This window comes from Salmo trutta, chromosome 25, assembly GCF_901001165.1.
Source record: "Salmo trutta chromosome 25, fSalTru1.1, whole genome shotgun sequence".
Taxonomy (NCBI): Eukaryota; Metazoa; Chordata; class Actinopteri; order Salmoniformes; family Salmonidae; genus Salmo; species Salmo trutta.
Window position 1 is genome coordinate 27110453 of NC_042981.1, and position 141659 is coordinate 27252111.

Sequence of the window (141659 nt, forward strand, 5' to 3'; positions counted from 1 at the left end):
TCCAAGTCAGTGATCACGCTATGAAGTTGGCAACGTAGATAAGGCGTAACTGACAGTCAAGGGAGCTGTTCATGGTCCTGAAATGTACCGGAAATCCAGGTCTGTGCCTTTACTGATCACTTTGTGTATCAACTTACTTATTTATTAACGTTATATTTTTCAATGTAGTTGGGCCAGTGGATTGTGCTACATTTTATGTTTGAGCAGCCTATGTTTCAGCTATTTAGTGTAGCGTGCACTTACTCACCTTTGCTTTTCTCCTTAGAAGATGACTGGTAAATCCAAATATGATATCGGAGTCCACGAAGAATGTACCCAGATCTATGAGACTGGGGTTGGGCTTGTCAGCTCCAGAGGAGCCCGAGGAGTTTGGTAAAGCCATGAGAGAAATATGCGTAATATTCCACGCCGTGGGTTACCGAATTGACATCTATATTTGTATATTAGTTTCCATTTCAGGAGATATTTTTATAGACCCCAAACCATTGTATGGTTTCAATCCAAAAGGTATTCCGGACATCCAACAATGACTCGGAGAGAGCTCACTGTCTCTCCATGACCGCTCCACTCAATGCCCAACAATTGCGGCATGTGCGCAAAAAAGATATCTCCCGTGCATGGCCAGCAGTCCAGCAAGACAATAAACCGATACAATCCATCCGTAATCCAAACCTTTATATCCACAGGTAGACTATTTGTTTTTTAACTCCTCACGCCTGGTCTTTCAGCTCGCAGGTCTCTGAACGCAATAACATGCGCCTAAGGACCACCTTTTGCAGCCCCCCCCCCCCCCCCTCTCTCTCCTACTCGCTCGCTCACTCACTCACCCAGTTGTGTAATTCAGCCTTGCTGCGCTTCCTGCCGACTTGCTGGAGGCTCCAGCATGTATTTATCAAAGCAAACACGCACTAGAGAACAGCGGAATCCAACAGCTTCCCAATGACCCGGTTTGCGATCTTTGGTGGAACTTGTGCCATGACCCATTTAACTTAGTTGGATCGTCTTGTTTTTTTTGGAATTAAACTATTTTGTAGAGAAAACCCTGCATTTGTCAGTGCACTGTACGGAGTCGGCTCTTGCGCTTACGTCTGTGTGTGGCTTAGTGGAGTTTGGGCTATTAATTATGAGGCTAATAGATGGCTTAGCTGCCTTCCAGTTCCAGATAAAATTGGGACTTTTAAAGACATATTAATGTCTTATTTGCAAAGCATTTTCAAATACAGAGCTGTTTGAGTTGCAATTTTAATAAAGTAGATAATATCTATTTTGTGTGCTTTGAAAGCTGAACAGGGATGATCTTTTAATAAAAATATTATCTGCTGTACACAGACCGAGGACTTTGTTTATAAGCAGCCAGTCATAACCGCCATAATGAACTCATTGGTACCTGGCACCCTTTGAATATGTCATCTCTTTAAAGCATTTATATAGTTTGTTGGGTGTGAATGTTTTCAAGTCTGATTTTAGATTATATTTCATTTCATCATTATGCGAGAGCAGAATACAATTCGATACACAATGCTGTGTGCTCATGGGTTTAATCAAAATGTAGGAATTCCGTAGGCTATATTATTCAACCTTTATTTATTCAGATTTGGGCAATTTAAATAAAAACATCTTTAGAAGCTAGATTAACCTGAGGGATATCAAGGTGTCTTTCTAAGGCCCAGTTATGCACCTTGCCCACCCACAACAAACAGACGCTCACTCAAACACACACTATTACGCACGGACACAACCACAGCTTATACTTTTTTTTAAAGGATTCACTGGATTTTCAGGAGACCGATAATTGGTCTATTCTCCGTAGTAAAGATGATTTACCATGTCCGACCACCACCCAATTCCCAACTGGAGGAGGTTCGGGTCACCCCGACCGCTGATGAAATTCCGGATCGCATCCCGTGGGACTACTACCCCTACATCTGCTGCCTTTGCGCATGTAGGGAAATCGCTATGGGCATCTAATTATACTGCGCAATATCTTACCCAACTTGCAAACCTTCGCAGTGCACAGGGCTTCATGAGAACCGTTTAGCAAATATTCGTAATGTTGTTGGCACACTGCTGAGATCAGAGGAAATAAAGCGGCGTCTGGGATGGAGACTGGAGAGAATAATCTGTGGATGGCTCTTTAATAAATTATTCATACGTCAATACAACAAAGCAAATATTATTCCCTTAGAACTATCTTGATCATCATCATTATTCCTAGCGGTGTAAGATTTTATTCTCTTATATTTGTCCATCAATAAATGAAAAACAGTTATTGAAAACAAAACAACAACAAAAAATATTTTTTTGTATTCATTGTACTCTCCTTCTGAAACAAAAAACATATTTATCCACCGGAAAAAAAAGTAAAATTGTCTGGAATCCAATTGGCCCTTTCCTTCAGCACCTCGGACAGCGACCATGCCCAATGCGCTGTTTGGACTTCAGGAGCAGTCGGACACCACGAGGCTATATTGACATTATAACACAAGGTGGCACACAAGAGAGAGATAGAGAGAGAAGGAGACAGAGAGAGCAGGGGTGGGGGAGAGAGATAGAGAGAGAGAAGGAGACAGAGAGAGAGCAGGGGTGGGGGAGAGAGATAGAGAGAGGAGACAGAGAGAGAGCAGGGGTGGGGGAGAGATATAGAGAGAGTGAGAAATGCTCACAAATCAAACAAGGTTAGGGTGAACATTAGCGTAAACATGTAGGTCAATCTTGTAAAAATAAAACAATGAATGTAACCAACTGCTTTCAGATTTAAAAAATTGTCTGACATCTTATATTAGGCTATGCTAAAGACATGACGTGAAATTAGTCTAATCCACACAATTTAATTAAGAATCTCATCACTTTACTATAGCATATCAGCCTAAACTACTCAATGATTCAAGATCCTCAAAGATCAATCTTGTAAAAATAAAACAATGAATGTAACCGACTGCTTTCAGATTTCAAAAATTGTCTGACATCTTATATTAGACTATGCTAAAGACATGACGTGAAATTAGTCTAATCCACACAATTTAATTAAGAATCTCATCACTTTACTATAGCATATCAGCCTAAACTACTCAATGATTCAAGATCCTCAAAGAAGTGCAGGCTACTCCATGTATTGCCTTGGAAGTATTTGTCCGCCTGATCAAGTGGTCCTAAACATTTCACAATTTTGGCAAAGAACTGTTGAACTGTTAAGAACCACTCCACCAGAGAGACCAAACTACGAGTCATCACTTCTTCATCACTTCTTCTTTGACCACGGGCAGTCCAAATCGGGCATAAAGAGCAGTGTCTGCAACCATCACTGCATGCCTACGCCACACCAGCAGAAACAGTAGCCTACTTCATATTTTACAGCAGTTTGAAAATACTTTTCTTGTCACCTGAACTGACAAAGTTAATTCATAGGCCTACTATAGTAAGCTAAATACTAGGCATACGTTTTCAAAGGTCATCTCACCGTGAGTTGAGGTTTCATTTGAGCAGTCCTTGCCTATGCTGTGTGTGTGTGTGGCTTTGGTGAGCCGCGGCTCATTATATATAGTGTTTTGGGGTAGGTTCATACAAGCCTTTCATTCAGCGAGGAATGAAGGTCAGGCAGGTCCGACCGGCTGAGCTGGGTTCCACCAGCAACTTGTGTTGCCTGAGAGACAGCCGCCTTCATGACGAAGCCAAGTGTAGTCACTAATACTCTCTTCACATTGCTGAAAGGTTTTTATCTAAAGTATCAAATCTGTACCAAACAATGAATTATAGTCCTTGCTAAATATTGATCAGATTTATACCACACAAGTGTAGCCTACAGTAGGCTACATAGGCTAATGACTTAAAAATACAGTTATAGATTGAGAAATACTGCATGGATTCCATTTAACATTGTTCTATAGCCAAACACTAGGCAGCATACTTTTGGGTGTCCTGGGTTGCTTAACTTTGAGGTACCATGGAACAGTGGAGGAGTCTTGAGTTATGATTCTTTATCCATTCATAGAATATATTATTGTCACCCACGCAGACACACACAGTATTCTCCCCCATGCTGTTCCACCAGGGGGATTGGTTTTATAGTCTAATTGGCAGGGTATGGCTCTCTAATTTACGTGAGTACTGAGCAGCCCTAACCCCTTATTATTTACGTTGATCTCATTGGGAGAATGCAGGGAGGGATTTCAAGTAGCTAATGAAAATGATCCCCAATAACAGAATTCAAATACTTCAATTCATATGGAAAGCATTACCACAGGAAAATAAACTTGAGGAAGCAGACCACCGGCCCTGAAAACTTGTCTACTGGCATATTTCAGAAAGGCAAGTATTGAAAGATGTTTGTGTCAGGCTTGTGTATGAGACTTCCCCTGCGAATGCATTGTGTGAGAGCCTGACTTCCCCCATGATTCTTTCACAGTGACAATACAGATTCCAATGCTGGCTACAATAGTATTTAATTGAAGTGTATGTGCTATAACAGAACTGCATTATATTCAACATCTCTCCTGGCAACTTCTCAACCTCTCCTCTCTTACAGCAGTAAACCAGTGGTCACAGAAACTAGAAACCGCTGGTGACTAAGACTAAAAAGAACAATAAATAGTAATTTATATCAGTAACACATTGAATATATATTTGAATATATATTGTAAATGGACCAATGCATTTAATTAATCTTAACAACAGCATGCGGGATTTCCAGCAATTCTCTCTGAATTACTGAAGGCAGCTGACAATCCTGAGCTTATTAACATGTGACAGTGGGGAAAAACAGCACATAGAAACATCCTGTTGTCCAAAAACCTGCATGCTTCAGTCACATCATACATGTATTCCTTTTATCACAGAACAGTATAAAGTTATATGATACCTCTTCTACTAGTTACACAATAGTACAGATATGTGCATGACAACAACCATGGACGTGGACTGACACATACACATTTTAATGTTATTCACATTTAGTTAACCCTTGTGTGGTCTTCATGTTTTTGTTATTCACCCAATGTTGGCGGGTCTGATGGGCCCACAACATTATTGGGTTTTTAAAACAATATGACCATAACAATTTACGTAAAAATACTTAATACTTAGATGTTGACTTATGTCAATTACAAGAAATATAGACAGCATACATGGTTAATATTTGCCATTTACCCCTGCTAGATCACATTTATCAATTAAAGCGCTATTCGTTTTTGTAAAATAAAATCTATTTAAAAAATCAATTATAATTAAGATATGTGTCATGACTTCCGCCAAAGTCGACTCCTCTCCTTGTTCGGGCGGCGTTCGGCAGTCGACGTCACCGGCTTTCTAGCCGTCGCCGCTCCATTTTTCATGTATCCATTTGTTTTGTCTTGTTCCCTGCACACCTGGTTTTCATTCCCCAATCACACTACATGTATTTACTCCTCTGTTCCTCCTCATGTCTTTGTGTAAGATTGTTTGTGTGGTACGTGTTTTTGTACGCACTAGGCTTGCATGCGTTTTCTCTCGTGTTATTTTCACGAAGCCTGTTTGTATACATTTTATGGTTGTGACTGTTTTGCACGTTTTACACTTTGCCTTGTTGGTTGGAGGTTTTTTGGACGCAGCTGCGTCCGTCTGTATATTCTCTTCTGCCGAAACAAAGTGTCGCCTGTTCACAATTCTCTGCTCTTCTGCACCTGACTTCAGCACAAGTACGCACACGCCTGACAATATGGGTAGAATAAATAATGTTTATCTTGAACAAATGTATATTAAACAAGGTTTTCATTACATTTACATTTTAGTCATTTAGCTGACGCTCTTATCCAGAGCGACTTACAGAAGTGAATGCATACATTTCATACATGGCCCCCCGTGGGAATCGAACCCACAACCCTGGCATTGCAAACACCATGCGTTGCAAACACCATGCTCTACCAACTGAGCTACAGGGAAGGCTTTCATCACTATTGATGTTTATTGCTTTGAACTGAACAAATTGGAAGGACACATTTTACGTACAGTATTTTATGGAAATGATAAATGAGCCCCAGTGAACACAAATGAAGGTCGGTCTACACACCATGAGGGACAGAGTTTTACTGTGTGTGTGTTGCAAATATATTTGTTGCACTTGATGCATGTGTACTGTGTCTTCCTGTCCTTCTTGGATCCACAAACATCGCAGAGCTTCTTCTTGTTGCTACCGGCTTCAATCTAGAATGATGAAAACTCTTAGTTCAGGAATTATACTAACATCTCACTCACTCACATATATAGTTACAGCAGGCCAAGGTAGGAGAGGCAGACACACACACATGCAACAACATCACTCACACTTACTTCCGGTATTGGAGTTGTTGGTTCTGTGGGTCGGGCGGATGGGGCACAAGTATCCTCCTCCTGAATCCTCCTCACGATGGCTCCAGCAGCTGGGGTTCTTGGAATTTGTTGCCTCCTCTGGATTTGAGGTCTTACCGATACCATGCCCAGCTCCTCGAGAAAGAGCCGTCTCCTCTGGAGATTCCCTCTGTTCCAATCTGGGTTCAACACCATCCAGATGACAAACGCGTTGTACGCTGAGGTTTCCAAGATGTTGAAGAATATCCCAAGTGGCCAGCGTAGGGTTCTTCTTTTGCAGCTGTAGCCAGTCACCAGCTTGTCTAAATTGTCCACCCCTCCTTTTGTGGCATTGTAATCCATTATGATTTCTGGTTTTTAATGTTCCTGGCCACAGATTCTCCCATCCCTATGCAGCGTACTCATGAGTACCACATTTCTGTCTTTCTTTGTTACGTAGGATACTAGGGACGTGTCGGCGGTGAACACAAACTTAGAGGAATTGATAGGCCTGTTCCGTGTATTCAACAGCTGAGGTGGGAGCTCTGGCTTATTTTTTCGTACTGTTCCTACTATCGTCAGCTTCATCTTGAGGAGCTCCTGTCCCAGCTTGTACGAAGTAAAAAAGTTATTGCATGTGATGTTGTGGCCATGGAGGCCAAGTCACGTCCAGGACAACCCGCATCCCTTGGTCCTTCTCAGGGGCTCCTCCATCTGGCTTCCCCATATACACTTGCAAGTTCCATGCATATGATGAAGCAGCATCACAGGCAGCCCAGATCCTGATTCCATATTGTGCAAGTTTAGACGGTATATACGGCCTGAAGGGGCAGTGGCCCCTAAATGGCATTAGCTGCTCATCAACAGTAACATTGGGCCCAGGGTTGTAAAACAGGGGAAGGCTGTCCACCCACTGACCTGATTGCAGCTAGCTTGTCTCTCTGCCGCCGAGCTGGTCTGGTGTCTCGGTTATCGAAGCGGATAATCCTGGAAATAATGTGGAAGTTTTCCAGAGACATCGTTATATAGAAAAGTTCTCTGCCAGTTTCTGCATCCCACAGGGATTCTGTGGATTCCCCATTGGATCTGAAAACACCAGTAAGGATAAGAACCCCAGTATGCATGTAAATGAGTTTGGGCCATCTCCTTCCGTCTCTCTCCAAAAACACGGATTCCCTCCAAATTAGTGCAGTCCAGAATGATTTTCTGGATGGCGCCTGGGATGAACAGTTCAAAAGAAGACTTTATGTCCTGCACATGATTAACCGCCATCCACATTGGCAGCCAGATGGGGTGGCCAATTCCTTGGGCAAGAAGACCATTCAATTTCACAATTTTTACATCCCTATTTCTTCTCCTGCAGGCTGCAGCAAGCAGGTCGGGCTGGTCCTGGGGCTGGCTGCTGATGAGCTGGTTGCTGACGGGCTGGTCCTGGGGCTGGCTGCTGATAAGCTGGTTGCTGATAAGCTGGTTGCTGACGGGCTGGTCCTGGGGCTGGCTGCTGATGAGCTGGTTGCTGACGGGCTGGTCCTGGGGCTGGCTGCTGGTGAGCTGGTTGCTGACGGGCTGGTCCTGGGGCTGGCTGCTGATAAGCTGGTTGCTGACGGGCTGGTCCTGGGGCTGGCTGCTGATGAGCTGGTTGCTGACGGGAGGGTGTGGTGTTTAACTTATTTACTATCAAATGAGGAGAGACAAACGTATCACACAAGTCAGAGTTGTACTTAAACTACATCTTTATTCACTTATTAATAAGGGAGAAGGTGTAAGGCGTCTAGGTGTAAGGTGTAAGGCGTCTAGGTGTAAGGCGCCACCGCCTCACTGCGGTGGCGGTCGGCGCTCGCCTTCTGCCGCCTTATGGCCCGTTGCAGGTGCACATGGGTGGCATCCCAGGTCTCCTCCGAGTGCCTAAACTATTCATCCCCAGATGATTCGTTGAGAGCCCCGAGACAAAAGTACAAAGGTATTTTATAGCCAAGATACACCCCCTTCAACCTACATGACGAACAACAGATGTATAGAATGGGTCACAAGGTTAAGATTTGTATGAAAGATACTTATAATTAACAGCAGACAGTATCTCATTATGTAGAGACCAGGGTCTGGCTCTGGAGTCGTCTCTCCCTGGAACCTTCTAGCCCCATCCTCAGTAGAACACACACAGATGAGCGTTCTAACAACCCCTTATTCTGTTGCATAAAACAACCATTTGTTGCAATAAAAGTATTATAATATACTGCTCAAAAAATAAAGGGAACACTTAAACAACACATCCTAGATCTGAATGAATGAAAAAATCTTATTAAATACTTTTTTCTTTACATAGTTGAATGTGCTGAAAACAAAATCACACAAAAATAATCAATGGAAATCCAATTTATCAACCCATGGAGGTCTGGATTTGGAGTCACACTCAAAATTAAAGTGGAAAACCACACTACAGGCTGATCCAACTTTGATGTAATGTCCTTAAAACAAGTCAAAATGAGGCTCAGTAGTGTGTGTGGCCTCCACGTGCCTGTATGACCTCCCTACAATGCCTGGGCATGCTCCTGATGAGGTGGCGGATGGTCTCCTGAGGGATCTCCTCCCAGACCTGGACTAAAGCATCCACCAACTCCTGGACAGTCTATGGTGCAACGTGGCGTTGGTGGATGGAGCGAGACATGATGTCCCAGATGTGCTCAATTGGATTCAGGTCTGGGGAACGGGCGGGCCAGTCCATAGCATCAATGCCTTCCTCTTGCAGGAACTGCTGACACACTCCAGCCACATGAGGTCTAGCATTGTCTTGCATTAGGAGGAACCCAGGGCCAACCGCACCAGCATATGGTCTCACAAGGGGTCTGAGGATCTCATCTCGGTACCTAATGGCAGTCAGGCTACCTCTGGCGAGCACATGGAGGGCTGTGCGGCCCCCCAAAGAAATGTCACCCCACACCATGACTGACCCACCGCCAAACCGGTCATGCTGGAGGATGTTGCAGGCAGCAGAACGTTCTCCACGGCGTCTCCAGACTCTGTCACGTCTGTCACATGTGCTCAGTGTGATCCTGCTTTCATCTGTGAGGAGCACAGGGCGCCAGTGGCGAATTTGCCAATCTTGGTGTTCTCTGGCAAATGCCAAACGTCCTGCACGGTGTTGGGCTGTAAGCACAACCCCCACCTGTGGACGTCGGGCCCTCATACCACCCTCATGGAGTCTGTTTCTGACCATTTGAGCAGACACATGCACATTTGTGGCCTGCTGGAGGTGATTTTGCAGGGCTCTGGCAGTGCTCCTCCTGCTCCTCCTTGCACAAAGGTGGAGGTAGCGGTCCTGCTGCTGGGTTGTTGCCCTCCTACGACCTCCTCCACGTCTCCTGATGTACTGGCCTGTCTCCTGGTAGGGCCTCCATGCTCTGGACACTACGCTGACAGACACAGCAAACCTTCTTGCCACAGCTCGCATTGATGTGCCATCCTGGATGAGCTGCACTACCTGAGCCACTTGTGTGGGTTGTAGACTCCGTCTCATGCTACCACTAGAGTGAAAGCACCGCCAGCAATCAAAAGTGACCAAAACATCAGCCAGGAAGCATAGGAACTGAGAAGTGGTCTGTGGTCCCCACCTGCAGAACCACTCCTTTATTGGGGGTGTCTTGCTAATTGCCTATAATTTCCACCTGTTGTCTATTCCATTTGCACAACAGCATGTGAAATGTATTGTCAATCAGTGTTGCTTCCTAAGTGGACAGTTTGATTTCACAGAAGTGTGATTGACTTGGAGTTACATTGTGTTGTTTAAGTGTTCCCTTTATTTTTTTGAGCAGTGTATAATCTTGTAATTTCCACCATACTGGTCCTGGGGCTGGCTGAGTGTTAATCTCATCCTCTTCTTCCAACTCACTGTCAGACTCCGAATTGACAGAGACATGATCCTCATATTTGGAAAATTCTTCATCTTCCAAAGTGGAAGACACTCCCTCCACACTAGCTTCTCTCTCTGCAAAAATTATTTCTAAAGCCCTCTGAGCAGAGATTCTTTTTGCCATATTAATTGATTGTGGTAAGGACCCACACATGCAAAGCTATTTATTTGTTTGTGTCCCTCCCCCAATTTGCACCTGGCTGGGGTAGAGTGTGGGAAAATACAGTTTTTTTTTTACAATGTATCGAAATAACATTGTGCAGGTTTCCGCAAGACATTGTGTAGTTTCACACACTACAAAGGGTAAAGAGTGCGAGAAAAGCGGGAGACAGGCAGGCAGACAGACAGGTTCTTGATGCTATGTTGAAACAACAGGCGGAGGAGGAAGACAGAGTGAAGGCACACAGCAAACCTTTTTGTTTCATTTTTACTTGTTTTCACCTACACACACAATTTTCCACACTTTTATTGTGGAAAAGTGGACCTGAACACCACATATGTAATCTAAATGTGTAGGGGGGTGCACAGTGTGCACTCAATGAAAATGTGTTATTTTATATGTTCTTCACAGAAAATGAGCCAAGGACAATAAGTCTCAGGTTGAAAAAAATCATTCATTTTATTATTTTTATTTTAGTAAACATGTAAAATGGTTCCCACAGACCCGAACACCACACAAGGGTTAACATAATAAAATAGTTAGTTGACCATGAACATAGAGAGTAGAGGAGATTAACGCTGAGTAACAGTTAATGATAAAAAACACTTTTGGGGGGACAACAGCTGGTTTGATATCCAGCTATAACTTTCCTCTCAGCCTGGGCTGTCAGAGAGAAGAAACAAGTAAGCAGGAGGAAACAAAAACAGAAGAGGAAGTACAAAACTATGGAAGACAATATGGGTTGGAATTTCACATTGATGTAATTTTGAGTAACTGTATGTCTCTGCAAGTTGCTTTAGATAAAAGCATCTGCTAAATGACATTTTTATTGACTACAGAGGGAGCTGGGTTTATATGCTAGGAGAGCTGTGTGTTAGCAGGATAGAGGAACGAATTGCACTGTTTTACAAACAGGAAACACCTCAGTTATCTTTACTTTCAGAAGGAGGTAGAGCTAAAATATGGACTGCATGAATGATACATAATTGGGACAATAAACATCTAGGCAAATTTCACAATGATTTCAGCTTAGAATAAATGGCCCTTTCGATGTGCTTTATGAAGTGCTTAGTATAAGGTACAGCATTGTACTCTGTGCTTCCAATGAACACTGATTATACTCTAATAATACAGAGTGAATTGCTTCCACATACAACATAGTATACTGTGGTACATACAAAACATACACATAGATATAGTGCTGCCCGTTCTAGGCACAGTGTATCAATATTACTTGACATGTTGTTGTTCTACCAGTAGTTTTACAGCGTACCGTTCTCTAACTGTACTTGGGATGGACGCAAATATATAAACTGTAAATGGCTTGGATGAATCTCTATATAAAATTGTCCATTGTAAGAGTGAAATGGAAAGTCAGAGAGAGAGTGATGGGGATGGATGTAGAGATAAAAGAGAAAGGCAAAAGTGTTGAGGGTCTTTGTCTTCAGGGTCCTTTTGGACAGGCTGAGAACTCGATGTACTCTTCATTCTGAAACACAGAAGGAGAAAGAGTTCAAAGTTGAGTCTAGAGCAGTGCTGTTCAATACAAAGACCAGCGGCGATAACGTCAAAGGAATGCTGGTTTTGCAATCTCTGCTACTAATCCACATACTGCATCTCACAGGAAATGTTTGCAGGCACCAGGCTGTCATCCCACCAGACATCACAGAGAGACATTCACAAAAGCCAGGCAGACTACCACACAGCAAGGTTTTGTGTCACAGTCTAATCGAACTCACCCAGGCAGCCATTTTGTAAAAACACCTGTTCAAGCCAGGCTACAACGAGTGATACTCATGTAGATCACACAGCGATGCAACACATCACCATACATTGAAATGACAGACACAGGTGAGTCACAGCACAGAGTGAGGCATGACCACCAAGCAGAGGAGAACCCAAAGCACTAGCTGTGGCTATTCCAGTGTTACCTCAGCATTAGCTCATAATCAACATGGGGAAAACACAAAATCACAATATTTACCTCATCATTTCCATCAAACAGAGGCTGTAAGTAAGCAAAAAAACATATCATTGGAACACATGGTGAAGTTTAATGAAACGACGTCCCTATTCTGTAGCCTACATGGTTTTACTTTAAATATAGCCCATATTAAATCAAATATACAGAGCCATCGGAAAGTGCTCAGACCCCTTGAAGTTTTCCACATTTTGTTAGGTTACAGCCTTATTCCTCATCAATCTATACACAATACCCCATAACAACAAAGCAAAAACAGTTTGAAATGCTTGCTAATTTATAAAAAAATTATAAACTGAAATATCCCATTTACATAAGTAATCAGACCCTTTACTCAGTACTTTGTTGAAGTATCTTTGGCAGCAATTACAGCCTTGAGTACTTACATTTTACATTTTAGTCATTTAGCAGACACTCTTATCCAGAGTGACTTACAGTAGTGAATACATACATTTCATACATTTCTTTTCATGCATTTCTTTTTGTACTGGCCCCCCGTGGGAATCGAACCCACGACCCTGGCGTTGTACACACCATGCTGGCGTTGCAAACACCATGCTCTACCAACTGAGCCACAGGGAGGCCCAAGTATTCTTGGGTATGACACTACAAGCTTGGCACACCTGTATTTGGGGAGTTTCTCTCATTCTTCTCTGCAGATCCTCTCAAGCTCTGTCAGGTTGGATGGGGAGCATAGCTGCAAAGCTATTTTCAGGACTCTCCAGAGATGTTTGATCGTGTTCAAGTCCGGCCTTTGGCTCAAGAACATTCAGAAACTTGTCCCGATGCCACTCCTGCGTTGTCTTGGCTGTGTGCTTAGGGTCGTTGTCCTGTTGGAAGGTGAACCTTCACCCCAGTCTGAGGTCCTGAGAGTTCTGAAGCAGGTATTCATCAAGGATCTCTCTGTACTTTGCTCTGTTCAGCTTTGCCTTGATCCTGAATAGTCTCCCAGTCCCTGAAAAACATGCTGCCACCACCATGCTTCACTGTATGGATGGTGTCAGATTTCAACCTGACAGAGCCTGAGAGGATCTGCAGAGAAGAATGGGAAACTCCCGAAATACAGGTGTGCCAAGCTTGAAGCATCATACCAAAGACTCGAGGCTGTAATCGCTTCCAAAGGTGCTTCAACAAAGTACTTAGTAAAGGGTCTGAATACTTATGTAAATGTAATATTTCCGTTTTTAAAAACTGTTTTTGCTTTGTCATGTTAGGGTCATGTCATTTTAAGGTATTGTGTGTAAAAAATATATATTTTTAATCCATTTTAGAATAAGGTTGTAACGTAACAAAATGTGGGAAACGTCAAGAGGTCTGAATACTTTCCGAATGCACTGGAGGAGCATAGAGGAGAACAGTAAAGCTAGATAAAAGTCCAACTCTTACCTAAGCTTGGTACCCTATGACCATGAAGAACTCCATCACAACTTCATTCTCTATAGCCTGAGCCTAAGAGAGAGAGGGAAAAGAAAAACCTAATGATCAGTAGTCTGGGTTACATAGTCTGGGTTACCTTCACTGTACACATCCTTTACTATCCACATTAGTCCCGTGTGTCCCGTGTGGCTCAGTTGGTAGAGCATTGTGTTTGCAACGCCAGGGTTGTGGGTTAGATTCCCACGGGGGACCAGTACGGAGAAAACATTTATGAAATGTATGCATTCACTACTGTAAGTCGCTCTGGATAAGAGTGTCTGCTAAATGACTAAAATGGAAATGTAGAAATGTTACATAACTGTTCTGGCTTAACCCCCTGAAAAAATACTATAGTATAAACACTATAGTATTCAGTCAGCAAAAACACTAGTATTTACAGTTCAATATAGCATAAATACTGTAGTAAAAAACGGTATTATATACTATAGTAATTACTGTAGGATTTTTGCAGACTGTAGTATTTGCTGTAGTGTTTTTGCAGACTATAATATTTACTGTGGTGTTCTGCCGACTATAATATTTACTGTAGTGTTCTACAGACTATAATATTTACTGTAGTGTTCTACAGACTATAATATTTACTGTAGTGTTCTACAGACTATGATATTTACTGTAGTGTTCTACAGACTATGATATTTACTGTAATGTTCTACAGACTATGATATTTACTGTAATGTTCTACAGACTATATTATTGACTGTAGTGTTCTACAGACTATATTATTTACTGTAGTGTTCTACAGACTATAATATTTACTGTAGTGTTCTACAGAATGTAATATTTACTGTAGTGTTCTACAGACTATAATATTTACTGTAGTGTTCTACAGACTATGATATTTACTGTAATGTTCTACAGACTATATTATTTACTGTAGTGTTCTACAGACTATATTATTTACTGTAATGTTTTGCAGACTATAATATTTACTGTAATGTTTTGCAGACTATAATATTTACTGTAGTGTTCTACAGACTATGATATTTACTGTAATGTTCTACAGACTATATTATTTACTGTAGTGTTCTACAGACTATATTATTTACTGTAGTGTTCTACAGACTATAATATTTACTGTAGTGTTCTACAGACTATAATATTTACTGTAGTGTTCTACAGACTATAATATTTACTGTAGTGTTCTACAGACTATGATATTTACTGTAATGTTCTACAGACTATATTATTGACTGTAGTGTTCTACAGACTATATTATTTACTGTAGTGTTCTACAGACTATAATATTTACTGTAGTGTTCTACAGACTATAATATTTACTGTAGTGTTCTACAGACTATAATATTTACTGTAGTGTTCTACAGACTATGATATTTACTGTAATGTTCTACAGACTATATTATTTACTGTAGTGTTCTACAGACTATATTATTTACTGTAGTGTTCTGCAGACTATAATATTTACTGTAGTGTTCTACAGACTATAATATTTACTGTAATGTTTTGCAGACTATAATATTTACTGTAGTGTTCTACAGACTATATTATTTACTGTAGTGTTCTGCAGACTATAATATTTACTGTAGTGTTCTACAGACTATAGTATTTACTGTGGTGTTCTACAGACTATAACATTTACTGTAGTGTTTTGCAGACTATAATATTTACTGTAGTGTTCTACAGACTATAATATTTACTGTAATGTTTTGCAGACTATAATATTTACTGTAGTGTTCTGCAGACTATAATATTTACTGTAGTGTTTTGCAGACTATAATATTTACTGTAATGTTTTGCAGACTATAATATTTACTGTAGTGTTCTACAGACTATAATATTTACTGTAATGTTTTGCAGACTATATTATTTACTGTAGTGTTCTACAGACTATAATATTTACTGTAATGTTTTGCAGACTATATTATTTACTGTAGTGTTCTACAGACTAATATTTACTGTAATGTTTTGCAGACTATAATATTTACTGTAGTGTACTGCAGACTATAATATTTACTGTAATGTTTTGCAGACTATAATATTTACTGTAGTGTTCTACAGACTATAATATTTACTGTAGTGTTCTGCAGACTATAATATTTACTGTAGTGTTCTACAGACTATAATATTTACTGTAGTGTTCTACAGACTATAATATTTACTGTAGTGTTCTGCAGACTATAATATTTACTGTAGTGTTCTGCAGACTATAATATTTACTGTAATGTTTTGCAGACTATATTATTTACTGTAGTGTTCTACAGACTATATTATTTACTGTAGTGTTCTACAGACTATAGTATTTACTGTAGTGTTCTGCAGACTATAATATTTACTGTAATGTTTTGCAGACTATAATATTTACTGTAGTGTTCTACAGACTATAATATTTACTGTAGTGTTCTGCAGACTATAATATTTACTGTAGTGTTCTACAGACTATAATATTTACTGTAGTGTTTTGCAGACTATAATATTTACTGTAGTGTTCTACAGACTATAATATTTACTGTAGTGTTCTACAGACTATAATATTTACTGTAGTGTTCTACAGACTAATATTTACTGTAGTATTCTACAGACTATATTATTTACTGTAGTGTTCTACAGACTATATTATTTACTGTAGTGTTCTACAGACTATAGTATTTACCGTCGTGTTACTATTATAGTGTTTTTATGTTATTATCTTAGACATTGAAGTGTGGGCTTTCTCCTTGAGAAAACCTACTAGAGAAATACTAAAAGAGAACATTTTCCATAACCTGTAAGTAAGTAGAACTGGGATCTGAACAGATAGAAAAGAGCAGAATTTCTGAACCTATAAACATAAACCCACTCCAATTCGCATACCCCCTGACAGATGACACAATCTCAATTGCACTTCACACTACCCTCTCCCACCTGGACAAGAGGGGAAATAACTATGTGAGAATGCTGTTCATAGACTACATCTCAGTGTTAAACCCCATAGTCCCCTCCAAGTTCATCACAAAGCTAGGGACCTTGCTGTATCCGCCTGGCCGGTTCCCTCTCTCCACTGGGATTCTCTGCCTTTGACCCTATTACAGGGGCTGAGTCACTGGCTTACTGGTGCTCTTCCATGCCGTCCCTAGGAGGGGTGCGTCACTTGAGTGGGTTGAGTCACTGACGTGATCTTCCTGTCCTGGTTGGCGTCCCTTCAGGTTTGTGCCGTGGGGAGATCTTCGTGGGCTATACTCAGCCTTGTCTCAGGATAGTAAGTCGGTGGTTTGCGGATATCCCTCTAGTGGTGTGGGGGCTGTGCTTTGGCAAAGTGGGTGGGGTTATATACTGCCTGGTTGGCCCTGGGGGCATCGTCGGACGGGGCCACAGTGTCTCCCGACCTCTCCTGTCTCAGCCTCCAGTATCTATGCTGCAATAGTTTGTGTCGGGGGGCTAGTGTCAGTCTTTTATCTGGTGTAATTCTCCTGTCTTAGCCGGTGTCTTGTGTGAAATTAAGTATGCTCCCTCTAATTCTCTCTCTCCCTCCCCTCTCGGAGGACCTGAGCCCTGGAACATTGCCTCAGGACTACCTGGCCTGATGACTCCTTGCTGTCCCCAGTCCACCTGGTCGTACTGCTGCTCCAGTTTCAACTGTTCTGCCTGCGGCTATGGAACCCTGACCTGTTCACAAGACATGCTACTTTGTCCCAGACCTGCTGTTTTCGACTCTCTCTCTCTACCGCACCTGCGTCTCGAACCCTAAATGCTCAGTTATGAAAGCCAACTGACATTTACTCCTGAGGTGCTGACCTGTTGCACCCTCTACAACCACTGTGATTATTATTATTATCATTATCTATGAACGTTTGAACATCTTGGCCATGTACTGTTATAATCTCCACCCGGCACAGCCAGAACAGGACTGGCCACCCCTCAGAGCCTGGTTCCTCTCTAGGTTTCTTCCTAGGTTCCTTCCTTTCTAGGGAGTTTTTCCTAGCCACAGTGTTTCTACACCTGCATTGCTTGCTGTTTGGGGTTTTAGGCTGGGTTTCTGTACAGCACTTTGTGACATCTGCTGATGTAAAAAGGGTTTTATAAATACATTTGATTGATTTGATTGACTGAACCCCTCCCTCTGTAACTGGATCCTGGACTTCCTGACGGGCCTGCCCCAGGTGGTGAGGGTAGGCAAATACACCTCCACCACACTGACCCTCAATACGGGGGCCCCTCAGGGGTGTGTGATTAGTGCGTGGCTACGCATGACTCCAACACCATCATCAAGTTTGCTGACAACATGACGGTGGTAGGCCTGATCACCGACGACGATGAGACAGCCTACAGGGAGGAGGTCAGAGACTTGGTAATGTGGTGCCAGGACAACAACCTCTCCTTCAACGTCAGTAAGACCAATGAGTTGGTCGTGGACTATAAGAGAAAGAGGGGAGAGCACGTCACCATCCACATCGACTGGGCTGTTGTGGAGAGGGTTGAGAGCTTCAAGTTCCTTGGCTTCCACATCACCAAGGACTTAACATGGTCCACACACATCCACATAGTCGTGCAGAGGGCATGGCAGCGCCTTTTCTCCCTCAAGAGGCTGAAAAGATTAGGCATGGGTCCTCCATACAGATGCACCATCGAGAGCATCTTGACTGGCTGCATCACAGCTTGGATTGGCAAATGGACCACCCTTCACCGCAAAGTGCTACAGAGGGTGGTGCGGACAGCCCAGTACATCACTTGGGCCAAGCTCCCTGCCATCCAGGACCTCTATATCAGGCAGTGTCAGAGAACAGTGAGAGACCCGAAAAAAATGCTAAAGCCATAGACTGTTCAATCTGCTACTGTCCAACACCCCAAGCCCGAACTATCTGTACTGTCTATCTTGCACTGACCCTACACACACACTCATTGTTTTGTACTGAGTGTACAAAACATAAGGATCACTCTTTCAATGACAGACTGACCAGGTGAATCCAGGTGAAAGCTATGATCCCTTATTGATCCCTTAACATCACCTGTTAAATCCACTTCAATCAGTGTAGAACGGGAGGAGACAGGTTAAAGAAGGATTTTTAAGCCTTGAAACATGGATTGTGTATGTGTGCCATTCAGAGAGTGAATAGGCAAAACATAAGAATTAAGTGTTTTTGAACAGGGTATGGTGTTAGGTGTCTGGCGCACCGGTTTGAGTGTGTCAAGAACTGCAACGCTGCTGGCTTTTTCACACTCAGTAGTTTCCTGTGTGTATCAAGAATGGTCCACCACCCAAAGGACATCCAGCCAACTTGACAACTGTGCAAATGTATTGGAGTCAACATGTACTCTGTTCTTTATTTTACTCTTATTATTATCTATCCTGATGCCTAATCACTTTACCTTGCATTCATGTACATATCTACCTGAAATACCTCGTACCCCTGCACATTGATCTCGTACACCCTGCATATAGCGCCATTCTTGTATATTTTATTTTATTCCTTGTGTTAAGACTTTATTTTTTAACTCTGCATCATTGGGAAGGGCTTGTAAACAAACATTTCACAGTAAAGTCTACACCAGTTGTATTCAGCGCATGTGACAAAAAATATTTGCAGGGAACACAATATATGGTCTAAACTTGGCATGTAAGTTTCTCACTTATGGGTGGCACAAATTGGAATATGGGGGAGGGGAATGGGTAGGGTATATGCAAATGAAATACTGTAGTATTTTATGTGGAACCTTAACCGTACCCATCCTTTACTACCCATGTTTGTAAATGGGAGAGAGGCTCCCAGTCCCGAACACTTACCACATCCATGGGCGTCTTCCCATCGTAGCCTCGTATGTTCAGGTCTCCCCCGGCCAGGTGCCACATTTCCAGGCCCTCGATGTCAGCATTGGATGCCAGACTTTAACACATCAAACACCACCAGTGAATTCACTTGGAGGGTTCATATTCAAGTGGTTTCATGATAAAGGGACTAAAACAACCAGATATTTCCAGTAATAACATCAGGGTTTATTGTATAATCACACTACTTGATTACTAAAAGGACTATGAGTCTGCTTGTTGGCTTCCAGTAAAAGACCAAATCTCTCCCACTCTCTTTTCTAAAAGTGAGGACACCAGCCAGGCAGAGCAGTTCATGGTTCTGTGGTGGTGACGTTTGGATGCTGCAGTGGTCCAAAGCTATGCTGTCAGGGAGCATTTCAGGTTTTACGTAAGACAACTGGTCGTACCTGCACAAACTATGTAGGATGGGTCTTCGGGCAATGCATGTGTGAGAAGGTGCTGTATGTGTGTGTGTCTCACCGGCACAGCTCTGCGCCTGCATCCTTCAGCTCATCGCTGGAGAAACGGGCTCCTGTCTCTCTCAGCAACTTCACCACCTCTTTGCGTCTGGACGGACAGAGAGACGGACAGACAGACACAGAGATATGAGAAACAGTTTTCAAATACAGATGCTATATACAGTGTACTACAATCAAGGAAAAGATGACGCGTGCAAAGCAGAATCAAGCTCACAGTGCGAGTCAGAGATCAATTAAACAACACTAGTGACCCATCATTGTTTGAGCTATGCTTTATTATGACTGCAATGTGCATTAGTCATATTTCTAGCAAGTTTTCATAGTCTCTGTTGACAGTGACAAGTTGTGGCACTGTGACTGGGTGCTAAACGAGTAGGGACAAGTTCCGGACGCCCCCACAGTTAACCACCCACACATGGAGCCTGAGCAGAACGTCTCAGCAGCTCCAAGAATGCACTACACAATGGTGGAGACAAAAGGCACAGCTCCATGGGACTTTCATAGAATTTAAACTTAGAACATCCATCAAATGTTTAAGACGTTAAATGCACACACTACGGTATGTGTTGGTCATGCACGTTTAGCTCTACTTTGAGATAGGTTTTGGCCATAGAGACAGTGGCAAGCCAAGGCTAATGTATTTCAGTCCTTTTGCTAGAGACAAGGGACCGTTTCTGTCATCCATGAAACTGTGGACAGGCAGGTAAGACTGGTTCAAGACACTTCCCTTCGCTGTACTGTGTTTCAATCCTTATATGGTCATCGGGAAGGAACAATAGTTGGCTTTTGAAACTTAGGAGGAAATGGCATAAAGCCTAAAAACAAAAAAAATCCTTGTTTGAAATAAAAATTTATATTTATTTCAAGTAACTCTTACAAAATGGAACATATTGCATTATCACAAAGACCTGTAACAAAACAGAGATTTTGACAGTGTAAGAGAGCCAGAATGGGATATGGCTATTTCCCCAACCAAGCAAGTGTCGGAGGTTAATTATGCTACCAGGTTGAAGATTCCACTCTGCAACCCTCAGCCCTTCAGTACCAAGACAACATGGGCTTGTCTGTGCCTGCCCTGCCAACGGTTTACATGCACCGCTCTCAATGCTCGTTCACACACACACACACACACACACACATTTCTCCTTGAGGCACCCACAGCGTGATACTAAACACTGCAGCCTTGAATGTCTTACATTCCCCAAAGCAATGTTATGAGCACACAGCAATGTCAATGAATGATTAAAAAAACATGAAAATAATAACAATTTGGGGTAAAAATGAATACTGGAGGTATTAGAAGATTACAATTAGCCCAATTGGCAGCTAATTATTGTGGTGGCCTTTAAACTCCATTAGAACTCCTCTGGTTTCAACCCCCATCTGAGAGCCCCAGTAGCAGTCATTTCCTCCTGGACATGACAGTCATTTAGCAGGCCCAGACTCCCTGCCTCAGACACTGTAATGAGCTGCCGTCTAACTGCCTGCTGTTTGTACACCATTCGCTCTAAAGACTGCCATGGAAATATAAGGAGGTTGTTAATGGCCAACCGGGGATTTCAAATGTCCCACTTAATTCTGTGTGAATGATATCATTACTGTATGATGCACACACCACTCCCTGGGCATATAGAAGAAGTCAGTTAGAATTGGCTACTGGGGGCTTGAATCATAAGGGATGGGTGAACATCTATTGTAGAGGCAAAGCTTTTAAGGGCATATCATACTCCATTCCCCAACCTGCCAATGCCATCACTCTATTCCTCAATGCCCCCCCCCCCCCTCCCCCCACACACACACACAAAGAAATGTAAAGCTATTGTCTTGGCCCACATGTTAGCTCATTCCTACCTGAAATGCACAGCGTTGCGCAGGGGTGTGTCCCCATTGCGATCTTTGGCATGGACGGTGGCTCCCTGGTCCAGTAGATACTGCACCACTTTGAGGTGGCCCTCACTGGCAGCGATGTGCAGAGGGGTGCGTCCATCATAGTCCCCCAGACTCAGGTTACTGCCCTGATGACAAGAAACGCATCACATACTGTAGATTACGTTGTCATGGTACCACGGTGTATATAAAAGTGTATTGAGGTATCAAACCCATGTAGTGTATGTTGTTCTACACATGTACCTGGAGCATACCTTTCTGAATGGTGACAGTGTCTGAATACCTGGAATTGTGTTCTAAATAGTAGGCCTTTTGGGTATGCAAAAATAGAAAGTTTGATAGTATGTGAAATTTCACATGCTTAAATGCCAGGTCATACTAATTTTGGCATTTCGTCTAGTAGAATTTGCTGCACACTACTGAGGAAGATAATGGTCTTTCCAGACCCACGTGTGTTGACAGCAAGCAGCTGATAATCATATAAGTGGATGCGCTGTTCCAAAAGGAACAAATGGCGGGAATCAACGTAACTGCGCATTAGATGATGCATTCTAAGTATGAATGACCCTAGTGTGTTGATATTTGTTGCTTACTGCATTCGCTTTCACTAAACAGTACTGCTAAATAGTATGCAGTACGATTAGTACACAGCATGTCGTTTTAGTAAGTAGTAGGGAAGACAGATTTTGGACACGGCCAGTTTCATCTTGAATTGATAGATATTTTTAAAAGAGTAGCCAACCCATTCCTCTATTCATACTGAAATATAACCCCAATAAAATAAGCTCCCAAAGACCAAAATAAGTGGGTTATTTCAACTGAAATTGACTGGAAACACTAGGCAATCATCCTCATGTCAAAAGTTAAATGCAAAGGAGACCATATCAAAATCAATCTTTACATCTAACACAGTATGACTACTGAGGTTCCAGTCGGCTATCTCATGAAACTCAGCAGGAATCTTTGGTACGCACTGCACTGACCGGTTCAACCAGATGTACCGGGGGTCTAAGGGAGTAATAAAATCACACACATTTGACAGTGCATTGTCTGTGTTATCAGTCTGGGAACATGGGTGTCCTAGAACACTAACAACATACAGTGAGGGAAAAAAGTATTTGATCCCCTGCTGATTTTGTACATTTGCCCACTGACAAAGAAATTATCAGTCTATAATTTTAATGGTAGGTTTATTTGAACAGTGAGAGACAGAATAACAACAAAATAATCCAGAAAAATGCATGTCAAAAATGTTATAAATTCATTTGCATTTTAATGAAGGAAATAAGTATTTGACCCCTCTGCAAAACATGACTTAGTACTTGGTGGCAAAACCCTTGTTGGCAATCACAGAGGTCAGACGTTTCTTGTAGTTGAACACCAGGTTTGCACACATGTCAGGAGGGATTTTGTCCCACTCCTCTTTGCAGATCTTCTCCAAGACATTAAGGTTTCGAGGCTGACGTTTGGCAACTCGAACCTTCAGCTCCCTCCACAGATTTTCTGTGGGATTAAGGTCTGGAGACTGGCTAGGCAGCTCCAGGACCTTAATGTGCTTCTTCTTGAGCCACTCCTTTGTTGCCTTGGCCGTGTGTTTTGGGTCATTGTCATGCTGGAATACACATTGTCAATGCCCTGGCTGAGGGAAGGAGGTTCTCACCCAAGATTTGACGGTACATGGCCCCGTCCATCGTCCCTTTGATGCGGTGAAGTTGTCCTGTCCCCTTAGCAGAAAAACACCCCCAAAGCATAATGTTTCCACCTCCATGTTTGACGGTGGGGATGGTGTTCTTGGGGTCATAGGCAGCATTCCTCCTCCTCCAAACATGGCGAGTTGAGTTGATGCCAAAGAGCTCCATTTTGGTCTCATCTGACCACAACACTTTCACCCAGTTGTCCTCTGAATCATTCAGATGTTCATTGGCAAACTTCAGACGGGCATGTATATGTGCTTTCTTGAGCAGGGGGACCTTGCGGGTGCTGCAGAATTTCAGTCCTTCACAGCGAGTGTGTTACCAATTGTTTTCTTGGTGACTATGGTCCCAGCTGCCTTGAGATCATTGACAAGATCCTCCCATGTAGTTCTGGGCTGATTCCTCACCGTTCTCATGATCATTGCAACTCCACGAGGTGAGATCTTGCATGGAGCCCCAGGCCGAGGGAGATTGACAGTTCTTTTGTGTTTCTTCCATTTGCGAATAATCGCACCAACTGTTGTCACCTTCTCACCAAGCTGCTTGGCAATGGTCTTGTAGCCCATTCCAGCCTTGTGTAGGTCTACAATCTTGTCCCTGACATCCTTGGAGAGCTCTTTGGTCTTGGCCATGGTGGAGAGTTTGGAATCTGATTGATTGATTGCTTCTGTGGACAGGTGTCTTTTATACAGGTAACAAGCTGAGATTAGGAGCACTCCCTTTAAGAGTGTGCTCCTAATCTCAGCTTGTTACCTGTATAAAAAGACACCTGGGAGCCAGAAATCTTTCCCTCATTAAAATGCAAATCAATTTATAACATTTTTGACATGAGTTTTTCTGGATTTTTTGTTGTTATTCTGTCTCTCACTGTTCAAATAAACCTACCATTAAAATTATAGACTGATCATTTCTTTGTCAGTGGGCAAATGTACAAAATCAGCAGGGGATCAAATACTTTTTTCCCTCACTGAACTCTGTTCTACTGAGAGTAAACATGTAGTTAATTAGAACATGCATGTTTTCTACTCTCCCCTCCTTATAAAATATGAGGTTGTTGCGGTGATTATTTTTACTAACAGACATTGTGACAGGTTGTATTTAAATAACTGTTCCTCACCATTTCCTTTAAGGCATCTAAGGTCCCCACGTCTCCAATCTTAGAAGCAGCACAAGCTAAGGTGGGGGTCAGGGCATCCCTTATGGCTTCTAGCTCCTAGAAACATCAGTAGAGAAACATCATGCCAATACAAAGGCTGACAATCAGTAAATGAATGTTTTATGTAATGTGTTATGAGTGATGTAAAAAATACACTATAAAATTGGATTCAACACATTTTTTTCAAATCTACTTTAGACTACTTGTGACATTGTTCCCCTAGCGCTGGGCATTGCAACGACTGTAGAACATAGTATTTTGTACTTCAATTGGAGCTCTGTCCTCTCAGATAAGCCAGAACCTGATAAAAACCTGTTAGGTGAAGGTAACCCTGCAGTCTCAGTGGTGGTGACAGTGTGATGTAGCCTCACCTTCTTACTATTGATGCTCAGGGACTTGGCGATGACCTGAATGAAGCAACTGTCGCTCAGAGTGAGCTTGGCCCCCTGCAGGTCACCAATCATCTCCCCCCGCAGGTTCTGACTCAGCATCTGTACACATAACACACAGACAGCACAACACAGACACAGTCAGGGCAACACAGACAGCACAACACACAGACAGGGCAACACAGACAGCACAACACACAGACACAGTCAGGGCAACACAGATAGCACAACATACAGACAGGGCAACACAGACAGCACAACACACAGAAACAGTCAGGGCAACACAGACAGCACAACACACAGACAGGGCCACACAGACAGCACAACACACAGGCAGAGTCAAGCGTGATCAAAGATGTCATCAGCGTGTCACTTCTATGATCCTTTTATCTCCATGTGAATCAACTCTGATATCAACTTCTCTTTACACTCTAATGTGATATTTGCTTCATACATAGGACTCACAGAGATGTCGCTAGGGATGGGCTTCAGAATTCTCTCTACAAGGGGCCAACATTGTGTAGGGATTGAAGGACTGTGCGTTTAGACTGTGAATCCTACCCTCCTCTTGGCCTCTATGTTTAGCTCCTTCCTGGCCAGCACGTAGGACAGCTTGCAGAATGCAGCCTCAGAAGTCATGTCACTGCCTGCCACCAGCCCTGCGTCACTCAGGACCTGAGGGGACCAGGAAGAAACGTTAAGAACATACATCCATCCACATCATACTCTCCCATTAAACATTCATGGTCTTCTGGTCTACCATTCCGGTGGCGTATGATGTGGTGACAGAACCCCTCAGACACTGGGTGCAGTTGACAATGATCACGCCCCTCTCTATGGCATTCCGGAACTCCTTCAGCAGGTCAGCTTGGTTGTCAGGGGCGTTACCACTACCGTACGTCTCCAGGACGACGCCCTCCATGGGCGCCTTCAGGAAGGACTTCACCTGTAGAGACAGAGAGAGTGAGAAGATAGGCCATTTTAGTCTGGCTGGTAGGAAAAGAGAGGGAGAGAAGTATACAGAGTGAGCTAGGATAGGGGTTAACAATAGGACCAGACTTTACCCCCCCCCCCCCCCCCCCCAGCCAATCTAGTGCCCATGCCACCCAGGCTGTCTCTCAGTCTCAGTGTGATTCACTTGCTCTAGGAAAGCTCATTACCACACCAGCCCTGGCATCTGGAGAGGAGACGGCTCAAATGGCCAGGCATGGGGAACCATTAACTTCAAGGTGTTAAGAGACAGCGTCATTTCACCTGGCAACCCTTGGACCTAACTTGTGCAGGCAGGGAAATATAGCAAGAGCTGGGCATGGCCCAAAATCTTCCATTGGATTTCGGATCAAGCCTCCAGATAGCCAAAAGTGTGTGCAACACAGATTCCTAAATAACCCCCATGATGGCAGAGAAGAGCCTGATGCATAATCAAAAAAGAAGCAAGTGATTAAAACAGATAAAAAAGCAACATGGCCAGCGTTGGCAGAGGGACCAGCTTGAGACAGTAAAGTCATCCGCCCCTCAGTCTGTAGACAGGGAGGTGTATCTAAGTGTTTAAATGTCGGTGCCAAGACCCTCGTCTTTAGTGGGTAATTGGACATGCCCCATAACACTGTCTCATTTTTCACTGGGCTAAGTGCTGCTGGCAACCCCAGAGCAGATCCTGGCTGTATGCAGACCACTTGGAACACCCACATGATGGTGGCTTGTCAGAAAACACAGTAGATCCCAGACATTTTCCATACGCACAAAAAGCTTATTTCTCTCAATTTTTCGGAACAAAATTTGTTTACATCCCTGTTCTCCTTTGTTAAGATAATCCATCCACCTTGTGCTGGGGTCATTAAAAGGCCACTCTAAAATGTGCAGTTTTGTCACACAACACAATGTCACAGATGTCTCAAGTTGAGGGAGAGTGCAATTGTCATGCTGACTGCAGGAATGTCCACCAGAGCTGTTGCCAGAGAATTTAATATTCCTTTCTCTACCATAAGCCACCACCAACTTCATTTTAGAGAATTTGGCAGTACGTCCAACCATCCTCACAACCACAGACCATGTGTAACCACGCCAGCCCAGGACCTCCACATTCAGCTTCTTCACCTGCGGGATCATTTGAGACCAGTCACACGGACAGCTAATGAAACTGTGGAGTATTTCTGTCTGTAATAATGCCCTTTTGTGGGGAAAACACATTTGATTGGCTGGGTCTCCCGAGTGGGTGGGCCTATGCCCTCCCAGGCCCACCCACGGCTGTGCCCCTGCTCAGTCATGTGAAATCCATAGATTAGGGCCAGTGAATTTATTTAAACTGACTGATTTCCTTATACGAACTGTAACTCAGTAAAATCTTTGAAATTGTTGCATTTATATTTCTGTTCAGCATATATTACTTTCAGTATTACAGTATATCAGAAGTAGGAAAGACAGTTGTGGTTTAATGACGTGGATAAATGGGAAACAGGCAAAGGGCAGAGCCACTATCTACCCCTTTTCATCTCCACCCCATCCCCACCCTGGGAAGTCTCTTACGGTCACTGCAGTGATGCCTGGGAAGAGCCGCAGCAGACCCACGTTACGGTTCATCTGAGTGCTCACTCTGAACCGTGTGGTCGTGTTCGCCCTCAATACTGTGTCCCAGTTAACTGCAAGGGAGAGGGAGAGAGTTCAGTGAAAACATCCATCTATTGGCCACGTCAAAGATTTGACTTGATATAGATACAGTATGAGTACATAACAGGACAGAGCCAGTATGATACCCCTTGATTACTTTTAAAATCCACTTCAGATTTGACCAGAGGAGGCAGGTTAGGAGACTTGAAGGCATTGAAACTCCCAGAGTCCACCTTGGTCACACGGTTGCCTCGGTACAGCTTGTGATTGAAATACACACACACCTAGAGAGAAACAGATGGGGAACGAATGAAACCTCAGAAGAGATAATACTATGGATGTAGTATATATACAGTGGCAAGAAAAAGTATGTGAACCCTTTGGAATTACCTGAATGTATGCATAAATTAGTCATAAAATTTGATCTGATCTTAGTCACAGCAATAGACAAACACAGTGTGCTTAAACTAATAACACACAAATTATTGTATTTTTCTTGTCTATATTGAATACATCATTTAAACATTCACAGTGTAGCTTGGAAAAAAGTATGTAAACCCCTAGGCTAATGACTTCTCCAAAAGCTAATTGGAGTCAGTAGTCAGCTAACCTGGAGTCCAATCAATGAGATGAGATTGGAGATGTTGGTTAGAGCTGCCTTGCCCTATAAAAAAAAACTCACAAAATTTGAGCATTGCCTGATGTGAACCATGCCTCGAACAAAAGAGATCTCAGAAGACCTACGATTAAGAATTGTTTACTTGCATAAAGCTGGAAAGGGTTGCAAATGTATCTCTAAAAGCATTGATGTTCATTAGTCCACGGTAAGACAAATTGTCTATAAATGTAGAAAGTTGAGCATTATTGCTATTCCAACTGGGAGTGGCCATCCTGCAAAGATGACTGTAAGAGCACAGTGCAGAATGCTCAATGAGGTTAAGAAGAATCCTAGAGTGTCAGCTAAAGACTTACAGAAATCTCTGGAACATGCTAACATCTCTGTTGACGAGTCTACGATATGTAAAACCCCAAACAAGAATTATGTTCATTTGAAGACACCACGGAAGAAGCCACTGCTGTCCAAAAAAAAAACATTACTGCACGTCTGAAGTTCGCAAAAGAGCACCTGGTTATTCCACAGCGCTTCTGGCAAAATATTCTGTGGACAGATGAAACTAAAGTTGAGTTGTTTGGAAGGAACACACAACACTATGTGTGGAGAAAAAAAGGCACAGCACACCAACATCAAAACCTCATCTCAACTGTAAAGTATTGCGGAGGGAGCATCATGGTTTGGGGCTGCTTTGCTGCCTCAGGGCCTGGACAGCTTGCTGTCATCGACAGAAAAATGTATTCCCAAGTTATCAAGACATTTTCAGGAGAATGTAAGGCTATCTGTCTGCCAATTGAAGCTCAACAGAAGTTGGGTGATGCAACAGGACAACGACCCAAAACACAGGAGTAAATCAACAACGGAATGGCTTCAACAGAAGAAAATACGCCTTCTGGAGGGGCCCAGTCAGAGTCCTGACCTCAACCCGATTTAAAATGCTGTGGCATGACCTAGAGAGCAGTTCACACCAGGCATCCTAAGAATATTGCTGAACTGAAACAGTTTTGTAAAAATGAATGGTCCAAAATTCCTCCTGACCGTTGTGCAGGTCTGATCCGCAACAACAGAAAACATTTTGTTGAGTTTATTGCTGCCAAAGGAGAGTCAATCAGTTATTAAATCCAAGGGTTCACATACTTTTCCCACCCTGCACTGTGAATGTTTACACGGTGTGTTCAATAAAGACATGAAAACGTATAGTTGTTTGTGTGTTATTAGTTTAAGCAGACTGTGTTTGTCTATTGTTGTGACTTAGATGAAGATCAGATCAAATTTTATGACCAATTTATGCAGAAATCCAGGTAATTCCAAAGGGTTCACATACTTTTTCTTGCCACTGTATATATTCCCTTCAACAGACACAATGCTAAGGTAAATTAGCGCTTGGCTATTTTGTGCTATAGATTTAACAGAGCATATGACAGAGCCATTGATAAAACACAATTACAACTACATTTTCCTCATATCTTAATTAAAAATGTATCAATCCATCTTTATTGATAGCAGCACATTCTCTAGATACAGCATTAGTTAAAGGCCCCAGAGAGTGTGTACGTTTGTTATTCCGCGACTCTTAAAGACAAACACCCTTTCATAACTCTGAAGTCTCATCTGGCAGTTTCAGGTCAGGTCCTGCATTGCGACACTCGCACATGCTCATGCTTTACTGAACAGTCTTGTTAGACAAGCGGTTGAAGGCTTTTGGTGCCTATTGTCTGACAACATAGTTCATCCTTACACCTTTAACCATCAGGTACAACATAGCTTCTACTATCTCAGCGGATTTGATTTATGTTGAAATTCACATTAAGTTATATCACAAAAGCTCCTATCCACAGCAGCTTAAAAAGCTAGACAGACGAAAAACTATTTCAGTACAAAAGACATGCAATGGGGAATTAGTTTGATATAAATAATAGCAGCTGGGAATTGAAGATTTCATTCATCAACACTTGATTATTGTGTGGAGCAGCGGTCTAAGGCACTTTGTTCTTAACTGACTTGCCTCGTTAAATAAAAGGTTAAAATAAAATAAATTATTCAACGTAAATTCACATTCAAAAACAGGTACAGGTGACTTGTAGGCAACTGAGCTACCAAGAAGCCTCCTTCCACTACTCACCTCAGGAATCGAAAACTGACCGGCGATCAGCAGTGACTCCAAGAGGTTGTTTCTTCCATCATTCCTCAACTCAAAGATCGGCACCTGCAAGAGGTCATATAAACAACATATCACGCTTCTGTTATCTTATCTTCATCAGGCAGTTCAGCCATAAGGATGGCAGGTGTACCTGGGAGCCGGTGAGGATGACAGGCTTCCCCAGGTGCTCACACATGAAGGACAGAGCAGATGCTGTGTAGGCCATGGTGTCCGTGCCGTGGAGGATGACAAAACCGTCATACTTCTCATAGCGTTTCTGGAACCAAGAGACAATAAAGAGAACAGGATCAGACTTGAAGTTCCCAGGTCAAAATGTGTAGTCTACATCTTGCCACAGGCTTTTTGAAATGACTACTGTATTTATTACAAAAGCACCAGAACAGTACCACAAACAGCATGGTTACATAAAAAATGATGTGATAACTGACTTTTACTTCAGGGAATGATTTGAGACTGTTGTATTATTGTAATACATTATGTTGTATCATAATGCATCTGCTTATGCATATGGTTAAAGTCTGGGTTATGGTTAGTGTTAGAGTGAGAAATGACAACACCAAGTACCTCAATGTCCTTCCCAATTGTAGCCCAGTCATCTATGGTCATATTGCAAGAGTCCAGCAAAGGGCTGTACTCTACAAAAGTGTACACTATCCTCTTATTCTGTTTTGACAGCCTGTGAAAAGACACATGTTTACTTTGCGTCACAATCATCCAATAATAAACAAATCACAGAAAACACTCCGAAAGAAACGCAGTGCATTTACAACCAAGCAGACAGTTTACACGGAGACACATAAACAATCAAGGTTAAGCAAATGAGGCGATCACATTTTTAGAAAAGGAAATCACTTTAGGGGGTCTTTGTCTTGGATGTTTTGTTTACTTTACAAATGCAGTGAGACTTGGTTCTGTTTACATGAGAGAGGAACAGGCCGAGGTTAATAAAGAAAGGAAAAGAGTGAGACAAGCCTAGTCTACTTTATGAAGCGAGACAAAGTCTATTTGGTTGAGCCTTCTGTTTCAGCAGCAGGGTGCCCAAACCAGTTCCAAAGCGTGAGGTGTGAATTATGGACGTGTGATGGAGGGGGCATGGATTAGCTCATTTTAGAGGGGAAGGGGGAGACGCCCTGGGAAGTTTAGCTGTTTCTTCTGCTCAGTATGACACTGTATGGGGAGTTACTAATTTGAGGATGTTCTGAGGGGTGGTTGTTAGATGTGTGGAGGGGGATGACTAGTGAGATCTCTGCGTCGCTTTAAAAAAGGAATGGGTTCATGTCTTAGCGAGACCCCATGTTCTAATTATAGGGTCAGTTGCTCCTGGCCTCCCATGCATATTAATGACTCCTCTAACCATGTTGTCCTAGCACCCTAATAAGATAGTGTGCCTCTGCTAAGCTGCTGTGAAAGGATTTTCAATTTAATCTCCCTTTTTAAGACACGGGACAGGACACGGCCACCCCCCACATTACCATAAGACAGCTAGAAAACACGGATGGGGGGTGCACATCATCCCCTAGTTGGGGGTTCAATAGAACAGCAGGGGAATAGCAAGCTCACCCCTCAGCACCTAACCAGGGGCCTAAAGACACCACCCTAATTAGCCCTGGCTCCACACACAATCCTCAAACATATGTTGTTGATAATCTTAAAGCGATAGTGCTGCTGGAAATAATATTAAAATCACTAATTATTCATTTATCTCCTGGTGTAGCCAACGGTGTGGCAGGGAAACAGGTATTAGCATACCGAGGGTAGGTTGCTGCCCCATGGCCTAGCCTGCTGATGAGGAGCAGAGTATTGGGAAGGGAGGGGGGCAAACAGTAATTTGGGGTAAAGGCTTCCCACAGAGAATTTCACTACCACTTTTCACTCGCAACTTTTCAATAAATCAATAAACCAATTTCTTACTGCACGCACTTCAAAATTCAAGCAATGTTAGGATATAATGATATCAACTTTGCCAATTTTATTTCAAGTCCACTGCACATGCTCACTGCAAAGTGCAAACTAAATAATTCAGGCATTAGGGACGTTTATTAGCAATGTTTAGTGACAGCTAGTTTGTGTTAATCAAACTGTGCTGCCACACAAAGGAACATAATGATGGTAATAATGAAAAAGAACCTCACAGAAGCGAGGAGGAAAGAAGATGATTGAATCAACTACTGAACTTAATGAGACTGATAGAATTCGTTTGGGGGGCGGAAGGTGATGTCCTATGAATCCCCTGTGAGACTGTTGAAGTGATCAGGGGGTGAGGAACAGAGGGCTAGGGAGGTAACACATGGCAGGTCTCCAAACAGACACTACCATGATCCAAGCAGGCACAGTGCCAGCAGCCCCTCCTCACACATGCACATGCGCACACACAAACAGTCTCGCTCAGACTAGCTTGAAAAACACTGTGCTTTTGTAGTCCTCTTATCAGTCCCCTATAACCCAGCCCCACCCTGCCAGCCTTTAATCTGTGGTCCAGAGCTGCTCTGAGTGGGTTTGAGGGGCTGAGCCCTGCATGTGTATCTGTATGGATTAGCATGCAGGCAGGATGCAGGCAGGCAGGGGCGCCCCCAATGGCCCCAACACTGCAGGCCAAGAGAGGAGAGGAGGCTGCTGGGAGGGATTTGACCCAAGGTTCCTTGGCTGGGCTCAGCTTCCATCTGGAGGGGCGATAGTGGGCACCCCTTGGACCCGACCTGCCAGGACCCCATTCAGCAGAGGGCCCTCTCGCTGCTCCTGAACACACAGACCTAGACTACAAGGATGAAACACGCTTAACACAGATTAGCCTCACTCCCTGCAAGCGTGACACCAGCAACCCCTCGCAGGCCTATTCGCTCCCCAACAGCAGAAAGCTCCTGGGGATGCTTGGAGTATTACAGAAACATTGTGATAACTCGACTGTGCTGCACTGTTTTTAGCTAGACATGAACCAATGAGATTACCTCTCTCTAGCGGGAGCGAAATAAATTATCTGAAGAGATGGAATAAGGGCATAAGATCAGGCAGCCATGAAAACCACTACAGATATGCTGCTTCACAACTCCCTGCAGGTGTGTGCTCGTAGGATCACTCCCTGATAGATTCAAACACAGACACGACTGAGCAGCAAACTGTTCCTGCCAGGCACGTTTTGACACCAGGTGGAACAAATACAGAGGAATCAAACCACTCTCAGACACACAGCATAGTGTAGCGCAGGCATACAGTATGCTACCAGTACTACATTTTACATTTACATTTTAGTCATTTAGCAGACGCTCTTATCCAGAGCGACTTACAGTAGTGAATGCATACATTTCATACAATTATTTTCCTGTGCTGGCCCCCCGTGGGAATCGAACCCACAACCCCTGGCGTTGGAAACACCATGCTCTACCAACTGATCTACAGGACCCTTTTGATAGTTTATCAGCGTGGTGTGTCAGCATCCTGTCAAAACAACACAGAGTTTTAGAGTGACATGTTCCCAGGCATGCAGGGAATAGACACGTGTGATATTATAGCCTGTAGGTCTACTGCTATGGAGGAGCCATACTGAACTGATTTTGGGGGAGGATCTCAACCTTTATCCTGACATGATATGCTGTACACTACAATGTGTTTTTTCAAGGAACCTTTTAAAAAGCCTTGTAGATTGAAAAACCCTTGAAATCCGTCAATGTCTTGTCTTTGAATTTGACAGTCAAATTAAGCAGCTCAAATTAAGCAACAGTTCATACCCTGTTGTAAATCATGGATTATAACTTCCAGCTATCTCCCTCTCCAAATTCACACAGGAATGTACCTTTGTTTAACAGACATTTCCCACCAAAACTCTAACACATTTTAAAAGGTTATAAAGGAAATACTGTAGCTAGAAAAGTATATACACTACATGTACAAAGTCTCCACCCTTGATGTTGTGTTTGAAATATGAAAAATTATGAAGGCGTTTTTGTTAAGAGAGGGATGTGATCTTAGAAACTATAAGAGGAAATTGTTTCTATAACTTTGTACAACTGAGTAGTCACCGCACCTTGAGTGAAGTCAGAGAGCGTGTCAGCCTCACGAACTGCCCCTTTTGAATGAACTGCATAAAATGGTGGGTTAAGAATTAACATATCAGACCAGAGAGGCGTGTAGCTGCAGCTCACGTCCAAAGTGGTTTGAACTCTGAAATCTCAACACGAGGTAGAGACAATAACATCACCTCCCGGAAAATCATTGGTACGGCTGATTAGCTGTCCTAAGTAAAATATCTAGAAAAGTGAATTTAAGTGGGACCATTCTACTACTCTTCTCAAATCACCTTAGTACACTACTCTCATCACCCAATGGGAACCATCGACACGGCTGGCTAGCCTATCTTCAAAGAGGCAGCTTCAGGAGTGAATTGAAAGCAGAATAAACTCTGTAGTTCTGTTCAGGACTACACGACGGGTCACTGGATACAGGACGACGGCAGAGAACAACAGTAGAAGAGACGGGTGGGGACCCCCTTTGGACAATCAGAGCCTTACAAGCGTGCTGCGGAAAGGCCTAACACCCTTTCTAAGAAGGCCTGGTTCCGACAGCGATACACAGCGAACCAAGGCATTTACACGCAAATACATTCATGATTTCTTACTCCAAATGGGCGGCGGTTCATGTGCAAAGTATATGATTTCTGTGAGAGTAGTTTCTAAAATGTACCAACGATAAGTGTCTCTTTCTTTCTCTCTCTCCCTCCCACTCCATCTCTATTGTGTCAGTCCGCTAGGGACCTGTTTCTAATGTATTAAGTCTGTATGTTTATCCTTTGTTATCATTTAGTTAGCTAGTAAATAAATAATTAAACCAATTTGTGTAGTACTGAATAATAAGTAAGGCTGGGTTTTTTTCAGATGCAGAGGTTACGACTGATCAGAATGATGATATGATACAAGGTTATGATTAATACGTTGACTGTTTTATTGATGTGATAGGTAAAGACCTTTAGAGTTTAATTCGGGAGATGGTAACTCTTTTAAACAACCGCTCTCGTGGTGCCCCAAATCCTAATGAGTTAATTGTTACATGAATCATTTAATCAGGTAAGAATTAAATATATTTAGTTGATTAGATAATTATCAGTCATCAGATGAATGAAAATAAAGTCACAACAATACAATAGACTCCTCTGTAAAGAAATGGTAAGGGCGTAAACATTTATGTATCGGTAGTAGCGGTAGGTAGAGGTTCATATATTTCTATAAGACCAGATATAACTACTATTAGCCTAGTCTGTTAGCCTGTTGGGGCTAGGGGGCAGTATTTTCACGGCCAGATAAAAAAACGTACCTGATTTAAACTGGTTACTACTCTTGCCCAGAAACGAGAATATGCATATAATTAGTAGATTTGGATAGAAAACACTCTAAAGTTTCTAAAACTGTTTGAATGGTGTCTGTGAGTATAACAGAATTCATATGGCAGGCCAAAACCTGAGAAGATTCTATGCAGGAAGTGCCCTGTCTGACAATTTGTTGTCCTTCTGTTGCATCTCTATCAACATTACAGCATCTGTGCTGTTACGTGACACTTTCTAAGGCTTCCATTGGCTCTTTAAAGCATTCAGAAAGCGGAATGACGTGTCTCCTGTCTCTGGGCAAAGTACAGCAGCAGAGTTTGTAAGTGGCCTGCCTGGGGACAGTGAGACTGAGATGCGAGTTCACGAGACTTCTCAATTTTTTTCTTTGTCCGGTTGGAATATTATCGCTATTTACAAGAAAAATAGCATAAAAATGGATTTTAAACAGCGTTTGACATGCTTCTAAGTACGGTAATGGAATATTTTGAAACTTTTTGTCACGAAATGCGCTCGCGCGTTACCCTTCGGATAGTGACCTGAATGCACGAACAAAACGGAGGTATTTGGATATAACTATGGATTATTTGGAACCAAAACAACATTTGTTGTTGAAGTAGAAGTCCTGGGAGTGCATTCTGATGAAGAACAACAAAGGTAATCCAATTTTTCTTATAGTAATTCTGAGTTTAGTGAGCCCCAAACTTGGTTGGTGTCAAATTAGCTAGCCTGTGATGGCCGAGCTATGTACTCAGAATATTGCAAAATGTGCTTTCGCCGAAAAGCTATTTTACAATCTGACATAGCGTTTGCATAAAGGAGTTCTGTATCTATAATTCTTAAAATAATTGTTATGTATTTTGTCAACGTTTATCATGAGTAATTTAGTAAATTCACCGGAAGTTTTCGGTGGGTATGCTAGTTCTGAACATCACATGCTAATGTAAAAAGCTGGTTTTTGATATAAATATGAACTTGATTGAACAAAACATGCATGTATTGTATAACATAATGTCCTAGGAGTGTCATCTGATGAAGATCATCAAAGGTTAGTGCTGCATTTAGCTGTGGTTTTGTTTTTTGTGACATATGCTTGCTTTGAAAATGGCTGTGTGATTATTTTTGGCAGGGTACTCTCCTGACATAATCTAATGTTTTGCTTTCGCTGTAAAGCCTTTTTGAAATCGGACAATGTGGTTGGATTAACGAGAGTCTTATCTTTCAAATGGTGTAAAATAGTCATATGTTTGAGAAATTGAAGTTATAGCATTTTTGAGGTATTTGTATTTTGCGCCACGCGATTCCACTGGCTGTTGACTAGGGTGGGACGCTAACGTCCCACTGGCCCAGAGAGGTTAGTCTTTTATTATTTGTATCAAACTCCAAGCTCTCCATCTGAAGTGTGTCAGTCAAATAGCACAAGGCTACATTAGTCTAAATCTACAGTGATGAGCTGTTACATGGAGGTTAAACAGTACTCTTTTCACAGTTTGAATGATTGTACACTGTACGAAGATTGTAAAATAAAGTAAAACATCTCAACATTTAACTAGCCAATATATTAATAACAGCAAAGGCAAAGTAAAAATAATAAATAAAAATAGGGATAGAAGGCTGCAAGAGGAGCCCTGGAGAGGTGGGGTGAGGGGAGAGGTGGAGCCAGGAGAGAGGTGGAGTACATGGGTGACTTACGGCAGGACCAGGGTGTTCTCCTGTGGTCCACTCGTGCTGTAGTATTCGTACATACGGGACTGGAGAGCATACTCCTCATCATGGAGGATGGGAAGCTTTCGCAGGGCCTTCACAAACGCATTAGGCTCTGGGGACAGCACTGTGTATGAGAGACAGAGAGAGACAGAGTTGAGAAGGTGATGTTACCATTAGAGTACAGAGCAACAAATCAGTCAGAGTTCAGGTAGGGTGAGCTCAACAACAGCCTATATAGATCTGAGTCTGATGTTTATTTTGTAAAGAGAGGGCTCTGACATAGCCTAGGGACCTTGGGTTGGAAAGTGCAGCAATATGGTAGAGTCTAGGGCCGGGAAGATACCAGTATCGCGATATTCATTAGTATCGTGGCAAGGAAACAAAAAACGAAGTAGATTTAACTTCTTTAGGAAAACAGCCTTAATGTTGGAAACAAACATCATGTCATCCAGAGTCACATGTATTTATTTTCCAAGCTATAGCACACAATATTTTACATAGAGCAGGTTTTTAAAAGGACCAAAGCATGAAGACTACTTTGCGTTTTCATTTTTGCCATAGGAAAAAAATATGGTAATACTGGTATCGTCCCGTTCTATTGTTGTCCAGGCCCTACTTTCTTGTTAATTAGGCAAGTCAAACAGAAAGACTACCTCAAGAGCATTTTTGCAATAACGCAAATAAATAAATAAAAGGTGTAAATAATCATAAAGTCTTTTCAGGGGGCATTATCAGATTTACCATTCTCAGTTTATCATGCCTTGTGTTATACTCAACCCTAGTGGCAAACTGGAGAATCACCTCGATGTGAAAAGTAGGCTGTGTTTGAAAATGACTAATCATTCATGTAATGTGAAATAACTCATCATAGGACAACAGTCCACCAGAATATGTTAATGTAATAAACCAGGGACAGACCCCGGGTCTTCAATGGTGAATTAGTTACCGATGAGTGCCTTTCCCAATAAATTACTTCCTAAAGTGGGAGAAGAATGCAGGCTGCGTGGCATGCTGGCACGTGACTGCTAATGCATTTCAATGGGAGAGATGAGGCAGGGCAGCTGAGAGGCGTGAAACCTGAGTCAAGCCACTGGAATGAGACGGCTGACGAAAAGTGGACCGCCAGCCACTGTGGACCACCAGCCACTGGCTAGATGGAAAGATTGCATAAAGACAAAACTTTAGACTTCCAAACTGAGCCTTTGGAATGGTGTAATTATACAGTAAGCCCTAAACCTAGAAACTATGGTCACATGAATTATGGTGTAGTGTTTACTGTTTACTCCAAGTACCTTGGCTTCTTGCGGTCAATTTGCGGTCAACAAATTCTTTGTAATTATTTATTATTGTTGACCTGGCCAAGGCTTTCAACTCTGTCAATCACCACATCCTCATCAGCAGACTCAACAGCCTCGGTTTCTCAAATGATTGCCTCGCCTGGTTCACCAACTACTTTTCCGATAGAGTTCAGTGTGTCAAATCGGAGGGCCTGTTGTCTGGGCCTCTGGCAGTCTCTATGGGGGTGCCACAGGGTTCAATTATTTTCTCTGTATACATCAATGACGTCGCTATTGCTGCTGGTGAGTCTCTGATCCACCTCTACGCAGACTTCACCATTCTGTATACTTCTGGCCCTTCTTTTGACACTGTGTTAACTACCCTCCAGACGAGCTTCAATGCCGTACAGCTCTCCTTCCGTAGCCTCCAACTGCTCTTAAATACAAGTAAAACTAAATGCATGCTCTTCAACCGATCGCTGCCTACACCTGCCCGCCCGCCCAGCATCACTACTGTGGACGGTTCTGACTTAGAATATGTGGACAACTACAAATACCTAGGTGTCTGGTTAGACTGTAAACTCTCCTTCCAGACTCACATCAAACATCTCCAATCCAAAGGTAAATCTAGAATTGGCTTCCTATTTCGCAACAAAGCATCCTTCACTCATGCTGCCAAACATACCCTCGTAAAACTTACCATCCTACCAATCCTCGACTTCGGTGATGTCATTTACAAAATAGCCTCCAACACCCTACTCAACAAATTGGATGCAGTCTATCACAGCGCCATCTGTTTTGTCACCAAAGCCCCATACACTACCCACCACTGCGACCTGTACGCTTTCGTTGGCTGGCCCTCGCTTCATACTCGTCGCCAAACCCACTGGTTCCAGGTCATCTACAAGACCCTGCTAGGTAAAGTCCCGCCTTATCTCAGCTCGCTGGTCACCATAGCAGCACCCACCCGTAGCACACGCTCCAGCAGGTGTATTTCACTGGTCACCCCCAGGGCCAATTCTTCCTTTGGCTGCCTCTCCTTCCAGTTCTCTGCTGCCAATGACTGGAACAAACTACAAAAAATCTCTGAAACTGGAAACACTTATCTCCCTCACCAGCTTTAAGCACCAGCTGTCAGAGCAGCTCACAGATCACTGCACCTGTACATAGCCCTTCTATAAATTGCCCAAACAATTACCTCATCCCCTACTGTATTTATTTATTTATTTTGCTCCCTTGCACCCCAGTATTTCTACTTTGCACATTCACCTACTGCAAATCTACAATTCCAGTGTTTTTAATTGCTATATTGTATTTACTTCACCACCGTGGCCTTTTTATTGCCTTTACCTCCCTTATCTCACCTCATTTGCTCACATTGTATATAGACTTGTTTTTGTACTGTATGTTTGTTTTACTCCATGTGTAACTCTGTGTTGTATGTGTTGAACTGCTTTGCTTTATCTTGGTGTAACGATTGGCGTCGGGTGATGAGGAAGCGGACCAAAACGCAGCTGGGAGCGAACACATGTTTATTCTTACACTGAATTAAACACGTTCACAAAACCAAGAAAATGCCTGATCATTAACTGCTCAAACAAAAGAGACAACCCACCAACATCGTGGGGGGAAAGGAACTTAAATGTGATTCCCAATCAGACATAACTAGCGACAGCTGTCTGATTGGAAATCACCCCGAGCCCAACATAGAAATAAACCACAAAGAAAGGCTATAACAAAACATAGAAAATAAACCATAGAAATACCACACCCTGACCAAAATAGCAGAGTTCCCCTGGTCAGGGCGTGACAGTACCCCCCCTCCAACGGTGCGTACTCCCGGCGCACCAACCTAAAGTCTATTAGGGGGGGGACCCGGGTGGGCGCCTCACCCTCGGTGGAGGCTCTGGCCCCGGGGCGTGTTTCTCCCCCTGCCTCCACCCTAACCCTACCCCTCTGGCCCGGACTGGACCACGGTGGAGCGGCATGCTCAGGCTCCGGAGCGGAGCCGCCGACCGGAAGAGGACTGGTCACCGGTGGACCGGACACAGGCCGTGCCGGACTGTGGACACGCGCCGTGGGCCTGGTGCGGGGAACAGGGACGGGCCGGACAGGACCGGGGAGACGCACCACCAACCTGGTGCGGGGAGCAGGGACGGGCCGGACTGGCCTGGGGACACGCACCACCAACCTGGTGCGGGGAGCAGGGACGGGCCGGACTGGACTGGGGACACGCACCACCGGCTTGGTGCGGGGAGCCGGGATGGGCCGGACAGGACTGTGGACACGCACCACTAACCTGGTGCGGGGAGCAGGAATGGGCCGGACAGGATTGGGGACACGCACCACTAACCTGGTGCGGGGAGCAGGGACGGGCCGGACTGGGGACACGCACCACTAGCTTGGTGCGGGGAGCAGGGACGGGCCGGACTGGACTGGGGACACGCACCACTGGCTTGGTGTGGGGAGTAGGAATGGGCCGGACAGGACTGGGGACACGCACCACTAACCTGGTGCGGGGAGCAGGGACGGGCCGGACTGGAGACGTCTGGCAGCTCGGGACAGTCTGGGCAGTCTGGCCACTCCGGCAGTTCAGCGCAGTCTGGCCACTCCGGCAGTTCAGCGCAGTCTGGCCACTCCGGCAGTTCAGCGCAGTCTGGCCACTCCGGCAGTTCAGCGCAGTCTGGCCACTCCGGCAGTTCAGCGCAGTCTGGCCACTCCGGCGACTGTTGACTGGCGGGCAGCTCCGACGACTGTTGACTGGCGGGCAGCTCCGACGACTGTCGACAGGCGGACAGCTCTGACGACTGTTGACTGGCGAGGCTGGGTTCACGCACTTGAAGCCTGGTGCGTGGTGCTGGTACCGGATATATAGGACCATGGAGGCTTACTGGCGGTCTCGAGCTTAACCCTGGCATCGCCCTTTCTGGCTGAATGCCTACTACCCCCTGGTAACTGCGCGGCGCTGGTATAGCGCGTACTGGCCTAAAAACACTTGGCCTCTCCATAACACCCATTACCCCGAAGCGTAAGCCCTGTCCATTAATTGGCCTCCCAGAAACACTGCGTGGATTTGGCCTGGGGCTCCAAACTTGCCCCGCAAAACTCCCCTTGTGCCCCCCCCCAAAAAAATTATTGGGGAGGCCTCTCGAGTTTCCTCAACTCCTCGTTCCTCTGCTGCTTGGTCCTGGTTTGGTGGGTTGTTCTGTAACGATTGGCGTCGGGTGATGAGGAAGCGGACCAAAACGCAGCTGGGAGCGAACACATGTTTATTCTTACACTGAATTAAACACGTACACAAAACCAAGAAAATGCCTGATCATTAACTGCTCAAACAAAAGAGACAACAACCCACCAACATCGTGGGGAGAAAGGAACTTAAATGTGATTCCCAATCAGACATAACTAGCGACAGCTGTCTGATTGGAAATCACCCCCAGCCCAACATAGAAATAAACCACAAAGAAAGGCTATAACAAAACATAGAAAATAAACCATAGAAATACCACACCCTGACCAAAATAGCAGAGTTCCCCTGGTCAGGGCGTGACACTTGGCCAGGTCGCAGTTGTAAATGAGAACTTGTTCTCAACTTGCCTACCTGGTACAAAGGTAAAATAAATAAAGAAAATAAATAAATGTTTCGCCCCCCCTCACCATCCGCTCAAGAAAAAAAATCATCCTGCAGCTGAATCTAGTTGATGATCCCTGGCGTAGACATACCCTTCAGACATTTTATCCAAAGTGCTTAATGTGTCCTTGCCCCAAAAACAATGCTTAATTCTTTCCCATTTCAGGAAATTAATTATACAGAAATCAAAAGAAGAAAAACTGGAATTGAAAAGATAAGCAGATATGTTTCAGTGGTGTGTCACATTAGAAAAATACCTGGACAGTTTGGGTTGTTTAAGTCAACAAAAATCTTGATTAATCTTTGTAAAGATGTGTGGATGAAACATCCTAATTCAGCTGATCTTGCACTCTGCAATTAATATGCAAGACTGACAAATGGCGGTGGTGAACACCTTCATTTAGGTCAACTGTAACTGATTGGACAGTTAACCAGTACTGAAGCATGCTTTGGTCGTTTTGTACCCTCAACAAACATAATATTATGTTGTTTTATCCTGTTACCCTGTTCTGTACGTCATAGCTAGTTATTCATTAGTTTAACGTTAGGGCAGTAGACATCCATCCACATGTGTTCTCAAATTAATTTTACAATGGGGAAGGAAGTGAGTTGAAACTAAGCATACGTGGACAAACATGATCTTCATGATTTAGATTTTCAAGGTGCAATGTATGTTGCAAGAAGTTCACAGAACATTAAGCATTTTGTTACAATGTAACCCGAGAACACAAGGCATTAAAACCTCTACCGGATCGGTGGGTCCCCTGTGGGACGGTTGAGCTAATATAGGCTAATGTGATTAGCATGAGGTTGAAATTAACAAGAAAATTTCCCAGGACATAGACATATCTGATATTGGCAGAAAGCTTAAATTCTTGTTAATCTAACTGCACTGTCAAAGTTACAGTAGCTATTACAGTGAAAGAATACCATGCTATTGTTTGAGGAGAGTGAACAGTTATAAACTTGAAAATGTATTAATAAAGCAATTGGGCACATTTGGGCAGTCATCATACAATCTTTTAAACTGAAATACAATGGTTCATTGGATCAGCCTAAAACTTTGCACATACACTGCTACCAACTAGTGGACAAAATCGAAGTTGCGCCTGGGCTGGTATAATACATTATCGCCTTTCTCTTGTATTTCAAAGATGGTACAAAAAAATATTTATATATGTTTTTTTCTTTGTATTATCTTTTACCAGATCTAATATGTTATATTCTCCTACGTTAATTTAACATTTCCACAATCTTCAAAGTGTTTTCTTTAAAATGGAATCAAGAATATGCATATCCTTGCTTCAGGTCCTGAGTTACTGGCAGTTAGATTTGGGTATGTCATTTTATGAGAAAATCTTTAAAAAGGGGCGGATCCTTAATTTACAAGGCATTCTGCCTTAACCCAAGGTTTCGCAGTTGTAAGCACCGCTTACCGGTGGGACCATGTGAAAGACAATCCCGACGCTCTGTTTTAACATTTAGAAATGTCAAAAATCATCACGTGAGATACGGTTTTCAAAACATATGGAACTTATCATTCGTAACAGCAACAAATAATAAATTAAAAATATATGCGGGTACCAGTCAAAAGTTTGGACACACCTACTTATTCAAGGGTTTTTCTTTATTTTTTACTATTTTCTACATTGTAGGATAATAGTGAAGAACGACATCAAAACTATGAAATAACACATATGGAAACATGTAGTAACCAAAAAAGTGTTAAACAAATCATACATTTTATATTTGAGATTCTTCAAAATAGCCACCCTTTGCCTCAATGATAGCTTTGCACACTCTTGGCATTTTCTCAACCAGCTCACCTGGAATGCCTTTCCAACAATCTTGAAGGAGTTCCCACATATGCTGAGCACTTGTTGGCTGCTTTTCATTCCCTCTGCAGTCCAACTCATCCCAAATCATCTAAATTGGGTTGAGGTCGGGTGATTGTGGAGGCCAGGTCATCTGATGCAGCACTCCAGCACTCTCCTTCTTGGTCAAATAGCCTTTACACAGCCTGGATGTGTGTTGGGTCATTGTCCTGTTGAAAAACAAATGATAGTCCCACAAAGCACAAACCAGATGGGATGGCGTATCGCTGCAGAATGCTGTGGTTGCCATGCTGGTTAAATAGATCACAGACAGTGTCACCAGCAAAGCACCCCCACACATCACACCTCCTCCTCCATGCTTCACTGTGGGAACCACACACGCGGAGATCATCTGATCACCTACTCTGCATCTCACAAAGACAGAGCAGTTGCAACCAAAAATCTAACATTTGGACACATCAGCCCAAAGGACAGATTTCCATGGTCTAATGTCCATTGCTCGTGTTTTTTGACCCAAGCAAGACTCTTATTATTATTGGTGTCCTTTAGTAGTGGTTTCTTTGCAGCAATTCAACCATGAAGGCCTGATTCACACAGTCTCCTCCGAACAGTTGATGTTGAGATGTGTCTATTACTTGAAGCATTTATTTGGGCTGCAATTTCTGAGGTTGGTTACACTAATGAACTTGTTCTCTGCAGCAGAAGTAACTCTGGGTCTTCCTTTCCTATGGCGGTCCTCATGGGAGCCAGTTTCATCATAGCGCTTGTGTGACTGCAATTGAATAAACTTTCAAAGTTCTTGAAATCTTCCCCATTGACTGGCCTTCATGTCTTAAAGTAATGATGGACTGTCGTTTCTCTTTGCTTATTTGAGCTGTTCTTGCCATAATATGGACTTGGTCTTTTACCAAATAGGGCTATCTTCTGTATACCACCCCTACCTTGTCACAACACAACTGATTGGCTCAAACGCATTAAGAAGGAAAGAAATTCCACAAATTAACTTTTAACAAGGCACACCTGTTAATTGAAATGCATTCATCAAGGCAAAGGCTGGCTACTTTGAAGAATCTCACAAATAAAATATATTTTGATTTCTTTAACACTTTTTTGGTTACTACATGATTCCATATGTGTTATTTCATAGTTTTGATGTCTTCACTGTTATTCTACAATGTAGAAAATAGTAAAAATAAAGAAAAACCCTGGAATGAGTAGGTGTGTGCCAACTTTTGACTGGTACTGTATATACTTACTGTAGCAGGTTTGCACAGATCCATACGGCTATGTGCCTCCAGCTGACGAACTACACTTCCGCTACACTTCCTCCTTAGTTACACTTACACACAGGTGTTCGGGCACGCTAGATAGCCAATTAGCACTTAGCACAGGAGTTGTTCCATGCCATTTCAGCAAGCCATAACAGCCTCCATCTCAGATTGTTCTGAAATTGTTTCCTGTAGATAGAAACCGATAAGATTAGCATTCCTGCAACATTATTTTGTTGAAATTAAGCTAATTGATTGCTCCGAAATTGGCCATTTTCATTTATAGGATTCATTTAATATTCAAAAAATATAGTACCCTACATCTGATTTGGAACAAACTTTATCTAACAATGAGTAAGACATGAGGAATCCAAATAAATGGTCAAAAGCCCTCAAGGACCCCCCGCATTCATCCAACCGCAACAACAAGTACAAAGTATGAGTTCTTTATGTCTGACAAGTAGTATGGAGCTGCGTCTCAAAGTATTGTTTCTTCATCCTATGCAATCTACTATGAGTGAAATTGGTGATGTTTTTTCCCCGTTTTTTCCCCGAAATTAGTAACTGAAGTTGTTGGGTTTATGTCCCATCCTACATTCTGATATTACTAGGTTCTGACCACTAGATGGTGCTGTTCCTGCTATTTGTTTAATTTACTTTTTTTTTAACTGATATTGGCCAATTGAGTGACATATAACAAGAGGAAAACTGTTGATGCACAACCATGTTTTGAAATGGCACCTTGTGTATTGTACCATTCTAGCTCACAACAGTAAGTTGAGACATTTTAGCATTTGTGGCACATTTTTTTATACTTTAGGATGATTTAGAAATGAATCATGACAATGCTAATATAGGTACCATTGTCTTGCATGTGCCTCAAATGCAAAAAAGTGTCAACTTACTGTCAGGAGCTAGAATGGTACAATACACAATATGCAATTTCAAAACTTGGTTGCGCATCAACAGTTTTCCTCTTGTTATATGTCACACAATTAGCCCATATCAGTTTGATTGGTCAATTAGTCTAGCCAGCTTTCTAAATAACTGACCAGGCATGCAAGACACGTGCCCAGGGGCCCTCACGTCCAAAAATCTGTCAAATACTCAGAGCCGCAGCTCTATACTACTTGTCAGACACAGAAAACTGATACTATACACTGAGTGTACAAAACATTAGGAACACCTGCTCTTTCCATGACAGTATGACAAGGTGAATCCAGGTGAAAGCTATGATCCCTTATTGATGTCACCTGTTAAATCCACTTCAATCAGTGTAGATGAAGGGGAGGATGCAGGTTAAAGACACATTTTTAAGCCTTGAGACAATTGAGACGTGTGTATGTGTGGCATTCAGAGGGTGAATGACACACAGGCAAGGAAGAAGGCAACACAAATGGCAGGGGACTCAATTCACATCAAAACTCAAGAAAGAATCTTTGACCTCTTTCTCCCCTCTCTCTCCAAATGAAATCCTGCGACTTGAGGTCCAGCCGCCCGACAACATGCCCACTCGACCCCATCCCCTCCTCCCTTCTCCAGACCATCTCTGGAGACCTTCTCCCATTGCTAACTTTGCCCAATTAATCCCTGGCTACTGTCTGCATTCCCTCTGACTCCAAAATGGCCAGAGTCACTCCCCTCCTCAAGAAACCAACACCCGACTCCCCTGACGTCAAACTACGTCCTACCGTGTAGTCTTCTCCTACCAGGTGATGTGGAGAGGATCTGTGTCTGCACCACGTACTCTCACTACTGATGTCCCCCAGGGCTCGGTTCTAGGCCCTCTCCTATTCCCTCTATACATCAAGTCACTCAGCTCCATCATATCCTCACATGGTCTCTCCTATCATTGCTATGATGACACAACTACCTTTCTCCTTCCCCCCTTCTGACACCCAGGTGGCGACACACATCTCTGCGTGCCTGGCAGATATCTCAGCTTGGATGTCAGCCCACCACCTCAAGCTCAGCGGAGCTGAGTGAGAGAAGAGGACCTAGAAATTAGCCCTGGGGGACACCAGTCATGAGAGTACGTGGTGCAGACATAGACGGAGCTGCTCTTCCTCCCGGGTAAGGCCTAACAGTTTCAAGACCTCTCCATCATGGTTGAGAACTCCACGGTGTTCCCCTCCCAGAGTCAAAAGAACCTTGGAGTTACCCTGGACAACACCCTGTCGTTCTCTGCAAATATCAAAGCAGTGACTCGCTCCTTCAGGTTCATGCTCTACAACATCCGTAAAGTACGACCCTACCTCATTCAGGAAGCGCCGCAGGTCCTAATCCAGGAACTTGACAACTCCCGTACTGACTACTGAAACTCGGTGTTGGCTGGGCTCCCCGCTTGTCCCATCAAACACCTCCAACTTATCCAGAACGCTGCAGCCCGCCTGGTGTTCGACCTTCACAAGTTCTCCCATGTCACCCCGCTCCTCCGCACACTCCACTGGCATCCAGTCGAAGCTCGCATCCACTACAAGAGCATGGTAAGCTTTCTACTGAGCAGCAAGAAGAACTGCCCCTCCTACATTCAGGCTATGCTCAAACCCTACACCCCAACCCGAGTACTCCATTCTGCCACCTCTGTTCTCTTTGCCCTTCCACCCCTACAGGAGGGCAGCTCTCTCTCAGCCCAGCCAAAGCTCTTCTCTCTCCTCGCACCTAAAGGGTGGAACCAGCTTCCCCCTGATGTCACGGTTGTCGTCTTCGTCTTCCGACGATATAATGAAATCGTCGTCTGAAAATGTAGACCAATACGCAGCAGGTACGTGTATGCTCATATTTAGATTTATTCACTTACAAAAACCACTGAATACAAAATAACAAAACCACTAGAACAAACGAACAACTAACAGTCTGGCAAAGCCTAGGGCTGAACACAGAACAATCACCCACAAAACACAAACACAAACACACCCTCATTTATGAGACTCTCAATCAAAGGCAGATAGAAAACACCTGCCTTCAACTGAGAGTCCCAACACCAATTCACCAGACATAGAAACAGACATACTAGACTCCACATAGAACTACCTAGACATAAACCAAAACCCGGACATACTAAATCAAACACCCTTTACACAAACACACCACCCCGAACCACATAAAACAAATACCCTCTGTCACGCCCTGACCAAACTACAAACAATTAACCTTATATACTGGCCAGGACGTGACAGTACCCCCCCCTTAAAGGTGCTACCCCAGAAGCACCTTAACACAAAAAAAATATAAATACCCCCAAACAATACCCAAAAGAAAGATTTCCCCCTTTCTAAAGGGAGGGAAGGGAGGGTGGCTGCCGTCAACGACGGCACTGTGCTACACCCCCCCTCCCCAACCCACCTATATTGGAGGCGGCTCAGGTTCTGGCCGTTCCAGGCAGTCTGGCAGTTCGGGGCAGTCTGGCGGCTCGGGGCAGTCTGGCGGCTCGGGGCGGTCTGGGCAGTCTGTCAGCTCGGGGCGGTCTGGGCAGTCTGTCAGCTCGGGGCGGTCTGGGCAGTCTGTCAGCTCGGGGCGGTCTGGGCAGTCTGTCAGCTCGGGGCGGTCTGGGCAGTCTGTCAGCTCGGGGCGGTCAGGGCAGTCTGTCAGCTCGGGGCGGTCAGGGCAGTCTGGCCACTCCGGCAGGTCAGGGCAGTCTGGCCACTCCGGCAGGTCAGGGCAGTCTGGCCACTCCGGCAGGTCAGGGCAGTCTGGCCACTCCGGCAGGTCAGCGCAGTCTGGCCACTCCGGCAGTTCAGCGCAGTCTGGCCACTCCGGCAGTTCAGCGCAGTCTGGCCACTCCGGCAGTTCAGCGCAGTCTGGCCACTCCGGCAGTTCAGCGCAGTCTGGCCACTCCGGCAGTTCAGCGCAGTCTGGCCACTCCGGCAGTTCAGCGCAGTCTGGCCACTCCGGCAGTTCAGCGCAGTCTGGCCACTCCGGCAGTTCAGCGCAGTCTGGCCACTCCGGCAGTTCAGCGCAGTCTGGCCACTCCGGCAGTTCAGCGCAGTCTGGCCACTCCGGCAGTTCAGCGCAGTCTGGCCACTCCGGCAGTTCAGCGCAGTCTGGCCACTCCGGCAGTTCAGCGCAGTCTGACCACTCCGGCGACTGTTGACTGGCGGGCAGCTCCGACGACTGTTGACTGACGGGCAGCTCCGACGACTGTTGACTGACGGGCAGCTCCGACGACTGTTGACTGACGGGCAGCTCCGACGACTGTTGACTGACGGGCAGCTCCGACGACTGTTGACTGACGGGCAGCTCCGACGACTGTTGACTGACGGGCAGCTCCGACGACTGTTGACTGACGGGCAGCTCCGACGACTGTTGACTGACGGGCAGCTCCGACGACTGTTGACTGACGGGCAGCTCCGACGACTGTTGACTGACGGGGCTGGGGACACGCACCTTGGGCTTGGTGCGGGGTGCTGGTACTGGGCGTACCAGATTGGAGACACGTACCTCAGGGCTAGTGCGGGGAGCTGGCCTGGGGCTCCATCCTTGCCCCTCTTCACAGCCCTTGTGCCCCCCCCCAAAAATTTCTTGGGGCTGCCTCTCGGGTTCCCTTAACTCTTCCATAGCCCTGGACACGAACCTCCTTAAATCCACCCATGTCCATCCATCCATGCTGTTCTCCTGCTGCTTGGTCCTTTGGTGGTGGGTGATTCTGTCACGGTTGTCGTCTTCGTCTTCCGACGATATAATGAAATCGTCGTCTGAAAATGTAGACCAATACGCAGCAGGTACGTGTATGCTCATATTTAGATTTATTCACTTACAAAAACCACTGAATACAAAATAACAAAACCACTAGAACAAACGAACAACTAACAGTCTGGCAAAGCCTAGGGCTGAACACAGAACAATCACCCACAAAACACAAACACAAACACACCCTCATTTATGAGACTCTCAATCAAAGGCAGATAGAAAACACCTGCCTTCAACTGAGAGTCCCAACACCAATTCACCAGACATAGAAACAGACATACTAGACTCCACATAGAACTACCTAGACATAAACCAAAACCCGGACATACTAAATCAAACACCCTTTACACAAACACACCACCCCGAACCACATAAAACAAATACCCTCTGTCACGCCCTGACCAAACTACAAACAATTAACCTTATATACTGGCCAGGACGTGACACCTGAGACTGTTGCCCTGTCAAAAATGACTCCCAGTCTGGGCCAATCATGCAGGATACACGCCACCCACCTTGCCAAAGAACAGCCCCCAGACCACTCAAGGGAAATCAACAGACCACTAACTTACTACCATGAGACAAGGCCGAGTATAGCCCAAGAAGATCTCACCCACCGCACTAGCCCTAGGGGGGTGCACAAAATCGGACAGGAAGATCATGCCAGTGACTCAACCCACTCAAGGAAGTCGAGTGCAGCGAACAAAGCCTGCTGTGACGTGATGCGCTCTCATAGAGACGGCATGGGAGAGCGCGAACAAGCCAGTGACTCGGCCTCTGTAATAGGGTCAGAGGCACGGAATCCCAAGAAAGATTGGGGAGCTGGGAAGGCAGAGACAGCAAGGGTGGTTCCTCTAGCCAGTACCTTGCCGTTCACCTTCGCACCGCTGAGCCAGACTACACTCAATCATAGGACCTGCTGAAGAGATGGGTCTTCAGTAAAGACTTAAAAGGTTGAGACTGAGTCTGATTCTCTCACATGGAGCGGTAGACCATCCCATAAAAGAGGAGCTCTATAGGAGAAAGCCCTGTCTCCAGCTGTTTGCTTAGAAATAATAGGGACTTGTGTCTTGTGACTGTTGTGCACGTGTAGGTATGTATGGCAGGACCAAATCAGAGCAATAAGTAGGAGCAAATCCATGCAATGCTTCATAGGTTAACAGTAAAACCTTGAAAACCCTATCCTTAACAGGAAGCCAGAGGCTAGCACTGGAGTAAAATGATTCCAGTCAAAACATCTAACAAGACATGGGAGACTTGGAGGGTAACATAGGTGTCTGAGGAGATGGTTTGTGAGTCTGGTTTTAAATATGCAAATGTAGTGATGGATATTCCAGGAGTTTCAGAGGAGTGCAGCTGAGCTGAAGGCACTGAAGACAAGGTCCCCAGTGTTCAGGAGTATGGTGTTGGGAGTAATAAGGAAGCCAGAGTCAGATGAGTAAAGTGAGTGACAGGGGATTTAGGTGTGCAGCATGTCAGAGAAGTAAAAAAAAGAACCAGGACATGGAAAGATTTGTGGATGAGCAGTGGAGTGTGGATGTGATGTTTCCCAGGTTTTGGTGCAGCTGTAGGGAATTTTCTGTTTCCTGTGGTGTGAAATAAATGATCCAAGGATAGAGCGAACAACGATGGTCTTTTAAAGGTTTAACAGCATTCAATGTGCACAATGGTAAGAATGACAGAATACAGCCTGCATGTAAAGTTCTCCAATGGTCCGCAGCCTTACTTTATACCATATCAGATAAGGACCCAGAGAAGGTAGAACACTTTCTTTTGCCCTCTTCCTACCAGCCCATCAGAATGACTGCAAACAGATTGAAAATGGTGTACCCTTCAGGATGAGCACTGAAGCAACAGAATTCTGAACATATTGAAGAAGGGTGACACAGAGGCTATAGGGATGAGCGTTGCAGTAGTCCAGGTAAGCGGTGACAATCTGACAAACTGTTCAACACAATACAATTCAGAATGCCCAAAACCTGGCGGCCCAACTTTTCAGAGCAGAAAGTCAAACTGAGGGAGTCAGAAAGTTGGGGCTTTAATGTTGTGCTTTATAGGAAAACCAAAGGGTGTGCAATATGTCTCCATCCCTATACTGTAAACAATACAAAGTTGGTGTAAGGTGCCTAGGTCATGTGATCAAGGCGCTATTGACATTAAGTAAAAAATAATGGACAGTTGAAATTAGGTTGCTAAGTCACGTGGTTGAAGAGCTATTGACATTTGTACGTTGAAAATATTGATATAAAATTGTGTAAGTGCTTTATGGGAAAAGGGTGTGCAAATCTGTGTCCCTACACTTTGAACAATACAACATTGGTTTGAGGTGCCTAGGTCATATGATCAAGGAGCTATTGAAATTCTAAGTCAAACATTTTAATTAATGAAGGTAAAAGAAAAAAAACAAAGGGCGTGCATGTTATCCCCCTACCCTAGGAACATTCCAAAGTTAGTTTGAGGTGTCTAGGTCACATGGTCAAGCTACTGAATTTTAAATGATTTTGCATAAATATATTTTTAAAATTTGGAATCCTTTTATGAGAAAACCAAAGGATGTGCATCATACCTCCATGTAAGGAATAATGGACCGTTGAAATTAGATTGCTAAGTCATGTGGTGTAAGAGCTATTGAAATGTGAATTTCTTGATCATACACTTTGTTGACGGTGCCTAACTTGTTACATTGACGGTATGCCAGGCAGCCTACACTGTTGCCCTGTGATGATGAAACTCAGGTCGGAATCGGGATAATAAGACCTGTGCAATATTTTTAAACATTTTTTCCTTCATAAAGAACCTGAGGTATGTAGCTCAAATCATTTGCGAGCTATTTTAGTTTGAATGTCTGGCGAATATCGAATCTCAAACCACGGTCATTCACCGACTGTCACCTCAGTTAAATGTACTTTGTCTGGGCAACAACAAATACAATGTAAAAATCCCTGTCCAAACTTTTTACCGTTATTATGGTACGTCATCCCGATAGTCCCTCCGGTGTTAATGACCAAGACACACGCTTCATCACAGGGGCTCACATCCAGAGACTGATCACTGCTCGACAACCTCCTTCGTCGGCCTGCCTGTGCCACATTGCTCTGGTGAACTTCAGAATTCTGCGATGGGAACACATCAGACTGATCAAGTTGGCTCAACCTTAAATAGGACAAAGCTCTAGAGAGAGAGGTAATTTCTGAAGCTGGAGAGGGACATGAGGTAGACGTAGACCTTTTACATTCCATCCTTGATTACTAGATAGCTGGTTGTGGAAGATACATTTACATTTTAGCATACGCTCTTATCCAGAGCGACTTATTTTTTTTATTTTTTACTGGCTCCCCGTGGGAATCGAACCCACAACCCTGGCGTTGCACACACCATGCTGGCGTTGCAAACACCATGCTCTACCAACTGAGCCACAGGGAAGGCTACATTATCAAAACAAGGGATGTTTTTAAAGCAATAGACCACAATCAATGACAGAGGATGCTGTGAAGTGCCAAATGCACTAATCAGTACACAGAGTAACCTATATTAAAACTGTAATGTTAAATGCTTGATTGTATTATCTATTTTGGCAAAAATAATGAATCGCAATGATAATATTGGACAAAATGTATTTCCAAGATAAAAGCATGCACATACAATGCAATGATGAAAGTGAGACCAACCTGAAGGGAGTCCATGCTGGGTTGTAGAGAGATGGTGTAGAGGACGTGGAGTAGAATTAATTGTTTATCTATTGAGTTGTTCTTCAACAACCTTCAAGGACAGAATGTTGTGGAAATTCTAACCAATAAGGAGAGACTTTGTTATTTCTTCAAACAATCAATCTTTTTATTTAAGAATTGCAATGATGAAGCTAGTCAACCACGCACTCTGAAGTGATGCTGAGAGCTCGATGACACAAGGAGTAGAGAAGCCTTTTATTGTCAAACTATTTTATGCAAGCATGTAAGTACATAACATGTGATCTTGGTGTAGAACATGACTAAACTTGGGTAAAAGGTACAGACTAACTGTAAATTGGTCATCTAGTTCTATTGCAACAGCTGGTTATTCTAGTCTTCTAGTGAGGAATCGAAACAACAGAAAATTACTCTAGACACAGTTTCCCTGACGTAGATCAATGATTTGCCGAATTGGCACAAGCAAGCATCTTTTTCTGTCTGCCCAGATGGTGAGTGGCTGCACACCCACACAAACATACACGACCATTAACTTTATGCAATGCAAGAAGCTATACAGTCCTAATGTCACATCTACTCCCACTCCCCCTCTCTGGCGCTCATTGTCGCCAGTTTACTCATTATTACGCACACCTGCCACCATCGTTACGCGCACCTGCGCCTCATGAGACTCACCTGGACTCCATCACTTCTATGATTATCTCCCCTATATCTGTCATTCCCTTAGTTTTTTTCTCCCCCAGGCAGTATTAGTTATGTTTCTCATGTCCAGACGTTACTCTTGTTTCGTATTGTTCCATTTATTATTAAATTCACCCCCTGAATTTGCTTCCTGACTCCCAGCGTCTGCGTTACAGAATACTGCCCCAACAAAAGCAACAGGGATTTTTTTTATTGTATCATTTTTTGCTGGTGATGTCGGGTCCAAGGGCCACTGTCAACGCAACCAGGGATGCCTCCGCTGGCTTGTCAGGTTCTCAATCCTCGGTTGGCTCATCAGGTTTCCATTGTCGAAGCTACCGGGGATGCCTCAACCAGTCCGTCAGGCTTCCAAGCCTCGGCTGGCTCATCAGGCTCCCGCACATCAGCCGGCTCGTCATGGTCCCGCGCCTCAGCCGGCTCGTCATGGTCCCGTGCATCAGCCGGCTCGTCATGGTCCCGCGCCTCAGCCGGCTCGTCATGGTCCCGCGCCTCAGCCAGGTCGTCATGGTCCCGCACCTCAGCCGGCTCGTCAGGCTCCCGCGCCTCAGCAGGTTCGTCAGGCTCCCGCGCCTCAGCAGGTTCCCCCAGCCCCCGCCGGCTCTACAGGTTCCCCCCAGCCCCCGCCGGCTCTACAGGTTCCCCCCAGCCCCCGCCGGCTCTACAGGTTCCCCCCAGCCCCCGCCGGCTCTACAGGTTCCCCCCAGCCCCCGCCTGCTCTACAGGTTCCCCCGCTCTACACATTTCCCCCCGTCTCACCCGTCTCGACAGGTTCCTGGCGCCTCATCAGAAGCGACCAGCCCACTCCTGGTCCTCCGGACCGTTCCTCTGGTCGGCGTCCTGCAGCTGGAGCCACGTGTCAGGGAGGTGGGTACTGTCACGTCAACGCCCGCTCCCCGTCTCTGGCGCTCATTGTCGCCAGTTTGCTTATTATTATGCACACCTGCCACCATTGTTACGTGCACCTGCGCCTCATGACTCACCTGGACGCCATCATGTCTATGATTACCTCCCCTATATCTGTCATTCCCTTCGGTTCTTTCCCCAGGCAGTATTAGTTGTGTTTCTAATGTCCAGACGCTACCCTATGTACGGTACTTGCATTAGAAGTTTCACAGAAATTTCCCTAACACTCTTAAGAGAATCAGTCTCTTTATATTCTTTCAGTTACATTTTTAACGCTGTAAAGTTGTAACATATTCTTAAGAAAAACTTCCCAGTCCTTGTCTATTCCCTCATGGTAAATAACCTTCCTTTGGGTTACTGAGTTTAAAACCTTGTTACAGCACATCCTTCTGCGATACAAACTACAAGATTCATTACAATTTAAAATAGAATAAAAATAAGCATAACCTTCCAGATGCAACCTCGCAAATAATCTTCCTTTGGACTTTTGAGTTTCAGACCATCACAGCATAATCTTTAAAAACATAGAAATAAAAAAAATAAGCAACTTGCTACAACACAACAAATAGGACAATCATCACGCTGGCACCTAGCACAATGGTAAGACTCGGTGATAATGGTGATAATGGCCATCAGTGATTTGCCAATTTTGAACACCACTTGCAAAATCTTCTCTTGGGGCATTTCTTGCAAACTGAATGGACCATTCATTCAATATCCCTAGTCCTATGACTAGGGTTAGGGTCATCATCAGATATGTAAATCGGGAATGATGATGCCTCATCTTCTGTGGTAAGTAATGGCATAGTGAGGACGTTTTGCTACAAAGTTTCTTAACACAAGTAATGATAAGTAGTACAGCAAGAAGGATTACTAGGCCATAGATGAGCCAATGGAAAACTGTTGTTCCCCAGGCCCCAAACAGGGAAGTCAGCCATGCAAAAGGCCAGGTACCTTCATCAGCCTCTCCTTCCATTAACGCGCCCCTTAGCTTGTCTAATTGTTCTATGGCAGTGGAGATATTTCCAGTATGAAAGAGTCTGGAAGGAAAGTACAACATGAAGTTCCCACGAGAGCACATTTGCCCCCCTGTGCATCCAACAGATAATCCAAGGCTGCTCTACTTTTCAAAGTCATTAACATATCAGTTTTATTTACTGTTACCCATAGCATGAAGTTAATTCAATGAAATCCATCATTGTGTACCAAACTCACTAAAAGTGGCAGTAATAAAGCCTCTCTTGAAAAAGCCGAATCTTGACCCAGAAAATATAAAAACTATCGGCCTATATCTAATCTCCCATTCCTCTCAAATTTTAGAAAAACCTGTTGCACAGCAACTCACTGCCTTCCTGAAGACAAACAATGTATACAAAACGCTTCAGTCTGGTTTTAGACCCCATCATAGCACTGAAACGGCACACTTGAAGGTGATAAATTGCCTTTTAATGGCGTCAGACCGAGGCTCTGCATCTGTCCTCGTGCATCTCGACCTTAGTGCTGCATTTGATGCCATTGATCACCACATTCTTTTGGAGAGATTGGAAACCCAAATTTGTCTACACGGACAAGTTCTGGCCTGGTTTAGATCTTATCTGTAGAAAATATATCTGTTTGTCTCTGTGGATGGTTTGTCCTCTGACAAATAAACTGTACATTGGTGTTCCTCAAGGCTTCGTTTTAGTACCACTATTGTTTTCACTATATTTTACCGTTTGGTGATGTCATTCGGAAACATAATGTTAACTTTCACTGCTATGCGGATGACACAGCTGTACATTTCGATGAAACATGGTGAAGCCCCACAATTGCCCTCCCTGGAAGCCTGTGTTTCAGACATAAGGAAGTGGATGGCGGCAAATGTTCTCCTTTCAAACTCGGACAAAACAGATGCTTGTTCTAGGTCCCAAGAAACAAAGATCTTCTGTTAAATCTGACAATTAATCTTGATGGTTGTACAGTCACCTCAAATAAAACTGAATGACCTCGGCGTTACTCTGGACCCTGATATCTCTGACAACCATATCAAGACTGTTTCAAGGACAGCTTTTTCCATCTACGCAACACTGAAAGAATCTGAAACTTTCTCTCCATAAATGATGCAGAAAAATTATTCCATGCATTTTGTCACTTTTTGGTTAGACTACTGCAATTCTCTACTTTTCGGCTACCCGGATAAAGCCCAAAATAAACTTCAGTTAGTGCTAAACACGGCTGCTAGAATCTTGACTAGAACCAACATTTTTTTTATCAAATTACTCTAGTGCTAGCCTCTCTACACTGGCTTCCTGTTAAGGCAAGGGCTGATTTCAAGGTTTTACTGCTAACCTACAAAGCATTACATGGGCTGGCTCCTACCTATCTTTCCGATTTGATCCTGCCGTACATACCTACACGTATGCTACGGTCGCAAGACGCAGGCCTCCTAACTGTCCCTAGAATTTCTAAGCAAACAGCTGTAGCCAGGGCTTTCTCCTATAGAGCTCCATTTTTATGGAATGGTCTGCCTACCCATGTGAGACTCAGTCTCAACCTTTAAATCTTTATTGAAGACTCATCTCTTCAGTAGGTCCTATGATTGAGTGTAGTCTGGCCCAGGAGTGTGAAGGTGAACGGAAAGGCGCTGGAGCAACGAACCGCCCTTGCTGTCTCTGCCTGGTCGGTTCCCCTCTCTCCACTGGGATTCTCTGCCTCTAACCCTATTACAAGGGCTGAGTCACTGGCTTACTGGTGCTCTTCCATGCCATCCCTAGGAGGGGTGCGTCACTTGAGTGGGATGAGTCACTGACGTGATCTTCCTGTCTGGGTTGGCGCTCCCCCTTGGGTTGTGTCGTGGGGGAGATCTTCGTGGGCTATACTCGGCCTTGTCTCAGGATGGTAAGTTGGTGGTTGAAGATATCCCTCTAGTGGTGTGGGGGCTGTGCTTTGGCAAAGTGGGTGGGGTTATATCCTGCCTGTTTGGCCCTGTCCGGGGGTATCGTCGGACAGGGCCACAGTGTCTCCCGACTCCTCCTGTCTCAGCCTCCAGTATTTATGCTGCAGTAGTTTGTTGGGGGCTAGGGTCAGTCTGTTATATCTGGGGTGTTTCCCCTGTGTCCTGTGTGAATTTAAGTATGCTCTCTCTAATTTTCTCTTTCTTTCTCTCTCTCTCTCTCGGAGGACCTGAGCCCTAGGACCATGCCTCAGGACTACCTGGCCTGATGACTCCTTGCTGTCCCCAGTCCACCTGGCCGTGCTGCTGCTCCAGTTTCAACTGTTCTGCCTGCGGCTATGGAACCCTGACCTGTTCACCGGACGTGCTACCTGTCCCAGACCTGCTGTTTTCAACTCTCTAGAGACAGCAGGAACCGTAGAGATACTCTGAATGATCGGCTATTAAAAGCCAACTGACATTTACTCCTGAGGTGCTGACCTGTTGCACCCACGACAACCACTGTGATTATTATTATTTGACCCAGCTGGTCATCTATGAACATTTGAACATCTTGGCCATATTCTGTTATAATCTCCACCCGGCACAGTCAGAAGAGGACTGGCCACCCCTCATAGCCTGGTTCCTCTCTAGGTTTCTTCCTAGGTTCTGGCCTTTCTAGGGAGTTTTTCCTAGTCGCCGTGCTTCTACACCTGCATTGCTTGCTGTTGGGGTTTCAGGCTGGGTTTCTGTACAGCACTTTGTGACATCAGCTGATGTAAGAAGAGCTTTATAAATACATCAGAAGCTTCTAAAGCCATTACCTAATTTTCAGGAATTTTCCAAGCTGTTTAAAGGCACTGTCAACTTGGTGTATGTAAACTTCTGACCCACTAGAATTGTGATACAGTTTAATAATCTGTCTGTAAACAATTGTTTTGGAAAAATTACTTGTGTCATGCACAAAGTAGATGTCCTAACCGACTTGCCAAAACTATAGTTTGTTAACAAGAAATTTGTGGAGTGGTTGAAAAACGAATTTTAATGACTCCAACCTAAGTGTATGTAAACTGCCATTAAGTCTATATAGCCTCGCTATTGTTATTTTACTGATGCTTTTTAATTGTTTGTTACTGTTATTTTTTACACTATTTTTTAATTACCCCGTATTTTTCTTAACTGCATTGTTGGTTTTTAAGTAAGCATTTCACTCTAAGGTCTACACCTGTCACGGTTGTCGTAAGGAGGAGCGTACCAAAGTGCAGCGTGTGTGTCGTTGCACATTTTATTTACACTGTAAAACTATGCAATACATATAAATAACTGAATAGCAAAAACAACAGACCGTGACGCAAAGGTGAAACATACACTGACTCAAAGATAATCTCCCACAAACCCAGGTGGAAAAAAAACCCTACTTAAGTATGATCTCCAATTAGAGACAACGAGGACCAGCTGCTTCTAATTGGAGATCATCCCAAACAAAACCCCAACATAGAAATACAAAACCAGAACCTGACAACATAGAAATAGAAAACATTGGGAAAAAACCTGTCACGCCCTGACCTACTCTACCATAGAAAATAACATCTTTCTATGGTCAGGACGTGACAACACCTGTTGTATTCGGCGCAAGTGACAAATACGATTTGATTTGAAAGCTACAAATGGTTCCCCTTTATCTGATTGCTGGGCGGTGTGAGGGAAATGTTTTGTTAAACCTTGCTGATGCTTGTGTACTAGAATATCTTTCCTTAAGCTTAGTTGTGTAGGCATTAAGATTGAGATTGTTAAATAAATAATTGTGTGTGTGGGTGTACAGTGGGGGGAAAAAGTATTTGATCACCTGCTGATTTTTGTAGGTTTGCCCACTGACAAAGAAGGATCAGTCTATAATTTTAATGGTAGGTTTATTTGAACAGTGAGAGACAGGATAACAACAAAAATATCCAGAAAAATGCATGTCAGAAATGTTATAAAATGATAAATTGATAAGTATTTGACCCCCTCTCAATCAGAAAGATTTCTGGCTCCCAGGTGTCTTTTATACAGGTAACGAGCTGAGATTAGGAGCACACTCTTAAAGGGAGTGCTCCTAACCGCAGCTTGTTACCTGTAAAAAAGACACCTGTCCACAGAAGCAATCAATCAATCAGATTCCAAACTCTCCACCATGGCCAAGACCAAAGAGCTCTCCAAGGATGTCAGGGACAAGATTGTAGACCTACACAAGGCTGGAATGGGCTACAAGACCATCGCCAAGCAGCTTGGTGAGAAGGTGACAACAATTGGTGCGATTATTCGCAAATGGAAGAAACACAAAAGAACTGTCAATCTCCCTCGGCCTGGGGCTCCATGCAACATCTCACCTCGTGGAGTTGCATTGATCATGAGAACGGTGAAGAATCAGCCCAGAACTACACGGGAGGATCTTGTCAATGATCTCAAGGCAGCTGGAACCATAGTCACCAAGAAAACAATTGGTAACACACTCGCCGTGAAGGACTGAAATCCTGCACAGCCCGCAAGGTCCCCCTGCTCAAGAATACATATAATCTGCTCAAAAAATAAAGGGAACACTTAAACAACACAATGTAACTCCAAGTCAATCACACTTCTGTGAAATCAAACTGTCCACTTAGGAAGCAACACTGATTTACAATAAATTTCACATGCTGTTGTGCAAATGGAATAGACAACAGGTGGAAATTATAGGCAATTAGCAAGACACCCCCAATAAAGGAGTGGTTCTGCAGGTGGGGACCACAGACCACTTCTCAGTTCCTATGCTTCCTGGCTGATGTTTTGGTCACTTTTGAATGCTGGCGGTGCTTTCACTCTAGTGGTAGCATGAGACGGAGTCTACAACCCACACAAGTGGCTCAGGTAGTGCAGCTCATCCAGGATGGCACATCAATGCGAGCTGTGGCAAGAAGGTTTGCTGTGTCTGTCAGCGTAGTGTCCAGAGCATGGAGGCGCTACCAGGAGACAGGACAGTACATCAGGAGATGTGGAGGAGGTCGTAGGAGGGCAACAACCCAGCAGCAGGACCGCTACCTCCGCCTTTGTGCAAGGAGGAGCAGGAGGAGCACTGCCAGAGCCCTGCAAAATGACCTCCAGCAGGCCACAAATGTGCATGTGTCTGCTCAAACGGTCAGAAACAGACTCCATGAGGGTGGCATGAGGGCCCGACGTCCACAGGTGGGGGTTACAGCCCAACACCGCGCAGGACATTTGGCATTTGCCAGAGAACACCAAGATTGGCAAATTCGCCACTGGCGCCCTGTGCTCTTCACAGATGAAAGCAGGTTCACACTGAGCACATGTGACAGACTTGACAGAGTCTGGAGACGCCATGGAGAACGTTCTGCTGCCTGCAACATCCTCTAGCATGACCGGTTTGGCGGTGGGTCAGTCATGGTGTGGGGTGGCATTTCTTTGGGGGGCCGCACAGCCCTCCATGTGCTCGCCAGATGTAGCCTGACTGCCATTTGGTACCGAGAGGAGATCCTCAGACCCCGCTGGTGCGGTTGGCCCTGGGTTCCTCCTAATGCAAGACAATGCTAGACCTCATGTGGCTGGAGTGTGTCAGCAGTTCCTGCAAGAGGAAGGCATTGATACTATGGACTGGCCCGCCCGTTCCCCAGACCTGAATCCAATTGAGCACATCTGGGACATCATGTCTTGCTCCATCCACCAACGCCATGTTGCACCACAGACTGTCCAGGAGTTGGCGGATGCTTTAGTCCAGGTCTGGGAGGAGATCCCTCAGGAGACCATCCGCCACCTCATCAGGAGCATGCCCAGGTGTTCTAGGGAGGTCATACAGGCACGTGGAGGCCACACACACTACTGAGCCTCATTTTGACTTGTTTTAAGGACATTACATCAAAGTTGGATCAGCCTGTAGTGTGGCTTTCCACTTTAATTTTGAGTGTGACTCCAAATCCAGACCTCCATGGGTTGATACATTGGATTTCCATTGATCATTTTTATGTGATTTTGTTGTCAACACATTCAACTGTGTAAAGAAAACATTATTTCATAAGATTATTTCTTTCATTCAGATCTAGGATGTGTTGTTTAAGTGTTTATTTTTTTGAGCAGTATACATGACCATCTGAAGTTTGCCAATGAACATCTGACTCAGAGGACAACTGGTGAAAGTGTTGTGGTCAGATGAGACCAAAATGGAGCTCTTTGGCATCAACTCAACTCACCGTGTTTGGAGGAGGAGGAATGCTGCCTATGACCCCAAGAACACCATCTCCACCGTCAAACATAGAGGTGGAAACATTATGCTTTAGGGGTGTTTTTCTGCTAAGGGGACAGGACAACTTCACCGCATCAAAGGGACGATGGACGGGGCCATGTACCGTCAAATCTTGGGTGAGAACCTCCTTCCTTCAGCCAGGGCATTGAAAGTGGGTCGTGGATGGGTATTCCAGCATGACAATGACCCAAAACACACGGCCAAGGCAACAAAGGAGTGGCTCAAGAAGAAGCACATTAAGGTCCTGGAGTGGCCTAGCCAGTCTCCAGACCTTAATCCCATAGAAAATCTGTGGAGGGAGCTGAAGGTTCGAGTTGCCAAATGTCATCCTCGAAACCTTAATGACTTGGAGAAGATCTGCAAAGAGGAGTGGGACAAAATCCCTCCTGAGATGTGTGCAAACCTGGTGGCCAACTACAAGAAACATCTGACCTCTGTGATTGCCAACAAGGGTTTTGCCACCAAGTACTAAGTCGTGTTTTGCAGAGGGGTCAAATACTTTTTTCCCTCATTAAAATGCAAATAATTTTATAACATTTTTGACATGTGTTTTTCTGGATTTTTGTTGTTGTTATTCTGTCTCTCACTGTTCAAATAAACCTACCATTAAAATTTTGACTGATCATTTCTTTGTAAGTGGGCAAACGTACAAAATCAGCAGGGTATCAAATATTTTTTTCCCCCACTGTAGGTTCCTAGAGTAACTAAGGAAGTAAGTCCCCGTTGTTGTTCTGGGCGCACAGCCAAGAGCTGACCGGCACAGCTTGGTCAGGATTCCTGTTAGTTAGAAGGGAAATAACCGTTTTTTCTTAATTTACTGAAAACAGAGCTAAGTGTTCTATCCTGCGCACCATTGATAAAGCTGTTGTCCTGGTGAGAGCCTGTTGCTAGGCAAAAGGTTCATGCTTGTGTGTGGTTGTGAAACCATCTTTCGTCTGGGCAGACAGCTTGCTGGCTACTTTGGAACTATGTCGAGAGTGATTTCCTGTTGCTTTGACACCTATTGTCCTTTGTCCTCACTAGAAGATTAGAATAACCAGCAGTTGCTACAGAACGAGAGGACCAAATTCGCAGTTAGTCTGTACGTTTTACCCCAGTTTCGTTCTGGTCTCCACACACGTACACATACCATTAGACAGTCTGACTTTATAAGGCTCCTGTACTCCTTGTGTCATTCAAACTCTCAACCTCCCACCTCAGTGTGGGGTCAACAGCTACATTATTGCAATTCTTATCAAATAAACGTTGACTGTCATTTCTTCAAACAAAGTCTCTCCTTATTGGTTAGAATTTCCACAACTTTTTTGGCAACTCAGATGGGACCCTTATTGCTGTCTGCTGTCAACTCCTGAGGACCAGTGTCAACCGTGCACAGGGATCACCTTGGAGCCCGCACTCCGCTAAGAGAGCAGAAGAGATCTGCCCAGAGTCCGCCAGAGAGTGCCAGCGGACGGATACATGGCCACTGAGGCTGCCTTCAGGGGGACATCAGCTGGTAAATCTTTGTCTGGATTGTGGGGTACTTTCCTGCAGTGGCTGGCGTGAACCCACGTAGACCTCTCTGAAACCTTCACTGTCTGGATCATCATAAGCACCTGCAATGGTCCAGTCCAGCGCTGTTGGTGCCAAGTCTTCATACGGAGGTCCTTGATGACCACTCAATCACCTGGTTGTGACTTGTGGAGCTGTCCTCCCTTTGGTTCAGGCAAAGCCCTTTTTCCCTGGGAAAGATAGACTTCAGAACATTTAAATGCAGCGCAATAACCCACCATTTGGTCCTCGCGACCCATCAATGTCAACCAATTTTTTGGAAAAAGAATGTAAAGTATCTCATGAGGTGCTAAACCAGTGGTACGATACGCGCGTCCACGCATGTACAGTACCAGTCAAAAGTTTGGACACACCCTGATCTGTTTCAACTGTCTTCTTGCTTGTCTCCACCCCCCTCCAGGTGCCGCCCATCTTCCCCCATTATCTTCCCCCAGTGCATTTTTACCTGTGTTGCGAGTTCGCCTTGTCTCGTCAAGCCTACCAGAGTGGTTTTTTCCGTGCTTCTGTTTTTCCAAGCCTCTGTTTTCTAGCCCTCCCGGTTTCGACCTTTTCTGCCTGCCTTGACACTTAGCCCGCCTGCCTGAACGTTCAGCCTGCCCTGACCTCGAGCCTGCCTGCCACCCTGTACCTTTCGAACTCTGACCTGGTTAATGAACTTCTGCCTGTCCTCGACCTGCCTATTGCCTGCCCCTTGTATTTTAATAAATATCAGAGCCTCAAACCATTTGCATCCTGTGTCTGGGTCTCGCCCTGTGTTATAAATTCACAACTATGAAATAACACATATCATGTAGTAAACAAAAAAAGTGTTAAACAAATCAAAACATATGAGATTCTTCAAAGTAGCCACCCTTTGCCTTGACAGCTTTGCACACTCTTGGTATTCTCTCAACCAGCTTCACCTGGAATTATTTTCCAACTGTGACGACCCTCCCACTCTGTCTGCCGTATTCTCTTTGTTCTTGTTTCCTTATTAGGATGCCGGTGGGCGGAGTTGGGAGGGTCGTCAGCTAGATGGGAAACACCTGGGCCCGGGTGTGTCCCAGGATAAAGAGACCTCTTCCACAGTCATTGAAAGAGACTCTCTCTCCATGCAGACACCTTGTTGTTTTTGGTTGTGGTAGTTGTGGCTTTTTGGTTGTTTGCTTTGGCACCTTTCAACACTCGGCGTTATTACATTCAGGTATGCAAAACACTCACTTACACTACTGATTACACACACCGTTGTTAATTGTTCATTTTTGTTTAGTTACTTTATTTAACCTGTTGGGGATAGGGGGCAGTATTTGCACGGCCGGATAAAAAACGTACCCGAATTAATCTGGTTACTACTCCTGCCCAGTAACTAGAATATGCATATAATTATTGGCTTTGGATAGAAAACAGTCTAAAGTTTCTAAAACTGTTTGAATGGTGTCTGTGAGTATAACAGAACTCATATGGCAGGACAAAACCTGAGAAGATTCCAAACAGGAAGCGCCCTCTCTGACCATTTCTTGGCCTTCTTTGTCGTCTCTTTCCAAAACAGAGGATCTCTGCTGTAACGTGACACTTTCTAAGGCTCCCATAGGCTCTCAGAAGGCGCCAGAACGTTGAATGATGACTCTGAAGTTACTGGCTGAAAAACAGTAGCGCATTTGGTAAGTGGTCGATCTGAGAACAATGAGACGGGTGTGCACGTGAAGAGTCCATGTTACTTTTTCAGTCTTTGAACGAAAACAACGACTCCCGGTCGGAATATTATCGCTATTTTACGAGAAAAATTGCATAAAAATTTATTTTAAATAGCGTTTGACATGCTTCGAAGTACGGTAAAAGAATATTTTTACATTTTTTGTCACGATATGCGCCGGCCCGTCACCCTTCGGATAGTGTCTTGAACGCACGTACAAAACGCCGCTATTTGGATATAACTATGGATTATTTGGAACCAAACCAACATTTGTTGTTGAAGTAGAAGTCCTGGGAGTGCATTCTGACGAAGAACAGCAAAGGTAATCCAATTTTTCTTATAGTAAATCTGAGTTTGGTGAGTACCAAACTTGGTGGGTGTCAAAATAGCTAGCCTGTGATGGCCGGGCTATCTACTCAGAATATTGCAAAATGTGCTTTCACCGAAAAGCTATTTTAAAATCGGGCACCGCGATTGCATAAAGGAGTTCTGTATCTATAATTCTTAAAATAATTGTTATGTTTTTTGTGAACGTTTATCGTGAGTAATTTAGTAAATTCCCCGGAAGTGTTCGGTGGGAATGCTAGTTCTGAACGTCACATGCTAATGTAAAAAGCTGGTTTTTGATATAAATAGATGACACATCTATTCACATCAGTTGAGAACTTTGTCAGTAGGGTCATTATCCTGTGCGTCCTATGCATAGTACCAATCACATGTTGAGACCATGTTAGACAACATCATGAAATAACATGTCTCCTGAGGTTGTACAACAGTGAGGCCTTTTCCTTTACAAAGAATATTAATTCCAAATTTACAGAGAAGATCTCTTCCTGACAAATTTCCAGGACAACATGCAGAAAAAATGAATTGATGGTTTATGCATGTGTTATCAACTTTAACAGGTAGGGGCATCGTGAGCAACTCTGTCATAGTCACTCCCGAGGCTCCTACAGTGGTAACTGATTCATTTGACATGAAAGATTTGGACATAAATTCTAAATCTATGACAGACATTGCAGCAAACGTCTGTCATATTTTGACTCACCATTGATGACGAGACGAACCATTGGTTCCTCATAGGGGTTTTAAAAAAATCTTTAAATGCTGTCTAAGGGTGTCAACTGTCTCTACCTCGTGTCAGTCCATTTGTGGGTTGTAAAGGGTTGTTTTCAGTGGAGGTCCAGTTTTTCAACCTCCCCCCACTGCACCCTGTTCGGTAGGTTTGTTTCAACATGTTCTGGCAAAATGTCCCTCCTTTCCGCAGTTGTAACAAGCAAAGTTCCTGTCCTGTTGTTGCTGTTATCTGGCCCACCCGTCCGCACTGGTTCCCCCTCCTCATCCTCTACCCCTTCCTCTTACATTACATTTTAGTCATTTTAGCAGATGCTCTTATCCAGAGCGACTTACAGTAGTGAGTGCACACGTTTCTTTTTCTTCCGTAATATTAGGAAAATTATAACTTTGTAATCTGAAGATTTTCCTTGGTGCCCCGACTTCCTAGTTAATTACATTTATAAGATTAGTTTAATCACGTAATAATAATTACAGAGAATTGATTTGATAAAATAACAGTCTTCACTTTAATGATGCCAAAGACAGGCCACATGTGCATAGAATGTAACGGATGGACGGTTCTTTCCCCAGGTTCTTTCCCCAGTCCCAGTCGCATCAAGGGTGGTGTGAAATTATTAAACATGTATTTTCTCTCTTCCCTGTTCAAGTCAATATGTTTTTAGGTGTCGTGGAACATAAGAGTGACCATTGTTCCAGAGGAGGGACTGGTGTATATTGACCAATTTATTTGAGAATGTTTTAGTATTTTCATAACTATAGAAGTGCATTAGGAGTAGTGACTATTGTGTTATGGGTTAGATGGAATGATTTATGTGCAAATGTATTTGTAGCAGGAGGCGAGGTACTGTGTTTGAGACAGAATGTTTACATAAGGCTCATAAATTAAGGTTGGGGTGATAGTCTCGGGATGAGAACACTCTATGTATATTGTTAGAAGAGATAGCTGTCTCCTTCTCCTACGAGCTATCTGTGCACAACATAGAGACTATTATGACGATAAATTGAACGTTACACATACCCAAATCACGGTGAGAGTAGCAGAGATAGTGTTGTCATTTCAGACACTATTGTCAACTTTCAAGAAACCTGTGACTCAGAGTTTTGTTAGGTTGGATAATCTTCCAACGTCACTAATCTCTTCACCATTTGTAACACTTGACATATCTTCCAGAACAGGTATACGCCAAATAAAATAAATAAAAAAACATTTTATTTGTTTTCATTTTTTTCTTCTTCACATTTTCAAACAGTCCATTTATATTTTCCAACAGGGTTATATACACTGCTCAAAAAATAAAGGGAACACTTAAACAACACAATGTAACTCCAAGTCAATCACACTTCTGTGAAATCAAACTGTCCACATAGGAAGCAACACTGACTGACAATAAATTTCACATGCTGTTGTGCAAATGGAATAGACAACAGGTGGAAATTATAGGCAATTAGCAAGACACCCCCAATAAAGAAATGGTTCTGTAGGTGGTGACCACAGACCACTTCTCAGTTCCTATGCTTCCTGGCTGATGTTTTGGTCACTTTTGAATGCTGGCGGTGCTTTCACTCTAGTGGTAGCATGAGACGGAGTCTACAACCCACACAAGTGGCTCAGGTAGTGCAGCTCATCCAGGATGGCACATCAATGCGAGCTGTGGCAAGAAGGTTTGCTGTGTCTGTCAGCGTAATGTCCAGAGCATGGAGGCGCTACCAGGAGACAGGCCAGTACATCAGGAGATGTGGAGGAGGCCGTAGGAGGGCAACAACCCAGCAGCAGGACCGCTACCTCTGCCTTTGTGCAAGGAGGAGCAGGAGGAGCACTGCCAGAGCCCTGCAAAATGACCTCCAGCAGGCCACAAATGTGCATGTGTCTGCTCAAACGGTCAGAAACAGACTCCATGAGGGTGGTATGAGGGCCCGACGTCCACAGGTGGGGGTTGTGCTTACAGCCCAACACCGTGCAGGACGTTTGGCATTTGCCAGAGAACACCAAGATTGGCAAATTCGCTACTGGTGCCCTGTGCTCTTCACAGATGAAAGCAGGTTCACACTGAGCACATGTGACAGACGTGACAGAGTCTGGAGACGCTGTGGAGAACGTTCTGCTGCCTGCAACATCCTCCAGCATGACCGGTTTGGCGGTGGGTCAGTCATGGTGTGGGGTGGCATTTCTTTGGGGGGCCGCACAGCCCTCCATGTGCTCGCCAGATGTAGCCTGACTGCCATTTGGTACCGAGAGGAGATCCTCAGACCCCGCTGGTGCGGTTGGCCCTGGGTTCCTCCTAATGCAAGACAATGCTAGACCTCATGTGGCTGGAGTGTGTCAGCAGTTCCTGCAAGAGGAAGGCATTGATACTATGGACTGGCCCGCCCGTTCCCCAGACCTGAATCCAATTGAGCACATCTGGGACATCATGTCTTGCTCCATCCACCAACGCCATGTTGCACCACAGACTGTCCAGGAGTTGGCGGATGCTTTAGTCCAGGTCTGGGAGGAGATCCCTCAGGAGACCATCCGCCACCTCATCAGGAGCATGCCCAGGTGTTCTAGGGAGGTCATACAGGCACGTGGAGGCCACACACACTACTGAGCCTCATTTTGACTTGTTTTAAGGACATTACATCAAAGTTGGATCAGCCTGTAGTGTGGTTTTCCACTTTAATTTTGAGTGTGACTCCAAATCCAGACCTCCATGGGTTGATACATTGGATTTCCATTGATCATTTTTATGTGATTTTGTTGTCAACACATTCAACTGTGTAAAGAAAACATTATTTCATAAGATTATTTCTTTCATTCAGATCTAGGATGTGTTGTTTAAGTGTTTATTTTTTTGAGCAGTATACATGACCATCTGAAGTTTGCCAATGAACATCTGACTCAGAGGACAACTGGTGAAAGTGTTGTGGTCAGATGAGACCAAAATGGAGCTCTTTGGCATCAACTCAACTCACCGTGTTTGGAGGAGGAGGAATGCTGCCTATGACCCCAAGAACACCATCTCCACCGTCAAACATAGAGGTGGAAACATTATGCTTTAGGGGTGTTTTTCTGCTAAGGGGACAGGACAACTTCACCGCATCAAAGGGACGATGGACGGGGCCATGTACCGTCAAATCTTGGGTGAGAACCTCCTTCCTTCAGCCAGGGCATTGAAAGTGGGTCGTGGATGGGTATTCCAGCATGACAATGACCCAAAACACACGGCCAAGGCAACAAAGGAGTGGCTCAAGAAGAAGCACATTAAGGTCCTGGAGTGGCCTAGCCAGTCTCCAGACCTTAATCCCATAGAAAATCTGTGGAGGGAGCTGAAGGTTCGAGTTGCCAAATGTCATCCTCGAAACCTTAATGACTTGGAGAAGATCTGCAAAGAGGAGTGGGACAAAATCCCTCCTGAGATGTGTGCAAACCTGGTGGCCAACTACAAGAAACATCTGACCTCTGTGATTGCCAACAAGGGTTTTGCCACCAAGTACTAAGTCGTGTTTTGCAGAGGGGTCAAATACTTTTTTCCCTCATTAAAATGCAAATAATTTTATAACATTTTTGACATGTGTTTTTCTGGATTTTTGTTGTTGTTATTCTGTCTCTCACTGTTCAAATAAACCTACCATTAAAATTTTGACTGATCATTTCTTTGTAAGTGGGCAAACGTACAAAATCAGCAGGGTATCAAATATTTTTTTCCCCCACTGTAGGTTCCTAGAGTAACTAAGGAAGTAAGTCCCCGTTGTTGTTCTGGGCGCACAGCCAAGAGCTGACCGGCACAGCTTGGTCAGGATTCCTGTTAGTTAGAAGGGAAATAACCGTTTTTCTTAATTTACTGAAAACAGAGCTAAGTGTTCTATCCTGCGCACCATTGATAAAGCTGTTGTCCTGGTGAGAGCCTGTTGCTAGGCAAAAGGTTCATGCTTGTGTGTGGTTGTGAAACCATCTTTCGTCTGGGCAGACAGCTTGCTGGCTACTTTGGAACTATGTCGAGAGTGATTTCCTGTTGCTTTGACACCTATTGTCCTTTGTCCTCACTAGAAGATTAGAATAACCAGCAGTTGCTACAGAACGAGAGGACCAAATTCGCAGTTAGTCTGTACGTTTTACCCCAGTTTCGTTCTGGTCTCCACACACGTACACATACCATTAGACAGTCTGACTTTATAAGGCTCCTGTACTCCTTGTGTCATTCAAACTCTCAACCTCCCACCTCAGTGTGGGGTCAACAGCTACATTATTGCAATTCTTATCAAATAAACGTTGACTGTCATTTCTTCAAACAAAGTCTCTCCTTATTGGTTAGAATTTCCACAACTTTTTTGGCAACTCAGATGGGACCCTTATTGCTGTCTGCTGTCAACTCCTGAGGACCAGTGTCAACCGTGCACAGGGATCACCTTGGAGCCCGCACTCCGCTAAGAGAGCAGAAGAGATCTGCCCAGAGTCCGCCAGAGAGTGCCAGCGGACGGATACATGGCCACTGAGGCTGCCTTCAGGGGGACATCAGCTGGTAAATCTTTGTCTGGATTGTGGGGTACTTTCCTGCAGTGGCTGGCGTGAACCCACGTAGACCTCTCTGAAACCTTCACTGTCTGGATCATCATAAGCACCTGCAATGGTCCAGTCCAGCGCTGTTGGTGCCAAGTCTTCATACGGAGGTCCTTGATGACCACTCAATCACCTGGTTGTGACTTGTGGAGCTGTCCTCCCTTTGGTTCAGGCAAAGCCCTTTTTCCCTGGGAAAGATAGACTTCAGAACATTTAAATGCAGCGCAATAACCCACCATTTGGTCCTCGCGACCCATCAATGTCAACCAATTTTTTGGAAAAAGAATGTAAAGTATCTCATGAGGTGCTAAACCAGTGGTACGATACGCGCGTCCACGCATGTACAGTACCAGTCAAAAGTTTGGACACACCCTGATCTGTTTCAACTGTCTTCGTGCTTGTCTCCACCCCCCTCCAGGTGCCGCCCATCTTCCCCCATTATCTTCCCCCAGTGCATTTTTACCTGTGTTGCGAGTTCGCCTTGTCTCGTCAAGCCTACCAGAGTGGTTTTTTTCCGTGCTTCTGTTTTTCCAAGCCTCTGTTTTCTAGCCCTCCCGGTTTCGACCTTTTCTGCCTGCCTTGACACTTAGCCCGCCTGCCTGAACGTTCAGCCTGCCCTGACCTCGAGCCTGCCTGCCACCCTGTACCTTTCGAACTCTGACCTGGTTAATGAACTTCTGCCTGTCCTCGACCTGCCTATTGCCTGCCCCTTGTATTTTAATAAATATCAGAGCCTCAAACCATTTGCATCCTGTGTCTGGGTCTCGCCCTGTGTTATAAATTCACAACTATGAAATAACACATATCATGTAGTAAACAAAAAAAGTGTTAAACAAATCAAAACATATGAGATTCTTCAAAGTAGCCACCCTTTGCCTTGACAGCTTTGCACACTCTTGGTATTCTCTCAACCAGCTTCACCTGGAATTATTTTCCAACTGTGACGACCCTCCCACTCTGTCTGCCGTATTCTCTTTGTTCTTGTTTCCTTATTAGGATGCCGGTGGGCGGAGTTGGGAGGGTCGTCAGCTAGATGGGAAACACCTGGGCCCGGGTGTGTCCCAGGATAAAGAGACCTCTTCCACAGTCATTGAAAGAGACTCTCTCTCCATGCAGACACCTTGTTGTTTTTGGTTGTGGTAGTTGTGGCTTTTTGGTTGTTTGCTTTGGCACCTTTCAACACTCGGCGTTATTACATTCAGGTATGCAAAACACTCACTTACACTACTGATTACACACACCGTTGTTAATTGTTCATTTTTGTTTAGTTACTTTATTTAACCTGTTGGGGATAGGGGGCAGTATTTGCACGGCCGGATAAAAAACGTACCCGAATTAATCTGGTTACTACTCCTGCCCAGTAACTAGAATATGCATATAATTATTGGCTTTGGATAGAAAACAGTCTAAAGTTTCTAAAACTGTTTGAATGGTGTCTGTGAGTATAACAGAACTCATATGGCAGGCCAAAACCTGAGAAGATTCCAAACAGGAAGCGCCCTCTCTGACCATTTCTTGGCCTTCTTTGTCGTCTCTTTCCAAAACAGAGGATCTCTGCTGTAACGTGACACTTTCTAAGGCTCCCATAGGCTCTCAGAAGGCGCCAGAACGTTGAATGATGACTCTGAAGTTACTGGCTGAAAAACAGTAGCGCATTTGGTAAGTGGTCGATCTGAGAACAATGAGACGGGTGTGCACGTGAAGAGTCCATGTTACTTTTTCAGTCTTTGAACGAAAACAACGACTCCCGGTCGGAATATTATCGCTATTTTACGAGAAAAATTGCATAAAAATTTATTTTAAATAGCGTTTGACATGCTTCGAAGTACGGTAAAAGAATATTTTTACATTTTTTGTCACGATATGCGCCGGCCCGTCACCCTTCGGATAGTGTCTTGAACGCACGTACAAAACGCCGCTATTTGGATATAACTATGGATTATTTGGAACCAAACCAACATTTGTTGTTGAAGTAGAAGTCCTGGGAGTGCATTCTGACGAAGAACAGCAAAGGTAATCCAATTTTTCTTATAGTAAATCTGAGTTTGGTGAGTACCAAACTTGGTGGGTGTCAAAATAGCTAGCCTGTGATGGCCGGGCTATCTACTCAGAATATTGCAAAATGTGCTTTCACCGAAAAGCTATTTTAAAATCGGGCACCGCGATTGCATAAAGGAGTTCTGTATCTATAATTCTTAAAATAATTGTTATGTTTTTTGTGAACGTTTATCGTGAGTAATTTAGTAAATTCCCCGGAAGTGTTCGGTGGGAATGCTAGTTCTGAACGTCACATGCTAATGTAAAAAGCTGGTTTTTGATATAAATAGATGACACATCTATTCACATCAGTTGAGAACTTTGTCAGTAGGGTCATTATCCTGTGCGTCCTATGCATAGTACCAATCACATGTTGAGACCATGTTAGACAACATCATGAAATAACATGTCTCCTGAGGTTGTACAACAGTGAGGCCTTTTCCTTTACAAAGAATATTAATTCCAAATTTACAGAGAAGATCTCTTCCTGACAAATTTCCAGGACAACATGCAGAAAAAATGAATTGATGGTTTATGCATGTGTTATCAACTTTAACAGGTAGGGGCATCGTGAGCAACTCTGTCATAGTCACTCCCGAGGCTCCTACAGTGGTAACTGATTCATTTGACATGAAAGATTTGGACATAAATTCTAAATCTATGACAGACATTGCAGCAAACGTCTGTCATATTTTGACTCACCATTGATGACGAGACGAACCATTGGTTCCTCATAGGGGTTTTAAAAAAATCTTTAAATGCTGTCTAAGGGTGTCAACTGTCTCTACCTCGTGTCAGTCCATTTGTGGGTTGTAAAGGGTTGTTTTCAGTGGAGGTCCAGTTTTTCAACCTCCCCCCACTGCACCCTGTTCGGTAGGTTTGTTTCAACATGTTCTGGCAAAATGTCCCTCCTTTCCGCAGTTGTAACAAGCAAAGTTCCTGTCCTGTTGTTGCTGTTATCTGGCCCACCCGTCCGCACTGGTTCCCCCTCCTCATCCTCTACCCCTTCCTCTTACATTACATTTTAGTCATTTTAGCAGATGCTCTTATCCAGAGCGACTTACAGTAGTGAGTGCACACGTTTCTTTTTCTTCCGTAATATTAGGAAAATTATAACTTTGTAATCTGAAGATTTTCCTTGGTGCCCCGACTTCCTAGTTAATTACATTTATAAGATTAGTTTAATCACGTAATAATAATTACAGAGAATTGATTTGATAAAATAACAGTCTTCACTTTAATGATGCCAAAGACAGGCCACATGTGCATAGAATGTAACGGATGGACGGTTCTTTCCCCAGGTTCTTTCCCCAGTCCCAGTCGCATCAAGGGTGGTGTGAAATTATTAAACATGTATTTTCTCTCTTCCCTGTTCAAGTCAATATGTTTTTAGGTGTCGTGGAACATAAGAGTGACCATTGTTCCAGAGGAGGGACTGGTGTATATTGACCAATTTATTTGAGAATGTTTTAGTATTTTCATAACTATAGAAGTGCATTAGGAGTAGTGACTATTGTGTTATGGGTTAGATGGAATGATTTATGTGCAAATGTATTTGTAGCAGGAGGCGAGGTACTGTGTTTGAGACAGAATGTTTACATAAGGCTCATAAATTAAGGTTGGGGTGATAGTCTCGGGATGAGAACACTCTATGTATATTGTTAGAAGAGATAGCTGTCTCCTTCTCCTACGAGCTATCTGTGCACAACATAGAGACTATTATGACGATAAATTGAACGTTACACATACCCAAATCACGGTGAGAGTAGCAGAGATAGTGTTGTCATTTCAGACACTATTGTCAACTTTCAAGAAACCTGTGACTCAGAGTTTTGTTAGGTTGGATAATCTTCCAACGTCACTAATCTCTTCACCATTTGTAACACTTGACATATCTTCCAGAACAGGTATACGCCAAATAAAATAAATAAAAAAACATTTTATTTGTTTTCATTTTTTTCTTCTTCACATTTTCAAACAGTCCATTTATATTTTCCAACAGGGTTATATACACTGCTCAAAAAATAAAGGGAACACTTAAACAACACAATGTAACTCCAAGTCAATCACACTTCTGTGAAATCAAACTGTCCACATAGGAAGCAACACTGACTGACAATAAATTTCACATGCTGTTGTGCAAATGGAATAGACAACAGGTGGAAATTATAGGCAATTAGCAAGACACCCCCAATAAAGAAATGGTTCTGTAGGTGGTGACCACAGACCACTTCTCAGTTCCTATGCTTCCTGGCTGATGTTTTGGTCACTTTTGAATGCTGGCGGTGCTTTCACTCTAGTGGTAGCATGAGACGGAGTCTACAACCCACACAAGTGGCTCAGGTAGTGCAGCTCATCCAGGATGGCACATCAATGCGAGCTGTGGCAAGAAGGTTTGCTGTGTCTGTCAGCGTAATGTCCAGAGCATGGAGGCGCTACCAGGAGACAGGCCAGTACATCAGGAGATGTGGAGGAGGCCGTAGGAGGGCAACAACCCAGCAGCAGGACCGCTACCTCTGCCTTTGTGCAAGGAGGAGCAGGAGGAGCACTGCCAGAGCCCTGCAAAATCACCTCCAGCAGGCCACAAATGTGCATGTGTCTGCTCAAACGGTCAGAAACAGACTCCATGAGGGTGGTATGAGGGCCCGACGTCCACAGGTGGGGGTTGTGCTTACAGCCCAACACCGTGCAGGACGTTTGGCATTTGCCAGAGAACACCAAGATTGGCAAATTCGCTACTGGTGCCCTGTGCTCTTCACAGATGAAAGCAGGTTCACACTGAGCACATGTGACAGACGTGACAGAGTCTGGAGACGCTGTGGAGAACGTTCTGCTGCCTGCAACATCCTCCAGCATGACCGGTTTGGCGGTGGGTCAGTCATGGTGTGGGGTGGCATTTCTTTGGGGGGCCGCACAGCCCTCCATGTGCTCGCCAGAGGTAGCCTGACTGCCATTAGGTACCGAGATGAGATCCTTAGACCCCTTGTGAGACCATATGCTGGTGCGGTTGGCCCTGGGTTGCTCCTAATGCAAGACAATGCTAGACCTCATGTGGCTGGAGTGTGTCAGCAGTTCCTGCAAGAGGAAGGCATTGATGCTATGGACTGGCCCGCCCGTTCCCCAGACCTGAATCCAATTGAGCACATCTGGGACATCATGTCTCGCTCCATCCACCAACGCCACACCACAGACTGTCCAGGAGTTGGCGGATGCTTTAGTCCAGGTCTGGGAGGAGATCCCTCAGGAGACCATCCGCCACCTCATCAGGAGCATGCCCAGGCGTTGTAGGGAGGTCATACAGGCACGTGGAGGCCACACACACTACTGAGCCTCATTTTGACTTATTTTAAGGACATTACATCAAAGTTGGATCAGCCTGTAGTGTGGTTTTCCACTTTAATTTTGAGTGTGACTCCAAATCCAGACCTCCATGGGTTGATAAATTGAATTTCCATTGATTATTTTTGTGTGATTTTGTTGTCAGCACATTGAACTATGTAAAGAAAAAAGTAATTAATAAGATTATTTCATTCATTCAGATCTAGGATGTGTTATTTTAGTGTTCCCTTTATTTTTTTGAGCAGTGTATTTGGGTGAGGTTTATTTCTCACCTGAGTAGCCTCGTTTCACTGCCAAAAATCTAATTAAACCATCTAGTGTTTCAGTGAAATAACAACACAATGTCAAATAATTAACATTAATCAAAATAACCGTTACTCTCTCGCGGGAATTCCACTAACGGTTCATATGTAGCCAAACGTAGCTGCTGCTCATTCCGTTTGCTCGAAAATTGATAAATGGTTAAAAGTAAGTAAGGCCCGCATCCATAGAGACACATACCAGCTCTACTGGTAGTACTGCTACTACCAGCAGTACTACACCTGCACACGACACAAGTTGTTCTGCTTCCATGAGCACATCCAATGCTAGCATCAGTAATTCTACATTTGTTGTTAGCCCAGCTAGCATGGACACTGACAGTTGTGAATCTGATGCAGCCGAAGAGCTACTTCCCCCTTACCCGGGAAAGCACCGAACAACAGACAGGGACGTTGGACCATCGAAAAGGTGCAAATATGATGAGAACTACATTGATTTGGGGTTCACTTATATTGGGAGTTGCACCTTTCCTCAGCCACAGTGTGTTATATGTGCAAAAGTACTCTCACAACTCGATGAAACCTTCACTCTTGAGCAGACATTTAGAAACAAAACATGCCAATTTGAAAAATAAGCCACGGTAGTTTTTTGAGCGAGAAATAAGATCTCTCCAATACAACCCAACATTGCAGAGTTATGTGCATCCTTTCAAGCACACCCTTCTTATCAACCTGTGGTGAGTTATTCACAATTTTCGATGAACAAATAAGGTTTTATATGTAAAATGGTTAAATAAAGAGCAAAATGATAGATTATTATTAAACTATTATTTGGCCCTGGTCTTATAACAGCTCTTTGTCACTTCCCACGAGCCAGGTTGTGACAAACTCACACTCATTCTTATGTTTAATAAATGTATCATATAGTGTGTGTGGCAGGCTTACAACGATGGCAAAAAACAACATTTGAGAGTGCGCTGACCTTGGTGCTAGAGGGGGTACGCAGCTAGAGGTTGAATGTTTGAAGGGGTACGGGACTATAAAAAGTTTGGGAACCACTGTTCCAGAAGATTGGGCCCTTATCTAACCTGAACACAAGAGAGTATTATCCACAGGTACAGACTGTAGCAGAATACAGGTCATTGGAGATGTTTGTGGCTAGGGGACTGGGTATGAGTTGGGACATAGGTAGGGAGTATCTGAAAGGGTCAGTCCTAGATCTATCAGTGAACCACGGACAATAGAAGAGCAGGAGACACACTCTAGGCAGTAGTTATTCTCACAGCAGTCGCTGTATGTGCAGTAACTGAAGGATACTATGGTAACAGTATGGAACTGGACTACAGCGCAAATGAGGGATTTTGAGGTATGCGTCATGGGCAGTGTCAATAGTAGCAGGGGTAACTTTAGTAGCATTGGTGAGATATCGTTTTCTGAGGGCATTGATGTTGAAATGTATATACAGTGCTGAATTACCTCAAGAGGTCAAGTTGATGAAGGACCACTGCACGTATATATCTGGTGGCTATGGAGGAAGAAGAAGGAGAGCAAAGTGAGAATGACATGGCTTGGGAACACCTCTCGGAGCCTGTGGTCTGGAGGAAGTCAACAGCTCCAGCGGACATGTGTTATTATCAGTGTGCTATGAGAAATGGAAATAAGAGTGTGCATGGTGTGACTATAGAACAGAGGCCATAAGTCTGAGTTTGTAAACCTCACTGTGAATGTTAATCATGTTTATTTTTTGTTCATGTTTTATTATCATTGTTTGTCCATTTATATAAGTAATTTCCAAGTTTACGTAAGTTGAACAGTAGGAAGCTAATGTTCAAGAGGAGAGACTGATGGGTTCGGATTTCTAAACTGTAAATATTGTTAATCATCAGTTATACTGGAGACATGAGGAGTGCCATAGTCTGGTTTATACACCAGAAGTTAATGGGTATCTGTAGGAATGTATATGGTGGGGTCAATGAAGGTTGGATAGAAGCCAGGGTGCTTTGGGAGGTGCTGAGTAGAGGAGAGGCAATCACATGATTGCAGTCACTGATAATGGTTGAGAGATGTGGTTTAGTGAGGAAGGGGGCCGAGGTCAGGTCAGGTCAGGCCACGTTAAGGGTGAAGGAACATTTTATTGCCCGCGTCACTTAATTTCCTTCCTAGAAACAAATATGTAATTTTTAGAGAAATTGGGGTATATATGCTACCACTGGTGGAACCATGTTTTTGTCTTATGCAGGTGTATGACCAAATGGGTGAATAAACTTGGTTTAAGCTTTACTAATCGACCGTGAGTTTCACTCGGTTCATTTAGAACCTAACATCTTATAAAATGGGTTAAAGTTATGTATAGTAACCCTAGGTGTAAAATAGTAAATAATGGCTAGTTCTCAGAAAGTATTAAAAGAGGAGTAAAATAAGGTGGTCCACTATTGGCATATCTATTTATTATGGCCATCGAGATTTTAGCTATTGAAATCCCATCCAACAACAATATCAAGGAGCTAGAAATCCAGGGTTTAAAATCAAAGGTGCCATTGTACGCTGATGATTAATGTTTTCTTTTAAATCTACAATTTGGATCCCTGCACAGCCTCATAGAGGATCTGGAGAATTTTTATAACCTCTCTGGGTTACAACCAAATTATGATAAGTGTACTATATTACGTATTGGATCAAAAACAAAGCACTACTTTTACATTACCGTGTAGATTACTAATAAAATGGTCTGAAGGTAAAGTGGACATATTTGGTATTCATATCCCGATAGAAAGAAATGAAGTCACTACAATTATTTTCAGTAGAAAGTATTTGTGGGAAAAACATCACCCTGATTAACTTGAGTCATATCCCAGTTTACCTATTTGCTTATGGCCTTGCCTACAACTAGCGACTTGTTTTTTAAATTTTATGAGCCAAAAATATTCAATTTCATTCTGAAACGCAAGCCAGACAAAATTAAATGGGACTATTTATATGATGAATATGATTTCAAAGGGCAGAAATGATTAAATATTAAAGCATTAGACATCTCACAAAAGGCTTCAATCATACAAAAGCTGTACTGAAATCCAAACTGGTTCTCTAGCAGATTAGTAAGAATGTTTCACCCAATGTTCAAGAATGAACTTTTTCCCTTTATTTAGATTACAACCTCTCACTTTTGGTTATTTGAAAATGAAATAATCTCCAAAATATCATTATTTTTAAAACAAGCCATAAAAATTGATTACAATTTCAGTTTAATCCACCAGAAAAGAGAACATATATTACAAAAAATATTATGGTTAAACTCAATTATACTAATTGATTAAAAAAAATGTAAAAAATTAATTGGGTGAGGATTTTTTTTTAATCATCTTTGTAAATTATATAAAAAAAACGACTGGTGGAGTCATGTCACACATGCAGCTAACACAAATATATGGAAATGTCTGCTCTACTCAAAATGACTGCAAAAATGGAAGAGGCAAGTGGAAGGGGAAGAAAGTAAGGAGCTTGTGTGTAGGCCCTGCATTAAAGACCAAAATTGGTTAAAGAAAATTGTTTTAAATAAAAAAGTATACCAGTTTAATTTAAGGGCCAAAAAAATTGATAGCTGTGCCATATAGATCGCAAAATAGATGGTTTATGAACTAATATACAAAACTGGATTCAAAACGTAAAGATTTTTCATTTAAATGATTATACAAAATTCTTGCAACACAATGTTATATATATGGGGGATACAACCATCCCAGCTCTGTAGATTTTGCTGTGAAGAAACAGAAACATAAGATCACTTGTTTTGGTAAATGTCTACATGTAGCTTGTTTTTGGTTGCAGGTTCAGGAATGGCTGAATAATTGCAATATTTACCTGGAGCTAACTCTACAAATACCACTGCTCAGTGATTTAAAAAGTAATTGTCAATCGATCAATAACATAATAATACTCTTAGCAAAAAATGTTATCTTTAATTTACATTCTGTAGAAACTATGAGAATAGAAAGGTTCAGAACTTTTGTGAAACATCACAGCACAGTTGAAAAATATATGGCAAATAAAAATCAAAACTGGATGGTGTTCAGAGAGAGATGGGAAGGGTTCAGTGGAGCTGAAGGGTGGGAGTAAAAATAACAAGATAACTAATTAAATCTATACTGTGTCCATAAAATGTATATACAGTGCATTCGGAAAGTATTCAAACTATATGAATTTTTCCACATTTTGTTAGGTTACAGCCTTATTCTAAAATTGATTAAATTGTTTCCCCCCTCATCAACCTACACACAATACCCCATAATGACAAAGCAAACACAGGTTTTTAGAAATTTTAGCAAATTTATGAAAAACAAAAAACTGAAATGTCACATTTACGTAAGTATTCAGACCCTTCACTCAGTACTTGGTTAAAGCAACTTAGGCAGTGATTACAGCTTCAAGTCTTCTTGGGTATGACACAACAAGCTTGGCACACCTGTGTCATGACTATCCTGTGAAGATCTGAAGGATCAGGTTACAGTGGGTCCGCTCTACAGCGCACTTCCTCTCGTAGAGCAGGAGAGCGGGAAGTTGGCTGTTTTATGACAGTCATAAATACCAAATCTCCTTTCCCCACTCTGCCAAAATGAAAGTTGAGAATCCCTTTGTTACCACAGAGAAAGACTTTGCAGTACGGTAACCTCAAAAGGTTGAATAATGTAACAATATTTCTGTATTCCAACCAGTTGGAATTGTCCGTGGGTATTTAAAGAACAATCCTGTTACGTTTGCAATCGCAACAAATAATCTGCTCAGACCCCAACCAAGGATCATCAAAAGTCATGCTATAAATTCTCAGACAACCCAAAGATTCCTAGATGCCCTTCCAGACTCCCTCCGCCTACCCAAGGACATCAGAGTTCAAAAATCAGTTAACCCACTAACTGAGGAACTCAATTTAACCTTGCCCAATACCCTAGATGCAGACGCACCCCTAAAAACAAAAACATTTGTCATAAGAAACTAGCTCCCTGGTATACAGAAAATACCCGAGCTTTGAAGCAAGCTTCAGAAAATTGGAACGGAAATGGTGCCACAGCAAACTGGAAGTCTTCCGACTAGCTTGGAAAGACAGTACCTTGCAGTATCGAAGAGCCCTCATTGCTGCTCGATCATCCTATTTTTCCAACTTAATTGAGGAAAATAAGAGCAATCCAAAATGTCTGTTTGATACTGTTGCAAAGCTAACTAAAAAGCAGCATTCCCCAAGGCAGGATGGCTTTCACTATAGCAGTGATAAAGTCATGAACTTCTTTGAGGAAAAGATCATGATCATTAGAAAGCAAATTAGGACTCCTCTTTAAATCTGCGTATTCCTCCAAAGCTCAGTTGTCCTGAGTCTGCACAACTCTGCCAGGACCTAGGATCAAGGGAGACACTCAAGTGTTTAGTACTATATCTCTTGACACATTGATGAAAATAATCATGGCCTCTAAACCTTCAAGCTGCATACTGGACCCTATTCCAACTAAACTACTGAAAGAGCTGCTTCCTGTGCTTGGCCCTCCTATATTGAACATAATAAACAGCTCTCTATCCACAGAATGTGTACCAAACTCACTAAAAGTGGCAGTAATAAAGCCTCTCTTGAAAAAGCCAAACTTTGACATAGAAAATATAAAAAACTATCGGCCTATATCGAATCTCCCATTCCTCTCAAAACTTTTAGAGAAAGCTGTTGCGCAACAACTCACTGCCTTCCTGAAGACAAACAATGTATACGAAATGCTGCAGTCTGGTTTTAGACCCCATCATAGCACTGAGACCGCGCTTGTGAAGGTGGTAAATGACCTTTTAATTAATGGCATCAGACCGAGGCTCTGCATCTGTCCTCGTGCTCCTAGACCTTAGTGCTGCTTTGATACCATCAATCACCACATTCTTTTGGAGAGATTGGAAACCCAAATTGGTCTGCACGGACAAGTTCTGGACTGGTTTAGATCTTATCTGGCGGAAAGATATCAGTTTGTCTCTGTGGATGGTTTGTCCTCTGACAAATGAACTGTACATTTTGGTGTTCCTTCTTGGCTCCGTTTTAGGACCACTATTGTTTTCACTATATATTTTACCTTTTGGTGATGTCATTCGGAAACATAATGGTAACTTTCACTGCTATGTGGATGACACAGCTGTACATTTTGATGAAACATGGTGAAGCCCCAAAATTGCCCTCCCTGGAAGCCTGTGTTTCAGACGTAAGGAACTGGATGGCTGCAAATGTTCTACTTTTAAATTCGGACAAAAAAGAGATGCTTGTTCTAGGTCCCAAGAAACAAAGATATCTTCTGTTGAATCTGACAATTAATCTTGATGGTTGTACAGTCGTCTCAAATAAAACTGTGAAGGACCGCGGCGTTACTCAAGACACTAATCTCTCTTTTGATGAACATATCAAGACTGTTTCAGGACAGCTTTTTTCCATCTACGTAACATTGCACAAATCAGAAACTTTCTGTCCAAAAATGATGCAGAAAAATGTATCCATGCTTTTGTTACGTCTAGGTTAGACTACTGCAATGCTCTACTTTCCAGCTACCCGGAAAAAAACACTAAATAAACTTCCGTTAGTGCTAAACACAGCTGCTAGAATCTTGACTAGAACCAAAAAAATTTATCATATTACTCCAGTGCTAGCCTCTTTACACTGGCTTCCTGTTAAGGCAAGGGCTGATTTCAAGGTTTTACTGCTAACCTACAAAGCATTACATGGGCTTGCTCCTATCTCTCCGATTTGGTCCTGCCGTACATACCTACATGTACGCTACGGTCACAAGACGCAGGCCTCCTAACTGTCCCTAGAATTTCTAAGCAAATAGCAGGAGGCAGGGCTTTCTCCTATAGAGCTCCATTTTTATGGAATGGTCTGCCTACCCATGTGAGAGACGCAGACTAGGTCTCAACCTTTAAATCTTTATTGAAGACTCATCTCTTCAGTAGGTCCTATGATTGAGTGTAGTCTGGCCCAGGAGTGTGAAGGTGAACGGAAAGGCACTGGAGCAACGAACCACCCTTGCTGTCTCTGCCTGGCCTGTTACCCTCTCTCCACTGGGATTCTCTGCCTCTAACCCTATTACAGGGGCTGAGTCACTGGCTTACTGGTCCTCTTCCATGCCGTCCCTAGCAGGGGTGAGTCACTTGAGTGGGTTGAGTCACTGACTTGATCTTCCTGTCTGGGTTGGCGCCCCCCTTGGGTTGTGCCGTGGCGGAGATCTTTGTGGGCTATACTCTGCATTGTCTCAGGATGGTAAGTTGGTGGTTGAAGATATCCCTCTAGTGGTGTGGGAGCTGTGCTTTGGCAAAGTGGGTGGGGTTATATCCTGCCTGTTTGGCCCTGTCCGGGGGTATCAGTGGATGGGGCCACAGTGTCTCCTGACCCCTCCTGTCTCGGCCTCCAGTATTTATGCTGCAGTAGTTTATGTGTCGGGGGGCTAGGGTCAGTCTGTTTTATCTGGAGTATTTCTCCTGTCTTATCCGGTGTCCTGTGTGAATTTGAGTATGCTCTCTCTAATTCTCTCTCTCTTTCTTTCTCTCTTTCTTTTCTTCTTTCTTTCTTTCTTTCTTTCTCTCTCTCGGAGGACCTGAGCCCTAGGACCATGCCTCAGGACTACCTGGCCTGATGACTCCTTGCTGTCCCCAGTCCACCTGGGCGTGCTGCTGCTCCAGTTTCAACTGTTCTGCCTACGGCTATGGAATCCTGACCTGTTCACCGGACGTGCTACCTGTCCCAGACCTGCTGCTTTCAACTCTCTAGAGACAACAGGAGCGGTAGAGATACTCTGAATGATTGGTTATGAAAAGCCAACTGGCATTTACTCCTGAGGTGCTGACCTGTTGCACCCTCGACATCAACTGTGATTATTATTATTTGACCCTGCTGGTCATCTATGAACATTTTAACATCTTGGCCGTGTTCTGTTATAATCTCCACCCGGCACAGCCAGAAGAGGACTGGCCACCCCTCAGAGCCTGGTTCCTCTCTAGGTTTCTTCCTAGGTTCTGGCCTTTCTAGGGAGTTTTTCCTAGCCACCGTGCTTCTACACCTGCATTGCTTGCGGTTTGTGGTTTTAGGCTGGGTTTCTGTACAGCACTTTGAGATATCAGCTGATGTAAGAAGGGCTTTATAAATAAATTCGATTTGATATGAATTTGTTAATAATTTGACGGTAGGACAACATAACAGTATCTCTTAATGTATATATCTCCCAGTTGTCAGGGGCACATCCAAATTTGGAGGAATGTATGTGATTAAATATGAAACTACTTTTGAAAAGATGTAATGTGATGTTAGTCTTCTAAATGATAATTTTTTTCATAGTAACTTATGAACAGTGGCCACGCCCCCGTGATCACAGACATTTACATCGGCGTCATGGAACTCCCCCTTTTCTACTCCAGTATAAAAGCCACTTCCAACTAAATTTACATTAGATCAGAAAACATGGAGCTGTCGCTACATGTTGAAATGGTTGACAATTTAAATATAGTCAAGAGAACACAGAGACAAGGTCTCCATGTTGGAATGGCTATCACTCTATAGACCAAGCAGAGTAAGGCATGAGACGGATGTTGCAAAATGGTTTAAACTACAACTCTACAAAAGGATAAGACCAGAGAACGTGGAGATCATCCCCACACTGAAATGGTGAAGAAATCTACAAACTAAAGACCAATTATTCAGGCTGCAGCTGTTTAAATACTTTAGTCTGGTAAATGCATCCGATCTAAGAACATTTCCGAATGGTACTCTGACGTAGCCATTATAACAACCTACAACTACGGAAGACTTTGATCTCTGGTGGACCAACCAGAGACTTTCTTTTGACAATCTATCCAGCTCCAGGGACAGGGTATACCTCCACAGCTGGGTTGATAATGACTGTCTGTACAGTCATCTGTTTTACAGTCGTTTTCTTCTGCTTCCCTCCATAGCTGTTCTTTTACCAGATCCCTGTTAAGGGGAATATGAGAGGGCAGAGAAGTCAATGGCCGGGAAGTTAACCTCTCAATTTCTTGTTGTTTCTCCGTGCCCTTGGTCAGTGCCCCTGTCTGGGGTATCTGCCAGAGTAGGTATGCCATCAGGAGCAATGTGCATGTCACTCCTCCCCATCCCTTGACTCTCTGGCTCTTCGGGAGAAAGTGTCTGTTGGCTTGTGGGAGTTGTGCCTTGGTCCTCTTCTCCTTCTGTTTCTTCCAGGCTTCTGCCTGGTGTATCAGGCTCATCTGCTTCCTCATGGCTCGATGTTCGCTCGCCGATCCTTTCTGGAACTCTAGTGCAGAGGTTTAGATGGTACCACATAGTGCTTCCTTCCACCTGGATGGCTGTTGGTACCGCTAGGACCACCTTGTAGGGACCCACTCGCCTTGGCTCTTCCCACTTCCTCCGGAACATTCGGATGTAGACCTGGTCCCCTGGGATCACCGGACGGGGAACCTCTGGTCCTGGTTCAGGTTTTTGCCTTTTTCCCGTGAGGTTTTCAAACTCAGAGACTTATGGCCTCTGTTCTATGATCACACCATACACAATCTTATTTCCATCTCTCATCACACAACAAAATTACATTCCAGCTGATGCTGGTGACTTCCTTCACTTCAGCTGAGCTGCATTTATTTTCTCCACTTTCTCCTTCTGGTTCCTAAGAGAGTGATAGCATAAGACTTGCAAAGCAACGAGAATCACAAAACCTGACTCTATACCTTCAGGATACTTTTCTGCTGGATTCCACAAAAATGAAAGCCCTAAAAAGCCTCCTCATGCTTTCGCCCAGTCTTCCCCTTTCTGGCCCTAGTTTCCGAGAGGTGTTCCCAAGCCATGTCATTTTCACTTTGTTCCCCATCTCCTCTATTGCCACCTGATAGGCACGTCACCTGATAAGTGCGTATCCCTAATCAACGCTACATTCTCTAGAGGTAACTCAGCACTGTATACGCATTCAAATCAATTCCTTCAAAATGTTGTTTAGAGTACAATTACCCCAACATCTATCCTCTTTCATATGATGCATTCATCAATAAAACAGCTAACCCCACCCAACTATGATGTTTAAAGTAGCTCCCAGACCCAGCCCATCTGCATGTCTACAGTGGAACCTAGTCTCTCTTGCTCTCTTTAGCGCCACTTCCTCTGTTATGGTGTCTTCAAGCTCACCCATTTTGCAGCTGGACCTCACTTCACGTGAGAACTATGCACCCACCGAGGACAGACATGACGATCTTTACCGCTGCAGGTGCTGTAAGGAGTACTGTGTGTGGACCAGACCAATGCTGTCCCAACACCCCCTCCCCCTGCTTCAGATACATTTGCACATATATCATTCCATCTAACCTATAACACACCAGTCACTACTCCTAATGCACTTCTACAGTTATAAACATACTAAAACATTCCCAAAGCAATTAGTCAATATAGATCAGTCCCTCCTCTGGAACAAAGATCACTCTTATTTTCCACGAAACCTAAAAACATATTGACTTAAAAAGGAAAGAGAAAACAAGTACATGTTTAATAAATTCACACCACAAAAATCCAAGATGGCGTAGCAGTCAGGCGTCTTTGTCTTTGTCTTGTCTTATGTATATATCTTTTTATATCTTTTTCGCATTCTTTTTTAATATTTTTCATAAACCTCAACTTAGAAATACTCTCCTGCAACCCGCCTCACCCAATGTGGTGTTGATCTGTTTTTTTCTAAAGTATTTCTATTTACCTCGGAACTGGAATCCCTCAACTGAAGCTAGCTAGCTAATTAGCTAACAGCTAACAGCTATCAGTCAGCTAACCACTGCTAGCGATCATCAGCTAACCTTTAGCTCGGAAAGCTCTCGCCAGTTCGTACAACGTGTTTCAAACCAGAGCATACCGGACCTATTTTTCTCTCCATATCCCCGGATTCCTACCGCAAACTCTGAACCTTTTCATCTGGATCATCACAGCTAGCTAACCGCAACCCGGGTTGACTACTCCTGGCTAATCGTTTCCGTCCAGGAGCAAGCACCAATTAGCCTGGAGCTAGCCCATGCTAGGCCAATCTCCCGGCTAGGGCTCCTGGGCTACTCCTGAAGCCCACTCCTGGGCTACAATATCCGGACCCCTTCTACTGCCGGTACGGGGCACGGAACCCCGCCGATCCTTCACGACTGGAATACCGAAATAATCTGCCCGAGGATTCCAACAGGCCCCTCAGGCGCGACGTCCCCTGAAGGCCCATTCTGCTAACCGCGGCCTGCTAGCTATTTAGAGCATATTGGACTGTTAGCTGATCCATCGGCCAGTTTCTTGGACCACTATACCATTTTGACAATTGGACTTGGACCCCTCTGCTACTTGGAACCATACTAATCCACGACTGGTCTATCGACGTCACCGCATGAGGAGGCAAAAACAGACTTTCTCCCATCGCGACGTCCCTCTAGCTTGCTAGCCTCGGCCTGCTAACTGCTTGCTTGCTAGCCCCGGCCTGCTAACTGTCTGAATCGCTGTGTCCCCAGCCAGCCCAACCACTCACTGGACCCATACGATCACTTGGCTACGCATGCCTCTGCCTTAATATCAATATGCCATGTCCATTACTGTCCTGGTTAGTGATTATTGTCTTATTTCAATGTAGAGCCTCTATCCCTGCTCAATATGCCTTAACCAAGCATGTTGTTCTACCTCCCACATATGCGATGACATCACCTGGTTTAAACGTTTCTAGAGACTATATCGCTCTCATCATTACTCAATGCCTAGGTTTACCTCCAATGTACTCTCTTCCTACCATACCTTTGTCTGTACATTATGCCTTGAATCTATGCTATCGTGCCTAGAAACCGGCTCCTTTTACTCTCTGTTCCGAACGTGCTAGACGGCCAGTTCTTTTAGCCTTTAGCCGTACCCTTATCCTACTTCTCCTCTGTTCCTTTAGTGATGTAGAGGTTAATCCAGGACCTGCAGTGCCTAGCTCCACTCCTACTCCCCAGGTGCTCTCATTTGTTGACTTCTGTAACTGTAAAAGCCTTGGTTTCCTGCATATTAACATGAGAAACCTACTCCCTAAGTTTGCTTTATTCACTGCTTTAGCACATTCTGCCAACCCAGATGTCTTAGCCGTGTCTGAATCCTGGCTTAGGAAAACCACCAAAATCCCTGAAATTTCTATCCCTAACTATAACATTTCCCGCAAAGATAGAACTGCCAAAGGGGGCAGTGTTGCAAACTACTGCAGAGTTCTGTCTTACTATCCAGGTCTGCACCAAAACAATTCAAGCTTCTACTTCTAAAAATCCACCTTTCCAGAAACAAGTCTCTCACCGTTGCCACTTGCTATAGACCACCCTCTGCCCCCAGCTGTGCCCTGGACACCATATGTGAATTGATTGCCCCCATCTATCTTCTGAGCTCGTGCTACTAGGTGACCTAAACTGGGACATTGTAAGGGCTGTCGTCGGAAGAAGACCAAGGTGCAGCGGAGTTAGTGTTCATCATTGAATATTTAATAAAGAAAGAACACTATACAAACAAAACAAGAAAACTGACAGCCAAACAGTCCTGTCAGGTGCAAACACTAACAGAAACAATTACCCACAAAACCCAAAGGAAAAACATGCTCCTTATGTGTGACTCCCAATCAGCAACAACGACCTTCAGCTGTGCCTGATTGGGAGCCACACACGGCCCAAAACAAAGAAATACAAAAACATAGAAAAAGGAACATAGAACGCCCACCCAATGTAACACCCTTGCCTAACGAAAATAAAGAACAAAAACCCCTCTCTATGGCCAGGGCATTACAGTACCCCCCCCCAAGGTGCGGACTCCGGCCGCAAAACCTGACACTGAAGGGGAGGGTCCGGGTGGGCCTTCTTACGGCAGCGGCTCAGGTGCGGGACGTGGCCTCTGTTCCACCCTTGGCGTCGCCCTCTTAGGTGGCGCACCTGGCCGCTGTGAAGGTCTTGTGGGCGACCCTGACTGCGCCCGGCTGGCGGGCGGCGATGGCTGCGCCCGGCTGGCGGGCGTCCCTGGCGGCACTGACCCAGGATTCACCAGGCTGAGGAGACATGTAAGAGGCCTGGCCCTAGGCGTAGGCACAGGACTCACCGGGCTGGCGGGCGGCTCTGACTGCTCTGGACAGGCAGGCGGCTCCGGACAGGCGGGCGGCTCTGGCGGCTCCGGACAGGTGGGCGGCTCTGGCGGCTCCTGACTGGCGGGGGGCTCTGGCGACTCCTGACTGGCGGGCGGCTCTGGCAGCTCCTGACTGGCGGGCGGCTCTGGCAGCTCCTGACTGGCGGGCAGCTCTGGCGGCTCCGGACTGGCGGGCAGCTCTGGCGGCTCCGGACAGGTGGGCGGCTCTGGCGGCTCCTGACTGGCGGGGGGCTCTGGCGACTCCTGACTGGCGGGCGGCTCTGGCAGCTCCTGACTGGCGGGCGGCTCTGGCAGCTCCTGACTGGCGGGCAGCTCTGGCGGCTCCGGACTGGCGGGCAGCTCTGGCAGCTCCGGACTGGCGAGACCCACTGGAGGCCTAGTCCTGGGAGGTGGCACAGGACGGACCAGGATGGGGAGACCCACTGGTGGCCTGGTCCTAGGAGGAGGCACAGGACGGACCAGGATGGGGAGACCCACTGGAGGCCTGGACCTAGGAGGAGGCACAGGACGGACCAGGATGGGGAGACCCACTGGAGGCCTGGACCGAGGAGGAGGCACAGGATAAACTGGGCTGTGGGGGAGCACTGGAGTTCTGGTATGTACGCTCGACATGCTTACTCCAGGCTGAATGCCCACTTTGGCCCGGCACGGGTGGAGAGCAGGCATTGGGCGAACTGGACCCTCCCATTTACATTTTTTACAATTTAGTCATTTAGCAGACGCTCTTATCCAGAGCGACTTACAGTAGTGAATGCATACATTACATACATTTCATACATTTTTTCCCCCGTACTGGCCCCCCGTAGGAATCGAACCCACAACCCTGGCGTTGCAAACACCATTGCAAACACCATGCTCTACCAACTGAGCCACAGTGAGGCCGCTCTGGAGACACAGTACGCAACGCCGGCGCAGGATAACCTGGACCGAGGAGGCGCACTGGAGACCAGACGCGCTGAGCTGGCACCATCTGCCCTGGCTCGATGCCTGCACTCGCATGGCACTTGCAGGGGGCTGGTATGTAGCGCACCGGGCTATGCACGCGCACTGGGGACACCGTGCGCTCCACAGCATAACACGGTGTCTTACCAGTACCACGTTGCTTCCGGTAATCACGGGGAGTTGGCTCAGGTCTACCGCCTGATTCCGCCAATCTCCCCGTGTGCCCCCCCAAAAAAATGTTTTGGGGCTGCCTCCCGTGTCCGTTGCGCTCCCTTTCCTCATACCAGCGCCTCTCAGCTCTCGCCGCCTCGATCTCCCACTGCGGGCTGCGATAATCCCCAGCTTGAGCACATGGTCCTTTCCCGTCCAGGATTTCCTCCCAAGTCCACGACTCCAGATAGCTTTTCTCCTGGTGCCTCTCCTTGTGCTGCTCCTTCCTCCGCTGCTTGGTCCGTTGTTGGTGGGTAATTCTGTAAGGGCTGTCATCGGAAGAAGACCAAGGTGCAGCGGAGTTAGTGTTCATCATTGAATATTTAATAAAGAAAGAACACTATACAAACAAAACAAGAAAACTGACAGCCAAACAGTCCTGTCAGGTGCAAACACTAACAGAAACAATTACCCACAAAACCCAAAGGAAAAACATGCTCCTTATGTGTGACTCCCAATCAGCAACAACGACCTTCAGCTGTGCCTGATTGGGAGCCACACACGGCCCAAAACAAAGAAATACAAAAACATAGAAAAAGGAACATAGAACGCCCACCCAATGTAACACCCTTGCCTAACCAAAATAAAGAACAAAAACCCCTCTCTATGGCCAGGGCGTTAGAGACATGCTTAACCTCTAGGGGCTATGTGGGACGCAAGCGTTCCACCCCTGGTACACCCTATCAACAACAGGTGAAATATCAAGGGCGCCAAATTTGAAAACAATTAAATGTCATAATTCTAATTTCTCAAACATACAACTATCTTACACCCTTTGAAAGATAAACATCTCCTTAATCTAACCACGTTGTCCGATTTCAAAAAAGCTTTACGGCGAAAGCATAAAGTTAGATTATGTTAGGAGAGTATATTGACAATAGCTATGTGTAATGTTTTGTCAATTCAAAGACAGGCGTCACCAAAAGCAGAAAACCAGCTAAAATTATGCACTAACCTTTGACAATCTCCATCAGATGACACTCCTAGGACATTATGTTAGACAATACATGCATTTTTAGTTCTATCAAGTTCATATTTATATCCAAAAACAGCGTTTTACTATGGCGTTGATGTTGAGGAAATCGTTTCCCTCCAATAACCGCCAGTCAATCAGCACAACAAATTAAATAATTACTATTCGAAAACATTGGTAAAATATTATATTGTCATTCAAAGAATTATAGATTTACATCTCTTGAACGCAACCGGATTGCCAGATTTAAAAATAACCTTACTGGGAAATCACACTTTGCAATAATCTGAGCACTGCGCCCAGAAAAATACGCTTTGCGATACAGACTAACCGCCATGTTGGAGAGATCTAAAATCAAAAATACTATGTAAATAATCCATTACCTTTGATTATCTTCATCAGATGTCACTTCCAGGAATCCCAGTTCCATAACAAATGTAGTTTTGTTCGAAAAAGCTCATAATTTATGTCCAAAAAGCTCTGTGTTGTTAGCACATGATCAATGCCCGCCGGACTTCTCTTCATGAACGAGGGGAAAAAAAATATTTACGTTCGTTCAAACATGTCAAACGTTGTATAGCATAAATCATTTGTGCCTTTTTTAACCAGAACATGAATAATATTCAAGGCGGACGATTGCATTCTCTTTTAAAACGTATTGGAACGAGAGTACCCAACATGAACTCGCGCGCCAGAGTCTAATCGGCCACCACCGTTCCAAGGCTCTTGTTCGGTCAGATCTCACAGTATAAGACTCAAAACACTTTGTAAAGACTGGTGACATCTAGTGGAAGCCATAGGAAGTGCTCAACGATTAATAAGCCCCTGTGTGTTTCAATGGCATAGGCTTAAAGGTAATTCAACACATCAGGTATCCACTTCCTGTCAGAATTTGTCTCAGGGTTTTGACTGCCATATGAGTTCTGTTATACTTACAGACACCATTCAAACAGTTTTAGAAAATTCAGAGTGTTTTCCATCCAAACCTGAACAATAAAATGCATATTCTAGCTTCTGAGTTGGTGTAGTGCAATACATCAAAATAAAGCTTACCATGTTGTTAATCCAGCCAAGGTGTCAGATTTCAAAAAGGCTTTACAGCGAAAGCATACCATGTAATTATCTGAGGACAGCGCTCAGCACACAAAACATTACAAACAGTAACCAGCCAAGTAGAGGAGTAACAAAAGTCAGATATAGCGATAAAATGTATCACTTACCTTTGATGATCTTCATCTGGTTGCACTCCCAAGACTCCATGTTGCACAATAAATGTTTGTTTAGTTCGATAAAGTCACTCTTTATGTCCAAAAACCTCCGTTTTGTTAGCGGGTTTTGTTCAGTAATCCATTGGAACAAAGCGCGGTCACAGCAGGCAGACGAAAAATCTAAAAAGTACCATAACAGTTTGTAGAAACATGTCAAACGATGTTTATAATCAATCCTCAGGTTGTTTTTGTCATAAATAATCGATCATATTTCAACCGGACAATAGCTTCGTCAATAGAAAAGGAGAAACAAGAAAGGCACGCTCCCGGTCACGCGCAGGACTCATGTCTGGATATTTCCACTGTCCTCTCATTGAAAGTGGTGTTTCTCCCTCATTTTTCAGAGTAAAAGCCTGAAACAATGCCTAAAGACTGGCCACATGTAGTGGAAGCCATAGGGATTGTGAACTGGGTCATAAGTCTTTGTATGATGGATAGGCTTTCAATGGAAAAACAGCCATTTCAAAATAATAGCATTTCCTGGATGGATTTTCCTCAGGTTCTCGCCTGCCATATCAGTTCTGTTATACTCACAGACATTATTTTAACAGTTTTGGAAACGTTAGAGTGTTTTCTATCCGAATCTACCAATTATATGCATACCCTAGCTTCTGGGCCTGAGTAGCATGCAGTTTACTTTGGGCATGCTTTTCATCCAAAATTCTGAATGCTGCCCCTATCCCAAAAAAGTGAACAACAAGTTTTTTTTATTTTGATGTATTGCACTTGGGATTTCATGAAAGTTTAATATTTATAGTAATTTAATTTGAATTTGGCACTCTGCAATTTCACCGGAAATTGTCGAAATGGGATGGTAGCGTCCCACTAATCCGCAAGAAGTTAAGAGATGACAGTTACTCCAAATGGATTGTGATATATGTATTGCTGATTTCATTTTTTGTTTTTGTTTTGATACAAATTTCACCAGATTGGGATTTATGGATTGTGGAATTCCAGGAGGGGTTAGGGTGCTAACTTCCTGATCTGGTAACTCTTACGAGAGGTCGGCAGTAAAATAAGGGAGTTATCATGGAAGGTGACGTCAGATCGTTTCTTAAGGGGGTGATACGTTTTCGGGAAAAAATAATATTTTCAAAATTTTACTCTTGGGTCTTGACTTGTGTTACATTTGCAATAAGAAAATTCACAGTGGAGCGCGCTCACCATCTATTGGATTTTTGCTGTGTGACACTTGGCATTTGCCATATGACATTTGCAATATGTTTTGAATGAAACGGCGTCCAAATGAGTGGTATTGTACATCGTGTATATGTTTCGTACGGTGCCAATATGTTCCCATTCATGTTGGTCCATTTCATGGGGGTCTTCCCTTACAGTTTGTAGAAACATGTCAAACAATGTATAGAATCAATCTTTAGGATGTTTTTATCATACATATTCAATAATATTCCAACCGGACAATTCCTTTGTCTTTAGAAATGAAAGGGAACGAAGCTCGTGCCCACGGCTGTGCGCGTGATTAAACTAAAGGCTTTCAGCCAGACCACTGGTTCAAACAGCTCTTATTCGCTCCCCTTTCACAATAGAAGCCTGAAAAAAATCTAGTGGAAGCCTTAGGAAGTGCAATCTGACCAAATTTACACTGTATATTGGATAGGCAATCACTTGAAAAACTACAAACTTCAGATTTCCCACTTCCTGGTTGGATTTTTCTCAGGTTTTCGCCTGCCACATGAGTTCTGTTATACTCACAGACATCATTCAAACAGTTTTAGAAACTTCAGAGTGTTCTATCCAAATCTACTAATAATATGCATATTTTAGCTTCTGGGCCTGAGTAGCGGGCAGTTTACTCTGGGCACGCTTTTCATCCGAACGTGAAAATACTGCCCCCCAGCCCAAAGAGGTTAAGCAATGGCTTTTTTCTGGCCACTCTTCTGTAAAGCCCAGCTCTGTGGAGTGTATGGCTTAAAGTGGTCCTATGGACAGATACTCCAATCTCTGCTGTGGAGCTTTGCAGCTCCTTCAGGGTTAACTTTGGTCTCTTTGTTGCCTCTCTGATCAATGCCCTTCTTGCCTGGTCTGTGAGTTTTGGTGGGCGGCCCTCTCTTGGCAGGTTTGTTGTGGTGCCATTTTTGTTCCATTTTTAAATAATGGATTTAATGGTGTTCCGTGGGATGTTCAAAATTTCAGATATTTTTTTATAACCCAACCCTAATCTGTACTTCTCCACAACTTTGTCCCTGACCTGCTTGGTGAGCTCCTTGGTCTTCATGGTGCTGCTTGCTTGGTAGTGTCCTTTGCTTAGTGCTATTGCAGACTCTGGGGCCTTTCAGAACAGGTGTATATATATATATACTGAGATCATGTGACAGATCATGTGACACTTAGATTGCAAACAGGTGGGCTTTATTTAACTAATTATGTGACCAAGGTAATTGGTTGCACTAGATCTTATTTAGGGGCTTCATAGCAAAGGGGTTGAATACATACGCACGCAGTGCTTTTCCATTTTACTTTTTTTTTTAAACAAGTTATTTTTTAAATTTCACTTCACCAATTTGTACTATTTTGTGTATGTGCATTACATGAAATCCATATAAAAATCAATTTAAATGACAGGTTGTAATGCAACAAAATAGGAAAAACGCCAAAAGGGATGAATACTTTTGCAAGGCACTATATGATGCTAGGGTTCGTGCAGATATCCAAGGGTTTGCGACGTTCAGAAATGAGACTGATGAGGTAATAATACATTAATAGAAGACTGTAATCAATAAGATATGAAAATATATGAAGAGTTAATTTGGGAAATAGAGACTCTGTAAACATTTTTCCGTGGTGCCCCGACTTCCTAGTTAATTAAAGTTACATGATTAGTTTAATCATGTAAGGAATAATTACACATAGATAATTATTATCACATTTAATGAAACAGCAAACGAGGAATCTAAGTTAGAATGAGACATTTATTTTGATTCAGCCTATATAAAATTGAAAAGCAGATTGCATTATACACTCAGATTATGTTATACAGCATGGGAGTTGTAGACAGGACTTGTTGATGTGTGGAGACCTGAGCCAACTCCCCGTGCTTACCGTGGGGAGAGTATGAACAGTCAGGCACCGTGTTATGCGGTGATGCGCACCGGATTCATAGCCCGGTGCGTTCTGTGCCTGCGCCCCGCATTTGCCGGGCTAAACTGAGCGTTCAGCCAGAAAGGATTGTGCCAGCTCAGCGCTCCTGGTCTCCAGTACGCCTCATCGGTCCAGGATATCCTGCGCCAGTTCTACGCACTGTGTCGCCAGTGCGCCTGCACAGCCCAGTTCGTCCTGTGCGCGCCCCGCACTTGCTGGGCTAAAGTAAGCATACAGCCAGGACAGGTTGTGCCAGCCCTAAGCTCCAGACCTCCAGTGCGCCTCCACGGCCCAGTATACCCTGTGCCTGCTCTGCGCACCCAGTCTCCAGTGTGTCTCCCCAGTCCGGAGAGACCTGTTCCGGCTCCACGTAAGAAGCCTCCAGTGATGATCCATGGCCCGGAGCCTGTAGGGATGATCCATGGCACGAAGCCTCCAGTGATGATCCATGGCCCGGAGCCTGTAGGGATGATCCATGGCACAAAGCCTCCAGTGATAATCCATGGCCCAGAGCCTCCAGTGATGATCCATGGCACGAAGCCTCCAGTGATGATCCATGGCCCGGAGCCTCCAGTGATGATCCATGGCCCGGAGCCTCCAGTGATGATCCATGGTCCGGAGCCTCCAGTGATGATCCATGGCCCGGAGCCTGTAGCGACGATCCACGGCACAGAGCCTACAGCGACGTCCCCCAGTCCGGAGCCTCCGGCGACGTCCCCCAGTCCGGAGCTTCCGGCGACTGTTCCCAGTCCGGAGCTTCCGGCGACTGTTCCCAGTCCGGAGCTTCCGGCAACAGTTCCCAGTCCGGAGCTTCCGGCGACAGTTCCCAGTCCGGAGCTTCCGGCGACAGTTCCCAGTCCAGAGCTTCCGGCGACAGTTCCCAGTCCAGAGCTTCCGGCGACGTTTTGCAGTCCGGAACCTCCTGAGATGGGCCACAGTCCGGAACATTCTGAGACGGGCCACAGTCCGGAACCTCCAGCGACGGCCTGCAGCCCAGAGTCTTCAGCGATGGCCTGCAGCCCAGAGCCTTCAGCGGCGACCTGCAGCCCAGAGTCTTCAGCGGCGACCTGCAGCCCAGAGTCTTCAGCGGCGACCTGCAGCCCAGAGTCTTCAGCGGCGGTCGGCAGCCCAGAACCTCCAGCGGAGGTCGGCAGCCCAGAACCTCCAGCGGCGGTCGGCAGCCCAGAACCTCCAGCGGTGGTCTGCAGTACAGAGCCTCCGGCGATGATCTACGGTCCGGTTCCTCCTCCGACGATCCACGGTCCGGTGGCACAAAAGCAGAGGGACCAGCGGGCGGAGCGGGGGTTACGTCCCGAACCGGAGCCGCTGCCTCTGTTGGAGGATCCGCGGGATGAGAAGGTTCTGTTTACTGCAGCAGAGCCGCCATAGACATTTGTCACCCTCCCTTGACCTTAGAAAGCTGTTATTTTCTATGGTAGAGTAGGTCAGGGCGTGACAGGGTGGTTTTCTAGTTTAGTTTTGTATGTTGTCAGGTTCTAGTTTTGTATTTCTATGTTGGGTTTTGTTTGGGATGATCTCCAATTAGAGGCAGCTGGTCCTCGTTGTCTCTAATTGGAGATCATACTTAAGTAGGGTTTTTTTCCACCTGGGTTTGTGGGAGATTGTTTTTGAATAGTGTGTTTCAACTCTGCGTCATGGTTTGTTGTTTTTGTTTTTTCAGTTTATTGTGTATGTATTGCATAGTTTCACAGTTTAAATAAAAAATGTGGAACGATAATCACGCTGCACTTTGGTCCGCTCCTTCTTACGACAACCGTGACATTCACGTTCAACTCCCACATTACGGATACAGTATGAAGGGTTCATTAATGTCTATAAATAGATACAAATATTGTTTTTGCAGCTTCCAACGACTCAAAACCCAAACTTTGAAAAAAAATTGAAAAATGTTCCTCTCAAATGTTCTAATAATGTGTAAGCTATCAGAGGGGGTGGTGCCCACTCCCCCGCTAATTAGTGAACCCTCACCCATAAAATAATTGATATCTAACCCTAACTATGCCATTTGCGGAAAAATAGTGGAATTCGCGACAAACGCTCTCCAAAATCAACCATCGGGCACAGGCCTTGTAAACGTTCTCTCCAGTTTAGCTCTGATGTCTTGGCATCCAAGATTGGCATCGGTCCAATACCGCAGTGCTCAGCCGAAGCACGGACAGGACATGGTAGACAAAGGAACAGGTGGAGAAAACCGGGAAACTGATAACAAACACAGAAAAGGGAATATTTCTTCTAGCTATGGAACTGCGTTTGAAAACTGAACAATTAAATGTAATTGCAAAAACTTATGACGAAGAACGAGCACAAACTCTTCAACAAAATTGTCTCTACAGGAACAAAATCGTATTCTACAGGAACAACTCGATTTAGCCAAAACTAAATATGACGATGTCCAAACTAGATAAATCTGACAAGTTATGTACAAACAGGAGCACGCAACTTGATAACATGCATGCAGTTTTGTTGAGCATTACTCAAAGTAACAATGTTCTACTCCAAATGCTGCAGACCAAAAACGATCAGTTAATGAACACAATGACTAAGTTGGATGACAAATCAGCAAAACACATTGAAGTCGTGGACCAAATGAATGATGAGAGAACTCAGGTGATGTCACGACTTCCGCCTAAGTTGGTTCCTCTCCTTGTTCGGGCGACGTTCGGCAGTTGACGCCACCGGTCTTCTAGCCATCGCCGATCCACCTTTCATTTTCCATTTGTTTTGTCTTTGTTTTCTACACACCTGGTTTCATTCCCCAATTACATGTTCATGTTGGTCAAGTGTATTGTTACCTTGTGCATTTATTTTGAGTAAAGTACGTTGCTCACTCATTCTGCTCTCCTGCGCCTGACTTCATGCACCAGCTACACCCACCTTCTGACAGGTGATGAAGAAGGAAATATTGATTTTTAAGCAAGCGGAGGAAATCTCATCACTGAATCTCTTGCTCCGTACTCTAGACCTCTACCTGCGAACCATGACAAATAAGTATGAGAACGAACGGAGCAAGTGCGACACTCATGTGTCCAAAATCAGTACTCTAAGCGCTCAAGTGGACTCTGCAATGTAGAAGAATATCAACCTTAGGTACCATCTGGAGGAATTCCAGAACGGTCACGCACTACAGTGTGACTACCCAACCAAGCGACCGGAGCCCGGTACTCAAAGGAGTGAAGATGATAGAAGGTTTCAGACTTTGCCTCCCTCATGTGTCCCTCAGTCTTCTCCTCTTGGCCATTCAACACTGAGTGATATGGCACCTCTTCGCCAACAAAGCCATAGCTTAGCTTCTCGTCTTGGCCTTTGGGCCCCAATTTCCCCACAGAATGAAGCCAAACCTCTCCACCCGCTTGGTGCGGAACACCTAGAGCAACTCGTCAAAAATGTCCCCACCTTTGAACCCTTTCCAGGTTAGCCAAATTATACTGAGACGTTCCTAGCTGACATAGAGGACGCATTGGATGGCTACCCGAATGCTACGGGTTCTAACAGGGTTTACCTTTTGAAGCGAATGTCAAATAGACACGTGACAAGGTTCATTCGTCCACAACAGCAACACATGCTAAACGACTATGCTAAACTTGCCACAGCTTTGAAATTAGAATTCAGTGGTTCTGCAACTCGCAAACATGATAGCTGGCTAACACTGTCAAACAAGCTCGGAATGAACATCAACAAACACCTTTAGCAAGGACGTTAAAAATCTAAATTCTCACTTGAGACTCTGTCCTTGAGGACTGTTTAACTTGTCATGCGCTAATTGATTCGGGCGCGACAATATCGCTCATCTCTCAACTAAACGTTGGTTAAAAGTGGAAAGATGCGACACTAGACTTCGAGGTTTCACTCAGACTACCTCGCCTCTCACATTGAGAATCATGCTGAAACTACACTTCCAGGACGTGTCGCTTGTTCACCCTGTATATATGTTACCAGCCTCGAATCTGAATCCCTGCTACTCGGTGCAGACTTAATGGATCGGTTACTCCCATTGATTGATTGGAAAACCAACCACATATGGTCACAGGCCACAGTGCCTTCTCCACTGACCACACTGTCTTCCCCCAATGCTAGCTGCAACGCAGTCATCCATGAGGGGTATCTGTCGAAAGCACCCCTTGGGAAAAATACGTTTCAAAACCTCTTGGTGCAGAATCCGATCCAAGAAGATATTACGATATCTCGACACATTCCATCAACAAACCTGATTGACTATTCTTTTCATGATTTCGAGCCAGCAGTCTCTGTGAATGAGTATGTGGCGGATGAATCAGAATTAGTTGGGTAACATAGATAATTAAGATGTTTTATTTGTATAATATGCTTATGTGAGATACTTGTCATTAGAATGTATCCCTTTGGGTAATGAATTTTGGCAGTTGCACTTTTCCCTTTGCTGGGGCTCAGTCACTTGGGGCCCAGAGAGGGGAGAGGTCAGGCTTGTATTTTACATGTCCCTGGTGCTATGCAGAATATCAGAAAGGGAAGAGGACAGAATGGAACATTGTCTTCATATGTGAATGTGTCTTTACCTATTCTTAAACCATGTGAAGGGATGGCGTGATTAATGTGGAACCAATTATTTGTCTCCACAATGTCTGTGCGCAAGTCACTCCCCTCAGTGAGCTTGTCCAGGAGTGGGATCAAGAGGGGGTATGCTTGAGATGGGAGTATCTAGAGCGGACAATTGATTTATGCCATTGGATGAGATGGTGTTTTGTACTATGAAGTACCAGGAACGAGATTAGAACCTCGTCATTAGGGACCAAACTGAACGATAATTTATAGCGAATGTTATCTGGCTAAGGGATACTCCTTTCTCAAGTAAAAGTATTTCTTTGTGAACAGTTCCTAAATATCTGTGGTTTGACATGTCAAAGGGGGGTGTATCTTGGCTATAAAAGATCTTTGTACTTTTGTGTAGTCACTTTTCAATGGTTCATTAGAGATAGCGCATCATTGAAAGTCAAAGTGCTTTTGCAAAATCTCTTATTATTAAAGATGTAGTTTAAGTATAACTGACTGGTGTGTGAAGTTTGTAACTCTCCTCATTTGGTAATGCAGAAATTAGCCACCACAAGTAACTTCCCTCCTGCCTGAAGTCGTGCAATACTGTAGATGAGATTAACTTATCTTGCCCTTCGGACACTTCCGCAAGCACTGCGGCCGTCTCAGCAAGTAAAACATCGACGCTCAGAGTGTACTCTGCTTCCGATGATACATCTTCCGCTTTGTGGGGGACTGTCACCCCTTACAATGACACTAATGGCGTCAGTACCGCAACTGACCTGATGACTCCCACTGGTGAAAAACTTTGCTATATCACAGAGAGATATCCTCGTCTCAGTTCGCAGGTACTGAAGAGGTTGCCACACACGGACGCTGTGGTAACTGACAGGCCTCGACAGCCACTGAGCATTTTGAAGCACAAACACCAGGAGATTTGGTTGAAAGGTTACAGCCATTCTCATAACAATGCGGCTGCTGCCAACTCGTACATAGGGTCCGACCTTTTCGTTTGTGCCTCAGATACCAACACCAACCGCTGGTGGGTGGGTCCCGAGACACAAAGGGGGGAATAGTAGCCCAGACCCATGATAAGCCTCATCAAGGCCAGTGGGGGGGTCGAGACTACGTGCAACACTGTATGAGGCCGCCAGAGCAAAAACCAAATCTAGTTGTAAACTCCCCTATCAGAACAGTGAGAAGCAGACAAGCCCCTAGACGGGGATAACCTTAGAACACATCTAAGATATTACTGTGTACCACACTGGTTGTAAAATAAGTCCAGTGGCTGTTCCACCTCCAAAACAAATGGCAAAAATAATTATGCCTTGCCATGTGTAGTTTCAACTACAATGCAACTTGCTAAATGCTCTAATCATGTGTTCCGGTAGGATAATATTTCAGAATAAATCGGTAGGATAACTGGTCCCCTTGATGCCAGCACAATCAATCCAGCAACAATCAGTAAGAGGATTAGAGACCTCACAAGTGAAATTGCTATTGATAACAGTGATAGAGGAGTTTGAAGTCACTCAGATTGCAACACGTGTAAGGGAATCTCCAGAAAACTCTTCTGATGGTTAACACTCATGCCACTAATAAATAGAACCCTCCATTCAGGAGGAACGTTATTAGAAGTCATGAACCATGATCACACCGCGTATGACTGGTTCAGTGCTTAGAGAGTACTTCCGTCGTGAGGTTAGCTCCTCCGTGGATAACATAGCTATGAAATAGACTCCTTCATACCTATCACCACTACAATGTTGTAAGACACATTGACATGTAGTAAAACTACTACATGTCCCCTTTAAATAGGTTGTGAGGTTGGCATCAATTCTTACTGACCTCCAGGCATGGACCTGATAATTATCTGATGACATCAGATTCATTCTGAACAGGTTGCAGCCTACCAGGATACTTGGTTCTTTCCCTTTGCATGTGCGCTTACGTAAGCATAAGCGCACACATACAACGGAACATTTAATTAGGATTTTTGCTCGGATAACTTCAGGGTCCCAAAAAAATACCAGCCTTAGTGAAGTTCAAAATTTACTCTGGTATCTTTGACTCTACAGCTACAGTACTCACAAGTTTCTCCACAAGAGGACTGCCCGAAACTGGTGCCTTACAGCTGTAAACATATAATGTAGTTATCAACTTAGGATAGTGCCCTAAGCAACACACCACGAATTAGGAATATGACATTTGACAATGCCATGATAGGGTCATTTTGCCAAGACCTTTGATGTATATAGAATACAGTCCAATTAGATGATTAAGGTGTGATAACTATATTTTGTATATCTTTTGTTTATGCTTTCATTCTTTTTCGTTTGATTTCCTTTGACACTTAGAAATTGATAGAGCCATAAACAAGGTCCCCATACAACCATCACTTTTTTTAAATATATATTTCACCTTTATTTAACCAGGTAGGCCAGTTGAGAACAAGTTCTCATTTACAACTGCGACCTGGCCAAAATAAAGCAAAGCAGTGTGACAAAAACAACATCACAGAGTTACACATGGGATAAACAAACGTACAGTCAATAACACAATAGAAAAATCTATATACAGTGTGTGCAAATGTAGTAAGATTAAGGAGGTAAGGCAATAAATAGGCCATAATGCGAAATAATTACAATTTAGCATTAACACTGGAGTGATAGATGTGCAGATGATGATGTGCAAGTAGAGATACTAGCGTGCAAAAGAACAAAAATAAATAACAATATGGGGATGAGGTAGTTGGGTGGGCTATTTACAGATGGGCTGTGTACAGGTGCATTGATCGGTAAGCTGCTCTGACAGCTGATGCTTAAAGTTAGTGAGGGAGATATAAGTCTCCAGTTTCAGTGATTTTTGCCATTTGTTCCAGTCATTGGCAGCAGAGAACTGGAAGGAAAGAAGACAAAGGAGGAGTTGGCTTTGGGGATGACCAGTGAAATATAACTGCTGGAGCACGTGCTATGGGTGGGTGTTGCTATGGTGACCAGTGAGCTGAGATAAGGCGGGGCTTTACCTAGCAAAGACTTATAGATGACCTGGAACCAGTGGGTTTGGCGACAAATATCAAGCGAGGGCCAGCCAACGAGAGCGTACAGGTCGCAGTGGTGGGTAGTATATAGGGCTTTGGTGACAAAACGGATGGCACTGTGATAGACTACATACAATTTGCTAAGTAGAGTGTTGGATGACATCACCGAAGTCAAGGATCAGTAGGATAGCCATTTAATTAATTTTGGGTCAGTCACAGTGGTCAGGTATTCTGCCACTGTGTACTCTGTTTAGAGCATTCTAGTTTGCTCTGTTTTTTTGTTGTTAATTATTTCCAATATTTTAAGTAATTCTTTTTTTGTATTCAAATGATTTGGGTCTAATTGTGTTGCTATCCTGGGGCTCTATGGGGTCTGTTTGTGTTTTTGAACAGAGCCCCAGGACCACCATGCTTTGATTCCCAAAGTAGATTCCCAAGGTTTGGGAAGCACTTCCTTTTAGGTGGTTGTAGAATTTAACACAACCAACTTTCCACTCTGGAGATTCACTGTGAGATTAGAGGACATGACACAGTAGCAGAGATATGTGACTCATCAAATTAATCAAAGGGATGCTGATTTAATTCTCAAGCGAGTGCCATTTATTTGACTTACTGTGAAATAACCTTTGATGAATCAACAGGATAATTTTATGAGGTCTATGTATTGTATCTATCCATAGTATGATTTTACATTCCTTTAAATGAGAAAGATGTATTGATGAAGATCTTTGTTATTACACAACTGTCCTTTTTCAACTTGTGTAATAATATAAAAAAAGAAATGCTCAACTCTATTGCTATGCAAATACAATGCAATTGTCACATGTTAATACAATGGTTCTACCACAGGAAATACACAGTTACTATACTGGTATAGCTAATTATTGAACTTCCATTTTTTTGCTATCCATTCCTCCACAAGGTGATACACAGAAGCCACCGACAACTAAATGCAGAAGCCACTGACTGCCACGAAGCATGGACTACACAGGCACCAAGTCCAGCAGCATAAGGGCCTGCTCCGTAGCCTGGAGTTGGAGCATAGATACTGTATGAGGGGGATCGAGCAGCAGCAGAGACAGTACTACAGGGCATTGGGAAAACAGAGGCCTGGCTGCTGTCCCTCGTCCCAGAGTTCCAGACCAAAGACTCCCTGCAGCTCCATTCTTCCTGCCCTCAATGATGCACAGACAGAGAACAGGGAGCACCAGGGCCCAGATGGCCAGATCTGTGGATGGGAGGAGTAACACTGAGGAACCTCAACTCGACATGAGATTGGCCTTGGACCACTGTGCCGGTACTGAGACTAACATGGTATGCTACTTGGGCAACCTTGACGTTTGCAGATATAAGACACAGACACATGGCCATCATCCAGACGATGGAACCCTTCAGGAAATGGCAATACATGATTTTGTCATCTACAGGTCAGCCAGACACCAACGACCTCAACCAACGGCCTTAAATGCACGGCAAGCGGTACCGGAGTCTAGGACCAAAAGGCTCCTTAACAACTTCCACCCCCAAGTAATAAGACTGCTGAACATTTAATCAAATGGCCACCTGGACTATTTTCATTACCTTGAGTAACCTGTACCCCCGCACATTGACTCGGTACCGGTACCCCATGTATATAGCCTCGTTATTGTTATGATATTTTCTTGTGTTACTTTATAATTTTTTATATTTCTTTCACTTTAGTTAATTTAGTAAATATTTTCTTAACTCTATTTCTTGAACTGCAATGTTGGTTAAGGGCTTGTAAGTAAGCATTTCACTGTAAGGTATTCGGCGCATGTGACAAATACAATTTCATTTTAACCAGCCCACAGGTCATAACTCCAGCAAGCATCAGAACAGAGTATCCCTCTCACATGCGTCCACACAGAGGTTCAAACAGCCGAACAAAACTGATAGATATTAGTCCAGCTACCACCACTATGAACTTGAGTGGGGCATCTGGCTACTGATCTCCTGCATCGTTGGTAAATAATTTCAGTTAAATGAAAGACAACGCTGATGTATGCCACAAGGTGGTGATATTACACTTTGTATCGAGGACAGTATCCATACAGTAACCTAGTCTTCATTAAAAAAAAATTTAAGGAAAGACATAAGAAGCCTACATTTAAATATATGTTTGTTAAGCATACCACATGTACTATTTTAATTTACAAATGCATATTGATACTGATGCAATTTCGTTCTTTAATTAATGGCCATGATTTTTAGTACATTCGCACCATGCATTTACTTTTAATCAATGGACCGCATTTTTGACAATGCTTGTGATGTCAGAGTAATCCGAGGAGCAGAAATGTCACCTCTGAACGCACAGCGTGTGCGCAAACCAACTGAATGAGCCAGAGGAAGTGGCGGATGGTGTAGTCCACACCTTTCCGGTAGATCAGAGTTGTTGCACAGATAGAACAATGAGACAGATATTTCAACAGACTTATAAATGTGAAGCCCGGTTCCACTTACTACCAAATATGGTGATGAACGGAAGTCCAGTGGCCCGAAAGTCAGATAAGATGGAGCGAGATAGATTTTGGCCGACAGGTCATTAAGGTAATTTTCTCATCAATGAAACATTTGATCTTGATACAGTTTCCCAAACTAGAATCTGTAACAAACAGAGTGGACTGCGTTTTATATACTTTACACTTTGCCAAAGTTTTAAAAAATTGCGTCGTTTAAAAGGAGTGCAAGGGCGAATTGAGTTATTGCACAAGCGCACTTCACAATGTAGGCGTTCCTTAACTGAAATATGCAAATAAATGATAGAATGCACCAATAGGATCTAACTAGCTTGTGCTTGGCTCTGCCCACTTCCTTGCTTGTTCTGCCCACTATGATTAATTTGCTCCCATTGGAAACGACAGGCTCTGGTCTATCTTGGGTTTGCTATAATAATCTTTGGTAGTAGCACTTCAACTCGACTGAAAAGGAGAGAAACGAAAGCGGGTTGGAAATTACTGAGAGAGGAGGGGGGAAACAGAAGGTAATATATATTTCTATTTATTTTGAGATTTGTGTAAAATATTATAAAGGGTACATACTAACTAACGTCTGCATTTTCAATTTCGTTGACCTATCCACAATGCAGCGTGAAGTAGCTAGCAAGCTAGAAGTTAGCATTTAGCTGACGTTAGCTAGCAGCCGTCACCTTGCTAAATTGAGCTTTCTGACACTCATCCCAAACCTTTTCTGTTTCAGGGGGACAAGAGGGGGTATTTTTGGATTAAATCAATGACCTTAGTCACCGGGACATTAGGACAACGGGCTCCTACGAACGAGTGGGTAGCCCAGTGCGACGTTTGATGGAATAGTTGCAGAAAATTGCCTTTCCCCTCCGGTGGTGCTGATCGAAACAAGGGCGAGGAGGGGGACGTCGAAACACACTCACCAAGAGGAAGTCAGGAGTAGCGCAGGCTTTTTGGAGGGCCTATTCGATTTCCTTGGTCTATCAACAGCCCCCGCCCCTCTGACCCGGAATTTAATAGAAATCGATAGGAATAAGAAATCGATAATATTAACATTTTGTGACAGCTACAATTAAGAAGTATACGGCTTGTCATACAATTTACTTTCCAAACCTTTGGGTACACATTTGAACTTGGATGCATCAAAGTCTGAGCAATAAGTTATTAGCAGCAATCCTCATAGTTACTGATTTGTCACCAGGAATAAGTTTATTGTTGCCAGTTTATTTGACTCCCGTGTTTGGCTGACACATTTGTTAAGTATTGATTTGATCCTGACAATGCTCAGGGTGAGCATATTTCACATCATGTCCATTGATAGTTAGTTGCAGGGTTACGCCTGGTTAAGCAAATACATCAAATTGAAAGCTGCATGGTTTTGACATTAAGGAAGTAATACAGGACGTACTGAAGAACCCAACCAGTTTTTTTTCATTTGAAAAGGAATATTTATGCACTGTTTTCATGATGGGGAAAATGCTTTCGAAAATCTTTGGCAACAAGGAGATGAGAATATTGATGCTTGGACTTGATGCTGCTGGAAAGACCACCATCCTTTACAAACTGAAACTTGGACAGTCAGTCACCACAATTCCCACTGTTGGTTTCAATGTCGAGACTGTCACATACAAAAACGTAAAATTCAATGTATGGGACGTTGGAGGCCAAGATAAGATCCGTCCCCTGTGGCGACACTACTATACGGGCACTCAAGGGTTAATCTTTGTTGTGGATTGCGCAGACAGAGATCGCATCGATGAGGCGAGGCAGGAACTCCATCGCATCATTAATGACCGTGAAATGAGGGACGCCATCATCTTGATTTTTGCCAATAAGCAGGACCTGCCAGATGCCATGAAGCCGCATGAAATCCAAGAGAAACTAGGATTGACCCGCATCAGAGATAGGAATTGGTATGTTCAGCCCTCCTGTGCGACCACGGGAGACGGACTATACGAGGGCTTGACATGGCTAACTTCAAATTACAAATCTTAATGATTGAGTGATGACTGTTTTTAGAATACATTTTTTTTTACTTTGAAGTTAAATAACTTTACTTCTCAAATGAATACAATAAAGAAGTTTTGATTTATCCATTTATTTGATTACTATGATCCTATAGCTAATTTATCTTTATAAACTGGGTTTGCTGATTTATAGTTTGCCTCTACTCTGTAGCAAGCCTATGTCACATTATTTTTTGTGGCTTGACGAATACACAATTAAATGGGTTCATAACTCAAAACTAGAGTTTACTGCCTTTGCCTATTCTTTATCCCATTTTAATAGATTTTCTAATGGAGCTGGATTTTAATATTTTCATTTGGGCTAAGGCTGGGTTCTGTTATTCTTTTAAGATACACTTGGATTGATTGAGTAACAAGGGTCTGTTTCCTAGTTTTTTTCCTTTCAGAACTAAAGTCTGTTTAGTCTAGCTTGTTTGGGACAACTAGCTTCAACACCTTTATATTAAACATGTTTTAATACAGAAACCCAGTAGCAAATTGAGGTATTCCATGTCTTACATTTCATTTTCAGTATTCTGGACATTGTGACAATTATGTCTGAAAATACATTGTGTAGTGCTTGGACTAACCATCTGGAACCCATGTGCACAAGTGATTCCCTTCAGTGGGCTATATTGTGATTTATCCCAAATTGTGCTCAAGCATAAAACTGAAACAGGCTTCTGGTAACTCAAACATGCTTTTTGGAATGCAGGTTTTGTTAATGGGTAGCCTAACATTGATGGTTATGTAGCCGATTGACTCAATATTCCAAAGGAATGTCATTCAGCTCTGAGCTCTCAACCTACTACCATTAATATGTCTCAGGATACGAGACCTATTACTTGACTAAATCTGCAGCATGAGTACAGAAGTACAGTAACCCTACAGCAGAGTGGACCTGTCATTCAATGGGAGAGAACAGCTCCCTGGTGAAATGATAAGTCATCTTTTGGTTCAGCTTTCTTACTCTTGTTGACTTGGAGAACCATGTACAGAACAATGTCATTGTAATGTCTAATAAAAAATAAAGTAATTTTAAATGCCTAATTTTCTTGTTTTAATCAACCTGAACTTTCCCAAGGGGTTAAAGGAACACAGTTCTCATATTACACATCTTCCTTAGGACTTAAAATCCATCATAAAGAATGCTAGAGACAAGATTGTAATTGGTCTTTGCTAATAGTTGACCACCTTTGCACTGTGAAAATTCTTATCTGATTGATGTGAACACAACCCTCCCCCCTTTGAGGAATGTTTTGCAGAGCTTGCACTTGATGTGCTGCAGAATGCAGGTGTTCAATATCCAACACAAAAAAAACTTTTACAGCATTTCATTCAAATAAGTAGGCCTAATGAGTCATTCTGTTATGTGAAGAACACAATGTCTTGGTGAAGTGTTGCATTGAAACCTTCCAGGGCAGTTTATATAGCTGTCCACCATAATAAAAAAAGCCTGTATTGTCACTCTGTTTGCCACCATTGGGAAATATATGTTTTTCCTTTTACCCCATGTAAAAAAAAAAAAAATTGAAAAAGAAGTCCAACTGGTCTCAGCAGAATAACTACAGAACCACATGACTAGCCTGCATTGGGGTTTGGGTGACTGACTGGCTGCACAAATTGTTGGAGCAATACAGCTGTTTGTGAATTCTGTGCTCACTTGTTTGTGCTTGATATTGAGCCAATGCTGGATTGTCAGCTGTTACTTCCTCTGCTTGTGGTTCAAAACAGGCTACAAATTCTGCCCTCCCCTCAATCTTTGTTTAGAAAACCTACATAATTGATGTATGCCCAGTACAAAACAAAGTAAAAAAAACAACATTTGTACATGTTAAATCTAGTTTATTGGGATACTTTACGGCATCGTTTAGAAAAAAACATACTGTTTTTTATACACTTTTGTCAAGGGTTTTGGGCGGAATCAGATTTACCGAAAGAGGTCAACATCTGTTACCAAGTTCTTGTGTCCTCTCCAGTTAGAATCAGTAAGCGATCCAGCTGCATGCTGGTTTGTATCTTGTCTGGGGTCCTGTGAATATTATAAACTGTCCACCAGATTGGTTCAAATCTGAAAACTTGTTTTTGCTTGTAAAAATTGTCCTGCTAAATGCGCTTTTTTATTGAGCATTTTATCTTTCCCTCAAGGTAAATATACATTAAGGATTCAAATAAAAGGTCACAATGGGACAAGGTCTCTAGTTACTCATTCATCTGTGTATTATCGCACACCAGGCAGTAATGGTGCCTTGGCCTTGTAAGACCCAGAAATACATTTTCTGGTCATTTAATTACCCCTAGGTGTTTTTCAAGTCTTGACTTAATCAGTCTTATTGAGTAGTTGTTAAAACAGTCAAAAGAATAGGACCAGAGACTCAGGCCTTTATAATCACAGACACTGACTCGAACAGCCGAAGAACCAGCTGGCGCTTATCTGGTTGGCACATACTGAACAGGGGTGCCAAGGCCATCATCTGTAGTCAGCCTACTGGTTTAGGAGGAGAGAAGTTCACTGAACCTGGAGTCAAAAGCCCAGAGAGAGACAGGCTTGACTTTTAAACCTGAGAAAGTCATAGAAGGAGATGTAAAAAAGGAGGACCGAGCACGCCCCCATTCTAATCGACGGGCTGTAGTGGAGCAGGTTGAGAGCTTCAAGTTCCTTGGTGTCCACATCAACAACAAATTAGAATGGTCCAAACACACCAAGACAGTCGTGAAGAGGGCACAACAAAGCCTATTCCCCCTCAGGAAACTAAAAGATTTGGCATGGGTCCTGAGATCCTCAAAAGGTTCTACAGCTGCAACATCGAGAGCATCCTGACTGGTTGCATCACTGCCTGGTACGGCAATTGCTCAGCCTCTGACCGCAAGGCACTACAGAGGGTAGTGCGTACGGCCCAGTACATCACTGGGGCTAAGCTGCCTGCCATCCAGGATCTCTACACCAGGCGGTGTCAGAGGAAGGCCCTAAAAATTGTCAAAGACCCCAGCCACCCCAGTCATAGACTGTTCTCTCTACTACCGCATGGCAAGCGGTACCGGAGTGCCAAGTCTAGGACAAAAAGGCTTCTCAACAGTTTTTACCCCCAAGCCATAAGAACAGGTAATCAAATGGCTACCTGGACTATTTGCATTGTGTGCCCCCCCCAAACCCTCTTTTTACGCTACTGCTACTCTCTGTTTATCATATATGCATAGTCACTTTAACTATTCATTCATGTACATACTACCTCAATTGGGCCGACCAACCAGTGCTCCTGCACATTGGCTAACCGGGCTATCTGCATTGTGTCCCACCACCCACCAACCCCTCTTTTACGCTACTGCTACTCTCTGTTCATCATATATGCATAGACTTTAACCATATCCACATGTACATACTACCTCAATCAGCCTGACTAACCGGTGTCTGTATGTAGCCTCGCTACTTTTATAGCCTCGCTACTGTATATAGCCTGTCTTTTTACTGTTGTTTTATTTCTTTATTTACCTATTGTTCACCTAACACCTTTTTTGCACTATTGGTTAGAGCCTGTACAGTGAAATGCTTACTTAAAGTCTACACCTGTTGTATTCGGCGCACGTGACAAATAAACTTTGATTTGATGTACAACCTGAATGACTGAATGACTTATAGCCCATGCAACAGGAGGTTGTCATACAGTATCAGTAAAATATGGCTTTTGTTTGACTGGTGTTCACAAGTAAAGATAGACCAAGACTAGTGGCTACGGGATGTGTCTCCTCTCCCTGGACAGAGGATGGATGGTATGGATAGAACCTCATCAGCCTGGGGTGTGTGACTGGCATCCCTCAACAGTAAGAGGGGAGTCTGATCCCCCTCCAATCGATGTTGAAGGACGGAGGACACATCTTTCAGCGTCCCACAGAGTCAATACCTGGCAGTGCCACAGAGAGAGATATTCAATAGGATATTTATTGATCCCCATTGAAAATTGCAGTGAAGAGGCAAGAATTGTCAGAATCCCACATTAATGCTTGTTATAGGAGAGGACCAGACCGAGACCAAGCCCCTCCAAGTCATATGTTTCCGTGGCCAACTGTCATTTTTCGAACATTGTCAATCATTTTCATATTGTTTTCATGTTGTTAATAATCTGACTGATTGGATTGAATTTGTATTGATGTCATTTATATTCTTTTTTTTTTATTTAACCTTTTTTTTAAACTATTAAAAATACTGATTGAGTCTTTGTATATTAGTAGGGTTGCCTGAAATAGCATTGTGAATGTAAATACAAATGGTGCATGCACCATTATATATATTGTGGCAAACCTCTTCAAAGCTAGGAGCGTTTGTCACAAATTAAGTGAGAAACTGTCACCAAAGTCAGCCCAGAATTAAAGTTCTTTCGAACATGACAGTACCTGTATGTTTGTTTCTCTGTCCTGGTCCACCCAGGCCGCAGGTAAGGTCAAGGATAGCAGGGTTCGGTACACAAATCTGGTTCTCGGTAGGTCCGGGTCTAAACGCCAACAGGTAAGTCCAAAACAGTCCAGCTCGTACACGGTAAATCCAGCCAATGTAGAATGTCTCTCTCTCTATGGTTCATAGATCCTTCCCGCTCTCTCTCTCTCTTCCTGGTTTTTCTTGACCTTTTATCTGTGGGTCGGCTCCACCTTCTGAGGGTTCCCCTTGCTTCTGGGAATTGTAGTTTTGGCAGTCGGCCATTTTGTGATCTGTAGTTCTGATCAGGGTGGCCATTTTAGTCATCGGGCAGAGCCCGTTTATTAGTTCTGCCCTCACATATCTGCCATTTATCACTCGACCCCCTTCTTTGCCACACATCTCCCCCCCTAGATCCGACCCCCTAGGTCGGGCTACCGCAGCAAAATATGCGTGCATGCGGGATAACCCATCCACATTTCCCATTTCCTTTCCTGCTCTGTGTTTCAAGTCAAAGTGAAACGGTTGGAGACTCAAAAACCACCGCATCACCCAAGCGTTCTTCTCTTTAGCCCTATGCATCCAGGTGAGTGGTGCATGGTCACTGATGAGGGTGAAGTGGCGCCCCAGCAGGTAGTATTTCAGGCTTTCCAGAGCCCACTTTACTGCCAGTGCCTCTTTCTCAACAACTGAGTAGTTGGTTTCCCGTGGTTCCAGCTTCCTGCTTAAAAACAGGATGGGGTGTTCCACCCCTTCTACCACTTGGGACAGCACTGCTCCCAAGCCGACCTCTGAAGCATCCGTCTGAACCACAAACTCTCTCTCAAAGTCTGGTACCACCAGCACTGGATTACAGCAGAGGGCCTCCTGTAATGTCCTAAATGCTTTGGTGGCCCTTTCATCCCACTTGACCATGTTTGGCCCTCTGGCTCTAGTCATGTCGGTGAGTGGGGCGGCCACTGTGGCATAACTTGGGATGAACTTCCGGTAGTACCCGGTCAGCCCTAGGAAGGCTCGAACCTGCTTCTTATTTACTGGTTTCGGCCATTTTCTAATTGCCTCCACCTTCTTACGTTGGGGTTTGATTAATCCTCTTCCCACGGTGTATCCCAGATACTTCGTTTCCTCTAACCCCACATAACACTTGGCAGGGTTCGCCGTGAGCCCTGCCTTTCTAAGGGCGTCTAACACCGCCTGTACCCGGGGTAAGTGGGATTCCCAATCTGGGCTGTAGATCCCCACGTCATCTAAATAAGCTGCGGCGTATGCTTGGTGCGGTTTTAGGACCTTGTCCATGAGCCGTTGAAAGGTGGCTGGGGCCCCGTGTAGGCCGAATGGCATGACGGTGTATTGAAACAAACCGTCAGGGGTTGCAAATGCTGTCTTTTCTTTGGCCCTGGGGGTCAGAGGAATTTGCCAGTACCCTTTTGTCAGGTCCAGGGTCGTAATGTACCGAGCTTTACCAATTTTCTCCAGTAGTTCGTCTACTCTGGGCATGGGGTAGGCATCAAACTTGGAGATTTCATTTACCTTCCGAAAGTCGTTACAGAACCGCAAAGACCCATCGGGCTTGGAGACCATCACAATTGGGCTAGACCACTCACTATGTGACTCTTCGATCACTCCAGCTGTCAACATTTTCTCCGTCTCTGCTCTAATCGCTGCCTGTCGAGCCTCGGGTACCCGAGATGGCCTCATGCTCACTTTTCTCCCTGGTAGGGAAACGATATCATGAGCTGTAACCTCAGTTCGGCCGGGTACTTCTGAAAACACATCTCTGTTTTTCTGGATCAGGGTCTTTACTTCCTGTACTTGTGCTGGGGACAAAGTAGGTGAAATATTTACTTCAGCTGTCTCCTGAGTGTGTGTGGGGTACGTGACCATTAGTGTTTCTCTCTCTCTCCATGCTTTTAACAGGTTTATGTGATAGATCTGTTCCTGGGGCCGTCGACCTGGCTGTCGGATCCGATAATTAACTTCTCCTATTCTCTCCAGTACTTCATATGGTCCTTTCCATGTGGCTAGTAGTTTGCACTCTACCGTGGGGATCAGCACTAACACCTTATCTCCCGGTTGAAATTCCCTCAGGGTAGCCTGCCGGTTATAAGTGTGCCGCTGGTGCTCTTGTGCTTGTCTCATGTGCTCTCTGACGATGGGCATGACTGTGGCTATCCTGTTTTGCATTGCCGTGACGTGCTCTATGACACTAGTATACGGGGTGGATTGGTGTTCCCAGGTTTCCCGGGCAATGTCTAAGATTCCCCGGGGGTGCCTCCCATATACCAGCTCGAAGGGAGAAAACCCCAGCGAGGCTTGAGGAACCTCTCTAATGGCAAACATCAGATATGGCAACATGCAATCCCAGTTTTTCCCATCCTTGTCGATTACCTTCCTGAGCATTGACTTCAGGGTCCGGTTGAATCTCTCAACCAGCCCGTCCGTCTGTGGATGGTAAACTGATGTCCTCAACTGTTTCACCTGACACAATTTACAAAGGTCTGCCATACGGCGGGACATAAAGGGGGTCCCCTGGTCAGTAAGGATCTCCTTTGGGACCCCAACCCTGGTGAACAATAGCACTAGTTCCTTGGCGATATTTTTGGAAGCCATTGTCCGAAGGGGAATGGCTTCTGGGTAGCGAGTGGCATAATCTAGAATGACCAGAATGTATTGGTGCCCTCTGGCAGATTTGGGTAGTGGGCCCACTATGTCCATCGCTATCCTCTCAAATGGCGTTTCGATTATGGGGAGTGGCACTAACGGGCTTCTAAACGCTGGTCGGGGAGCTGTTACCTGGCACTCCGGGCACTCTCCACAATGCCGAGCCACTTCAGCCTGAATTCCTGGCCAGTAAAACCTCCTTACAATCCGGTCTCGGGTTTTATCGATACCAAGGTGTCCACCCAGAATGTGCCCATGAGCTAGATCCAGTACTGTCTTTCTGTACCGGGTGGGGACCAACAACTGTTCCACCACATCAACCCCTATTTTTGAGACTCTGTACACCAAACCATTTTTCATGATGAAGTGGGGAAAACTATTAGGCATCATCCTATCATTTATGGGAGTACCATCTATGACCTGCACGTCTGCTCTGGCTTGCTGCAGGGTTGGATCCTGGTGTTGGGCCGTCCCGAAATTAGTCATGGACCCTGCCAGGTCTGCTGGTTCTAGATAGTCGTCCTCTGGATTCAGATCGACCCCAGCCCCACTAGTACTGGGCTGTTCATTATCAACGAGGTTTGCCACTTCATCCTCATCCTCCCCTACTAGTACCTGTGGGCTTGGCCCCTGGGAGACCTCTTTTCTTGGCCTTGGTTGAAGGCCCCATGCTTCTTCCTGCTTGGTCAGGGTTGTTGGCTTCTCAAATATGCCGTTCTTTTGACCTAACTTCGCAAAGTTAGGAAAGTATCTACCCAATATTACATCATATGGCATCTTTGGGACCACGCCGACCTCATAATCCAGCAGACCGTCCTCTGTTTGTATGCTCACTAATGCTGTGGGGTACAGACGGGTATCCCCATGAATGCACGTAACACTGATATCCTGACTTGTATCCAGTTTATGCGTCGGCACTAGGTTTGCAACGACCAGGGTTAGCATACTGCCGGAATCCAGTAGTGCTTCAACCTCCTTCCCTTCAACCTTCACCCTGCACATATGTTTGTTTCTTGATCTTTCAAGTACAGTGGTTACCACGGGACATGCATACCATATCTCATCTTCTTTTTCACCGAGGTTACATTGCATTGGCTCTTCTTTAATAGGGCAGTAGGCTGCAATATGTCCCGGTCGATTACAATTGTAACAGATAATAGGGTTCTGGGGGGGAGACCTCCTCGACCCCCAGTCCCGGTTTCCGGTTTTTCCCTTAGTGTCTCGGCCCGATTCTGATTCTTTCCTCATGGCCCCACGCTGCTCTCCTCCCCCTCCCCCTGTTGGCACAGTCTTAACCTGTCCGCTGGTTCGCCCAGGCCTGGGGAATGGGAATCTTTCCTCCTGCGCCTGCTCAGCTGTTCCTGCCGTACAATACCGTTCAACCAGGCCCACGAGATGGTCGGCGGAAAGTACCTCGTTCTGGCCAACCCATCGTCGCACTTCTTGGGGTAGACCTCGCTGAAACTGGTTGAGTACGATGGTCTCGACAACCTCGGCGGACGAACGGGTCTCCGGTCGCAACCATTTCCGTGCCAGGTGAATCAAGTCGAACATCTGTGTTCGGGGGGGTTGTCCCGGTCTGTAGGACCACTGGTGGAAGCGGTGTGCCCTCACGGTATCGGTCACTCCCAGTCTAGTCAGAATCTCTCCCTTGAGTTTATCGTAATCCTGTGCATCCTTCAACTCCAGGTCAAAATATGCTTTTTGAGCATCCCCTGCCAGGTATGGTGCCAGAAGCCCTGCCCATTCTTCTTTCGGCCACTTCTCCCTCTCTGCCGTCCTTTCGAAGGTGGTAAGATATGCTTCCACATCATCCTGCGCTGTCATTTTTTGAAGAAAATGATTGGCCCACCTTTGGGTATTTGCAGCTGGTAACTGAGTCCCAATTTGGTCCGCTAGCCCCTTTAGGCCTTCTCTTAACTCCCGGGTGTTTCTCTCTTGCTCTTCTCTGAGCAGCTGGTTGGTGTGGTGCTGGACCTGTAACGTGTCCTGATACATTCGCATTGCATCCTGATGAGCTATTTGTTGAGCTCTAGTTGCCTCTTGTTGGGCGGCCACCGCTTGTAACAGGGCCTGTATGGCTCCCTCCATACTCATTTTCCTGAAAAAAACTGTCCTAACCAAACAAAGCCAAAAAAAAAAAAAAAAAAAAAAAACCTGACTCCCCTTTGGAGTGCTAACTAAACTTTTTTTTTTTTTTTTCTACCTAACCAGCGGTATGGTTAATCCAGTGCCCACATTCTCCACCACGTGTGGCAAACCTCTTCAAAGCTAGGAGCGTTTGTCACAAATTAAGTGAGAAACTGTCACCAAAGTCAGCCCAGAATTAAAGTTCTTTCGAACATGACAGTACCTGTATGTTTGTTTCTCTCTCCTGGTCCACCCAGGCCGCAGGTAAGGTCAAGGATAGCAGGGTTCGGTACACAAATCTGGTTCTCGGTAGGTCCGGGTCTAAACGCCAACAGGTAAGTCCAAAACAGTCCAGCTCATACACGGTAAATCCAGCCAATGTAGAATGTCTCTCTCTCTATGGTTCATAGATCCTTCCCGCTCTCTCTCTCTCTTCCTGGTTTTTCTTGACCTTTTATCTGTGGGTCGGCTCCACCTTCTGAGGGTTCCCCTTGCTTCTGGGAATTGTAGTTTTGGCAGTCGGCCATTTTGTGATCTGTAGTTCTGATCGGGGTGGCCATTTTAGTGATCGGGCTGAGCCCGTTTATTAGTTCTGCCCTCACATATCTGCCATTTATCACTCGACCCCCTTCTTTGCCACAATATATATATATATATATACTGCTCAAAAAAATAAAGGGAACACTAAAATAACACATCCTAGATCTGAATGAAATAATCTTATTAAATACTTTTTTCTTTACATAGTTAAATGTGCTGACAACAAAATCACACAAAAATGATCAATGGAAATCCAATTTATCAATCCATGGAGGTCTGGATTTGGAGTCACACTCAAAATTAAAGTGGAAAACCACACTACAGGCTGATCCAACTTTGATGTAATGTCCTTAAAACAAGTCAAAATGAGGCTCAGTGGTGTGTGTGGCCTCCACGTGCCTGTATGACCTCCCTACAACGCCTGGGCATGCTTCTGATGAGGTGGTGGATGGTCTCCTGAGGGATCTCCTCCCAGACCTGGACTAAAGCATCCGCCAACTCCTGGACAGTCTGTGGTGCAACGTGGCGTTGGTGGATGGAGCGAGACATGATGTCCCAGATGTGCTCAATTGGATTCAGGTCTGGGGAACGGGCGGGCCAGTCCATAGCATCAATGCCTTCCTCTTGCAGGAACTGCTGACACACTCCAGCCACATGAGGTCTAGCATTGTCTTGCATTAGGAGGAACCCAGGGCCAACCGCACCAGCATATGGTCTCACAAGGGGTCTGAGGATCTCATCTCGGTACCTAATGGCAGCCAGGCTACCTCTGGCGAGCACATGGAGGGCTGTGCGGCCCCCCAAAGAAATGCCACCCCACACCATGACTGACCCACCGCCAAACCGGTCATGCTGGAGGATGTTGCAGGCAGCAGAACGTTCTCCACGGCGTCTCCAGACTCTGTCACGTCAGTCACATGTGCTCAGTGGGAACCTGCTTTCATCTGTGAAGAGCACAGGGCGCCAGTGGCGAATTTGCCAATCTTGGTGTTCACTGGCAAATGCCAAACGTCCTGCACGGTGTTGGGCTGTAAGCACAACCCCCACCTGTGGATGTCGGGCCCTCATACCACCCTCATGGAGTCTGTTTCTGACCGTTTGAGCAGACACATGCACATTTGTGGCCTGCTGGAGGTCATTTTGCATGGCTCTGGCAGTGCTCCTCCTGCTCCTCCTTGCACAAAGGCGGAGGTAGCGGTCCTGCTGCTGGGTTGTTGCCCTCCTACGGCCTCCGCCATGTCTCCTGATGTACTGGCCTGTCTCCTGGTAGCACCTCCATGCTCTGGACACTACGCTGACAGACACAGCAAACCTTCTTGCCACAGCTCGCATTGATGTGCCATCCTGGATGAGCTGCACTACCTGAGCCACTTGTGTGGGTTGTAGACTCCGTCTCATGCTACCACTAGAGTGAAAGCACCGCCAGCATTCAAAAGTGACCAAAACATCAGCCAGGAAGCATAGGAACTGAGAAGTGGTCTGTGGTCACCAGCTGCAGAACCCCTCCTTTATTGGGGGTGTCTTGCTAATTGCCTATAATTTCCACCTGTTGTCTATTCCATTTGCACAACAGCATGTGAAATGTATTGTCAATCAGTGTTGCTTCCTAAGTGGATAGTTTGATTTCACAGAAGTGTGATTGACTTGGAGTTACATTGTGTTGTTTAAGTGTTCCCTTTATTTTTTGAGCAGTGTATTTTGCTATATTGTGTTGGAGCCTTATTTCTTGAGGTCACAGGCTCTATGAATGTGATTAACTGCTTGGTCTGTGTAGTCCTGTATGCCCCATGTTTAAAGGCCCAGTGCAGTCAAAAACGTGATTTCCCTGTGTTTTATATATATTTCCACACTATGAGGTTGGAATAATACTGTGAAATTATGAAAATGATGACAATGCCCTTAAAGTGTAAGAGCTGTTTCAAAAAACCGGCTGAAATTTCAGCCCATTTTGGTGAGATGGCATTTTGTCCTGCCTGGTGACATCACCAGGTGTTAAATCGGTTAATAGACCAATAAGTTCCAAACCTCTCTAACAATAACAGCTAGTTTTCAGTTTTCCCCTCCCCACTCAGACCACTCCCAGACAGTCTAGCAAAATTATTTATTGTAAAATTGCTCTTTAGCTATTTTCCTTTCTTTTTGAAAATTTTAATTCTAAATCACAGTAAGATACTTAATTGTTACCCAGAAATGATTTGATATTGAGATAAAAATGGCTGCATTGTACCTTTAACAAAATTAGCAACAGGACTCCATTAGAGACAGACAAAGAGAGGCGTGATAGAAGGAATGCTTTAGTTCTCCCCTTAAAGCTGATTAAGAACAATAAAGGGAGTGTTTACAATCCTGACAAAGACGGGATTGATGGTGTTAGATGCGGGTAGGCCCTGGTGTTTTGGGCAACAGAAGATTAGTTTGTTTTATTCAACAGATAGCAACGGATATTTCCTTTCTCAGCAGCACAGAAGGGGACAGTGTCCTTTATAGGTTTGATACAGTCATGTAGTGGTAAGAAATAGGTTGGAAAACTCTGATTGCTGGTCATGTTGAAAACAATAAAGTTTCCTATACTCTCAATGCATTTTCCCATAAAAGGTGGGTAAACTGCATTTACTTGCGTTTACCCTCCACATACCACTGGTTTGATATTAAGCAATAAGTGATACTGTTTACCATGCATTTCATGTATTACATTCAATACAACAGTCACACTTAATATGTCAAGCCATTTTGCTGTACATAAAGAATACTGCCTTAGCATTAAGATTGGTGCATACGCCCTCTAAGTCAAAGGCAATGGGACAAGTGGAGACATGCAGGAGGCGGAGCTAAGGGCAAACAGAGGTAATTATCCATGCAGATGTGTGTGTGTCCATATCCACACACAGTCAGTTGGCCATGGACTGACTGGCCTCATTCAGTGTGTGGAAAAGCTGCTGCAGAGCTAGCCTATTGCAGAGGCTAGGCTGTTTGTTTTAGCACTGGTTTTCGTCAGACAGGTCAGGTGACGTCGACCCACATATGATACAGGCACTGGAGAGATGTATCACACAAACCACATGCCACAAGCAAAAGTGATTTATAGCGCTGGTAAAACACACACATAAAAACATTGAAACATGCTTACTTGCATTTTCTCAGTTAAAGGAGTTAGTGTGCTTGTGTGTTGGTGTCAACACATGCACTCTGTCACCCTCCTCCCAGTAGGAGCTCAGTCAAGGGCCTCCATTAGGACACTAACTTCAGTTTAATTGGCCAGTATTTGGCTACTGTGGTTCTCCATGCTTCATTACTACCACATGTTCTCCACAACCTTTGATAGCCACATGTCCCTGAGGGGGAGGACAGAGACAGTCAGACAGGTTTTATGACTATTCCTCTCTTCTCCCGCTGGGGTTGGCTGGAATCCCAGAGACTTCCTGTAAGGACAAGATGTCGAGGAATGGGTTTTCATGCCAATGTGATGCACTTGATAGATGCACCAATGTCTGATGGATGTGTCAACAGTTGCGATTGGTCTTAGATACTCTGCCAAGGTGGAATGATCATAGATGTGGCCATGGAGCATGTGCAGTGTCAGTGTTCCAGGACCCAAGAAAACCACAGCATATGACAGTGATATGGAAAAGGATCAGGAAGCATGTATTCACTGAACTTCAGTGTTACCAGTGGTGTACAGCCACGTGTTCTTGGAACCCTACCAATGAAGCCTCAATCATAAGTATCTCCCCATTGAATCTGGCAAAGTGTTAAGCACTTGACTTCTGTATGGTAAACTGACATAGCAGGAGGGTGAGGGCGTAACTATATGCAAAGGGCACAGCTCGACGTGCACACCCTTTCACAGGTTTCTCCAAGAATGTGCAAGACAAATTCATCAGCAGGCCAGAATGTGCTGTTTGCTAGGCCGGTGACTATGGTTACTACATAATGGGGCCAGTGGAGTGGTTTTGGTATCACTGAGGTAAGACAGCTTGAACTGTTTCCCGTAGTGGAGTTACTCTACGCTACATAGAAAGGGGAAGTAGGCAAAGAAAACAAAAGAGACAGTAAACGTGAACAATTTCACATTGCACTCTTGGCCAGATTGAAGTCTTTTGGTAGGCAAATATTTAACATGACCTGTGATAAACCTGTTGAGTGGTACAGCATTGTAGAAATGACCTCAGCCTGATCCCTGTCTATGGTGTTTAGGGTTACTAAAGCATCAGGCCTTGTGAGTAACTCACCTCTGTCCCACCCTCCTCTGCTCTTAGTTTGGGCTGTGAGTGTAGTCAACTGATGGTCCAATGCTGTAGCTTATGTTCAGCCACCACACCCAGGGGGATAATCAGTTTGTGGTTCGTGAGTCACGCACACACACAGTGATTCAGGCAGATTATTTTACATCTGCCAAGGGAGCCCCACTCTAAACCACATTCCACAAAACTCTGTTGGGTAACTGCTTATCCTCAAGAACAGTAAAACATCCATTATTCAACCCAGTGAGGGAACCTCTCTCCTCTGGTAATCAAATTCAATTGTATTTGTCACATGTGCCGAATACAACGGGTGTAGACCTTGCCATGAAATGCTTACTTAAAAGCCCTTAACCAACAATGCAGTTCAAGAAATAGAGTTAAGAAAATATTTACTAAATAATAATAATAATAATCCCAACCCACAGCAAGTTAGCTACCTAATGCTACATTGTCAATAATCTACACACACACACAGAGGTGCTCAGTTTAAAGCTGGGACAGGAAGTGGTTTGAAGTTAGCTCTGGGTTTTCTGCTGGGACTCATGAAATCATACGTGCCTCAAGCTCTGAGCAGACCAGGGTGAAAATACATACAGCTGCTGGCTGTGAGCAAAATAGAGACTTTAGGTTGAGGATTGGTTATCACTAATGAATGTATGTTGGTGTAAATACCAGTGATGGAAAAAGTACCCAGTTGTCATACTTGAGTAAAAGTAAAGATAACTTAGTAGAAAATAACTAAAGTAATAGTGAAAGTCACCTATTAAAATACTACTTGGGTAAAAGTCTAAAAGTATTTGGTTTTAAATATACCTAAGTATCAAAAGTAAAAGAAAAAGTATAAATAATTTCAAATTGCTTATATTAAGCAAACCAGACGGCACAGTTTATTATTTATTTACAGATAGCCAGGTACACACTCCAACACAAACAAAGCATTTGTGTTTAGTTGAGTCGGCCAGATCGAAGGCAGTAGGAAAGTATTTAGTCGTAGGGTCCTTAGCTTAGTGATGAGCTTTGAGGGTACTATGGTGTGGAACGCTGAGCTATAGTCAATGAACAGCATTCTCACGTAGGTGTTCCTTTTGTCCAGGTGGGAAATGGCAGGGTGGAGTGCGATTGAGATGTCTGTGGATCTGTTGGGGCAGTATGCGAATTGGAGTGGGTCTAGGGTTTCCGGGATGATGGCGTTGATGTGAGCCATGACCAGCCTTTCAAAGCACTTCATGGCTACCGACGTGAGTGCTACGGGGTGGTAGTCATTTAGGCATGTTACCTTCGCTTTCTTGTCACAGCGACTATGGTGGTCTGCTTGAAACGTGTAGGTATTACAGACTAGGTCAGGGGAATGTATGGAGTAAAAAGTACATTATTTTCTTTAGGAATGTAGTGAAGTAAAAGTAAAAGTTGTCAAAAATATAAATGGTAAAGTAAAGTACACATACCCCAAAAAACGACTTAAGTAGTACTTTAAAGTAGTTTTACTTAAGTACTTTACACCACTGTTAAATACATAGTAAATATTGAAATGTGGTGGTCCAGTTTAGTGAGAATAAGGGCCAGAAAGTCATAGGTGTACACTGGGTATCGCTCCAGAATACATTCCAATCATATCTTAGGCCCAGGGTTACATTATGAGAGAGGGGGGGGGGACAGAGAGGGGGAGAGACAGTGAGAGACAGAGAGGGGGAGAGACAGAGAGAGAAAGAGAGAGGGGGAGAGACAGAGAGGGGTAGAGACCAGGAGAGAAATAGCAAACAGTAGGGAGGCAGGGGTTGAATGGAGTCCTCTTATAAATGAGTAGCGACTGGTGGTCAGTGCTCTTTGGTGGACTGAGGCGGTGATATGAGCCTGTTAACCACCATAGCAATTTAATAAATTAAATTAAAGAAGAGCCCAGTCTAGTTGGCAACTTGTGCATTGACCCATAATCATGATCGTTACTTTTTAACAGCAAAGCATTATGACTCACATAACACTCTTTTGTGAGGAACTCAGTAGGGGGCTTCTATTTATATCATATTATATGAAAGCCTGAAGTTTGTCTGTATAGGCCCTCTGGGGTATTGTAGCATGCCTATCACAGCTGTGTAAGGGTGTGAACACACAGAAAAGCTGATTTACAGTACTGTATATTTGTCCCAGAATGCCTGGCCTCATATGGAGAGAGCACTGTGTTTGATTAGCTGTACAAGATAAGGAGTAGAGAAAAGTGCTGGATCCAATGCTGGTCTCACTCCTTGATATGTGCTGTACAATAGGAAGAACAGCACTTCAGACTACATCTGTTGTTGAGGGGAAATTAAGTAATTTCAAAATCTAGTTTATTACACATGTCTAACTTCCTCATTGGATCTTTTACCCTCCACCTTCTGTGTGTGGGTATGTGTGCTTCTGTGTGAGTACAGTATGTGTGTGTTTTCTCTCTGTATCAGGTATTGTGAGTCAAAGGGCCTATATTTGTTCTGCACATTTGTTCAAGACTTAGAGTGGAGGTGCAGCACTGACCTCTGTTATAATGGAATCACTTAGATTTACATATAGAACACAGACACTTCTCATACTCAGTTGAGGTTAACTTGACACTCGCAGGTGCTTTGAAGGGGGGGGGGGGGTGCTCAGGAGTATTTCTGTCTGTAATAAAGCCCTTTCGTAGGGAAAAACACATTCTGATTGGCTGGGCCAGACCAACCCCTTGCCAGTGGGTTGGCCTGGCTCCCAAGTGGGTGGGCCTATGCCCTCCCAGGCCCACCGATGGCTGTGCCCCTGCCCAGTCATGTGAAATCCATAGATTATGGTCTAATGAATTTATTTAAACTGACTGATTCCTTATATGAACTGTAACTCAGTAAAATCTTTGAAATTGTTGCATTTATATTTTTGTTCATTATATCTCTCATTATCTATATCATATACATATAAGTGGTGTTTGCAGCGACTGGTGGTTGCTGGTGATATTCACTGATTGGCTCTTGCGGCAATGTTCAGGGACTAACCTACTCCACCAGTGACAGGGTGATGGAGATACAGCATTCACCGCTCAGAGACTTCTCATTACACTCCATCGACAAAGGAGCTCACCACCCCAATGTCACACTCAATGACTGACTACATCTGTGTGACTGACAGGATCCCATCTAATTGCAGTAGTGTCAGGGTTCAGAGTGACAGCTTGGCCCGTTATGCAGCAGCCTCTGACTGCCTGAAGGAACTCCAGAGAGCCACAGCCCCTACAACCGGCCCGGCACGGCTTTGCTCACAGCCTCACACTACAGAGACTCAAACTGGTGAGAGGTAATGACTCAGGGAAACACTGGAGCTGCCCCTCCCCCCTCCATCCGCCTGCCTGCAGGGAGGGGTGGAGTCAACACTGTGGCTGCATCAGCTAGTTTTAACGTCGTTGGTCCATCCGTTTATTCTCTAGAACTGGGCTTTGCTCCATTGGCACTGTACACTCATTTTTAAATCAAATCACATTTTATTCGTCACATGCATCATAAACAACAGGTGTAGACTAACAGTGAAATGCTTACTTACGGGCCCTTCCCAACAAAGCAGAGAGAAAAATAGATAAATAATAGAAAGTTAATAACACGAGGAATAAATCCACAATAAGGAACGATAACTAGGCTATATACACAGTGTATCAGTACTGAGTTATTTTCTAGGGCTACGAGGTAATTGCGGTAGATACAGTGCCTTCAGAAAGTATTCACAGAGTTTGAATTTTTCCACATTTTGTTGTTACCTGAATTTAAAATGGATTACATTTAGATGTTGTGTCACTGGCCTATACACAATACCCCATAATGTCAAAGCAATCTTAGGGAGGAGGTCTTTAGGGAGGGATTTTGTCATATCAGAGGACCCCCACTTTAACACTCACGGTCTATTTTTAATAATCTCAATCTGATATCTATTCTTCAATTTCTATCTTAAGTAGAGCCCCACTTTAACCTTCCTGGTCTATTTTTAATAATCTCAATCTGATTTCTATTCAGTTTCTTTCTTAAGTAGGCAAGAAAATAAGTGTTCTTTTGTGACACAGAGACAGCATCTCCTGGCTGGGCTGAGCTGGAGGCAGCAATGTGATGACGATGGCACAAAGGCTCCTCTGTGTCACTGGGATGTGATGCAGCAGTCTCTCTCTCTCTCGCCACTCTCTCTTTCTCACCACTGTTGTAGTTAGGGTGAGGCTGCTTCATGTTATTTTGAGTACCCTTCCATAGGAACCCAGAAGAGGTATGTATGCAGTCCGTGGATTTTATGCAAAGGTTTGGGAATGTGCTCCATAAGGGTGCAATACGTTTCTAATAGACACCAATAGTGTGTTAATAAAAAAATGTTTTCTAGTCTAGCGAGAATGCTAAACACATTTACAGAGCACTTCCTAACCTGCGGATTAGGATCTGCATGCAAGACTGACACAAAGATGGAAACGGTAGTCCCATCACATGGTCATCATCATAATGACTTCATGTTTTCCCTTTTCACAGAACTGTGAACAAGAAGGATGTGGTACTTGGAAATAACAATGTGTAGGCAGGTTTTCAGAAGTATGCTCCACATGTTGAGGTTTTTGTAGTTATAGCGCCATCTGTTGGAAGAATTGCCTCTGAATACAGTATTTCCCAAACATTGGCCACCAGCAGTCCTTCTTGTTTTGCTGATCAGTATATTTCAAAAGGAAGTTATACCATTCACACATACAGCATAACTATAAAACTACAGAATGACATTTCCTGAAGAAATGTGTGTGTGCTTGCTAGTCTTGAAGTATTTATGGTTGTAAAATAAGTAGTGGTAGTGACTGCAGTAGTAATGGTAGTAGTACTAATGGTAGTAATAGGGTTGTCATAGGCCTATCAAGGCACATGGCGAGACCCAGATGCAGACACAGGAGGCAGATGGTTGGAGTCTTACAATGTTTATTAATCCAAAGGGGTAGGCAAGAGAATGGTCGTGGACAGACAAAAAGGTCAAAACCAGATCAGAGTCCAGGAGGTACAGAGAGCAGACAGGCTCGTGGTCAAGGCAGGCAGAAAGGTCAGGCAGGCGGGTGCAGGCGGGTGCAAAGTCCAGAAACAGCCAAGGGTCAAAACCGAGAAGACTCGAAAAAGGAGAATGCGAAAAGCAGGAGAACGGGAAACCACTGGTTGACTTGGAAACACAAGACGAACTGGAACAGAGAGACAGGAAAATAAGGGATAAATACACTGGGGAAAATCAGCAACACCTGGAGGGGGTGGAGACAATCACCAGGACAGGTGAAACAGATCACGGCGTGACAAGGCCATGGTTTAGTTAAAGTGAGACATTTTGGGGTGGTTTATAGGTGTGGAGTTATTATAGTGGGTTATAGCGAGATAGTATAGAAGGCTAGAGTGGTTACTATATTATCCTAAGCCATATGTGTATTTAAACTCTGAAAATGTTTTCGTTTTAACATTCTGAAAGGTCTGTGGCAGTGATTTCAGTTTGGCGAAGCCTGCATTCCGCCATTGAAATGAATGGGGATACAACAAAGCAGTATAGTTTATAAAGAATAAATGATAGATTGCTTCAACACAGCTTTTCTCTATGTTGAGTCAGTCTGCACATGTCAACGTTGGGTTGGTGTTTGTAGCTGAAGCGGATCAAGTGCAGTGGTGAATCCAAATATTTCCCATTCAAGCCTATGGAGCTTTTATGAAGATATAAAATGGTTCTAGTTCAAAAAGTGTAAATGGTATCAAAAAGCTGTATACAAGCACACTGTTACAGACCGGTCTGCACGTTTAAAAGTTTGAATGGCGTTTCTTGTAAAACAAATTGTCTACTAGTTATGACCGGAATTTTTACCATTCAAGTCTAGGCCCATTGAAATGCATTGGGATTTATGGAAATATGCTTGTAGTGTTAAGTATAAGTAGTATCAAAACGTTTTGTTTTTTTCAAGCACACAGAAGACAGTCAGACTGCACGTTTTAAAGTTGTTTTGGTGTTGGTAGCTTTAACCATTTTAGTGCTAAAGGTGGCAGTGGAAAGAGAAGAATGAACTATTTCTAAAGTTGTGCTTGGCTTTCAGCAAGCACACCTTATAATTAGAAAAGGACATTTCCTGAAGTAAATGTGTGTGCTTGCTAGTCTTGAAGTATTTATGGTTGTGGAATAGTAGTAGCAGTGGTAGTGACGGCAGTAGTAATGGTATTAGTACTAATGGTAGTAATAGGGTTGTCATAGGCTATGGGTTAGTTATAGTGACCTATTTTGGGGTGTGTTGTAGGTGTGTAGTTATTATAGTGGGCTATTACAGTAGGCTAGTGAGTACATGAAAGTTCTGTGGTAGTGATTTCAGTCTAGAACGTTGACGCCTGCATTCCGCCATTGAAATCAATGGGGATACAACAACATTTATAGTTTATGAAGTATACTGTAGATGGTAGAGAAAAGCTGTGTTGAAGCAATCCAGTGGCAACCCATCATTCAGGGCAGAGATTATTTGTGCCCCCCCGTTTTGTTTATTTAGCTTTGTGATGCAATTCCCTTCTTCATTATAAGGTTACTGAAGGTTACTGATGAAAATAATTGCACATTATTTTCTGCTATGAGTGTGCCCATAGGAGCAAAGCAGTAAGTTAAAGCATAAAATAAAAGCAGGAAGTGTACCCATCAATCTGTGCTGTAATTTGGTGAATCAACTCAACTGACATTACAAAAAATACATTCCATTGCATGAGGTCATCTGGCTTTCTCATCCAATGTGTTTTGAGAGAGGATGCAATAGTATGTAATTGGGATCTTCCCTGTGTTTTGCATAACCCCACGGTGTAACGGCCGTCGTCGCAATGAGACCAAGGTGCAGCGGAGGATGTGTTCATCATAAAGGATTTTAATAAACGAATGAACACTACAAACAAAACACGAAAAGAAACGACAGCCAAACAGTCCTGTCAGGATTAACACAAACCTAGACAGAAAACAATCACCCACAAACCCCAAAGAAAAAACAGACTGCCTATGTATGACTCTCAATCAGCAACAACGAACTACAGCTGTTCCTGATTGAGAGCCACACACGGCCAAACCAAAGAAACAAACCAACATAGAAAAATAAACATAGAACGCCCACCCATGTAACACCCTGGCCTAACCAAAATAGAGAACAAAAAAACCCTCTATGGCCAGGGCGTTACACACGGTTCTCAAACCTTGTACCCAGAGAGCTACCGTCCTATTGGTTTTCAATCCAACCCAACCCTAATCAAGCTCACCTGTTGGAGTAGAAACCTAGAAGATGGTTGCTCTCCAAAAAACATGTTTGTAAATCCCTGGTCTAACTAATGCTGAATGACAGTGTGAATGGCATAGTAACTGAGTAATTGTTTTATAATAACATTACATTGGTTATTAAATATTTTTTTACTACAATTGTATTTCTTGAAAATGTTATTAGTATAAGAAGTGATGAGCCTCCAACTTCCTGGAATCCATTGTAGCTGCTGTTGGGGTCAGGGTAGTTAGATGGAATTGGTGCCACCACAGAGGCTGGGAGTACCCATTGTTGGCCTTGACCTAGATGTTCTCCCTTCAGCATCCACTCCAGGGTGATCCAATAAGAGACCAGTCTATTGTCTGGAGAGACAATAGGCCTAGGCCCATACAACATAAAATATAACAGGCCCAGGGATAATTGCATATTAATTTATAAGCCATATTGATGATGGCACAACACATTTACATTTAGGTAATTTAGCAGACGAGCAACTAACAGGAGCAGTTAGGATTAAATGCCTTGCTCAAGGGCACATACAGATTTTTCACCTTGTCGGCTCGGGGATTCGACCCAGCAACCTTTCGGTTACTGGCCCAAAACTCTGACCGAAAGGCTACCTACCTCCTGCAATGCTATTGACGGCTCTCCTGATCTTGTATACTTGAAGACTGTATAGCCAACTCATTGTTCAACGGGTGTTTGTAAGTGTGAGGCTGTTTTTCTTCCTTGTGTAAGTGTGTTTATACCATTAATAACCTAATTAGCCTATAAAAGCAAGACTGGCAATTGCAAGCAATATGTTATTCTCTACTAACCCGATTGACTTTATACTTCTTACACTGTTCGGTAATATACATTATTTTATGTCGACCCAGATTGTGGAGTGTACGTCCCATACATTGTATTTCTATGGCATGCATCCACTCGTTCTAGACACTCTTCACCTAGCCAGCATGTCATTATTGTCAGACAAATTTGAAAGGGACTACAGTAGCCAGTTACATTATGGGGTATAGGCAGGACACTCAAACACAGTTGGAAGGGTGTCATTAGGTAGGCTATTTATTTTAATCTTGGAGAGTAATATAAATAACATGTGAGTAATATTAGCCAAAACACTTACGCTTCAGAGAGCTTCCCATTGGCCCGTCGTGTGGTACTTCGTTTCCAGTTGCTCCTGGGCATTCTGAAGAAAGTCTCCAACACATCAGGGTTGATGAGCGACAAGAAATCAGAGTGTTTAGTTACACACACGCCATCTTCTGCTGCATTGTCAGTCTGATGTTCTACCTCCTCCTTTATCGGAATAATCTGGTCCCATTCTCGACAGCCGACCTCTGCCAATGTCTGTTGGTATAGGTAGGCATCTCCCGCAACTGGTAGCACAAACGTCTGGCTCATATCTGGCCTGATTCCCGCATGCCAGATCTAAAACTGCTAGCCCAGGTCTGGCAGCCGGGTTCTGGCCCGAATCGGCCCAGCAATGGCCCAAATCCACAGTATTCTACCCCCCACTAAAACAATATTTATATAGGTAGTACTATTATGTCACGGTTGTCGTAAGGAGAGGACCAAAATGCAGCAGGGAAGTGTATACTCATCTTCTTTATTACGGACAAAGTAGAAAAACCCAAAATAAACACGTAACAAAAACGAACTAGACAGTCTTGTCAGGCACACACAGCAAAACAAGAAACAATCTCCCACAAACACTAAACCAAACACATACCCATATATAGGACTCTGAGGCAACTAGAAAACACCTGCCTCCAATTGAGAGTCCAACCCCAATTAACTTGACATAGATATACAACAAACCAGAAAGAACATAGAAATACTAACACAGAACATAACCCCAAAACAAACTAACCAAACACCCTACTAAATAAACCACCACCCCGAACCACATAAACAAAATACCCTCTGCCACGTCCTGACCAAACTACAATTACAAATAACCCCTAATACTGGTCAGGACGTGACATATTATAATAAAAAGGGATGCAAACTGGTGAGGGTCCAAAAAGGTGACAATATTTTCAGAGAATAACAAGTACAGTGACAAGAAAAAGTATGTGAATTCTTTGGAATTACCTGGATTTCTGCATAAATTGGTCATAAAATTTGATCTGATCTTCATCTAAGTCACAACAGGGTGCTTAAACTAATAACACACAAATTATTGTATTTTTCTTGTCTATATTGAATACATCATTTAAAAATGTACAGTGTAGGTTGGAAAAATATGTGAACCCCTAGGCTAATGACTAATTGGAGTCAGGAGTCAGCTAACCTGGAGTCTAATCAACGAGTTGATGCTCATCAGTCCACGGTAAGACAAATTGTCTATAAATGGAGAAAGTTCAGCACTGTTGCTACTCTCTCTAGGACTGGCCGCCCTGCAAAAATGACTGCAAGAGCACAGCTCAGAATGCTCAATGAGGTTAAGAAGAATCCTAGTGTCAGTTAAAGACTGAAAAGAGCACCTGGATGTTCCACAGCGCTACTGGCAAAATATTCTATGGATAGATTAAACTAAAGTTGAGTTGTTTGGAAGGAACACACAACACTATGTGTGGAGAAAAAATGGCACAGCACACTAACATCAAAACCTCATCCCAACTGTAAAGTATGGTGGAGGGAGCATCATGGTTTGGGGCTGCTTTGCTGCCACAGGGCCTGGACAGCTTGCTATCGTCTACGGAAAAATGAATTCCCAAGTTTATCAATACTTTTTGCAGCGGAATGTTAGGCTATCTGTCCACCAATTGAAGGTCAACGGAAGTTGGGTGATGCAACAGGACAACGACCCAAAACACAGGAGTAAATCAACAACAGAATGGCTTCAACAGAAGAAAATACGCCCAGTCAGAGTCCTGACCTCAACCCGATTGAGATGCAGTGGCATGATCTCAAGAGAGAGGTTCACACCAGACATCCCAAGAATATTGCTGAACTAAAACAGCTTTGTAAAAAGGAATGGTCCAAAATTCCTCCTGACCGTTGTGCAGGTCTGATCCGCAACTTCAGAAAATGTTTGGTTGAGGTTATTGCTGCCAAAGGAGGGTCAACCAGTTATTAAATCCAAGGGTTCACATACTTTACTCACCCTGCACTGTGAATGTTTACACGGTGTGTTCAATAAAGACATGAAAACGTATAATTGTTTGTGTGTTATTAGTTTAAGCAGACTGTGTTTGTCTATTGTTGTGACTTAGATGAAGATCAAATTGTATGACCAATTTAAGCAGAAATCCAGGTAATTCCAAAGGGTTCACATACTTTTTCTTGCCACTGTACATAATACATATAATCTCAATACTCTGGAAACATGTTTGTGGTAGGCTGACATTGCTTAATTGATTACGTGGGTCAAGTTTTATCCGCAGAAGTGTAGTGTGCCATATCACAACGTGTTGCTGTTCTCACGAACGGCATGATTTTCTGAAACCGGCATATTTGTTTGGCAAGAGAGCTGTGCATGCTGCATCTCACTGTAGTAGACTATGTTTTGGTTATTTGGATCTCCATTCACCTTTTGTTTACTGCGTTTGTTTACTGTTAATGTAACTAGCCTAAATATAGATTGTGTCATGCCTTTATCGATCTGATATTTTGTTTCCTGGGCCTACTACCTGGTGCCGCTGTGTGTCGGTATTCTAAGCCAACTGCTATTCAGTATTATTTTTTGCATGCATGAATAACTAGACTACTACTTTCAGCATTTAGTTTGCATTATTTTGTGAAGACAGCTGTGTGTGCGGCTGCATTCACATAGGGTAATTCAATTCAATTCAATCAATTTTGCATCCCTGTATGGAGCTTTTAGGCAAATGTAAAATGGTTATAGTTCAAAATGTATAAACGGTACCAAAGAGCTGTATACAAGTAACCTATTCCAGACCAGTCTGCATGTTTAAAAGTTTGAATGGTGTTTCTAGCTTTAACGGGTCAAGAGGAGTAGCTGCTCCATTTTTTACCTATTGTCTCTATTCAAGTCTATGGCCAATGAAATCCATTGGGATTTATGCAAATATGGTTGTTGTGTGAAAAGTATTATTAGTATAAAAAAATAATCTTTCAAGCAACCTGAAGAGTCAGCCTGGTTTAGGTAGCTTTCCCTGTTTTGATGCTACAGGTGGCAGCGGAATGAAAAGAAGAAGTATGAACAATTTCTAAAGTTATTAGGTGTGCTTGCCGAAAGCCAAGCAAAAGTATGTACAATATCTAAACACTTATGTCCAAAGGGCCAAGTTCACCATCTGAATACACCAATTGCCAGAGCTCCGCTTGTCAAAGCAGCTGTTCTAATTTCAGTGAAAGCCTTCTTGCTGTGTCCCCTTGTAGTGCTATCCTAATTAACTGACTACAAGAACAGCATAACCACATCACTCTGCACTCCCATGCAAATCTATGTTACAGAAAAAAAGATACATTTTAAGAGAGCTTAAGTTTTAACATTGTATAGCAGGAGAAACAGGCAGAAGAATTGAGAGACCATCTGAAATGCTGCTCAATGATACCATGTACTGAACCTCTCCTCCATCCCTCTCATGCCGTGTCCTCACTGCCCAGGGAAGCGGGAGACTCAATACCGGCTCTGTGTCAAAGTAATTAGGCTAAACATATGCTGGCCAATGAGAAGAGGGGACGAATAAGAAGCCCTACAGTCCAGTGGCACTTGGAAAGCATACAGAGGGAGAAGATGGAGAAAAGAGAGCCACTGGGAGTAATTATCTCAAATGATCTGTTGTGGTTATTTATAGCACAAGCAACAAATGGCAATTAATCTCTGAGTGAAATTGCTACATCCCTCCTGCCTTTTCCTGTATTATCCGCCAAGAAGGCCTTGAGGGATTTGAGGGTGGGGGTGGTGGTCTGTGATTCATTCAACTAACACGCACCCTTTTATCTCTGTCTTCTGTGTGTTTTTGTTGTGACTAGGACATTTTAGAATGTACAATATGTGTATTTGTAAAAGGCTTTTTTGTCTCTGACAAGATAGGCAGGTGTGTGTATACTGTGTGCGTGTCTGTACTGTACGTGTGTGTGTGTGTGTGTGTGTGTGTGTGTGTGTGTGTGTGTGTGTGTGTGTGTGTGTGTGTGTGTGTGTGTGTGTGTGTGTGTGTGTGTGTGTGTGTGTGTGTGTGTGAGGGTGGCTGGGGGGATGACAACAAAAGCTGTTTTTTGCTGAGCGTGTGAGAGCCATTTAAGTGGTTAACCCAGTACAGCAATTAAAGAACACATAATAATCCATGCCAAAAGCCTTGATTATCTAACTAAGTCCACTGTTTAATCATCCAAAATTGGATTATGGAGAACTAATTATTCTTTGTCTGACCCTTTTGTCCGACTTCCTTTAGATTAAAACAAATCTGTTTGAATTCACAGATTCCAATGAATTTGAAATTAGAAGTTTGTGTAATAAATGCAAAGGTCAAACTTTAACAAACACTCAGTGAAACACAAGCCCAAACTCAGGGGAGCGAATAGTATACATCACAGATGGATGGTCTTTTAAGCAGGTTTTAGGATAGTAGGTTTTTCTCAATCCTCTTTAGAATCATTGCTAAGTGGACCACTTGATTGGACCCAGACAATGACTGGTAGAGTTTGATTACTACCAGGGTAAACTCCCTAATCAACAATAATTCATCTGCTAAATTGGATTCATGTAAGTAATTTGTCAGCAAGTACTTAACATGGAGTTTGAACCCCGCCCATCTCTATTTGTACATTTCATTGAGTCTCTCCATATAGCTGAAGAGAGGGCATTGGAGGCAAACCTTCCCACTACACTACAGACCCACTATGTAAACAGAGATCAGCATGAAAGGCTGCAAGGGGGCCAATGTATCCCTGCGGGAGTTTGGGGCGTGCTTCATGGTTTATGCTTGAAAAATAAATATAATCTTCCTACTAATCTGTGGCTTGGTGAGGAATTCCTTCTGCATGGAGGTCATTCAGAAAAGCTGGCTATATGCTGGATGTACTTGGTGATGCATGATCATTGAAATATAGTATGGAGTATAGAATAACTAAGACATATAACAGGCTACTTGTATAATTGCTCAAAAGCTACATTAAATGGTAAATTATATGATGGCTCATTTGTATTAATTGTGGTGATTGTCTACTTTAGCCTGTTATATGTTACCTCTGAATCAACATTAACACTACATTTATAATTAGGTAATGATACCACTGCATGTTCATATCTAGCAGCACCTCGTCACCCTTTTCCATTGTGAGCAACTATTGCCCCCTAGTGCTCAGGAATGGAGGTGGCTGTGGTAATTTCTATAAAAATCATCCCGGGTCTCATGTGTTAGTTTAGTGGACCCATCTGTTTGTGACATACGACAGGCAATGGGTGCTAATCATAGAAGCAGGTCACAGGAGAGGACATGGCTAGAACCATTCCTATCCACCGGATCTGTTCCCCAGGTATCTGTTTGCATGGAATCTAGTAATCAGCAAATGTAAATGATTTGTGAATTTATGGGGAAAACGCAAATTGGAACTTTCTTTCTCAACTCCTGTGGCTGGACGCCGTTCAGGCTTGATGGATGTATCCCCGCCTTGTCATCTGGCCTTATCCGAATGGCCTGTGCTCCCTGGAACTTGCCTCCCAAGGAAGTCGTCTCCATCTGCTTCTCCTCCTCCATCCTGTAGTGGAGTAGACGAAGAACAGCAAGAGCATTGTTCCAATCAGCGCTGGTCCCATGTCACAAGTCGTGGAAACCGAAGGCAGCGGCATTCTGCTAAGCAGACTGGAGTGTCTGCGAGAGGTCCAGAGCAGATTGACATGAGGAACAGCTTTGCCGCACTGGTGCCTGATCTACCTGCCCCTTCATCGCTGGGACTGCCTGTGTCTGTGATGACTCCAACTATGCTGACTCCAGCAGCGGCTTCTTAGTCGAGTCTGACTCCTTTCCCTCTCTCTGGATCTGACGGGGCACTGCCTGCTGTGGGAGGTCTGGACCTATCGCCGGGAGCTGCGGGCGTAGGCTATCCTGCTTCTTGTGGGCCCGAGAAAGTTTCCACAAATTGTGTGAAGTAGGAATGGGCCCATTTTTCCATCTCCTTTTCCGGCCGCTGTATTGGGTAGTTTAATGGTGAGAAACTTACAGGACATCAATAAGCTGCTCCAAAACATTTTAAATCTGCATAAGGAAATTGAGCCTATCATAGTTAATGTTGGATTCAATGACATTATGAAGGGTAGCTCAGAAAAGTTGAATATGGATTTTAAAGAACTGATTGGGTCTCTGCTTGATACCAACAAACGCCCCATAATATCTGGCCCTGTACTCTCCCTAAATCGTGGCATTGAACGTTTCAGCAGACTTTTAGACCTCCATAACTGGCTACGTGACTATTGCAGCTCTGTGGGTGTAACATGTATTGACAATTCTGATATATTTTGGAAACAAAGCTTGTTTTATAAGGAGAATGGGATCCACCCAAATCATTTGGGTTCCAGGATACTTCCACAGGATTATAAGGCTGCGTTGAAACAATGACCCAAGCCCAGCTCAGTTAATCCCTACCATTATGTCGCTGAGTTGTAATAATGCTTCAGCAAATGTACATTACTCCAGGGGCGTTGGAAGACACAACTTAAGTAACCTAATTTATGTCCCTCTAACTGTCCTGAATGCCTCTGCTGATCCTACAGCTATTGAATGCAGCAATCATGTGCCTATAAACCAGAGATACTGTTACTACTGAGGCGGTGTGCCCTAGTATCATGTCCACTGTGTGCAGGTCACCCTGCACTAACATAAATAAAATCAGTATGTCTACTTCTGCTAAGCTTCCCAGTAAAGCAATGAAAACAATCAAGCATTGCAGAAAAGTGCTAAAAATAGCCCACATTAACATATGTAGCTTAAGAAACAAGGTCAATAAAATCAACAATTTGCTAGTTAGAGATGACATTCATATTCTGACCATCTCTGAAACTCACTTAGATATTACCTTTGATGATACAGTGGTAGCAATACATGGTTAGAACATCAACAGAAAAAACAGAAATGCCAATGGTGGAGGTGTTGCTGTTTGTATTTAGAACCACATTCCTGTAAAGCTTAGAGAGGATTGTATGTTAAACACTGTTGACGTAATATAGTTAATGTTAATAGGTTCATCTGCCATACTTAAAGGCCATTCTTGTGGAAAGCTGCTAAACACCATTGTGGTTGACCAGATATAATGCTATTTTACTGTAAACAAAAAAAAAAAACAAGCACAGCACTTACACAAAAGACAGATGATTTAAAAAATTGTGGGAGCTGTTTTGTTAGACTTCATTGCAGCTTTTGACATTATCAATCATAGTCTGCTGATGGAAAAACATATGTGTTATGGCTTTACTGTCACGGTTGTCGTTGGTGAAGGAGGACCAAAACGCAGCAGGCATGCGGTTGTTCATTTTGAACATTTATTAAATCAAAACGAACACTCCAAAACAACACGAACTACAGACAGTCTGGCAAGGCACAAGGCTAAACTCAGAACAATCTCCCACAAGTGACAAACACAAACACTCCCTCATATATGGGACTCTCAATCAAAGGCAAAAGGGAAAACACCTGCCTTCAATTGAGAATCCCAATCCCAATTAACCAACCATAGAAACACACTTACTAGACTACACATAGAAATACATAAACATAGACCATAAACCAAAAACCCGGAAATACTAAATCAAACACCCTTTTACCAAAACACCACCCTGAACCACATAAAACAAATACCCTCTGCCACGTCCTGACCAAACTACAATACCAATTAGCCCTTATACTGGCCAGGACGTGACATTTACACACCCTGCTATATTGTGGCTAAAGAGTATCCTGTCTAACAGAACACAGAGGGTGTTCTTTAATGGAAGCCTCTCCAACATAATCCAGGTAGAATCAGGAATTCCCCAAGGCAGCTGTCTAGGCCCCTTACTTTTTTCAATCTTTACTAATGACATGCCACAAGCTATGAGTAAAGCCAGTGTGTCTATGTATGTGGATGACTAAACACTATACATGTCAGCTACTACAGCAAGTGAAATCGCTGCAACACTTAAACAAATAGCTGCAGTTAGTTTCAGAATGGGTGGCAAGGAATAAGTTAGTCCTAAATATTTCAAAACGAAAAGCATTGTATTCATGATAAATCATTCACTAAACCCTAAATCTTGTAATAAATAATGTGGAAATTGAGCAAGTTGAGGTGACTAAACTGCTTGGAATAACCCAGGATTGTAAACTGTCAATGTAAAAACACAGTAGCTAAGATGGAGAAAAGTCTGTCCATAATAAAGTGCTGCTCTTTTTAACAACACTATCAACAAGGCAGGTCTTATAGGCCCTAGTTTTGTCACACTTGGACTATTGTTCAGTCTTGTGGTCAGGTGCCACAAAGAGGGCCCTCGGAAAATGACAAAAGGCTCAGAACAGGGCAGCACGGCTGGCCCTTAAGTGTACACAGAGCTAACATAATTTGTATTATTTAGCTAGACAAGTCAGCTAAGAACAAATTCTTATTTTACAATGTTGGCCTACCCTGGCCAAACCCTCCCCTGACCCGGACGATGCTGGGCCAATTGTGCGCTGTCCTATGGGACTCCCGATCACAGCTGGTTGTGATACAGCCAGGGATCGAACCAGGGACTGTAGTGACACCTCTAACACTGAGATGCAGTGCCTTAGACCACTGCACCACTCAGGAGCCCTTTAATAACATTAATAATATGCATATAAATATCAAATGGTTCAAAGTGGAGGCAAGATTGACTTCATTACTGCTTGTTTTTGTAAGAAGTGTTGACATGCTGAATGCACCGAGGTGTAGGTTTAAACTACTAACACGCAGCTCGGACACCCATGCATACCCCACAAGATAAGCACCAAAGGTCTCTTCACAATCCCCAAGTCCAGAACAGACTATGGTAGGTGCACAATACTACATAGAGCCATGGCTACATGGAACTCTATTCCACATCAGGTAACTGATGCAAGCAGTAGAATCAGATATAATAAAATAAATACACCTTATGGAACAGTGGAGACTGTGAGGAAACACACAGAAAGTGAAGAGACACTGTTTATTCAGTGCTTTAGCAGTACAGATGCTAAACTACAGGACTGTTTTGCTATCACAGACTGGAACATGTTCCGGGATTCTTCCGATGGCATTGAGGAGTACACCACATCAGTCACTGGCTTTATCAATAAGTGCATCGAGGACGTCGTCCCCACAGTGACTGTACGTACATACCCCAACCAGAAGCCATGGATTACAGGCAACATTCGCACTGAGCTAAAAGGTAGAGCTGCCGCTTTCAAGGTGCGGGACTCTAACCCGGAAGCTTATAAGAAATTCTGCTATGTCCTCCGACGAACCATCAAACAAGCAAAGCGTCAATACAGGGCTAAGATTGAATCATACTACACCGGCTCCGACACTCATCTTATGTGGCAGGGCTTGCAAACTATTACAGACCACAAAGGGAAGCACAGCCACGAGCTGCCCAGGGACACGAGCCCACCAGACAAGCTAAATCACTTCTATGCTTGCTTTGAGGTAAGCAACACTGAGGCATGCATGAGACCATCAGCTGTTCCGGATAACTGTGTGATCACACTCTCCGTAGCCGACGTGAGTAAGACCTTTAAACAGGTAAACATACACAAGGGTGCGCGGCCAGATGGATTACCAGGACGTGTGCTCCGGGCATGTGCTGACCAACTGGCAGGTGTCTTCACTGACATTTTCAACATGTCCCTGATTGAGTTTGTAATACCAACATGTTTCAAGCAGACCACCATAGTCCTTGTGCCCAAGAACACGAAGGCAACCTGCCTAAATGACTACAGACCCGTAGCACTCACGTCCGTAGCCATGAAGTGCTTTGAAAGGCTGGTAATGGCTCACATCAACACCATTATCCCAGAAACCCTAGACCCACTCCAATTTGCATACCGCCCAAACAGATCCACAGACGATGCGAACTCTATTGCACTCAACACTGCCCTTTCCCACCTGGACAAAAGGAACACCTACGTGAGAATGCTATTCATTGACTACAGCTCAGCATTCAACACCATAGTACCCTCAAAGCTCATCACTAAGTTAAGGATCCCGGGACTAAACACCTCCCTCAGCAACTGGATCCTGGACTTCCTGATAGGCCGCCTCCAGGTGGTGAGGGTAGGTAGCAACACATCTGCCATGCTGATCCTCAACACTGGAGCCCCTCAGGGGTGCGTGCTCAGTCCCCTCCTGTACTCCCCGTTCACCCACGACTGCATGGCCAGGTACGACTCCAAAACCATCACTAAGTTTGCAGACAACACAACAGTGGTAGGCCTGCTCACCGACAACGACTAGACAGCCTATAGGGAGGAGGTCAGAGACCTGGCCAGGTGGTGCCAGAATAACAACCTATCCCTCAACGTAACCAACACTAAGGAGATGATTGTGGAGTACAGGAAAAGGAGGACCGAGCACGCCCCCATTCTCATCGACGGAGCTGTAGTGGGGCAGGTTGAGAGCTT

General features: G+C 43.9%; 2 protein-coding genes, 1 long non-coding RNA gene and 1 other non-coding gene across 6 annotated transcripts; 1 reads left to right on the forward strand and 3 right to left on the reverse strand.

Annotated features, from left to right (window-relative positions):
• Positions 1-2107: 2107 nt before the first annotated feature.
• Positions 2108-3534, reverse strand: LOC115162287 (uncharacterized). The gene is made up of 2 exons (XR_003869510.1): positions 3458-3534; positions 2108-2463 (listed from the first exon to the last, which is right to left on the reverse strand). It is a non-coding gene; the product is annotated as an uncharacterized LOC115162287 (long non-coding RNA).
• A 7265-nt stretch (positions 3535-10799) lies between these two features.
• On the reverse strand, positions 10800-67244 carry LOC115162288 (60 kDa lysophospholipase). 3 transcript variants are annotated; one of them, XM_029713448.1, is made up of 20 exons: positions 66970-67244; positions 64294-64419; positions 53892-53907; positions 53183-53336; positions 37509-37647; positions 31073-31184; positions 30639-30764; positions 30470-30553; positions 27892-28018; positions 27654-27766; positions 25888-26073; positions 25689-25802; positions 25110-25229; positions 24700-24795; positions 21853-22016; positions 20003-20089; positions 19499-19598; positions 13732-13794; positions 12349-12372; positions 10800-11853 (listed from the first exon to the last, which is right to left on the reverse strand). In XM_029713448.1, exons 3-18 carry the CDS (start codon positions 53904-53906, stop codon positions 13732-13734), a joined length of 1800 nt encoding a protein of 599 aa, XP_029569308.1. In that variant the 5' UTR covers position 53907; positions 64294-64419; positions 66970-67244; the 3' UTR covers positions 10800-11853; positions 12349-12372. The 3 variants fall into 3 exon arrangements, with proteins under 3 accessions (XP_029569308.1, XP_029569306.1, XP_029569305.1); XM_029713446.1 differs by lacking the exon at positions 66970-67244 and having other exon boundaries at positions 64294-64615; XM_029713445.1 differs by lacking the exons at positions 53892-53907; positions 64294-64419; positions 66970-67244 and having other exon boundaries at positions 53183-53565.
• On the reverse strand, positions 16442-16494 carry LOC115162747 (U7 small nuclear RNA). The gene has a single exon (XR_003869637.1). It is a non-coding gene; the product is annotated as a U7 small nuclear RNA (small nuclear RNA).
• A 40023-nt stretch (positions 67245-107267) lies between the features above and the next one.
• On the forward strand, positions 107268-109916 carry LOC115162289 (ADP-ribosylation factor 6). Its single transcript, XM_029713449.1, has 2 exons — positions 107268-107378; positions 107594-109916. The coding sequence occupies exon 2, from the start codon at positions 108325-108327 to the stop codon at positions 108853-108855; it is 531 nt and encodes a 176-aa protein (XP_029569309.1). The 5' UTR covers positions 107268-107378; positions 107594-108324; the 3' UTR covers positions 108856-109916.
• Positions 109917-141659: the final 31743 nt, after the last annotated feature.

Bases quoted from the DNA above. Each gene is read 5' to 3' on its own strand.
- LOC115162288 (XM_029713445.1), bottom strand. From the start codon at position 53,462: ATGGAATGTAAAAGGTCTACGTCTACCTCATGTCCCTCTCCAGCTTCA. The intron at 30,765-31,072 runs GTACTTGGTGTT...TCTTGGTTCCAG, and splicing joins CAATTGGGAAGGACATTGAG to AAACGCTATGAGAAGTATGA. The intron at 13,795-19,498 runs GTAAGTGTTCGG...TCTCTCTCTTAG, and splicing joins GGAAGACGCCCATGGATGTG to GCTCAGGCTATAGAGAATGA.
- LOC115162289 (XM_029713449.1), top strand. From the start codon at position 108,325: ATGATGGGGAAAATGCTTTCGAAAATCTTTGGCAACAAGGAGATGAGA.